Source organism: Panthera onca, chromosome F1, assembly GCF_046562875.1.
Source record: "Panthera onca isolate mPanOnc1 chromosome F1, mPanOnc1 haplotype 2, whole genome shotgun sequence".
Taxonomy (NCBI): domain Eukaryota; kingdom Metazoa; phylum Chordata; class Mammalia; order Carnivora; family Felidae; genus Panthera; species Panthera onca.
Window position 1 is genome coordinate 15967390 of NC_138355.1, and position 144179 is coordinate 16111568.

At 43.3% G+C, this 144179-nt stretch overlaps 1 protein-coding gene and 1 pseudogene across 4 annotated transcripts; one reads left to right on the forward strand and one right to left on the reverse strand.

Annotated features, from left to right (window-relative positions):
• Positions 1 to 24079: 24079 nt before the first annotated feature.
• On the reverse strand, positions 24080 to 24260 carry LOC132686993 (U2 spliceosomal RNA; annotated as a pseudogene).
• Positions 24261 to 40395: 16135 nt separating this feature from the next.
• Positions 40396 to 119210, forward strand: PRRX1 (paired related homeobox 1). 4 transcript variants are annotated; one of them, XM_078441052.2, is made up of 5 exons: positions 40409 to 41704; positions 97077 to 97252; positions 102245 to 102426; positions 106195 to 106266; positions 118998 to 119062. In XM_078441052.2, exons 1-4 carry the CDS (start codon positions 41464 to 41466, stop codon positions 106247 to 106249), a joined length of 654 nt encoding a protein of 217 aa, XP_078297178.1. In that variant the 5' UTR covers positions 40409 to 41463; the 3' UTR covers positions 106250 to 106266; positions 118998 to 119062. The 4 variants fall into 4 exon arrangements, with proteins under 4 accessions (XP_078297177.1, XP_078297178.1, XP_060499471.1 ...); XM_060643488.3 differs by lacking the exon at positions 118998 to 119062 and adding an exon at positions 111570 to 111764 and having other exon boundaries at positions 40410 to 41704; XM_078441051.2 differs by lacking the exon at positions 106195 to 106266 and having other exon boundaries at positions 40396 to 41704; positions 118998 to 119210.
• The last annotated feature ends 24969 nt before the right edge of the window (positions 119211 to 144179 follow it).

Genomic DNA, 144179 nt, shown 5'->3' on the forward strand with positions numbered 1-144179 from the left:
CCCTATTCTTTCTGTGGGCCTCAAATGATTTTTTGTTTGACATTTGAACTTAGATATTTGATGTTCTATGGCCCCTAAAAATGTTGTCCAGTGCTTAAACTTTATCATCTCGGCTTTTTTCCTCATTACGGATTTTTCTGGATTTTCTATAACTTGTGTCCCATGTTCTCATGATTGTGGTAAGCTAAATCCTTTGGTCTAGCCTTGAACTTCTTAGTAAATGCTCAGTGTTTATCAAGCTGGTTCGTTTTCTTCAGACACACCACTATCCTAAATCATCTTGTCCACATATTCTTTCATTCCTTATTATCTGTTTCATTCCTTTCCATCCTTCTACCACCATCTAAGCTTCATGAGATCAAGGACTTTGTCTTTTTACAACTGTATTCTCAATATTTGTGGAATGAATGAATGAATCCAGATGTTCTTTTAAAAATTTTTTTTTAATGTTTATTTTTGAGAGAGAGAGAAGAGACAGAGCATGAGTGGAAGAGGAGCAGAGAGAGAGGGAGACACAGAATCTGAAGCAGGCTCCAGGCTCTGAGCTGTCAGCACAGAGCCCGACGTGGGGCTCGAACCCATGGACCGTGAGATCATGACCTGAGCCGAAGACGGACGCTTAACCGACTGAGCTACCCAGGCACCCCTGAATCCAGAAGTTCTTTGCACTCCTTCTGAATCTTGGAAAGCTAATTCTAGCACAAGTCTTTCCAACTAAAGCTCCATACTACTCTTACACCATAAAATATACCTAGTTGATCTTAACTAATCATTTTTGTTATTATTTGATTCTCTCAACACCTTTAATAAGTATAGCAGTTTTTAAAAACATGGCTGTAGAGTCTTTGGTATTTTTCCCATAATGAGTCTATGTCCCCTCCCCTTGATTTGGGTGAAACTGTGACACACATGACTTCTCAGAATAGGTGATAAGAGGGCATTACATTCCCACCTTGCTGGGACACTTGCTCATGGAATCCTGAACCATCAAGAGGTCCTGCCACCTAGAGGCCTCCCTGCTGGGAGGAAATCCAGGCCATATGGTCATATGTAGGAGTTCCAGGTGACGTCCCCAACTGAGTCAGCCTTTGCATTATCCCCGATGAGGTGCCAGACATGTAAGAAGCCTCCGCATGATTCTGTCCCCCTGCCGTTCAAGTCACTCCCAGTCATTGGAGTGTCTCCAGCTGAGGCCACACATGCCATGGAACAGAGACAAGCCACATCCACTGTGCTCTGCCTGAATGTCAAAAGATACCTGGATGAGAGGGATGCCAAATTAATTCTTGAGGTCAATGTTCTGGTGTTTAAAGTGGATAGACCAGATAAATAACATCTTAAGATTTCTGACCAAGTTGATGATCATGTGGATTTACCCCAATAAAAACTCCACTGCAATAGATCCACCATCCGAAGAAGAAATACTGCTTTTATGCTTTTGGGCTATTTTCCTACTTCAGGAGGTATAAAAGAAAAATAAAAAATAGAAGAGCTCAGAAGATCTAGGTCTGTGTCTAAGATTTCTGATTTAAACAAATCATCCTGAAAGAACACCTCATCAAGTTGACTATGACTATGATTTGCCGACGTAACTACGCCTCCAATCCAAAAACACTCTAGAGCTTGTGTATTTTAGGTGCAAGACCTCATTATAATGATAGAAACTCATTGTTTATTGACACCGAAAATTCCCAGAAAAGTTCCGTAATATATACATGGATGAAAGGTCAGGAAAGTGAACCAATATTTGGGTTTTCCTGATACCTGTCTGGCTTTTTCTTCTAAGTCTTCTGTGGGACACCCCTTCCTAATGCCTACTCCAAGCACTATTCTCAATCTTCTGTTTTTCTCAATGCTATTCACATGAGTGGCTTAATCTACTTCCTCTATGCTGATGACCTTCACTTTTATACACTTCCAGCTCAGAGTTCTCTTTAAGCCAGATACATAGTCCACTTCTGGGCCTGTTCTCCTAGGGATAGAATCTCCTTTCCCCCAAGGGTGGCTTGCTGCATCGTTACTAGTCAGAGACCAGAGCCTGGCTCTGTGTGTGGACTTGCCTAGACCAGAGAGAAGGTGAATGGAGTCTGAGGCATATTTCAAGGCTTAATTCTGGACTTGGACTGGACATCTAGAAAGAGGTTAATTCTCCAATAAATTTTAGAGAATCGGCAGGAAAGAAAGCTATCTACAAAGCTGCTTCCTACACATGTCTATATTGATGATCCACAGGTGCCTCAACATTTCCAAAAAGTTGGATTTGTTTTTAGACTGTAAGGTGTATGAGAACTTTGTCTAATTCGCTCAGTATTATATATATATATCCAGCACTTAACAGAATGCCTGAGCCTTCTGTAGGTATATTGTCAGTATTGATGAACAGAAGAATGAACAGATCAAGAATGAAGTATTCTCAAAACAGTTTCCTTCCCAATTTTCCCTGTTTTCAGAATGGAGTCATCGGATCCTTCCATTTTCCCATGCCAAGGACCTCAGAGTATTCTCAGTCGTCCTCCTCTCCTTGTCCTCCCATACCCAAGTGGTCATCAGTTCTGCCAGTTCTGTTCGCTGAATATCTGCCCTTCCTTCCTATCTCCAAGACCACTGCTGCCCACCTCGTCTTCTGCATGGCTATCAGAGGGTAACTCTAAACAGAAGTGCCACTCCGTCACACTCCTACCCAGCTCTGCCACTGAGCTACATGACCTTGGGCAAGTAGTTTAACCATGCTGTGCCTTAGAGTGGGATGTGGTGGGACTTAAGTGAATTATTATGTGTAAACCATTTAGAACCGAGCCTGGGATATGGTTGAGAGTCAATAAATGTTACCTAGTATTTTTGTTCTTATAACTCGGTGTTCTTCAGTGAACCTGCACTGCCTGTAGAAAAACAAAAACAAAAGAACATAAAACAGCCCCTTTGCCAGGCATGCAAGACCTTTCCCATCTGACTCTGCCCACTGGCCCAGCCTCACTTCCCATCCTTCTCCTCAGTCGGAATTCTTTTTTTTTTTTTTTAATTTTTTTTTTAACGTTTATTTATTTTTGAGACAGAGAGAGACAGAGCATGAACGGGGGAGGGTCAGAGAGAGAGGGAGACACAGAATCTGAAACAGGCTCCAGGCTCTGAGCTGTCAGCACAGAGCCCAACACGGGGCTCGAACTCACGGACCGCGAGATCATGACCTGAGCCGAAGTCGGCCGCCCAACCGACTGAGCCACCCAGGCGCCCCCTCAGTCGGAATTCTAATCATACCAAATCGCTTTGCTTTCTCTATACATTTCATGCCATCTTTACAATGTGTCATCCCTTTGCAGGCTCCTCCTACCATTAAAGTCTCAGCTTTAACGCTGTGTCCTCTCATCAACCTTGCTAGACAACTCTAGATAAAGTCAAGCCCTTCCCAGAAAGCACCACTTCCCTTTGTGCTTACGCCACGTATAGCTATTTATTACCTTAGCGTACTATTAAATGGCAAGTAGTATTTCTCTACCTTCAGTAAATTGTATACTTCTTTTGGGTAGACATAGTTCTTTTGATCTATTTTTTCCTTTCCCCTAGTGTCAGGGTCTGGCATTTCGTAGATTTTCAATAATTATTCATTGAACAAAGAAATAAAGCTGCAGGAATGGCCTATAGTATTGATGGGGAGTAACATTTCGAACAAAGGAAAAACGTACCGTTGTTATTCATGACTCTCTGCTGAAAGAAACCCCAGTTCTGCACCCTTAGTGAGTTTGGTAGGTCCATAAGCACATCCTTTGAAGAAGAATCCCACAGTTGGTGATGTGTTTTACCTTCATACATTCCTTCTCTAACACTTTCTTTCTTTACGTAGATCCAGGTTTCTGAGCTCCATCAGTTCCCTTTTTCCTAAAGAATTTCTTTTAATAAGTCTTGCAAGGCAGCTCTCCTGGCAACAGATTCCCTCAACTTTTGTTTATCTCAGAAAAATCTTCGCTTCTCTTTCACTTTTGAGGGCTAATTTCACGGGGTAAATAATTCTAGATTCGTAGATCTTTTCTTTCAACACATTAAATATCTACTTTCTCTCTACTTTCTTCTTGGTTGTGTGACTTCCGAGGAGAAGTTTGATGCAATTTCTACCCCTACCCCTCAGTAGGTAAGGTGGATTCCCCCCACCCCCACCTTCCTCTGGTTTCTTTCAAAATTTTCTTTTTATCTATGATTTTCCACAGTTTGTATTATATGCCTTTGTGTAAATTTTTGGTTTTTATCTTCCTTGGTGTTCTCTGAACTTTCTGCATCTATGGTTGATGTCTAATTTTATAAAATGCTCGGTCATCATCGCTTCAAATGTGTCTCTGTTCCCTGTATGTATGTTATGTGTTTTTTATATATAGTAATATATATATATATAAAATTGGCAACTACCCCGTGGTTCTTGGATATTCTGTTGTCTTTTTCATTCTTTCTCTTTGCATTTAAGTTTTAGAAGCTTCTATAGACGTGTCTTCAATCTCACTGATTCTTTCCTTGGTTGTGTCTGGTGTATTGAAGAGCCCATCAAAGGCATTCTTCATTCCTTGTGCAATGTTTTCACTTCCTGGTATTTCCTTTTGATTCTTACTTGAAATTCCCACTTCCCTGCCTCCATCACCCATTTGCTCTTGCATCCCGTCCACCTTTTCCATCGCAGCTCTTTCCATAGTGACCGTGGCTGTTTTGAATTTCCAGTCAAACAATTTCAGCATCCTTGCCATGCCTGACCCTGTGGTGCTTGCTCTGTCTCTTCAAACTGTGGTTTTTGGCTTTCAGTATGTTTCAAACATTCTTTTTTTATCGAAAGTTAGACATGATATACGGGGTAAAAGGAACTAAGGTAAACAGGCTTTTTGTGCGAGGTTTTACATTTGCCTCACTAGAAGTTAGGTTGTGTTCAGTGTTTGTTGTATCTGTAAGCGTCAGAAGCTAAAATTTCCACAAGGTGTCCTTGTGTTTGTCTCCCCGGCTGACTTTGGGTTTTCCTTCTTAAATAACATCTGACGAAGGCTGTTCTTTCCATTGTATTCTCCACTTATTATACATGAACTTACTGGTATGGTGGCAAGGTGTGGGGAGTGGGGAGGGTCTTGTAGTCCTGTGATTAGGTCTCGGGCTTTGAGTGAGCCCGTGCCCCTGGGCTGTGACCTTCATAAGTGCTTCTCGGTCAGACCCTCCCCCCACTTAGGTAAGTCAGGAAGACAAGAATGGACTGGGTTGGGAATTTCCCTTCTCCCAGGCCATTCGCTCTCTGATAAAGACCCCACTTAGCTTGGGGGAAAATAGTTTATTTTGAGGGCAAGTCTTGTTGAGAAGTACAGAATACTCTGGGTGAATTTCAAAAGGGTCCATTTTCCTCTCCCTCCGCTGAAAACACAAGGAGAATTTTACTGGATCTTCACTGTGAGAACCCGGCAGGACTGCTGGAGGTAAAACTCTCAGAAGTGTGAGGGATCCCCTGAGATCAGGCCCCCTGGAGTTTCTAATGCTCAAACTTGCCACCGACTAAGCCTTCAACGATTGTCAATTACAGTGTAAACTCTCTTATGCTACTGCTTGTTCTCACAGAGGTCTTATGCTCCCAGGCTTCTGCTCTGGTAAACTGTGATTCTCTGTATTCACTTGTTACTTCAGTTTGGGGGACAGTGGTTTGCCCTGTGACGTTAATTTTCTGATGGATCTAAAAAGAGTTGCTTTCAGTTTGTTCAGCTTTCTCCCTGTCGTGAGGATGGGAGCCGTGGTTTCCAAGCTCCTTACATGTTGGACCAGAAACCGGAAGTCTAATTTATGATACATAAAATTACAAATACATGCTTGTTACAGTTGGCTAATTGTTTGTTCCTGAGATAACAGTGAGCCCTTATTTATCCATCTGTGCCCAGATGACATTATTTCTGAGAGGTGAAAAAATAATATTCCAGTGTTATCTGTAATTTCATCTTAATTTCAGTTCCACTACATCAGACGAATACTTTTAGCAACAGTGCTTATATCATATACACTATGATGTCAGAACAGAGATTCTAAAGTCAGCAACTCTTTAACAACTTAAAAATGTTTCGTTGGGGGGCGCCTGGGTGGCTCAGTCGGTTAAGCGTCCAACTTCGGCCCAGGTCATGATCTCACGGTTCGTGAGTTCGAGCCCCACATCAGGCTCTGTGCTGACAGCTTGGAGCCTGCTTCGGATTCTTTGCCTCCCTCTCTCTCTCTGCACCTCCCCAGCTCATGCTCGCTCTCTGTCTCTGTCAAAAATAAACTTAAAAAAAAATTTTTTAAAAAAATGGTTCGTGGGGCACCTGGGTGGGTCAGTCAGTTAAGCGTCGACTCTTGATCTCGGCTCAGGTCATGATCTCACAGTTCATGAGTTCCAGCCCTATATTGGACTCCACACTGACAGTGCAGAGCCTGTTTGGGATTTTCTTTCCCTCTCTCTGCCCCTCCCCTGCTCACTTTCTCTCTCCCTCTCTCTCTCTCTCTCTCAAAATAAATAAACCTAAAAAAATTTAAGAAGACGGTTCTCATTCTGGTGAGTCAAATGCTATGGAATGACTTTTTCTGGTAGACAATGAAGCAGCTAAGGAATGTGTGGCTTTTGGGGGGAAAAGTATGGAATAAATGACTGATCCTTATAAGGCCAGCATTCTTTGCATACACACACACACACACACACACACACACACACACACACATATCACACCTTTCACAGGGTGACTCCAGTGCAGACTGAGACATGCAAGTCTGAAAAGCAACTGTAATTTCCAAATTACTTCTGTTTTTACCGGAAAATCTGATGCTTCGATAGAATGGAGAGTATTCCGTTGGCCCATCCTTTGCTGATGCTATGACCAAGATGTCAGTGATATACACGTTACACATAGATTCTAGAAAGTGGGGTCTCAGTGAAGCACTGGGGAATTCCGGAGTCACCAGATTCTAAACTGAAGGGACTTAGCACCTGCTCAAAAGATGAAAATAACTATTGGTAGGTTTTCAATTAGGTCAGATTTCATTGGTCCTTACCCCAGCGAGACAATAAACAACTTATTGGCTAACTCTGGATATGATCTCTTTCCACGATGTTAACTTTCATATTAGTCTTGGTTGTCACTTACCGTGTATGACAGTAACTGGATTGAAAAGCCTGTGCCTTAATTGTGTACCTAGAATAGTATTTTGTGGTATTAACTATTTTTTTCTCTTTCCATTTTCCACCATTTCTTCTCCACATTCAAGGTTGCCCTGTTTTCATCACTTCAGGGGAGATGGCACAGAGTAGGGAAGGAACCAAAAATGGACCCAGAGGCATTTTGCCTATCGTTTTTCCAAAAGCCTACACTTTAGGAGAATTGATTGGTTATGGAGTTTTATGAGGAAGTGGAAAGAAGGAAATTCAAGGGCACAGAACAGCATGGTGCAATGGAAAATGATTTCCACCAAACTGAAAATAATCCTCTCCCCTCCCCCCACACTGCAAGCTAGGGGATGGAAAGAGAAGACAGAGACTTGTGAACCCACAGAAAAAGTATCTACATTCTGCTGCTCAGTAGCAGCACAGGGAATGTGCTGATATCTCCCGAGAGGGAATGGCTGGAAGGCGGAAGAACAGCCCATCTCACCAAGCAAGGGGTACACCCCCCGATATGTAGGGGAGCGGTAGGAATCTGTTGGTACTTTCTGAAAAGGTCATGCAGCCATTTCAGTGGCTATCAGTGAAGCGGAAAGACTGAAAACCAGATGCCCACCCCCCCACCCAATATCTTCACTCTATATAAAATTTAAGAACAAATATAACACAGGGTGGAGAAGTCCAGGTGCTTATGTTTTCTGCCTTATGGAATGGAATCCGCTTAAGACATGAATTAAATTGATTTATGATGAGGGAGAAGGAAGTAGCAACATTTCTTGCTGACCTGAATTTGTAGACACATTTACACTTTTATAAGATCCCTATGGTCTTGTTCTTTAAAATAAAGGTACACATCTAGCATGTAGTGAATAGTTTCAGAAAGTTGTTTATCTTTCTTTTATGCAAGATTTTTAAAATGTTTACTTTTTGAGAGACAGAGACAGAAAGACAGAGCGCAAGTGGGGGAGGGTCAGAGAGACACGGAGACAGAATCTGAAACAGGCTCCAGGCTCTAAGCTGTCAGCACAGAGCCCTTTGCGGGATTCAAACTCACGAACTGTGAGATGATGACCTGAGCCGAAGTCGGATGCTTAACCGGGACCGAGCCACCCAGGCGCCTCTCTCTAACTTTCTTTTAACAGGATTCACCATTGTCAGAAAAGTAATAAATATGGAACACAGAGGAGGGCTTCAGCAAAATAGACTTTATTTCTGCAAAATCCCCTTTGGATTAAACCCAACCTAAATTAAATCAGTGTAAAGCTATAGGAAGGAGCTCAAAAGAAACAAGAAAAAAACCGAACAACCAAATTATAACCAATAAGGAACTCAGAAGGGTCAAACATGCTAATACCAAACGGTACTGTCATCTCCTAATTATGAACAGTGCCACAACTTGGCCTTGTTTATGTCATTACTACCACGGTTCCTCCTCCTGTCCAACGTCTCTGCCCCTTCAAATGCTCTTAACCCAAACATTACAGGGGCTATGTGCATCACATAAAAAGTTATTGTAATCACTGCCATTTCAGCTCAGGACTTATTCCAAATTTCTGATCATTCTGAACTCTTTGAGCCCCCTCGCAAATTGGTTATCTTAAATCTCAAATCTCCCCTTGCCTTTGGATCTGGGATTTCTCATCTGTTGGTCACCTGACATCAAACCAACCCTCATTGTGTCTTTGTGTTGCCCCCTCCCAAAGATGTGTTGGAGTCGTGCCTCCCAGTAGCTCAGACTCTGACCTGATTTGGAGAGAGAGTCTTTAGAGAAGCGATCCAGTCAAAATGACTGGTGTTGACCATGACTTAGTGTCCCTACAAAACGGGGAAATTTGGACACAAAGACACAAGTGTACGGTGGGGAGATGGTAAGAGACACGGAGAGAAGAAGGCTAGCTACAAGCCAACGAGGAGCCTGGAACAGAGCCCTCCTTCCCAGCCCTCGGAAGGACTCAGCCCTGCCAACACCTTCATTTCAGACTTTAGCTTTCAGACCTGTGAGATGACAAATTTCTGTTGTGTAGGCCACACAATTGTGTGGCACTTTATTGAGGCAGCACTAGCAAACTAACGCACCCGTCTATCCGACGTCACCTTAGGATGCTGCTTCTGATAACTTCTTTTTTTTTTTTTTACTCCAGGCACAGAAATCAGATGCAGGATGCCTCCCACCCCACGAAACACAGCAGCACAACAACATTCCTTAGGCTCCCACTATCAGGAAAAGTAAACTGAATAGCCACACCTTGGGCTTCAAAAGCATTTTGCTTTATGCCTATTTACTACTGAGAGTGACAACTAGTCTTTTTCGAAACACATGACGGGCTATTGTACTTACTAGCAACTGTGGTCGAAGATGTTGTTCACCCGTCACCATTATCCACATGAAATCCTGCATGAGAAACTTGGGAAATTTCGTGCTTCACAATTTGGCAGTATCTATAAAAATGAAAAACGTGATGATAGTCTATGAGCAAGCAATTCCTCGTGACCCTCACGGTGAATACAAGTTTGGAGTGTGTGAAGATCAGGGAAAAGGCCAGTGTTCGTTTTTAGGCGTGTCACGATGTGAATCTTATGGAAACGGTCCGCTCTTCCCCTTAGTGAACGATCAAGAGCAGAATGGAGCGGAGTGAGAAATATCCCTAAAACGACAAATATGTTCTGCTCGACCCTTTTGGCTCCGCGGAATTTAGAAGGTTTAGAATGAAGCCTCAGCTGAACGTAGACCTCTCTCACACCAGGTAGCTGTGACCTTTCACTTTGCAGTTCCTCAAAGATGAGAGGAACGATGACGCTGTGATAGGACTGAAATGTTCAGTCCCAGACCCCCATCGGCTGTGTGTTTCGAAGGAGTTCTATCGTGTAGCTAAGACAGCACTCACCCCACACATATGACCGTAATGATAGGCTTCTTATAAATTAGTAATAGAAAAACTCAGAGGCCTTATTACACACCCAGAAGAAACAAATAGTGTGCACCTGCTTCTGTAATCCTTACGTAAGTGAGGGAAGAGCCGCGATTTAGACCGTTCTGTGGTTTCTTTGGCCTCTCTTTGCCCCCAAAGAAAACAAATACACACACAGCTGTTATAGCACTTGCTTTCTGCTCCAGAAAAGGGTAAGCATGGAATAGAAATTTTGAGTGTCTGCAGACATTGCCTAATAACTAAAAAGTGACAACACAGCAGGTCTCTCCTGGTTCCCAGTAAGGAGGCAGTAATTCATTGTAAAGGCATCTCTGCACCTGCAGTGATGGCTGTTTCATGTTCATTTGTGCAGCAGAAGCTGTCCTTGCATAACTGCGTGAGTCTGAAGCTGAGGAAATAACATCACTACTATAGACCCGGACATGGAAAGCACAAGGATGATCCCAAGACCAAAAGAGGAAGGCGTCCCAAGCGTCTCCGGTTCAGAGGTAGTGAGCCAAGATGAGGTCAGTGCAGCTTTTAAGAAATTAAATATAAGCCAAAGATTTGAGAATTCTAGACCGTGCCCAATTTCAGTCCTTTCAAAGGGCTGTACAACTGTGATACCGTATGGTACTTGGCTAAGATCGGTGATGTCAATGAATTTAACCTTTATTTTGACTCTTATTTCTTGTTGTTGCTTTTGGTGGTATTGGTCAAAGACTATGGATGCTATTTTAACAAATCCCATTGATTATGGAGAAATGAAATAGCCTTCGAAGATTCCTTTGGAAACCTCTTGTCTTTTTTTCCTACTATGAACTAAATAATCTTGTGGCGGTTTTTAATAAGAATCACTTGACATAAAGTGAAAGTTTAAGTCACAGTGCTATGAAGCATTTCAGAGAAAGGCATTTATGCATTCATCCAATCAGCTCCAACCGATCATTGAGGGCCAACTATATGTTGTGCTAATCGTGGGGGAAATAGAGATGAATGAGAGCCATCTCTAGGGGGAAAAAGACACGTGAACTAATAAAAAGCAATTGAATGATAGATTCTGAGAAGACGGTGAACTGTGATTCAGCAGGACACAAAGATATGCATAATCAACACTACCAGGTTTTCTAAAGAAGTAAAACTTGAACCCAGCCATGAAATATGACCATGTATTCATCAGACTTTCCAGAGAAGGACATGAATGGTCCAGATGGAGGAAACTGAACGTGTGAGGGTAGAGGCTGAAACAGCTCAGTACATTCAGAAAGCTGAAGCTAGTGCCATTTAGAATAAGGGCTGATTCATTTATTAAACAAACTCCTTAAAACAGTGAAGAAGATGTGTTCAGCCCATGCCTGCCCAGATTTTAAAAGTGCAATGTAAATAAATATGTAAACTTTTAAAGCACTAATTATAAGTGCTTATAAAGAAAAAAAGTGAAGGCTAAGGTGGAGAATAGAGAGGAGATGAGGAACAGAAAAACTCTTTGAAGTCCAGGAAGTACTCTTGTGAGAGGTGACTTTGGAACTGACGAAGAATGATCAGAAGCTAATCTTAAGCCAAGTAGGTGGGATGACCATTACAGATGAGTAAATGGCTTAGGTACTGACATGTTAAATGGAGGGTGGGAGGTAAGGTCAGTCTAGTTCATGAAAGGAAGTGGATGCAATCACTTTACTAAGGTGTTTATCCTCCCGTGGGTAATAAGGAACCACTGGATAATGCCAAAAGAGGCAAATATGATCATATTTGCAAGTTAGGAAATCCACTTTCTTGGCAGAGTAGAGGGGTATTGGCCACAAAATAACCAGTGAGGAAATTGCTGCAATGGTCCAGGCAGTGGAAAAAGGATGAAGACAAGTGATATTAAGGAAAGAAAGGAAAACTGACATTACTTAGTCTCCTATAGCTATAGAATGGTTTCTTTCTATTTCCTTTATTTGCCTTTTGTGTTTTGTTTACAATACAAGAAATATATGTAATTTAAGAAATAAACAATCAAGCAAAAAATAAGACAATTAAAATTACTGAAAGATTCCGGCACTTAAAGATGACTCTTCAGTATTTCGTGTGCTTTCTTCTGGTCTCATTTTTATGCAAACAGAGATTGGGTTTATAAATATTTTTGCCTAATTTTCACAAGACTCCTGCATTGTGGAGAGAGGCTTGGGGAAATGGTGGAGTAGGAGGACCCGAAGCTCACTTTCTCCCACGGTGCCAACTAGATACCACTCACATCTGAGTAAATAAACCAGACTGCGATCTAAACACTGGCAGAACAAGGGCCACAACTAAAGGTAGAGAAGAAGCCACATGGCAGAGGTTAGGAAGGGCAGACACAGTGCTCGGGAGCTGCCTACAGACAGGAGGGAGCCGCAGGTGCAGAAAGGGGAAAGCACCAGGGAGCCCACATATGGAAAGTGAATCCCCATAACATCTGGCCTTGAAAACCAGAGGGGCTGAGTTTTGTGAGCTTGTATATCCAGCGGGACTTGGAGCCTGGAGCTTTATTAAGTCAGCTGACATGGCACCAGGCAAGCCAAGAGGGTGAGTGATCACTGGCTCCCTCCCATAAAGAGACAACAGCCTGAGGAGAGGCAATGTGCAAGCCATCGTTTACACAATGGGCGGGAAAGCTGTTCATACAGATTTCAGAGCAGGTCGGGATAACCTCTCCAGGAGCAAAGTTGCTGGCAGGTGCCACTTTCCTCCCCCAGTCCCCTTCATCTGTGGGAGGTGGCACTGCACAGACACGAGCTAGTCTGCCAACACCAACACCGAGTGCTGTGCCCCTGGCAGCCACCAGGCTGTGGGGGATCTGACCTAGGCTCAAGGAAAAATTGTTCTACACCACCACCCTGCCTCCAAGCTCTTTTAATGTCGCACCTCCTCAGAGCTGGCCTGCCTGGGTATCACTAGCAACACAGCAAGCACAGCCATGACGGGCAGAGAGTCAGTGCATATGCCTGAACTGAAAGGAAAAGTGACTCAGGCACAGTGGCGGGACACAAGGAACACACATATGAGACTTTCCTGAAGTGCCAGGTTCTAGTGAGCAAGGGAAACTGCACCCCAGGGCATTACAGGACCTCTTCCTCATAAAGCCACTATTTTCAGGAGCAGAAGATGTAGCTGACTTTCCAAACACACAAAAACAGAGACCTAGACAAAATAAGGAGACAGAGAAATATGTCTCAAATGAAAAAAAGAGAACAAAGGGCGCCTGAGTGGCTCAGTCGGTTAAGCGTCCAACTTCGGCTCGGGTCGTGATCTCGCAGTTTGTGAGTTCCGAGCCCCGCGTAGGGCTCTGTGCTCACAGCTTGGAGCCCGGAGCCTGTTTCGGATTCTGTGTCTCCTTCTCTCTCTGCCCCTCCCCCACTCGTGCTCTGTCTCTCTCTGTCTCTCAAAAATGAATAAAGGTAAAAAAAAATTTAAAAAAAAGAAAAAACAGGACAAAATCATAGCAGAAGATCTAAGCAAAACAGATACAAGTAATCTGCCTGATACAGAATTTAAAGTAGTGAACATAAAGACATTTGCTGGACTTCAGGAAAAGGTGGAGGATATCAGTGAGACCTTCACAAAAAGATAAAAAATATCATTTCAGAGATGAAGCGTTCAATAAATAAAATTAAAAATACAATAGATGGCATAAAATGTAGGCTACAGGAAGCAGAGACATATTAGCAACATGAAGAATAGAGTAATGGAAAGCAACCAAGCTGAACAAGTGAGACACAAACAAATATTGCATAACGAGATAGACTTAGAGAACTCACTGGCTCCATGAAGGGTAATACATTTGTATTATAGGGATCCCAAAATAACAGAGCAAACGGGGCAGAAAATGTGTTTGAAGGAAAACTAAAAACTTTCCAAATCTGGGAAGAGAAGCAGAGATCCAGATTCAGGATGCACAGAAATCCCCAAACAAATACAATCCAATGAGGTCCACACCAAGACACATAGGAATTAAAATGGAAAAAAATAGTGATAAAGAAAGAATTTTTAAGATTGCAAGAGAAAAGGAGCCAATTACATACAAAGGAAACCTCATAAGGCTATCAGCTAATTTTTCAGTAGAAACTTTGCAGGCCAGAAGGGAGTGGCATGATGTACTCAAAGTTCTTAAAGGAAAAAATCTGCAGCCAAGGATAGTCTATCCAGCAAGACTATCATTCAGAATAGAAGGAGAGATAAAGAGTTTCCCAAACAATACTTAAAAGAATTCATGACACTAAATCAGCCTGATAATAAATCTTAAGGAGCACTCTGTGAGTGGAAAGCAAAAAGCAGAAGTAAGAGTAAGAAAAATATGGGGCACCTAGGTGTCTCAGTTGGTTAAGCATCCGACTTCAGCTCAGGTCGTGGTCTCGCGGTTTGTGGGTCTGAGCCCCACATTGGGCTCTGTGCTGACAGCTCAGAGCCTGGAGCCTTCTTCGGATTCTGTGTCTCTCCGTCTCTCTGCCCCTCCCATGCTCATGCTCTGTCTCTCTCTGTCTCTCAATAATAAATAAACATTGAAAAAAAAATTTTTAAGTTTAAAAAAAAGAGTAAGAAAAATAGGAAGCAGAAAATCAATAACAACAAAAACAAAAAAAAATTAAGTATATCTATAAAAGTCAGTCAAGAGAAGCACAAAATAAAAGGATGTAAACTATGATTCCAAATATCTGAAATGTGGAGGGGAGAGGAGTAAAAAATGAATTCAAAATTAAGTGACCATCAACTTAATATAGACTTCTATATGCAAAAGATGTTATATATAAACTGAATGGTAACCACAAATCAAAAAATTAGTAGATATGCATAAAATAAAAAGTAAGGAATCCAAATATATCACTAAACTAAATCAGCAAATCATGAAAGAGAGAAAGAGATAAAAGGATCAGAGAAAAACTATAAAAACAACCACAAAGGAAGTAACAAAATGGCAATAAATACATACCTATCAATAATTACTTTGAATGTAAATGGACTAAATCAAAAGACATAAGGTGAAAGAGTAGATAAAAAAACAAGATCCATCTATATGCTGCCTACAAGAGACTCATTTTAGACCTAAAGACACCTGCAGATTGAAAGTGAGGGGATGAAGAAACATTTATCCCACAATGGAATGTAAGAAGAAAGCTGGAATAGCAATACTTACATTGAACAAAATTAACTTTAAGACAAAGGCTTAAAAAAGAGACAAGGACAGTATATAATAATAAAGGGAACAATCCAACAAAAAGATATAAAAATTGTAAATATATATGCATACAACATGGAAGCACCCAAATACATAAAACAGTTAATAACCATATAATAACAATAACAACAACAATAATAGGAGGAGGTTAACACCCCACTTACATCAATGGACAGATCATCTAAGCAGAAAATCAACAAGGAAACAATGGCTTTGAATGACACACTGGGCCAGATTGATTTAAAAGATATATTCAGAACATTCCATCATAAAACAGCATAAAACACATTCTTTCCAGGTGCAGATGGAACATTCTCCAGAATATATCACATATTCAGCCACAAAACAAGCCTTCACAAATTTTTAAAAATTGAAGTCATACTGTGCATCTTTTCTGACCACAATGCTAGGAAATCAGAAATCACCCACACAAAAAAAATCTGGAAAGAGCAAAAATACATGGAAGTTAAATAATATGGTACTAAACAATGAATGGGTCAACCAAGAAATCAAAGAGGAAATCCAAAAGTACATGGAAACAAATGAAAATGAAAAAAGAATAGTCCAAAACCTTTGGGAGTTTATGGCAATACAGGCCTACCTCAAAAAGCAAGAAAAATCTCAAATAAACAGCCTATTCTTACACCTAAAGGAGCTAGAAAAAGAACAAAAAAGAAAACCTAAAACCAGTGAAAGGAAGGAAATAATAAAGATTAGAGCAGAAATAAATGATATAGAAACTAAAAACAAGAACAAAATAAACAAACTAAAACAATAGAACAGATTAATGAAACCAAGAGCTTGTTCTTTGAAAATATCAATAAAATTGATAAACCTTCAGCCAGACTCATCAGAAGAGAGAGAGAGGGGGAAAGTACTCAAATAAAGAAAATCACCAATAGAAAGGAGAAATAACAACCAACACCACAGAAATACAAAGGACTATAAGAGAATATTATGAAAAATTATATGCCAAAAAATTGAACAATCTAGAAGAAATGGATAAATTCCCAGAAATATATAACCTACCAAAACTGAAGAAGGAAGAAATAGAAAATTGGAACAGATTGATCGCCAGTAATGAAATTAAAGCAGTAATCCAAAAAACTACCAAGAAACAAAAGTCCAAGACCAGATGACTTCATAGTCAAATTCTACCAAGCATTTAAGGAAGAGTTAATACCTATTCTGCTCAAGCTATTCCAAAAAAATAGAAGAGAAAGAAAAACTTCCATATCATTTTATGAGACAAATATCACCTTGATATCAAAACTACATAAAGATACCACAAAAAAAGAGAGAGAGAGAGAACTATAGGCCAATATCTCTGATGAACATAGATGTGAAAATCCTCAACAAAATACTAGCAAACATATTCCAAAAATACATTAAAAAATCATTCACCAGGATCCAGTGGGGTTTATTCCCAGGATATAAGAATGGCTCAGTATTTGCAAATCAATCAACATGATACATCACGTCAATAAGACAAAGGATAAAAACCATATGATTGTCTCGATAGCTGCAGAAAAAGCATTTGACAAAGTACAACATCCATTCATGATAAAAGCCCTCAACAAAGTAGGTTTAGAGAAAATATACCTTAGCATAATAAAGGCCATATATGAAAAGCCAACAGTGAACATCATACTCCATGGGAAAAAACCGAGAACTTTTCCCCTAAGGTCAAAAACAAAACAAGGATGTCCACTTTCACCACTTTTATTCAACACAGTACTGGAAGTCCTAGCCCCAGTAATCAGACAACAAAAATAAATAAAAGGTATCCAAACTGGTAAGGAAGAAGTAAAACTTTCACTATTTGCAGATGACATGATACTATATATTGAAAACTCTAAAGACTCCACCAAAAAAGCTACTAGAACTGATAAATGAATTCAATAAAGTTGCAGGATACAAAATCAATGTGTAGAAATCTGTTGCATTTCTATACACTAATAAGCAACAGAAAGAGAAATTAAGAAAAACATCCCATTTATAATTGAACCAAAAATAATAAGATACCTAGGCATAAACTTGATCAAAGAGATGAAAGACTTATACTCTGAAAACTATAAAACATTGATGAAAGAAATTGAAGACAACACAAAGAAATGGAAAGACATTCCATGTTCATGGATTGGAAGAACAAGTGTTGGTAAAATGTTGATATTATCCAAAGCAATCTATGCATTTAATGCAATCCCTGTCAAAATACAACAGCATTTTTCACAGAACTAGGATAAAAAAAATCCTAAAATTTATATGGAACCACAAAAGACCTCAAATAGCCAAAGCAATTTTGAAAAAGAAAAGCAAAGCTGAGGGAGCCTGGGTGGCTCTGTCGGTTGAGTGTCCAACTCTTGATTTCAGCTCAGGTCATGATCTCACGGTTTGTAGGATCGAGACCTGTGTCAGCCTCATCGCTGACAGCATGGAGCCTGTTCGAGATTCTCTCTCTCCCTCTCTCTCTGCCCTTCTCCTACTTGCACACATGCGCTCTCTCTCTCTCTCAAAATAAACAAACATTTAAAAAAGAAAAGAAAAGAAAACCTGGAGGTATCACAATTTCAGACTTCAAGTTATATTACAAAGCTCTAGTAATCTAAATAGTATGGTACTGGCACAAAATAGACACATAGGTCAATGGAAAAGAATAGAAAACCCAGAAAGAAACCCACAATTATGTGATCAATTAATCTTTGACAAAGCAGGAAAGAATGTGCAATGGGAAAAAGTCTCTTCAACAAATGGTGTTGGGAAAACTGGTGAGCTACATGCAAAAGGATATTGGACCACTCTCAACACCATACACAAAAATAAATTCAAAATGGATTAAAGACCTAAATGTGATACCTGAAACCATAAAAATCCTAGAAGAGAGCACAGCCAGTAATTTCTCTGATATCGGCCATAGCAATTTTTTTCTAGATATGTTTCCTGAGGCAAGGGAAACAAAAGTAAACTATTGGGACTACATCAAAATAAAAAGCTTCTTCACAGCAAAAGAAACAATCAACAAAACTAAAGACAACCTACTTAATGGGAGAAGATATTTGCAAATGACATCTGATAAAAGGTTAGCATCCAAAATATATAAAGAACTTATACAACTTAACACCAAATAACAAACAATCTAATTAAAAATGGACAGAAAACATGAAAAGACATTTCTGCAAAGAAGACATTTGGATGACCAACCAACGCATCAGCATCAAAAGACGCTCAATGTCCCTCATCATCAGGGAAATGGAAATCAAAACCACAATGAGATATCACCTCGCACCTTGCAGAATGGCTAAAACCAACAACACAAGAAACAAGTGTTGGCGGGCGTGTGGGAATGCAATTGGTGTAGCCAGGGTGGAAAACAGTATGGAGGTGCCTCAAAAAGTTAAAAATAGAACTACCCTATGATTCAGTAATTGCACTACTATTTACCCCCAAAATACAGCAACACTAATTCAAAGGGATATATGCACCTCGATGTTTATAGCATCATTATTTACAATAGCCAAATTATGGAAGCTGCCCAAGTATCCATCGATAGATGAATGGATAAAGAATGTGATATTATATTCAATGAATGTACTATTCAGCCATAAAAACAGCCATAAAAATTTTTATTCAACCATAAAAAACAACGAAATCTTGCCATTTGCGATGACATGAATGAAGCAAGAGAGTATATTCTCAGTGAAATAACTCAAAGGAAAAACGTGAAATGATTTCGCTCATGTGTGGAATTGAAGAAACAAAACAAATGAGGAAAGCCAAAAAGAGAGAGAGAGAGAGAGAGAGAGAGAGGCAAACCAAGAAACAGAGTCTTAACTGTAGAGAACAAACTGATGGTTACCAGAGGGGAGGTGAGTGGGGGGATGGGTGAAATAGGTGACAGGCATTAAGGAGGACACTTGTGATGAGCACTGGGGTGATGTATGGAATTGTTGAATCACTATATTGTTCACCTGAAACTAATATAACACTGTATGTAAACTAAACTATCGTATAATATGTAAACTATATGTAAACTAATATTTATTAATTAAAAGTTAAACATAACAAAAAAACCCCTCCTACCTTGTGAACATCATCTCAAACTAGTGTACTCCAATGACTTCATTATTTTAATAGCTGCATAGTATTTAATAAATTTATAATGTATTTAATCATTATCCTATTACTTAGTTCTTTTCACATTTTTCCATTATAAAAAATACTTTTGTGAATATTCTTGTATATAGATTGCTGTGCTCCTGCCTGATTATGTTCTAGAAATTTATTCCTAAAAGCTGAATTTATTATATCAAAGCATACATTTTTTGATACAATTTGCCAGAACACACTTTAGAAAATTGGACTTGTATCTTTGTTCTAGCTTAACTCTAAAATAATTTTGGAAAATTGAAAAAAAAGTAACTATTGTTGCAACTACATTAAATTTACTGATTTATTCAGGACTCATCAACATTTTTAATTTATTTTTTTAATTTTTAAAAGATTTTTAATGTTTATTTTTGAGAGAGAGAGAGAGAGGGTGAGCACGAGTGCGGGAGGGGCAGAGAGAGAGAGACACAGAATCTGAAGCAGGCTCCAGGCTCTGAGCTGTCAGCACAGAGTCCCCCATGGGGCCCAAACTCAGGAACCACGAGATCATGACCTGAGCCAAAGTCAGATGCTTAACTGACTGAGCCACCCAGCGTCCCCCCCAGGACTAATCAACATTTTTAACATATTGAGTATTTTCATCTGGAGATGTGCTATGTTTCTCCTCTTCAAAGCAAGTCTCCTTTGATTTCCTTCAAGACTGGATTATAGTTGGCCTTTTGTAAGTCCTATACATGTCTTTTTCATTTTATCATTAGGCATTTGACATTTTATTACCATTATGATTAAGGTATTTTATTTAATATTGTATATTGTATCTGACTATACTTGAAATGTGGGAAAACTATGGAACTTTTAAATTTTAATTTGTAACTCACTACAGTATTGAACTCATTGGTTCTAAGGGTTTTTTTCTGTTGATTTTCTCAGGCTATTCAGGTGGACAATCATATCATTTTATAACACTTGATAAGTGTGCTTCCTCTTTCCAACATTACACAGTTCTCTTATTTAATTGTGTTAGCTGGCATTTCTTGGACAATCCTACACAACCTTTGTGATCATAGGCTCTTTTCATTATTCCTGACTTTCTGTAGAGTTACATCATCATAAGACATGATATTGTTCAATTATTTTAAGCTGTGTATCTTATCATGCTAAAAAGTTACTCTCTAATCTTATTTTTAAAGCTTTTATGAGAATAGATGTTGAATTTTATTAACTGCCTCTTCAGCATCTCTTCTGATGCTTTTCTTTTGATGAATGATAGTAATACATATCCTAATATCAAACCACTCATTTTTTCTTAGAACAAATCCTGCTTAGTCATTATAGCTTAGTCTTTTAAGAAATATTTTAGGTTGTTTGGGAAATTGGTGAGTCCTTTGGTTTTTGCACTTCTCTATAAAATTTTGGTATCAGAGTTTTGTTAGCTATCAAAAGAAAAAAAAGAAATTGGGAACATTCCCTCTTTCTCTATGTTCTAGAACAATTTAAAAAGCCCAGAATTATTTGTTCCCTGAATGTTTGGATAAATGCATCCATAAAATTACTTGGCTCCAGTGTCTTTTGAAGGGACAGTTATTTAACAAATGTCTTTATTTATTCCATGAATTTTGATCCAGTAAATATTTTTACCAGTTCCAGGGGCGATACATTTTATTTTCATTTTCCTGAAACACTTTGCTTATTTACTTTCAAGTTATAGGTTAAAAGTATAGGATGTATTCTCTTACAATGCTTTTACATTTTTTTAATCAATGATTATAAGTTCCTTCTATCGTTCTTTATTTCTTAAATAACTTATATAATTAATATTATATATATCTGGCACATAGAATATGTTCCTTGATAATAATGTTCCTATTATTACTACTTTGTTAAATAGTGTATTCATTATTTTAGTTTTTACTTTTTCTTAGGATTTGGCAAAAATAAAACATTATGAAGTTGAAGTTGTCTGTTTCTTGTTCCATGATAATTTTTCTCCTTCTTTTCACAGAGGCAATCATCATCATGAATTTGATATGACTGTCAATTCCACACCTTTAAATTTACAAGTCTACAAATTCATGAATAATATACATATACATAACATAATATACATAAAATAATACAGTATTATTTTATGCTTTAAAATTTTTTTTAACGTTTATTTATTTTTGAGGCAGAGAGAGACAGAGCATGAAGGGGGGGGGGGCGGCCAGAGAGAGGGAGACACAGAATCTGAAACAGGCTCCAGGCTCTGAGCTGTCAGCACAGAGCCCGACGCGGGGCTCGAACTCACGGACCCCGAGATCATGACCTGAGCAGAAGTCGGCCGCTTAACCGACTGAGCCACCCAGGCGCCCCTATTTTATGCTTTTAAAGCACTTATTAAAGTAGTTATAATACTACCATACCGATGTATACTTCTGCATCTTTTATATTCAATTTTCAAAAACTATACTAATGGACCTATAGATTGATTGATATATTGATACATCTGGGTATGGAGAGCTCATTTGTTTTTAGCTGCTGTATGGTATTTTGTCACGTGACTAAACCAGCGTTTATTTAATCCCTTCATTTATTAATATTTCCATCCTCTTATTTTTTAGTCTTTAGGTATAATCTACTCTTGTAAACTGAAGTATAATTGACTCATAACACTGTATATAGTTTTAAGCATAAAACATAATGGTTTGATATAGGTATGTATTGTGAAATGATTAAAATAAATTTAGTTAACATCCATCACCACACTTAGTTACATTTTTTTTCTTCTGATGAGAACTTTAAAAATCCACTCTCTCTTTCAAATGTAAAATTTAATATTGTTAACTATGGTCACCATGATACCTTACCCGCCCTGGACTTACTTATCTTGTTGGTGCAATTTACTTTAAGTGTGTCTTTTGTTGGTATCATAGTGCTGGATTTGTCCTTTAAATATTGTCTGACCAATTTGGACTTTTAATAATTAATTTAAATCTGTTTGTAATATTTTGAGTATTGATATACTTGATTTTGTGTTTTATATTTACCATGCTTCTCTCTATATCCACCCCCCTCTTTTTTTTTTGCTTTCTATTGATTTTATTGAATTTTTTAAATTCTTTATTTTCCTCTAGTGGTTTTGGAATTATACATTCCATTTATGTTCTTTTAGTGGTTAACCTCAAATCTGTAACATTAATTTAATTTAATTTAATAGTTTAAAATTTAATCATTATCTATATCTTCCTATTAAACAGTCTAAAAACCTTAGAATGATTTAACTCCACACTCTTATTTTCCATGTAATTTTTGCCTAGATTTTTGCTCAAGCTTGATTTTTAATTATAACAATTTAGTGATTATTTTTATATTTACTCATAATAAAATCACAAACATCAAAAATGAGCAAACCAACTTGAGGGAAGGCACTGGATGCATAAGTGGGAATTTTTTTTACCTTAACGAAAGATAATAATCTAAAAGAGATTAAATAAATATGTTCAGAGTATTTCAAAAAATAAAAGATGTGTTAGAAGTCATTGGGCAAGAATAGGACAGAATGGAAAAGAATCAATTAATGTAGGCAGTCATTGAAATAAAATAACTCAGATAGGTTGAACAACAAACCAGACCCTGCTCAAGAAAGAGGTCAAGAACTGGAAAATAGGGGGTGCCTGGGTGGCTCAGCCGGTTAAGCATCTGACTTTGGCTCAGGTCATGATCTCACGGTTCGTGAGTTCAAGCCCTGCATCAGGCTCTGTGCTGACGGCTTGGAGCCTGGAGTCTGCTTCAGATTCTGTGTCTCCCTCTCTCTCTGCCCCTCCCCTGCTCATGCTCTGTCTCTCTCTGTCTCAAAAATAAATAAAACATTTTAATAAAAAAATAAAAAATTAAAACTAAAAAAAAAAGAATTGGAAAATAGGTCTCAGGAAGTCAAGTTTCTCAAAACACCATACCGAGAGACAGAGACAATATAGGATAGAGAAGTTAGGAACATGAAGGATGTAATCACCAATTCTGATATATGTTGTTTAAAAAAAATTCCAGACAGAGGGCACAGAGAGAATGGGAGAGAGCCAATTATGGTAGAGATAAGAACTAAAAAATTTTCCAGAATTGAAAAAAGACATGAAAAGGAATATATCAAATCCTTAGCAGGAGCTTAAAAGAAGCTCACCCATATTCAAACAGTTGTGAAATTTTTAACAATTACAGCAAAGAGAGAGGATCAAGGCACCAGAGGAAAACTCAGTGCAAGTTATTTTTCATGAGGCTCCTTCAGGGTCTCCTTTCTGACTCAGTCATTCCTTTCATTGGTTTGGCGTTTGCCTACTCAACTTGCCATGTTTACCAGGAGTCTATATAACTTTCTAAATATTTTATAATTCTAGTTTTCATTATGCTTAGGTTCATGTATTTTTACAAATTTAAAATGTTAATTTTCTGCGGCGCCTGGATAGCTCAGTCGGTTGAGCATCCAGCCCTTGATTTTGGCTCAGGTCATGATCTCATGTTCCTGCGATTGAGCCCCATGTAGGGTTCCACACTGAAAGCACAGATCCTGCTTGGAATTCTCTCTCTGCCCCTCCCATGCTCTTGTGATGCATGCTTGTACACACTCTTTCAAATAAGCAAATAAATAAATAAGATTTTAATAAAGATTAATTTTAATTGTCATAATTTATGTTATACTTTTTTAAATGTAATTTTTAACTCTATTGTCTTATTGTCAAAAAGGATCTGTTCTAGTTCTGCTTTTCTATGAGTTTCTGTTTGGCATAAACTATAGTAATAAATGGCACCTGATTGTGATAATTACAGCCAGTCCAACTCTTGTTTGTTCACTCAATCACAGAAGCCAATGGAATATTCTTTGACTGTTTTATTAAACTGATAAGAACAGATACTACACTTGATCTTAGCCATAAGGCTGAGAAGCAATCTTTGACTGTTTTATATAATAGCATATAACATATTATAAAACTACAAGTATGTAATCTATTTTAAATTTCAGAAGATGTATAAATATACATAATATATAATAAATATGAAAATGTGAAGCTTTCTTTTTATATTTCCATGAAAGTAGCTTTCTAGTTATTTAGCGATATCCATCTACTGGAGATACCAAACAGGAACAGCAAAGAAAGAGGTGATATTCAATCAGTGGCTACCCAAAATGGGATTTTTGAGTAATCTTTACGACAATATTCTTAGAAGCCAAGCATTGTAGAGGGAGCAAAATAAACCTCTAACTTTTTCTACTCTTTAAAAATCATCAAGGGCCAGGAAAGGTTGACCTGAGCATCAAATTCCCACGGGTAGAGAGAATTCAGAAGACACATGTCCTTTCCATATAGGAAAGTGAAAAATCCCACCTTCTGGAGTAAGAGATCGTGGGAAAAAAAAAAAAGAAAAGAAAAGAAAAAAGAGATGGGAGGAAGTAAATGGTCAGAATCCGTTTCTCAGGCATTCTCCCATAGAGATTCCCCCCTCCCCCCCATCGCTCCAACTCCAAGGGCTTTTCTATTTCCTATTTGGAACTTCAGGAAGAGATGACCTCACAGAGTTTTATCCTGTATCAAGAAAAAACAAACAAACAAAAGATGGAAAGGCTTGGTTTGCTTATGAGGCCTGAGTTAGCCCTCTGAAGGAAGACTCCCTCAATTCCTTAAGTGTGTAGAAGAGACCCAGAGGTTCACGTGCCCCATGGTGTGGACGATGGGGGGTAAATGAGTTGAACCATTGCACCTGTATGGTATTGTTGTGGCAAGTGATGAGGAGACTTGTAAAAAGGATCCCAGTGCTGGAGAGCTGAACCCACGGGCTGAAAACTGAGACGGGTGTGCTGGATTGCACCAAAGTGTGGCTTAGGAAGCCATGGTGAACATTGGCCTAACCATCTAAGACCAAGAAATCATACTTTCATCAATAATACCTGCAAAAGGGAAGCCAGGAATTGGTCCCAACCAGAAGCCTTGTCACAGAGGACCTAGAAATCAAAACAGGACTTATTTATGGATTGTGGATCTTATTTGTGGGTCTTAGGATCTCTCTCCTCTTTGAGATTTGAAGCCCCTCCCTGATGTGCTCAGATGCTATCCTAGAAGAAAGCCAGGGGGATGGAAAGCAAGAGGAAAGATTGAGCATCAACATCCCCAAAGAGACTGAGTTATCTTTAAGAGACTATTTGCTCCCCAGGAGTCTGAGATACCATTAAATGTTGAATTTAAGTTTTTCTTTTGGCCCTGCTGGATGAAGGGCGGGGGCAGAGGGGTGGAGTAGGGAAATAGATAGATTTTATAAATTAAATAAATTACTTTTTTATTTGAAAACTATAGTTTTCAGAGGTGCCTGGGTGGCTCAGTCAGTTAAGAGTCTGACTCTTGATTTTGGCTCAGATCATCCTCTCATGGTCATGGGAGGGAGCCCTGCATTGGACTCTGTGCTGGGCATGGAATCTAGTTAAGATTCTCTCTCCTGCCCTTGACCTCTGCCCCTCCCCACTCATTCTCTTTCTCTCTCTCTGAAAGAAAGAAAGAAAGAAAGAAAGAAAGAAAGAAAGAAAGAAAGAAAGAAAGAAGGAAGAAAATAAAGAGAAAAATATAGTGTTCAATCATCAACTTTGCCACACAAATAAGTTTTCAATTATGTGTTTATATCTTCTCTTTGATAGTGAGCACACTGTAGGCAGACCAGTTTTTTTGTTTATCTGTTTATTTTAATCCTCAGTGTTACTAGGCACTCAACACATGTTGAGTGAGTGAGTGAATGAATGCATATTCAATGCAGAAAGGCCTGAGAAACTGTTTTAAAAGTACCTATTTTGTTGGCGAGGATTGAGATAGGCATGAAAGGTACAATGAAGACAGACATCTTGTTGAGAAGTGAAGGTCAGTTCTGGGTGAAGAGGTGAATAGACTCTGCAGATACAGCAAAATCAAGCCTTGCAAAGGTCACTGTGTTGAATTCTATCAAACCTTTAGTCTCAAATGCCATGAAAAGCAATATGAGTGAAGAAGAATGCTGGAATCTTCACTTAATGTGCTGCCTGACTCTCTATACTTTTTATTTGATTTTCAATAAAGGTCTCTTTGTTCTCATACATGAGTAATGGGTTCAAGGTTTTTATTAGTACTCTTGCTACAGCAGGGTGCAGGAGCTGAAATTGTTCTTCAACCTATGGAAGTGCAGATTCATTTTTCAATGAGACTGTTATCTTCAGAGAGAACATATTTCACCAACACAGTCCAAGGTTGTGATAACACGTCCTTCCTATGATCTAAGGACAGGAGTCTGAGTCCCGGCAACTGAGGAACATGCGTATGACAATACTCTTCCCAATGTGACACGACAAAGGAATCTTTCATTAGACACAAGAGATTGGAACCTTTCAAACAAGAGCTGAGTATAACGGTAAAAAGAAAAAATAATCTAAGTACAAATATCCTTTGATTTATAGACTATCTAAAGCATACGTTTTGTCATTCTGAATGCTACTGTACCACTTTTCTCTTTACTCCATTCCCAGGAGAAGAAAGCAAAGACAGGGTCCAAAATGCTTGATGATAATCCTGTTTGGGGATATGGACCCTTTGGTGAGATAAGCAAATGGATTGAGGACTTCTTCCTCATGATATATCTAGGTTTTTTTTTTCTTATTACTGCTATAGTATCTCATGAGGGTCAAGTGAGAGTAGAGGCCAAGGGATGGGAAATAGGTACTCTTAGGGCTAAATTTGTACTAGAACTTACATTTACAGTTTCAGACCATTGAATTGACACTCCTTTAAATCACTGATACACACGCCAACATGATACAACATTTATCAAGGGAGTTACCAGCAGGCGCCTGATCATGGTCAGAGTCATCCAGATTCTAATCGTGGCTGAGTGACCTCTCCTGCACTGGAAAATGATTTAACCTTGGCAAAAAGGATAGTAAAACCTACTTTCTGGGATTATTGTGAGGCTTAGCTGAGGTAATGGATATAAAACACCCAGCACAGTATTTGGCACATAGTAAGTATTCATCTAATGATAGCAATTATTACTATTACTGCAGGTCCAAAGTTACGACATCAAGATCAATGTGAACGATCGTATAGCTGGAGAAAATCTCATGGCCTGTATGTTCCAGATATCTGATTTCAATGCTATATACTTAGTATATCACTTAATTAAACACACAAAAATATAGTTAAGATCCTGCTAAATGTCAGAAGGCAATTTGAAAAATATTTGATGCTTGTTAGACCAAGTAATATTCAGTTTTAAGTATTGTTTTTTACATGTTTCTACTCATCCTTACAGAAATTCTCAGGCAAAGACAAATGATAGATAAATGACATCCATTGGGCCTCCAATTTCTTCCTTGAATTATAGTTTCTGTGGAAATGTAACAAGGGATGTCTTCAGCTTGGGAGGCAGAATATGAAGGGAAGCAACTTTTTAAAAAAATAAACAAACAAAATCTGTTCTTTGTGCCTGGCGTTTTTTTATCAACATGATCTCAGTAAGACTCATTCATACTGATGCATGTAACAGCAGGTAATATTCAATTATATAAACCTAACACTATTTATTGATAACACCATTGAATATTTGGGTTATTTGCAGTTTGAATCTGTTGCAAAGAGTATTGCTTGTTTTTTAATTCGTCAATTTTCCAGTTTTCTTCTGTTGTTGAATTTTAATTTCATCCCATTGTGGCTGGAGAAAAGGATTCGTATACCTGTCTTTTCAGATCCATTGAGACCTAATTTGTGGCTTACACATGGTCCAACCTGGAAAATGCACTATGCACATTTGAAAAGAAAGCAAGTGCTTTTGTGGTTGAGTAGAGTGTTCTGTAATGCCTGTTAGATTTAGCTGCTCTCTGATGTTGTTGAAGACCTCCATCTACTGAGAGTCAAGTATTAAAATCTTTTATTATTATAGAGCTATTTCTCCCTTTAATTCTGTCAGTTTCTTCCTGTATTTTGCTGGTCTGTCATCAGGTCCACAGTGTTCATAATTGTTATATATTCTTGCTGTATTGAAACTTTTATTAATATATAGTGTTTTTTATCCTTTTAACCTGTGTTGATATAAAGTCCATTTTGGCTAATATTCCTCTAGCCACTTTTGCTCTCTTTTGGTTACTATTTGCTAAAGTAACCAATTTCCATTCTCTCACTTTCAGTCTGTTTGTGTCTTTGGATTTAAAGTAAGTCTCTTGTGGGGCGCCTGGGTGGCTCAGTTGGTTGAGCATCTGACTCGATTTCTGCTCACATCATGATCCCAGGGTCATGGGATTGAGCCCCCAATCGGGCTTCATGCTGGTCATGGAGCCTGCTCAAGATTCTCTCTCCCTGTGCCCCCTCTCTGCTGCTCACGTGCTCTCTCAAATTAAAAAAAAAAAGAATTCTCCTGTAGACAGCATATGGTTAGATCACGCACTTTAGCTTTTTCACCAATCTCTGTCTTTTGTTTGATTGGAGAGCTTAATCCATTTACTGATAAGGAAGGACTTCTGTCATTTTGTTATTTATTTTCTTTAGACCCTACAGCATTTTGTCCCTCATTTCTTGCATTACTATCTTTTTTTTGTGTTTAGTTGATTTTTTTTGGTAGTAAAACATTTAAATTTATTTCTCATATCCTTTGTATATATTCTATAGCTATTTTCTTTGTGGTGACGATGGGGATCACATTGAACATCCTAAAGTTATAGCACTCTAATTTGAATTTATAGCAGATTAACTTCAGTTACACACACACCCTCCGCTCCTTTACAGCTCTGTCCCTACCTCTCTGGTTGTGGATGTCACAAAATTATATCGTTTACATTGTGAGTCCCCAAACCTAAACAAATAATTCTTTTGAATGCATTAGTCTCTTAAACTATATATAAAACATGTAGAGTTACAAACCAAAGTTACAGTGATACTGGCTTTTCGACAGTAATCTTTTAAGTTGATTTATTTAAGGGAAAGAGAAAGAGAGAGAAAGAAAGAGACAGAGAATCCCAAGCAGTCTCTGCAGTGTTAGCATGGAGCTTGATGTGGGGCTCAAACCCATGAACTGTGAAATCACGAGCTGGAATCAGGAGTCAGATGCTTAGCCAACTGAGCCACCCAGGCATCCCTAGACAATAATTTTTTTTTTTTTTTTGAGACTAAGAGACATTAGTCTCTTAAACAATGTAGAACAGAAAAAGTGAAATTGCAAATAATACTAGCTTCCATTTAACTTTATATATATAATTTTTTTTTCCTTTAAATGGCTTCAGTTTGCTGTCTAGTTTCCTTTCGTTTCACCTTTCAGGATTCCTCTGAACATTTCTGGTAAAGCAGCTCTAGTTGTAATGAGCTCCCTCAGCTTTTGCTTGTCTGGAAATGTCTTAATTTCTCCCTCACTTTTGAAGGACAGTTTTACCAGATATAGGATCCGTGGTTGGCAGGCTTTTTGTTTTTCATTTTTCCTTCAGGTGCTTTGGATATATTGACCCTCTGCCTTCTGGCCTCTAAAGCTGCTGAGGAACAAATCTGCTGATCATTGTAGTGAGGCTCCCTTGCACGTGATTAGTTGCTTCTCTTGGGCTGCTTCCAGATGATCTCTTCATCGTCGGCTTTTGCAAGTTTGATTATAACGTGTCCTGGAGTGTGTCTCTTTGAGTTCATCTTATTTGCACAGTGTTGAGCTTCTTACGTGTTTCTATTCGTGTCTTTCCTCAGATATGGGAAGTTTTCGGCCATTATTTCTCCAGAAAATGTTCCCTGTGCCCCCTTCTCTTCTCCTAGAACTCGTATAACATGTAAAGGGCCTGCTCGATAGCACCCCACAGGGCACTTAGGCTGTATTCACTTTGCTTCTGTACTTTTTCTTTTTGTTCACATGTGATAATTTTCACCTTCCTACCTTTAGATTTGTGGGGTTTTTTCCTCTGCTGGCTCAAATCTGCTTTTGAATTCCTCTAGTGAAGTTTTCATTTTAGGTATTGTGCTTTTCGGCTCCAGAATTTCTTTCTGGCTCCTTTTTATGTTTTCTATCTCTTTATTAGTGTTTCCAATGTGCTCATATATCTTTTTTTTTTTTTTTCTTTTAACTTTCTCCACATCTTCCTGTAAGTCTTTGAACATCCTTAAGGCAATGATGGTTTTAATGGTTTTTCTAGCAGATCTTCTATCAAATCTTTTTCAGGAACATTTTGTGTTCATCTATTTTTTTACTTTGAACAGGCCTTACTTTCTTGTTTCTTTGTATGCCTTGTGACTTTTTGTTGAAAGCCGGACATTCGAATCTAATTAATTGGTAATCCTGGAAATCAGATTCTTCCCCTTTCCCAAGGTTTCAGTTATTGCTTTTGTGTATTGTTTTTTTTATTGTTGCAGGCTCTCTGTTCACGGATCAGCCTGAGGTGCAAACTTAAGATCTTCTCAGGTCTTTCTTGAGCTTGCACCTTTCCTTGCGCATACATGGTCACTTTCTAATTTTCCCCACATAGGCACTTGCTTTTGAATGTCCTTGTCTTTAAAAACTGTCTATCTCCCAAATGGGGAAAAAGAAAAATGAAGGGGGAGAAAGGGCACTGGCCACTTAAAATCCCTAGAAATCACTTTAGTTTGAGGGGAGGGGGCTTGCAACAATGCGGGGAGTGGAAAAATAATTGCCACCCGCCCTCTTTGTCTGCACCTCTGTGATCAGAAGCCACAACCAGCAATTAGAGCACAAATCCCTGATATTGGAGGATAGGGTCCAATAAACTGTGTGTAGCTGCTCTGGGAACATGTGCACAGCTTCCTGCCATGGGACTGAGAAACTGACTGAAATTAACCTCAATTTACCATCCAAGCCTTACCCCTGGAAGTTTCAAGCCTTTAATAGACTCTGGAGTTTTAAATTAATTATATTAGACAGATTCTGCCAGTGCAATTGTTGCCTAGGTGGAGAGACAGTTTCTGGTGTTTCTGACTCCTCCAGTCTCCCAGAATCCTCTCTGCTTCCCAGTATTTATTGCCCTCTGTGCCTCAGTCTAGATATTTTCTTCTGGTCTATTTTTCAGCTCATTAATTCTCTTTGGAACTGTGTCAAATATCCAGTTAAACTTATTTACTTGGCTTTCAAGTTCAGTCATCTTTTTCAGTGCTAGAAATTCTATTTAGTTTTTACAATTCTAATGGTGAAATTCTCATCTTATATGTTACTTTGGTTATATGAATTATTAATGTTTTTAATTTAAAGATTTATTTTTTTAATGTTTTTATTTATTTATTTTGAGAGAGAGAGAGAGAGTGCTAGCAGGGGTGAGGGGCAGAGAAAGAGGGAGAGAGAATCTTAAGCAGACCCCGTGCTCAGCACAGAGCCCAATGTGGGGCTCGATCCCACGACTGTGAGATCATGACCTGAGCTGAAATCAAGAGTCGGGCACTTAACTGACTCAACTACGCAGGGGCCCCTTAATTATTAATCTTTTAAGTCCATGCCTGCTTTCCCTAATACCTGGGCCACCTACTTCTGTTGTACGTGTCGTTTCTCTTGGTCTTGTCTCTTAATATGTCTGGTTTTGCTTCTCTGTTTTAGGATCAAATGCTGGACATTTTGTATGAAAATTACGGTGACTCTGGATGTGATATTTCTTCATAGAGGATTCAACCTATCTTAAAGGACAGCAGAGAGGCAAATCAGCTCAATTCATTTTGTGACTGAACTCAATGTTGGTAAGAGTCAGCCTACGTCTGATTTGTTTTCTTTCTTAGGATATAGTTATCTAGATCTCCTAACAGAGAGCCTGAAGTGTTTCTCATGGATTCTCCTTGGTATGCCATGAACTTCAATTGTGGTCTTCTTGGCCCTTGTCAGGTTGCCAGAATCTCTGATCTGCTTTTTATTCACATTGCCTCTTAACCTTTGGCCCTGTGCAGCTTACCTGGCAACTACCTCGGGGCGGGGGGCGAGAACGATTGTGACTATTGGTCTCATTTGTCTCAGCCTCCCTCCTTTATGAAATCTCAGCAATCCCGGATTCACATGTATCTTCCTTTAAGGTCATACAATTGATAAAGCTCTGCCGGGACTCAAGTCCTTCCCTCTTGTTGTTCTATGCCAAAAGGTGGCAGAGAACCCAAGGATGAAGAGAGAATGGATCAAGTTTGGTTTACCTCAGAAAGCATTCTTTCTGGAACATGATTACTTCCATGAGCCAACCACTGAGTCCTGGTTGCCTTAGAAGCCCTCTGATATTCAGGGTGAAGACGACATAAGTAGTTCAGATTTTTCCAGTTGCTCTCCGAGGGAACAATGTTGGTCTGCTACACACGACCATGTCATAGCCCAAAGTGGAAATGCTGAACTATTGTTGAGTATTTACTATTTGCCAGGCACTCTGATGGATCCTTACCTGCGTTGGCTCACATTTTTTCAGCAGTGAGCCAACTTGCTGAAGCTTGGACAGACTAAGTAACTTGCTCAAAATTTTTGAGAGGCAGAACCAAGGAACGTACCTCCACAGCCTCTAAAGCTCTACTCTCTCTGTCACGCTAGGCTCCAAATAGCCTGTCTGGTAGTGGCTAAAGATTAATGGTCATTTGGTCCAAAAACAACATAAAATCGGATATCCGAGATTCAGTCTACTAATTTTTAATGGAGAAACCAAGATACCTGACAAATTAGAGCGCTCAATAAACCACACCCTTCAAACTTTGAAGGAAATGATTCAGACTTCTGGCTTAAAGAGCAGAAGATACTCACAAGAAAAATTTCAGAAAGAGGAAAGGATCAAAAGGTGAGTGTTTTTGTTTTGTCTGTTTTTTATCATGTATGTTGGGAGGGACGGTTCTGGTGTTTTAAATATGAAGCTGGACACCAGGTTCCTGAAAAGCAAAGGTATGTATTGTGTAAGAGAGGTGAATAGTGACTTTAAGCGAATGGGTCCTGAGCTGCAAAGTGTTGAAATAATACATTATTTCAGACTTTAAAATTCAAAAATTCATAAATCCCGCTCTACCAATTCTTCCTTCTGTAGTGATGAAAATGAGACAAGAGTGTCAGGAAAATGTGACAGCTAGAGGTATTGGTAGCTACAGCTGGCCTTATCTACAGTCATACCTTTTGTATTAAGTTCTTCGCACACCTGCTATCTCACGGTACCCTTTCGAGGTGAGCCAGAAAAAAAAAAAAAATGTCGCCGAAATGTGTTGGTACTGTTTACCGTAAACTTAAAATAAGGCATGATAAAAAAAATAGATATGATAAAAAAATAGAAAAAAAGGAAGATAATATATATTACACCTAACCTAACAAGCGTAACTGGCCAAGAGAAGACACAGCCAGTTTGTTTACGTATGGGCCACTGTTAGAGGCAGAGGGGACAATGGGAGAGGAGAAGAGAGAGCCCTGTCCGGGAGTAGAGGTTTGTGCAAGGGCTCCAAAGAAGAAAGCAGGTGGAGACTGGGCCGTGCTTGGCTCCAGATTTATGAAAGCAGCAAGCCAAAGAAGGTTATCCAAAGCGGCACACCCACTGGGTATGCTATAAATAAGCACTCAAGTCAGCTGAAGGGCCTTACGGGTTTCAAATCAGCCAAGCTTAGCCGGGCCCAAAGCGTTTTGTACCCATCCTGTAAGAGCCCACCTCACTTTTGCTTGGCCTAGAAACAGAGCTCCAGGGCCCAGAAGTTGGGGAGCCCGCAGAGGCAGCAAGCCAGCCTGGGACCTCAGCTCAGATGTCTCGTGCGGGGCCAAGAATCCAGCGAGCACGCAGGTTCTCTGGTTCTCAGGGTGTGATACAAAAAACCAGCAGGCTTTAGCTGTTCTGGCGCAGGAATGAAGGGTCAGCAATGGTTTCCCTGGCAGCGCTGTGTGCTGCTGCCTGCCTAGAACCCTTCCCGGTTTTCAGCTTCTTAGTCACATGCGTATGCCTGTCCTTAAAGGATTTTTCTAAAACTGGAAGATAGCAGGAATTTAGCCTCCTGTTTCTCAGTGGTGCCCGGAGCTACCTGACGCCCCGGCCATCTGAGCCTAAGGGAAAGAGCAGAGGAAGGAAATTCACGTTTGTCGAATAACGACTATGGTAAGGCACTTTGCTTTTGTTTTCTTAATGTTCCCAACAGCCATGTGTGGTCCCTCTGAATTCGCCTGGTGAGAAGGGCTTGAGTTCCTCAGGAGAGACAAGGTAGAGTACCTGCACATTCGTATTTCCTCCGAGGGCATTTGGCGAGGCATCCCGACGAGTTGTTATGTTTTATGTCACGTGAACACTCTATAATAACCATAGCTATGCATTCGCACGTAATGTCGCCTGTTCGTTCGCTCCAGTATGACTTAGTCTTCAGTACCAATGCAACAATCACTTGGTGACTGTTTGGTGACAGATTTGATGCCAGCTAGATAAAACAGGCCGACCTTAGCGACTGCCTGGATAAGCCAGAGTTGGTGTCAAAGAGGCAGGAATTTGGGGTCATTCCTTGGTTTCCTACTGGGGAAAGAGGAGAAGCATGGAGCGATTAGGTCAGTTTAGTTTTGGACATGTTGAGTTTAAGGTTCCGGAATGAATGAATGAATGAATGAATGAATGTCAGCAAGAAGACAGCAATTTTTTCTTTCAGGGCTGATTATATGCTGAGCACTGTGTTAAATGGCTTGCATACATTCTCATTTAATGCTTGCAAATATATGCCGGTAGGGGCCATGATTAGCCCTATTGGAAAGATGAGTAAACTGGGGCGTAGAGAATTAAGTAACTTGCTCAATTTGCCCCAGGTGACCGTCAGTAGACGAGAAAGCTTAAGATTTAGATATTAGACTCACTGTCAAACAAGAGGCAGCTAGCACATGAAAATCTATGAGATCTTATAGTAACAACCTGTTTAATGGAAAGGACAGTGAAGACAGAAGGCAGGACTCCGGAGAATATTAATATTTAAGGAGTAAGCTAAAGCAAAGGAGTACTCTATGAAGACCAAGAAGTGCTCAGAGAAGCAGAGGGCCAGGAGAAGAAATTTCAAAACGAGAGTGTTCGATACTGTCAATTACAGCTGAGGCACTTAACAAACTGAGGTCTGAGAATATTCATTGCACTTGCCAATGTGATTACAGATTACAGATATCTTTTTAAAATTTTTTAATGTGTATTTATTTTGGAGAGAGAGAGAGAGAGAGAGAGAGTGAGCGGGGGAGGGGCAGAGAGAGAGAGAGCGCCTGCGCGCTCTAGTGCGGGAGACAGAGACCCCAAAGCAGCCTCCAGGCTCTGAGCTGTCAGCACAGAGCACGACTCAGGGCTCGAACTCCTGAACTGAGATCATGACCTGAGCCGAAGTCGGACGCTCAACCAACTGAGCCACCCAGGTGCCCCCAGATTACAGATATCTTTAGCTGAAGCTGGCCCAATGGTGCATGCAAAGTTAGTATCCAGTGGTGAAATGGCCCCCGGGGCATATATTGGGCCTCCCAGCCTGGAGTAGGATGGACACATTATCCATCTTATGGGTGTGTGTTTTTAGTCCTATTTTGGAAATGTGTTTTTAGTCCAGTTTTCTTTCATTCTTGCAAAATTTCAAAATAATAAAATAGGGCTATTGGATGGAGGTGGGTGTGGGTAGAGAGCATTCACCCAATGCGTGGGATGTTCCTAAAATGCCACCTATGGTTATAAGAACCAGAATTGGGAGGGCAAAGGAGAGTTTCTTTCAAATCTGGCAGAGAGGCTCCTTCTCAGAAACATTAAAATATGACACCCCTGTGGAATCGATCTTGCATCTCATTTTCTTCCCCTGTTTCATCGCCTATGAATATATATTAGATTGTCAACCAGGAGCAGGAGAACATTTCTACCCCCAAAGCGTATTATTTGCATGAGGGTGGCATTGTCTTGTTTATGTGTCGTGGGACCTGTGACCTGTCACATGTGATTATCACGTCAGCTTATTAACACATCAGGGAGTGCAACTCCTGGTTTCCACCTCAGGGGGAGAAATGCTTAGGGTGGGGGACATTCTGCTAGCCAGATGAGGCAGTGTTCTGCCAGTTCCCCGTGCCAGGGAAACCCTGGACAGTGATCAGTACCAAACCTGCCTATGAATAGGACCACCCAAGGGCACGTGGCTAGAAACCAAACCTCCCTCCTACCATGGTCTGATCTCTCGTCATGTTTCCTTGCTAGTCCCAGCTTTGCTCCCACTTGCTTATGGAGGAATCCAGAGACAGGAGTTCGTTTTCAAACAGGGCGGGGCAGAGGGAAGGGTTGCAAAGGCGCGCTCAGATGCTGGAAGGATCATGTGGAAGAGGGTTCTGTTTAGCTGCATCACCCAGCGCTTCAGAATTTTAATAAAGATTGATGGATGGATGGAAGTCAAAGTGAAAGCCAAGGAAAGATCTACACATGTTCAGAGATTGTGAGTTCGAAATGCTCTCCTTCCAAGTCTTCCCAAAAGGAAATCACAGGGGGAAAGCAAAGTAGTGATTAAGGAACTAAACAGGCCACAGCGTTCTCTGGGGCCTTCTAAATTCCCAGGCCAGGCCTGCTGCCTGCTTGCTGAGATGGGCATGTGCTCCCGGCCACAGCTTCCCTTCTTCTGACATCTTTCTGCCAGATGGTCCTTCTTGAATTCTAGAGGTGCTTGGCCCTTCTGATTCCTGCAACCTGAGCCCAGAGAACTTTGATCCACCAATTTTCCCCTCCCTCCACCCCTCCAGTGAACAAGGCCTGGCGCCTGGACAGCAAGGGGAGGCCAGGCTGCGACCTTGGGTGCTCTGGAAAGGCATTCTCCTGCCCACCTCTGTGTGCCTAAAAGAGAGCACCTGGCGGCGCTGGCTCTGAGGGTCCCAGAGAGCCTTCTCCGGCCTGGCCGGCTGGCGGCACGAACCCGTGCTTTTCACCATTTTACTTGGGCGAAACTGCGCTCTCCAGTCAGTCTTGAGTCTCCCTGTAGGGTTATCCCGATGGCTTTTAATTACGATCCAGCAAATCCAGAATCTCAGCAAATTACAAATGTATGTAAACATAATCAGGATGTGGATCCAATCCACTAGCAATTGTTAATAGAAAAAAAGGGGGGGGGGGAGGAAAAAAACTAAAAAGGTCTAAACAAGTAAAAAAAAAAATCAATTCTGTAGGGTCTATGCCTCGGGGATTTGCTTTCTTGGGGATCCTGCCCGCTCCTTCTTCTAGCCCACCCTGCAGCCCCGACTCCCTGCGGTGATTTGGGGCGGAGGCTGGGGGATTCTGGGGCTTGACCCCTGCAACGGCGGCCTACGGGATGCCCTGGGAAGGAGCTGCCTTCGGGAGGGCTGAAGAGCTCCGCGAGCCTTCTCTCCCGCGGCCTCCTCCGCAGGATTCCAGAAAAAGCGCTCTGGGTCTGCGAGACGGGGACCCTGCCTCCTGCCTGGAATCCCTGTCCCAACACTGGCATCTCTCTTTCCCAAGTTCCAGTTTCTGGACCCTGCCCCCACTCCCTCACCAAGGTCCTCAAAGGCCACCCCAATCGCTGGAGCAGGGCTCCCAGACTCGGGCCTCCGGAGCCCCTGCAGGGGCCGCTTCGCCAGCGCTGAGCGAGCCCCACGCAGGCGGCAGTGTTCGAGCTCTCACTCCCGGAGACATTTTAGGGAAATGTTGTGCATCGAAACTTCTATATAATATAACATATATACACACATACACATATTTAGTCGGCAAATGTTAAGCAAATGTGTCTGATGTTTTTGTGGAAGCCGTTAGCATCCTCGTTGGTAGTGGTAGGACTGGTTGACATTATTACACGAATGACAAGTGGATGATGTTAAGGGAGTGCCTGATCCCTCCCGAGAACACGGGGGAGTAGAAGTGGAGACTTCCGACTCTGTTTCCAACGGCCCATCCCTGATCTCCCCCGTCGCTACCTCTCGGTCAGTAACCAGACCGCCCGACCGCATACCAGGGACAAGGCAACTTTCTCCGAAGGGCGATCTTCCTCGACTGACAGATCGCTGGGTCGGTCTCCAGGGGCAGCAGCACGTTCCGGGGGGCCGTCAGAAGCCCCACGGCCTCTTACCCAGCCCTTTGTCCCAAAGGGCAGTTCGGTCAGTGTCAGGACGGAAAGAAACGTGAAATTCAACTGTAAATGAGGGCGGAGAAGGCGGGAGAGGCCCGGGCCCGTTCCGGGTCTGAGCAGGCTAGGGGAGAGCGGGGGAGGCTGCCCCAGGCTGCGGGAACAAACCCAGCGGTGCCTCGCGCTCGGCGTGCGGGGAAGGGGGAGACGGCCCCTCGGCCTTTCCCCCTAAGCTCATCCAGCAGGACGTCTGGGGAAAACCTCTGCGCGATCGAGTCGCGTCCGTTCGAGCGAGCGGGTGGCAGTGCCACGTGAGGCGCTCGGCCTGGGCTCCCAGAGGCTGCGGTGCTGGAAATCCCCGCGGAGGGCGTCCGGCGCGGCGCCCGCACTCGGTGCGGGCCCACCCGGGTGCGCGTCCGCCTCCCACCGGCGTCCCGAGAGCCCCGCCGCGCCGCTCGCACGGGCCCAGACGCGGACAGATGTTTACTGCTTGGAGCCCCGACCGCTGAGGAGACGCAGCGACCCGCGCGGCGCACCGCGCGGCGCTGGCGGGGCTTTGGGCTCCCGGTCGGGGGTGCGCGCGGGCCGGGTTGGGGCGGGGGAGGGCGAGGGGATGGAAATAGGAGGGGGCAGTGGGTGGACTAATGATGAAAAAGTCTCCTCCATCCCGGCTCCTTAATTAAATGCATGGAAAGAACCGAGGCGAGCACATCTGGTTTCAATCTGCAGCCCTTTGATGGCATCAAATGTTCTTTTCCCAGATCAGGGCTGGGAGTTCTGGGCTAACTATGGCCGTTTGGAGCCCAGAAAGCATTTACACACACTCGGACCCCTCTTTCTCTCCAGTAGAGCCTCTGGGCTATAGGAGGAGGAAAAAAAAGGGGGGGGGGGGGAGTCTAGTAATCAAGGCAGTGGGAAAGTGTGTGTGTGTGTGTGTGTGTGTGTGTGTGTATTTGAAGAACATAAAATGCCACAAATAAGCACTTAATATTTTACTTACTCGTCATATAGTAACTCATTTCTAATGAGACTATTAAAGCTGTTACCAAATTCCAACAGGTCATGAAAAAAATCCCTCAGCACCTCTCTGTTCCTTGTCAAGTCAGGGCTCAGCAGACAGACGGCAGAGCATTATCCGTAGACTTGGGGGTTCCTCTATCCCTCCGCGTCCTTCCTCTTACCCCACCCCCTCGCCCCCCGCCGCCCGCCCAGGCACCCGGGCCGGACCCTGAACTAAGCAGGAGCCTCGCCCGGCCGGCCGCTCGCTCCAGGAGTGCCCCTGCCTTCCGAGCATCTGGGCAACGCGACCCTCCCGGCTTAGCGTCGTCGCCTGGGGAAGCGACCTTGGCCGCACCAAAGAGGTTACGAAATTGGCCAGGGTGGGGGGAGGCGAGAGCAATTATGCTACACTCGCAGAGTCCTTTCCTCCGGCTAAATAAATATGTAAATTTCCCACTGCCCTGGCCCCGGGATTCCTAGCGGCGAGAGACTCGAACCGATTCGGCGCCTTCTAGATCTCCCCTAACCTGCCTTTGGTTCGCGGAAGAAGCGTGGGAGAGCCTCCCACTATTATCGCGCCTGTTATTTTATTACATTATTTAAGAGGCTGTCTCTACGGAGCCAAACGTAGCTTTAATTTGCTTGCTCTCTCCTTCATTCTCTCTCAGACACTCCCCCACCCCCACTCCCAAAAACTGTTAGAACTGCAGGAAACGCTAAAAAAAAAAAAAAAAAAAAAAAAAAAAGGCAGAGAGAGAGAGAGAGAAGAAAATTTGATTGAGATAGTTGTGGATTTTTTTCCAACAAGTTTCCCCGCAGCTGTTATCAAAACATGCAAATGAGATTTTCCAACAAGATCTTAAACAAATCTGGAGGAGTTAATGCCCAAGCAAAATAATCAGTCCGTTTGAAGTGACTGTGGGTTTCAGTTTGTCTTTCCTCCCCGTGATACTATTGCAGGGGAATGATAATTAGACCTTTACTTAAAAAATCCAAAGGGGCTCTCTCGCTTTCTCTTCCCTCCCTTTTCGCTCCCTCCTCCCTCTCTGGCTCCCTCCCTCTCTCTTTCTCTCTTGCTCAGATGTTGGCAAAGGGGGTTTTCTTAATCAGACTGTTTTTTGGTCCGAGGGAAAGGAGGAAGAAGGAGATTGTGATGGAGAAAGGGGGTCTGTAAAACGTCAGGCACCGCACAAAGGCTTTGCCACGTAATTACAGGCTCCTATTAAGTCGAGATCTGCCCTCCCAGGGGTCTCCAATTTTCTTGTATTCCCTACAAAGCCTCCTCTGCATGCCAGTTTGTGCCTTTTGAAGTGCCAGAGAGCTTCTTGATCCAACTGAGAAGGAAAAAGGAGCTCAGCAAGAAGAGGGGGAGAGAGAGAAGGGAAAGGGGGGAAACCCACCACCACCCTCCTTCGGACTCTTGAAGCCCTTTTTTTTCTTCTTACGAAAAGTAAAGTGAGAATCCTGCTCTCCAATACATCTGCAAGACATCACCCTCTCCTCCTGAAACTTTAGTCACTCCTGAGAATCCACAGGAGTGCAGAGAGGGGGAACACGTTTTCTTGAAGATGTTTTAAAGCTGGAACAAGCCTTCTTCTGTTGGTGCTTGAACTCTTGCCTGGGAATAACTTTTTTAACCTTGAAAAAAAAACCCACTTTGATTCTTCTCTCCCACCCCTTCTTCTCTCTTCTTCTGTTTGCCTAACTCCCCCGCCCTGCTGGCCTCCCCTTTCCTTTCTCCCCCTTATTATTATTTTTAGTGTGTGCGTGTGGACGCTTTTGGAGAGCTGGAAGGAATTTTTTTCTCCTGACTTGAACATAGGGTGACTTTTTAATTTTATTTTTTGGTGTGGATTATCTCCTTGGACCGCGCCGGACTTGGCCTCAGGAAAGCAACCGAGGCTGTCGAAGGCTGTTGGTGCAGAACTCTGCTCCGCAGAAGGGGGTCCCCCGCCCTCTTTCCAATTTTTTTTTTTTTTTTGTCCTTCCCCTCCTTCTCTCTCTCTCTCTCTCTCTCTCTCTCTCACTCTCTCTCCACTCCCCCCTCTCTCTTCCCCACTCTGCTCCTCTCCCCCCTCGCGCCCACAGCGTTTGGTGTTGATTCGAGCGGGAAGAGGGGGGTGGGTGGGATCGGAGGGGGAGACCATGACCTCCAGCTACGGGCACGTTCTGGAGCGGCAACCGGCGCTGGGCGGCCGCTTGGACAGCCCGGGCAACCTCGACACCCTGCAGGCGAAAAAGAACTTCTCCGTCAGTCACCTGCTAGACCTGGAGGAAGCCGGGGACATGGTGGCGGCGCAGGCGGACGAGAGCGTGGGCGAGGCCGGCCGGAGCCTACTGGAGTCGCCGGGACTCACCAGCGGCAGCGACACCCCGCAGCAGGACAGTGAGTGAGGGGCGCATGCCCGCGGGAGTGTGTGTCCGGGACGGGGTGGGGGTGGGGGGCTGGGGACGCTGGGGGTCCCGGCCGGGCGCCTGCAGCCCGCCAAGGCCAGGGGAGAGAGAGGGGGCGAGGAGAGGTGGTGGCAGTGGCCGGAGGAAGGGCCGGTCACAGACGGGGAGGAAAGGAGGGCTCTGACGAGGGCGTAGCCCAGGGGCCGCTGCCGGGAGAGGCCCCGAGGTCGGGGTCGGGGACTCTGTCCGCCGCCGACTGTCTCTGAAACCCACTGGGCCGCCCCTCAGTCCGGGGCGCGCGCGGCGACGCGGGGCAACCGGGCTGGCTGGGCAAGGGTCCCCGAGGGGTGTAAAGGCGGGGAGCCTGCCCTGTTCGGGAGGGCGGAAGGTTAAAGGCGCCGAGCCGGGTCGGGGGGGGGCTCCTCCCGGGTCGCGAGCGCGGGTTCGGAGGCAGGCGGGGCAGAGGAGGAGGAGGGCACGGCGCACAGCGGCGACACCCGCGCGGCCCCGGCGCGCGGGGCTCCCGAGGCCGGGGCGTGCGGGAGGGGCCGCTTGGAGCGCCCAGCCCCAGCGGCCCAGCCGCTCTCTGTGCCCGGCGGTGGCCGCCCTCCACCTGCGGTTGGGTTCGAGACCGCCGGCGGAATCAAAGGCCTGTGCCTGGGGAAGACTCGGCGAAGCAGAGGGAGTGTCCTTTGGGGTGAAACCCGAGCTCCCGGCCCGCACGGTCCCGCACCCGAGAGATGCGCAGGGGAAGCTCGGGCCCGAAAGCCGAGCCTAGTGTCACATTCGAGGAGCTCTCCCTATTGGCCCTAAGACCTCGAGAAAAGTCCCCGTACAGTCTCCCTTCCCCATCCTTCCCTACTGATATACCGCGTCTCCGTGGAAATCTCGCTGGCCTCATTAACCATGCCTTAAAAGGTGACCCCCAAATGTATCCCTACGTTCTGGGGTCTGTAACAGACCTGTCACCTGGCTCATCCCAGGTGACATGGGGCTTGATATTTCCTTTTTGAGATTTCAAGGGTCTCAACTTGGCTGGAAGTTTTTAAATGAAGCTAATTCCTTTCCGTGTCATTATTTATTTGGTCTTCAAATTGGGAACCTGTAGACACAGGAGACCCGCCGGCATTCCACGGTTTAAAAAAAAAAAAAAAAAAAAAAAGCCAATATCAGACTCTCGGGAAATAGACAAAGCAAACAGGACCCAGAGACAGCTGGAAGCAAGGCCCGGGCAAAGGGCTGCAAAGAAGCAGGCGGCAGGGGAAGCCCCTTGCTCGGGCAGGCCGCCTGCCCCTCGCCCAGCTTCCTGGGTCCAGGCCTAGGATCCCCTCCGCGTTTTTCAGCCCAAATCGAACTGGGGTCGATCCACCCTACGTATTCCCAGAGGCAGAGGGCGACGGGGAGTTCAGGCTGATGGAAATGTGGCCTGCTCTGTTACTACAGAAAGAAGGCCAGCTCTGAGGAATGAAGACCCGGTGTCCCCAAGTCCCGGGCAATGGCTGGGCACAGCGGCGGAGGCTCTCTTGAAGATATTGGAGCCTGGAAGGGGTGGAAGGGAGGGGGGTTGCTCGCGCTGCACGCGTCCGCAGCAGGAGTTAATTGCTGGCGTACACACTTGGAGCTCCAAGAGAATGCGCGGCGGAATGTGATTGTTTTTTAAACGTTTCGCTAGGGAAAATTTAAATATGCAAAGCACAGGGAGACTAGGCTACCGAATCGCCCAGCTTCTCTGATTCCGCACCTTCCGCGGTTCTCCTTTCGCCCTGGTTAATTATTAATCGCCACATTTATCGCTGTTCGGAGAACTGGAGGCTGGACCCACAACCGAAAACACGGTCGTGAAGAAACGGCTGCGTGAAAAGACCAGGATGGGGCGGGCGAGACCAACCAGTGTGGCTTTACCCCTAAAACAAGCAGAGGGATGTGAAAAGCAGGCCCAAGGCCGGTGGTCACAGCGAGTCCGGGGCCCGCGTCGGCCTCGATGGGCGCCGGATACAAGAGGGCTGGAGGGCTGCCGAGGGAACGCCACGAGAAGGGAGCTCGGGTTCCTGGTGGCCTCCTGGTGCGAATGGAACGACTCTGGACTGTGGAGGCCGCCTGGGAAACGCCTGAGGTGTAGGTGGCGCGCGGTGGTGGCTCCTGTGAGACCCAGACCTGGCGTGGCCAGAGGTCGCGCTGCGCACGTGGCGTCCGCCGTGGTGCGGAAGGACACAAAAAGCGCAGCGGCCGAAGTTGGGGACCGTGTGTCCGGAGGGAAGGGGATGCGAACTTCGGGAACCCGCCCCCTTGATTCTTGAACGCATCTCTGAGTTTCAAGGAGTAACGACAGGCCTGGTGGGGAGTGGGCCCCCGAGAGGAAACTGAGGCTCGGGTGCCAGCCAAAGAGAGGCTGTTTAAGGAAGGATGGTGGACAGACGGTGCTGGAAGAAGGTAGCAGAAATGCAGACCGCGCTGATGGGGACAAAGTGACCGACACGTGGGGCTAAGAAAGGAGCAGAGAAACACAACAAGGCCTGGCTTTCTGGAGATGACTGGGGCCTATTCTTCCAACAAATAGTTGTTGCTCTTAGAAGCCCTGTTTCCTCAACCTCCTCACTCATCTCTGAGATGAGAATAGGAAGGTCTGGTGAGTGGGGTGATAGTGTTCAGGAGGACCCTTGTCCTCAGTCCTCGGGTCGGCCATCAGTGAGCTGCTCGAGTCGGGCCCCCCACTGGGCCCTGCTGGGTTTCCAGTGGGCAGTGGACAGTGAGGCTCCCAGGGCGAGTCAGAGAAGAGAGGAGTCTTCAGGCAGACGACTAAAGCTGGGCTCTGGAGCCTGAAAGGGACGGAGAATGACCCCAAGAATCAGGTGCCCCTTGCAGCCTGCTGGCAGTCTACCCCAAAGTGGCAAGCCATAATCTTCAGAGGGATGGGGCACGTGTAGAAGACCCGGGTTTACTCTCTCAGTGACATAGAAACCTGCTCTTCCTAAATATTCTTTTCAGCTCCCGTTAGTAAAACAGGTTTCATTTACAACGATATTGCAAATTCTCCAGTTATAACCTGGGCCGACCTTAGTAAGACCTCACTGATCTCTGTCACTCCTCAGCACAATTCTGTTTCCTCCTCGGTTGATATTCATTGCACTTTCTTCTCTGTAGAATGATTTCTTTTCCCTCTTACTGATTTCCCCAGCCCAGTAAATTTCTCAGACTTCTGGGTTCAAATGCCTTAAGTGTTAAAGAAATGGTTCTTTAACAGTTAGGAATCCAGTGGCTAATGGGGCAGTGTGGAGTGTGAAGGGGGTGGAACAGGGGAAGCCAGCGAGAGGAAAGAGGAACAGGTCATAAAAATAGGCAGACCTACTCCTAGGACCACGGTGCATCCCGCTGTCATTTCTTAATCTGAACTTCTGCAAACTCTTAAAAAAAAAAAAAAAAAAGCGCCTGCCTTCCACGTTCCCAACCTCTAAATTAGTGAAACCAGATTGTCCTAATAAGACCTTTTGTTGGAAACACATGTAGTCATAAAAAGGTAGACGGAAAGTCAATTAGACACGCGTGCACACACGCACACAGTCCCAAGCCGGTGCTAAGTGTGCACCGGGCGCAGCTGGGCCCCGGGCCGCGGCGGGATGCAAATGCAGAACAGCGGCGCGGGAAATCGATTTGTCACAAAGGGAGAGGTGTAAACGCGGCGCGAAGGAGTCGCCCCGCCACACTCCCTGGGCCCAGCGCCGCCGGCTCCTCCCCGCACGAGGTACGCCCAGGGGAGCGGGAATGTTCTCTAGGGTGCTTCCTAGTTGGAATTCACATCAGAATATCAATTTCCTTGGAGTTTCAGCATTTGTAACGCCCACGGCGCCAGAAATGTTTGCGGCACCACCCTGGGGCCCTGGAGCTGTTGCTGGCACTCTGAATTTGGGCCTCAGTGATCTTGATTCAAAGAGGAGCCAAGGAAATATATCATTTGAAAGGTAGCCTGGAGATTTTTTTTCTCTTTATAGGAGGCAGTGAAATCCAGAATCAAGACAGGTCACGGAGCCCCTATGGTCGCAGGTCAAGTCCAGAGGAGAGGTGGCAAATCCTGTTTATCTGACAGGCAGGAGCAGGGCGCTGGATGGCCTCCTTCTCTTAATATTTTGGAGAATTTGACAGTCTGGTGACTTTCACCCGCCCTGGGGAGAAGGGCAGCCCGGAGTGCGAAGGTCAGGGATCCGGGCCTGTACAGTCCGAGGCCGCAGACTGCCAATACTCGCCGGGTCTCCAGGCCCCCCGACTGTAGAAGACAGTGAGCGAGTGTCTCCACCATTCATTTGTGACGAAGCCCTTTCCAAGACTCCCAAGCGCCTCTGCCGCATCTTAGGCGTCAGGCACCCGTGCATTTTGGCATGGTGAACTTTAGGGTCCCCCGCATACTAGATTAGACCGGGGGTCGCAAGGGGCCCAGCAGCTCCTTCGTCTTCCCAGCGGCGTCATTTTAGATTTTACAACACGAGTGAATAAACCATCTCCAAACGAACAAGGTGTCACATACGTTCCCCTGCCCTGCGGGGGGTGGGGAACCCCATCAACTTCAGAACCACAGATACCTTCCTACTCCACTGGCTCCGATAAACTGAGATCCGGGTCTGGGACTGCGTGCCCGGCCAGCAGCCACCTCGGAGACCTTTTTTCACTTTTAAATGGCATCTGTAGATTTCAACTAGAGGTCAGTTTGATTTTTATTTTTTTAAAATGCGTTTCTTTTACAATCCCTCCCCTCTACCCTGCTTACCTGCTCCCTCCTTCAGCGGGACCGCCACCCCAGCTGACCGGTAGCCGAGGGAGAACTCGGCTTCTTCGCAGGCACATCGGGGACTAGGGTAACGGGATGTCGCAGATCTCTGCGAGCTTGTGCGCGCAAGGCGATCCCCGCGTGCCTCCTGTCCGTGGCGGTTCTAAGATCATATATTTATTTTTTAGTCTTTGAGAGATGGAGCTAGAGGAAGGGCTAGGAGGTACTTTTTTTTTTTTTTTAATAGGGCGAGTAGTGTTTATAGAAAAGTAGATAAGTCTTGAGTTTTGCTTCTTTTTTTTCTCCCCCCAAGGGGTAGAAGAGTTTCTTGGGGAAGAACTCCACCCGGAAAAAAAAGTAAAACTTAGGGGTTCAGCATCCTCTATTCAAGCCAATTCGTAAGGTCAACCAACAGGATTCTTGGAGTATTCCTCTGAGCTAGAGATTAGACATTTACAGGAGCTACTTGGATAAGGTCTAACTTCCTGTGTCCACTTGGTGTCCAAACATTTACAGAACTACCTGTGAGTGCACACCACTGTAATCTGATTGGGTGCTCTGCGGTGGAATTCGGTTTTAATTTAACTCAGACCGAGTACCACCCCAAACGGTTTCCCTTTAACTCCCTTTTCAACAATACAGAGAGGATGTCTATGTCAACAGCATTAATGTTTATCCACAAGAATTTGGATTCTTGTAATTTCCACCAGCTCCAGGAGCAGGCTAACAACACTCAATTAAAAACTATCTCAAACAGTAATAACAATATCAACAAACTGCCACGACCTTCTTTTCTCTAAATGCTGTTTCTTATTAAATCAGGAAATGCAGAAATGCATTGCCAAGACATCTGAGGAAGGGACAGTCATCGGTGTTCGGGGTCTGCGGGTTTGCTTTCCACCTGTAGAAGTTGTTGAGTAAGATGTCTCCACCGTAGTCTGAATATTAGTAGATTCTTGGCGTGGTCATTTTGTCTAATAAAGTGAGGCAGCCTGGAGGAAGTAGTTGTACAGAAAATTAGGAACTACCGATTTTAGCTTTAGACTTAACAAAAAATCACTACATTTCACTTGCCCTGGAACCACTTTTCTTGAAAAAATATCTAGGAAGCTGATTACAGGGACGATAGTCACTTTAAGGGTGGGGTGGGGAACAAAGACACAACCAGTGGTTGGTGAAGGAAATTTTATGAAAGAAAATAAACTTGTCAGAACAAATCAATCACACACATACATGAGTGACTTCTCAGAAGAGCCCAGGGACAATCGGAATCTTAAGGGTTCTGCGCCCCGCAGTTCTCAGATACAGGAAGAGAGTCATGACCAGAAATCAGTCCTCGGGTACTGGATGTCCCAGCCTCTTTGGTGCACCACGTAATGAGGGAGCTCTAATTCCCAAGATCTCTGAGGCTTATTTTTGCCGTTATCGATACCCCCAGACTCAGCTTCAAATGAGGAACGAATCTGAAAAATGCGTCTTAATTTGAATCCTCATGATTCGCGTTATTAGAAAGGACAAGGACAGGTCCTCCAGTTGCTGTTTCGTCTGCTTGGAGCTGTTTGCAAGCGACTGGGAATTTTCTTAACGGGCGGGCGAGGAGACACCATTCGGGAAACTTCTCTGCAGGAATGGAGATCGCACCCGGCCTGAACAGCAGGCTCTCCATTTGGGGGTGGGGGGGGCGGTGGAGGAGGGAGTTGATAGAGCAGAGAAATTACATTTTAACTTTCGAAACAGAGCTTGACAGTGGCTTAGATTTTCTTGCTCTTCATCTGGGCCGGAACAAAGATGCAAACACCCCACCCCACCGCCGCCCTCGCCTTCCCAGTTCCCAGGGCGGCGAGGCGGCTGCCCCGGGCGCCGCAGGATGTACCCGCGAGCCTGCTTGCCTTCTCCGGCCGAAAGGAGGCGCATTCCCCCCGGGGCCGGGGCGGGACGGGCCTTGCCTTCCAAAATCCTTGGACTTTGGCAGCAGAGCGACCAGCTGGAAGACCCGTCTACGCAAGTAGCAACAGATAGGAAATATCTGTGTCACGAAGACACTCCAGGGACTGCATAAATGTATGCCATACACGCGTGTTCACAGAAACACGGAGTTAGCTGGTAGGAGTTCTGCCTTTCTTGCCTTTGACACGAGGGTGGTCAAGATTCCAGGAAGGGGGAGGAAGGGGCGGGGGCACTAGATGCCCCTGGTCAGCGGGTGCTAGGGATGGAGCCCGGGAAGGAGAGGCTTTGTCTCCGTGGAGGCGGGTGAGATGCTTCTGCACATCAACTCCAGGTGCTTAAAGAAACCGGGGCAGATGGGAGAGCGAGAGCGGGAGGGCTGGCGTGTTAGGGAGGGGCCGCTGAGCTGTGACACACACCCTCACTGTACCCCAGTCTTCACGCAGGACAGACACTGGCCACCCTAGAGTCAGGCCCTGGGGTTAGCGGAACCCTCTTTCCCTCAAGGGAAGAACAACAGCTACCCCAAGTCTTGTGTGTGTGTGTGTGTGTGTGTGTGTGTGTGTGTCCCCAGATCTGACCCCTGGCTTCCCCTCATCCTCCCTTTTTAGGCAAATGGCTTACAGGACATTTGAGGAAGATTCTTAACCCCCTTCTGTAAATCTTGGGTTTTTCTACTGGGCTCCCTACCACACCCTGAACTTGGAGGTCAACAAGGCAAGGCAGCAGTGGGAGCAAGGAACGAACGGGCAGAAAGAATACTTTGTCTTCTTAGCAGAGGTGGTGGTTCACACATACCTTCCAAGATAATCGGAGCTTGGGTGTTCACTAGAAGCAGAAGTGCCAGGCCGGGGCCGCAAGGGAAATTGCTTTCCCACAAACGTTTGTCTGAGAGTAAGAACATTCACCCTATTCACTTAATTACTCATCATCAGTCATGTCATTATATTTTAAAGGACCTCACGGTGCTGGAAGGTGCTGTGGTTATAAATAAGCATAAAAACAGATGGGCGCTCTCCCAGCACTCGAAATGTATATGGGGAGGCCAAATCTTTTCAAAGAGGATTCAGATATACAACTTAAAGGCCAAGGGGCCCAACTCAATCAAAGTTTGAGCCAGGACGTGCTAAGTTTAATCAGCTTGACTCTGGGGCAAACTGAAAGGCCTCTCCAGCACTTGGGATTTTTACAGACAAGCCCATTTTCTCCAATCTCTATTGTATTTATCCACACAGATTCATGCTAGGCTGCAAAGGGCTTGGTGGAGTTGGCCTGGGCCTCATGAGGGGTAGGGGAATCAGTGTCCAGCCTCCTGCCCTCGTCAGCCATCCTTTTCTTTTCATGCCCTGTGCCCCGACTGGCTGCCCAAGGTATGTGTACTGCCCAGAAGACTCCTGCCTACAGACCCTGGAAGCCCCCTAAATGCTGCTTTCTAGAATCCTCAGAAAAGGAGAGGGTCTGTTGAGGTCAATGGTTTATAACACAACCAAGCATTTTCATGTATTTTTTCTCTCTGATATTTCATTTTATACTAGCGTACTTAGAGACTTCTCGGAAATAGAGGTTTGGGGAACTGGTTACTGTTTTGTTTCTTTTTCAGGTGATTCATAAATATATGAAGTTGAATCTTCCAGTGGAAATAGGTATTGAATCTCAACTTTTATGCCTGGGCATTGACATATTGTCATCAATCCAGACTGGGAAGTGACACTAAATAATTGTGTACATCGTGACTTTTCTTTCCATTTTCCACCAGGGCTACTGTCCCAAATACCTGTCTGGGTCACAGTAGTCCCATACCACTGGGACAGCTGCTAAACTGTTGCCTGGGCTCAGGGAATGCTTAAGTGAATGGGTGACCTCCCCATCTTTAGTGGGTCCCCCGTTCTAATCCAGCTCAAGCACTGGGTCCCCTCTACTTCCCTTCCCACTTTATACTGTTTGCCTGGGAGATCGCCCCCAGGCTCACCATTTCAGCATAGGTCTGCATACTAATGACTCCCAGGTTACAGCTTCAGGGCCCCCCTTGGAACTGCACATCCATATACGTAGTGCCCTGTTCAACTGATTTCCACGTGAACATCACAGAACAACAACAAAACATGACAGTATGGCACTCCCTTTTCCCAGTCGATCCCCTTTTAGCTTTTCCTGTGTTTCTGTATCACAACCCAGGATGCAAACCTCAGAAATTACAGGCTCACCCTGACTCCTTCCTTTCCACCTCTGGCCAATCCATGTCGGGATCTCAGCAAGTTTACCTTCTAAAATCACCAGTGCCTTCTGGATTTCCATCCAGGTCCCAGCAGCCTGCCCATTCACTGTAGATCAGAACTGTTCCCCTACTTTTCCCTAGCGTGCTAGTTAGGCTGGGACATTTCCCATGTCCTCTAGTCTCCTTCCTGCTTCTCTCCTGATGAGATGTCCTTTCTCTGCACCTCTCTTTGCAAACCCACCTGTGCTCCCTTGCAAGGTTCTGCTCCCATCTCCCCTCCTTGAGACTCTTTCCTTGATCTGCTTCCTTTTGGCCTGAGTGAACCCCTTTCCTCCACGATTCCGGTAGAAGTGATCGGCACTTTTACAAGTATTGCTTAATTATTTTCTAAATGAGCTATGATTGTTAATTTACCCTGAGGATTTTCTTAAGATTAGAGAGTTTGGTAAGGAGGTGGGGAGGCATATTCCATAGTGTATATAGCAAAGGTGTGTAAGTAAATAGATTTCTTTCCTTTCCTTTCCTTTCCTTTCCTTTCCTTTTCTTTTCTTTTCTTTTCTTTTTTCTTTCTTTCTTTCTTTCTTTCTTTCTTTCTTTCTTTCTTTCTTTTTTTGTATAGTGTGGTTCTGCTGGTTTTACACTCTCTAGCTGAGAGTAATATTTTAGAAATAAAGCATGGGGGCACCTGGGTGGCTCAGTCTGGTTAAGCACCCAGCTTCAGCTCAGGTCATGATCTTATGGTTTGTTAGTTCAAGCCTTGCATGGGGCTCTGCACAGACAGTGTGGAGTCTGCTGGGATACTCTCTCTCTCCCCCTCTCTCTCTTCCCCTCCCCCACTCACTCTCTCTCACTCGTTCTCAAAAAAACCCTAAAATACACATATATATATGCATATATATATATATATATATATATATACACACACATACATATATATGCATATATATATATACACGCATATATATAGGCATAACACCAACGTGCAATTCATGCTCATTTTAGAAACTGTTCTATTGTACACTAAAAAGTTTAAATGGGAAAATAAAGTCACCCATGTTTCACCACCCTGAGGTAGACACAGTTCATAGTTTGGTGTTGAAATATTTCCTTTCTATTTTTTACACAATTTTGTATTAATGTCGTCCATTACTGATTTTTCTTAAACCAACGGGGCAGTTTTGTTTTCCGTTGAGAGAGAGAGTAGGGGAGGGGCAGAGGGAGAGGGGGAGAGAGAGAGAGAGAGAGAGAGAGACAGAGAGACAGAGAATCCCTAGCAGGCTCCAAGCCCTGCATGAAGCCAGATGGAGGGCTCCATCCCATGGCCCTGAAATCATGACCTGAACCAAAATCAAGAGCCGGAGGCTTAACCAACTGAGCCACCCAGGCACCCCAACAGAAGAATTTTTAATCTCATTTTCAAAGATTGTGTTTCCCCCACATTCAGAACATACACAAACATATAACCCACTTGCTCTCATCAGAAAAATTCAACCAGCACACGCACAACAAACAGCAACTCCTCAAGGATTGTGGGAACCCTGATGTCACAGCCATTTCCCAGATTCCTCAGGTGCCAGTGGATCCATTTCCATCCAGCAGTGAGGACCTTCAGAGTAAACAGTTGCTGTTTCTTTTCTGCTTGTTCTAGCGGGGAACCGTCCCTAGACATGAGAACATGTCTCCTTTTAAAATTGGAAAAGTGGCATAGTAGTTAAAGGACATTCTGGGACCACAGTTGGAGGGCTACTGCTCAAAAAATTAGTTTTTACATAGTTTGGTAAGGAAGAGCTCCACACAACTGGTGGGGAGAAAGTGTCTTAAAGGACTGCACATTTTCTATTATTGTAGATCTCTGGATCTTGATGTTTTTAAAAAAAAATTTTTTTGTGTGTTTATGTATTTTTGAGACAGCATGAGCAGGGGAGGGGCAGAGAGAGAGGGAGAGCCAGAATATGAAGCTGGCTCCAGGCTCTGAGCTGTCAGCACGGAGCCCAATACGGGGCTCGAACTCATGAGCAGTGAGATCATGACCTGAGCTGAAGTCAGAGGCTCAACCGAATGAGCCACCCAGGCGCCCCTTGGTGTTTCTTTTCTTTTTTTTTTAATTTTTTAATGTTATTTATTTTTGAGAGAGAGAAAGAGCATGAGCAAAGAAGGGGCAGAGAGAGAAGGAGACCCAGAATCCAAAGCAGGCTCCAGGCTTTGAGCTGTCAGCACAGAGCCCGTCGCAGGGCTCGAATTCACAAACCCCCTTGACGTTTCTTTGAAATGTTTTAAAACTCATACATGCTTTTGTAACATAGGAGGAGGTAGGCAACATTTATTTCTCTATATACCTTGTAGAATGATGGTCAGGTAGTTAGTGACACATTTCATCACACAGCAGTGTGTTTGGATAGGAGAAGCACTTATAAAAATAAAAAAATAACGCATTTATCCGTATATGAAAGTCTACAGTACCACAGCCCTTACTTAAAGTGATAATTACAGAGAAAATATAAATTGTTATTATGAAGTATACTTAAACATCGTTCCCAGGCAAATTGATGTTAAAATATTTGCCTGATGCATGCAAATATTTTCTTTAAGACAAGTATTAAAAAGTGATGTAAAATCATGTGGAACAGAATTTTTAAAATATGAATTAGATATATCTTAATAATGAATCGCCTTCTCCTGGGAAAGGGGGGACAGAGAGAATAATCATTACATTTGAGGATTAAAAAACCACACTTGTCCAATAAAAGTTTCTGCAGTTCCCTGCGTTGCCTCTTTCTGAGGGAAGAAAGGAGAACCACCCAGAGAGCTCTTTGCCTGTAACCAGATGTGCTGTTCAGCAGCCCTACTCAAGTTTGAGGGAAGACCACAGGATGAATCCTCAACACATTTAAGAAATAAAACGTAATTTAGTTCATTAATCATGAAACTGAAATCTGCAGTTTTGCTCCACGTATTTCAAAGGCTGAATCCCTTCTGTCAAGAGCAACAGAAAATCCTACCATGTACACTTGACTGTTAGAAGTCTGTTCTTAGCTTCCCTCAGGGAAGAAGAGATTTTTCTGGGTGTGATCAGTTTTACTCAGAATATATGAAGCTCTATTTAAATGTATGGTCCCCCCCCCCCCCCGCCTTTGCCCTGACATTATCCTTTCTCAGGGTGGTAAGAATATCTGTTTTCTGCCCTGTTTTGCACTTTTTGGCTTGGAGAATCAGGGCTACCTTGAGCAGCCAAGAAATTCCAGATGTGCCTGGGTAGGCCTTAAAGCACGATCATTTTAACTGAATTACTGTATATACTCTGACTGTGGGAGGATTTAATTCTTTTCCCTGATTACTTGTGTAAGTTAATGTCTTAGTTTGTCTTAAAGAATTAATAACATTAATATGAATAAGAAAGCTTGTGGGGCACCTGGGTGGCTCAGTCGGTTGAGCATCCGACTTCGGCTCAGGTCATGATCTCGCGGTTCATGGGTTCAAGCCCCCCCGTCGGGCTCTGTGCTGACAGCTCAGAGCCCAGAGCCTGCTTCGAATTGTGTGTCTCCCTCTCTCTCTGCCCCTCCCCTGCGCGTGCTCTGTCTCTCTCTGCCTCTCAAAAATAAATAAAAAAATTAAAAAAAAAAGAAAAGAAAGCCTGCTTCACAAACTCCAAGAACATATATATCCATGCTATTATGTTTTATAAAACCCGTCCTAAGAAGCAGGTAGGGGTAGCATAATTATTTTCCTTTTACAGGTAAGAAAACTGGCTCGGAGAATTTTAGGAAGCTACTGTTAAGTGACTTGAGGATTTCTCTCTTGATCCCATTTTATTTATTTTTTCATTCTATCTCATCATCTTTGATGTCAACCAAATTCTTGTTAATGCATTATAGTTCAGTGAAACAATGCTGAGTCACGAATAGGGAGACTAGCATGCCAACTTCGTAACACACGACCATGTGGCACAAATTCTCGTTTATTTCCCCTGGCTCGCATTCTGTGTTATAAAGGGAACATGTTAACCACTGTACCTGTCTTCCTCGTGGGAATGCAGCAGGCCTCAAAAGATACCGCCTTTGTGAAAATACTTGAGGAATAAAGGGCCAAATTTATCATCATACATAAGGAATTGAGTAGAGACTTTTCTAAATGATGTCATCAAGCAAAAATTTAAAGCTAAGAAGGTGTCTCAGTAGATTGATGCCCAGCCCTCCAAAAGCAAGAATCTTTCATTCAGATTTAGGGGCATTGGGGGTTTCAAAGCCTTTTACCTTGTATTTAGAGACTTCTGTGCTAAATTACGATTCTACGATTTACTTGCTGCTTGACTTTAGATGCATCTCTGGGTCACGATTTCCTCACCTAAAAACCTGGCGCGTTAATATCTATTGCACAAGTCTGTTGCTTGGAATAATGAGGTAGTGTAAACAAAGACCCCAATACCCTATTTCCCATCCCATTGAAGGCACTCAGATAAATGCTTGCTCTTTTCCTGCTCCCACTTCTGTGACGTCTCTGACAAGTGTCACTCATTCCAGGCTCGGATATGTATTCAATGTGGTTTCCCAATCGATGTCGGAGGCCACTTAATGTCGTTAAAACTAGGAATATTCCCATACTCCAAAAGTCACATTCTTACAACATGTCTCTTACCAAGCGAGCAAATAGACAAATGTTTTTGATCTACGGTCAGGAACTGATGCCTTATGATTTTTAATGATGGGCAGAAGCCACACCATGAGTGCCCGGCAGAGCCAGGAGTCTGGCTCAGAAGTCCTGGACTGTGGTCCACTCCTTCAGGCCACCCCTTCTCCTCATCAGCATGAACCAGTAATCTAAATCTTCTTAAACTTTGAGTTGGCCCCAACCGTTTTTATTTCCACTTGCTTCATCCATCACCACGGACTGAACGGTGACTAAAGAAGACAAATGCCTCGCCCCAGTTGAGACACTGAATTTAATGGAGAAGATACGACATATGCTTAGGACATCGGACATCAAGACTTCTCATCCCAGACCTGACACAGCCACGAGGTTTCCCGGACGCCAGCCCTGTTAAATTTTCTCGGTAGTGTAATATCTCTGACATAGCACTGTCTTACCACCCCTCTGAGATTTCTTGGGTTTATTTAATTTTTTATACATGAATAATACTCGCCACACTAACAGTGATCATATGTGAAGTTGCCATTCTTGTGCCAACTTGGATTTCCCAACCAGGCGAGTAGGATAAACATCTGTCCCCCAGTTTGATATGTGACCTGCTTTCAGATATGTTGCTTCGAAATATGGGAAACCAGGAAGGTATTCAGACTGCATTTCTCTATCATAAAGCATCCAGGGCTCTTTGTTTTTTTGCCAAACAATTAACGATGCTTGGTAATAGATGAGCTTCTTTGGTAATAGATGCACATCTCCTTGGTCCATGGGGAGAAAACGGGTCACTGGGGGTGAGGGACTTGGATGAGTTTGTCGCATGACTTGTGTGCTGGTCTAGAGAAGCAGTTTACCGTACATTTTATGCAAAAGAGAGACAAGTCAGCTTGTAAGCATGCTCAGTGGGTATTAGTCGAGATTAGGAGCACGGATCTGTCAGGAATATCCATTCTGACATATGGAAAAGTGTTTGTGTGTTTGCTAAAAATGCTGTGTGTGCTTTACAGTATTATGTAGTCTCTGTTTGGGGTGTGGATAGCTGGATTACTGTTCTCCTTTAGAGAACACGGAATCCTTCCTCATGTAGGAAAACTTTCCTTTGGTCCTTGTTTCCTGCATTTCCACCTTCTATGTGTCTCCCATATGCTATTCATTTCTAATGATTTAGAGGAAAGAGGTAAAGAGAAATAACAGATAATCGGATTCTTTCTCTAATGTGCTTACAATTGAATCCTGCATATCTTAAAGGGTGATGATGCCTGGTTCCTCTTCATCAGAATGAACTGAAATGTCTTCCAATGCAGATTCCAGGATCCCAGTCTATAGCCAGTGAATCAGCATCTCCCAAACATGTGCCTTTTGACTGCAGATGATTTTCATATGCCATAAGGTTTGACAACACGGACGCAGACCGTGTTCTCTACCAATAGCGATTGGTCGAATGACGTCTTTTTGTGTGTGCCGTCCATTGTGTCCCGTGTGGTCCGTTGTTACTAAATTCTCCCTAAGCATTAGTCTTATCTCTTCAACCAGGTATGTAAGGTTTTCAAGACAAGGGCAGACAGGAAGATGTTTTATACGTCAGAGAACAGATGGTGCTTTTCCTATCGTAAATGACTTTAATAAGCAGTTACTGAGTAAATGAATGCATGAAGCACTCACTAGATGCCTGATGCTGTTTTAAATGCTTCACATATTAAAAAAAAAAAAAAAGAAAGAAAGACACACCATTTAAGGTGAAACTAAGGTGATTCTTGAAGGTTGTAAAAATCCTAACTGTGGCTAATTTTAGGTGATTGCTATCTCAACTCTTTTTTTTTAATTTTTTTTAAACGTTTATTTATTTTTGAGACAGAGAGACAGAGCATGAACGGGGGAGGGTCAGAGAGAGGGAGACACAGAATCTGAAACAGGCTCCAGGCTCTGAGCCATCAGCACAGAGACTGATGCGGGGCTTGAACTCACGAACCGCAAGATCGCGACCTGAGCCGAAGTCGGACGCTCAACCGACTGAGCCACCCAGGCGCCCCTCTCAACTCTTATTCTAGAAGAAAAACCTTGTGCCAAAGACAGGGCACGCTATCACACAGACACTAATATTTACAATTTGACTTTAGTTTTAAGTACGTTTTCAGATGAAAGTATGCCACATTTAGGAAGCTGTATTTCAGTATTGTGTGTCTCTTTTCTTTACAAAGTCCTTCCTTGCTGTCTGATGGTTGATAAAGCCCAGTTTTCTCCCAATGTTTACGCAATTTTGCTTACTCGTTCTCTACACGGTCTGAAAAAAGCCAAGTGGGTTTTTTTTTGTCGGTATATAGAATTTTATTAAAAACCATTCAGTGAGTAGGATGGATCGCAACGTTTTCTAAACAAAACCCCGAAGCCTGAGTTGATAAGGTGCTGCATAACTTCATAAACTCCTACTACAGAGGAAAACCACTGTGGGGTGTCGCATGGTAACTGACTAGGCTATCCATCAGCATGCTGGAGGCACCCCTGAGGACCCGCCAGAAACTCGGGGGGGGGGGGGTGGGATTTTCAGACGGACACGGTCCTGCATTACCGAGTAGAAGCCAAGTCCAGACTCAGCCTTGGGTGCCGTTAGTTGCAGACCAGTAGTTCTCCAACATTAGCACTCACCAGAATCGCCTGGAGGGTGTTACAACACGGAGTGCTGGACTCTACTCCCAGAATTTTAATTCAGGAGCTTTTGGGTGGAGGCAGCAAGTCTTTAAATTTACCCTCTTTTTCAGACACTCGCGGTGAGAAGGTTGTATTTGAAATTTCAATGTAACTTTTCCAACCTTGCCCTGTTTAAAGACAAGTATATTCCATCCGTGGGGTATTAGACTTGGCATATACTAAAGCTGCATCTGAAATGTCTCCTTTTAAGGTACGCTGCAAGGCTTTTGAATTAAGCGGATTTTCTATTATATATTAAGCTTTTTTTTCCTAATGAAGTATGTGTAAATTCACAGATTGCTTTCCAAAACGTGTGTATATGGGGGGGAGGGGAGAATAGAAATAGCCTCTTTAAAAAAATATATTTTTTTATGTTATTTGTTTGTTTAGTTTTGAAGGAGAGACAGCATAAGTGGGGAAGGGGCAGAGAGAGAGGGAGACACAGAGTCAAAGCAGGCTCCAGGCTCTGAGCTGTCAGCACAGAGCCTGACGCGGGGCTCGAACTCACCGCCCACGAGATCATGACCTGAGCCGAAGTCCAACGCTTGACCGGCTGAGCCACCCAGGCGCCCCGATAGAAATAGCCTCTTAAATGACAGACCATTTAACTCATTTGGAAAAGCAAGGTTTGTGTGACTTTAGAAAGCTCAGAGGACGAGAAAAAGAATGGAGGGCGCTTGCAGAGACGAGAAGGGCCAAAAAGCAAAGAGAAAGGCTTTTTTGGAGCCCTCTCCGCAGCAGAGACAACTGCTGTGTAACAGGCCTCCGAGCCCATCTGGGATCCTTTGGTGACATGAACTTTGCTCTGGTGGTTTCTGACATCACTGGAGCCCCCTTGGCGGAATTACAACTTCATAACTCACAGTTAGCTGTTGTTTATTTTATATTTAATCATTTGTGGAGCACACTGGCAGCATACCCAGGGGAACTGTGTGGTTATGGTCCTGCAAATCTTGTCGTTGCATAATTAAGTACGTCAGAAGTAATTCACCAAGTGTCATAACATCCCATATTTCAGACCTTTGCAGATGCTGGCCTCGGCTGTGATTGTCCCGAAAGTTGTCCCGGCTGACTCACCTTCCCAATGAGTTTTCCTTTTGCAGGAACAGTTACCCAAGACAGCTGGGCCTCCGAGTGTGAATGCAGTTTTCTGAGTTTCTATAGAAAGACAGTCCCGAATGTGATACTGACTTTGAGAATGGAACTATAAAATGTGGTTTTATTCCCAGTGTCCCGTAAGGATACAAAATGAATCAATCAGATAACAAAGAAGGTTTCTGGGTTAGCAAAGGGAAGGTGGATTAGTCTCCGTATTTCATCGTGTTGAGCCCTGTTGCTCAGAAATGACCCCACCTATCTAGTGCCTGGGGCGGGGGGGGGGGGGTCTTTCAATGGGAGAAGGGGAAAAAAAAGGGAAGGAAATTAAGATTCCCTAAGTCTTTTCTAAAGGAAAGAAATTAAGATTTATTGAGCACCCAACATGACCACGTAATGTGCTGGGTGATTTGTACTACTTATGTTGTTTAAATTTTCAGAATAAGGTTGAGTGGTAGATATTGTCGCCCTGATTTACAAATAGGCTTTGAGGCTCCGAGGAGGCTTAGCAACTTGCCTGAAGCCTCAAACGTAGTCTTGACAAAACCAGAACTTGTCTTGACCCCTCTGGAACACTGTGTTCCATTGTCCTCGCCTTTACCCTCCGGTGGCTAGAAAATTGGAAGGAGCTGGTTGAGCTCAATGGCTTCTCTGCGACATTTATTGAGTGGAACACAGAACTCCGGTGACTGTAGTCCTGGACTGTGTATTGGGATTATAAGTGAAAACATGCAAATAATCCATCAGGAAATTGTATCTTTGTAAAGAAAACCCCTGTGGCACTGGATATTTCAGTGACAGTTGAGCAGCTAAACTGAGGTTAATTACGGGGCTCGGGGAACTTGAATGAAAGAGTGAGTAGGAAGATCGTACGAGAGAAGAAACCGGGTGAACCAGAGGGCTTTCCTGAAGGTGAAGAATTGATTCGGATCACGCCTCTGACCTTGGACATGCCACCACGCCCTTCTGAACTATAATCGTATGAAGTGGAAGAATAGCAATGTATTTTTGACAAGTCTGTTGAAGATTAAATCAGGTGTATGTGGCTCTGTCTTACCTTACCTCGCAGGTGGCACAAAGCTTTGGATTTGTGTCAGTTCTAATGCTGGATTGGAATATGGAGGGGAAAAAAAAAGGCAGATCCAAAATTTCTGGTTCAATTCTCTTCCTCTATGGGAATGAGTGGTGCTCCTTTGTTTGTATTTGTGTTTTTAAAGTTGAGAATAGGATTTAAAATGTTTTTTAATTTATTTTTGAGACAGAGAGAGAGCATGAGCAGGGGAGGGGCAGAGAGAGGGAGACACAGAATCTGAAACAGGCTCCAGGCTCTGAGCTGTCAGCACAGAGCCTGACACGGGGCTCGAACTCACGAACCGCGAGATCGTGACCTGAGCCGAGCCGAAGTCGGACACTCAACCGACTGAGCCACCCAGGTGCCCCGAGAATAGGATTTTATTTGAAAGATTCAGACAGTCTGATCTGGTTGTTTGGAGCCCGAAATTCATTTTCCAGATGCAATGTTGGAAGCAGTGATTAGGTTCCCTGGAAGCCCCCAAAAGGCTGGTAAATGTATGATGCAGATGAACTGTAGTGATGGTGGAGGCAGCCAGGGTGTTGCTTCTGGAAGAAAGCATCTCAGCGGTGAGGGGCAAGGGGATGTCTTGCCCTCTTTATTGGTGTAGGACCAGTGCCGGGTAAACTTTAGACCTAAATGAATTTAATCTCCGGGCAGCCTGCTGCAACACCCACCCTGACCATCAGTGTCTGTATTCGGTGCTCCTCCTGTGTGCTCTCCCGTCACCCTCTATGGCATGGGCACATTGCATGGCCTCTTTAAGAATGCCACTAACGTCTCGGTGCCTCCGTCATCCTGCTCACCCGTCTTCTCCAGAGTCCTCAGTGAGGAAGAGAAACAACAGAGCAAGAGATGAGTGGGGATAAAATGCTGAATGGCCATCATCTGGACAAGCGCTCAATCAACCCTGGCCCCGTCTTCGGGGATGTGCTGATACGACAAAGTTGGAGGCCTAGGCTTAAGTCTGTTACGATTGCAGAACAGATTCCCTCTCTACTCTTTCTGTCACTCACTTTGTCTTATGTTCAGCGAATGTGTATTGAGTGCCTGCTGTGTGCCAGTCACTGTTCCAGGGCCTGGGGGTTCAGGTGAAAAACACAACTTGCTTCTTCTCATCAGCCTCACGCTCTCCTAGGAAAAGAAGGCAATACACAAGCGAATAAACAACTAGATAAATAAGCCAATCATAAATAATAATAAGTCCTATAAAGGAGACGAACCAAGGTTATTTGAGCAGAGAGATATGAATGAAAAGAAGATATTAACTATGTGGAGATGATATTAAAGAGTCTGTCAGGCAGAGCAGAAGTGAATAGCCAGTTTAAAGGCCGCCAGGCATGAATAAACTTGGTAAGTCCGAGCAACAGAATGAAGGACAGTATAGCCGGAAGATAGCAAGTGATGGGAGGTGATAGATGAGGTCGGAGAACTGGAGTAGGGGTCAGGTGACAGGGACCTTGTAGATCACAGTGAGGAGTTGGGTTTATAGGCTAAGAATGATGGCAGTGGGAAGCCATTGGAGAGATTTAAACTGGGGAGTTTTGTAATCTGATTTACGTAGTTAAAAGAACAATTTTTTAAGTTTATTTATTTATGTACTTAGAGAGAGAGTGTGTGTGGGCATGTGAGCAGGGGAAGGGCAGAGACAGAGGGAGAGAGAGAGAGAATCCCAAGCAGGCTCTGTGCTGTCAGTGCAGAGCCCGACGCAGGGCTCGAACCCAGGCACCGGGAGATCATGACCTGTGCTTAAATCAAGAGTTGGACGCTTAACCAACTGAGCCACTCAGGCACCCCCAAAGAACAATCTGATTGCTCTATTGAGAATGTATATTGGGGGAGAAAGGAGACGTGATGAAGAGGCCTTTGCAATGGGGGCAGCTAAGGGTTATGGTGTTTTGAATGGCCTTCTGGGTGAGGCGCTGAGCAGACTGGGTTCCCAGTGGGCACCCAGAGTGGCCTCGCTGTAGGGGCTCAGAAGGCTGATGAGCCAACTGGCCTTGTAGCTGCAAGAGGCCTTGCCTGGAGGACTCACTCAGGGTACTTGCTTTTCTTAGCCTCGTCTTTTCTGTATTTCTGTACCCGGGTTTTCTCTCAAACTCAAAAGCCTCTCCCTGGTGGGCTCCCTGGAAGCAGCTGACAAAGGAGAGGGAGTGGTTGGATGCATCGGGGTGTGATATGGGAGCAATGTTTTCTTGAGTTTGTTATTTGAAAAGTTAGAGCCTGTAATTCAGGTACTGCCTATAATTTTCCCAGAAAGGAAGGGTTCTGTTTTAAGTTCTGCAAAAGCAGCCTCTTTGTAATTTAGCAAAAACATCAGAAGGCAGCATCGCTAACAGCTACGATCTGGAGACCTGAAGGCTTGTGTCGCCCGTAGGAAGGGATTTGTATTTCCTAGGTTAGAGTTCCTCTGCTTTCGCGTGTATGCATTAATGCCGCCCGAGGTCAGAAATCCATCAGGTCTTTTCTCCAAACAATGGAATAGCAATCCTGGTTCCCTCGAGCTGCCATCAGAGTGTTTTACCTACCGGTCATTCAGCTAACAAATATTTATTGTGTTCAGCCCAGTGCGGAGCACTCCCCAGGATCCGAAAGAAGCAAATGGCCATGGGCAGTGGCCAAAAGAGCCAATTGTCTAATTGGTGAGATAAATCTAATACTGGCTCTCATGTGGCTCCCCTCTGTGCAATTTTAACACGTCCAATCCTGAAATCCTCAATCCTGCAAACTGTTCTTCCTCTTTTCCCTGTTATTCAACAGTATCTCAAGCTGGGGGTGGGGATGGGGGAGGAACCAGCTCAAAAATCTCAACAGCAACCCCACCCCCTTCCTGTCTTTCATTCTACAGGCCTGTTTCTCAGGGCAGACATTTTGTGTCACAGGGGGGCTGGGTGGGATCTTTCCTCGCAGTTCCTTGCAGATGGAACTTTATGACCTAGAGGAAGAATTTCAAACCTGTAAGAAACCACCAGTTGGCAAACTATCAGGAGAAATTTTGAATAGCTCCATCCTGCTTTTAAAGACGATTTTGAGGGGCGTCTGGCTGATTCAGGCCGTTGAGCACCCGACTTCAGCTCAGATCATGATCTCGAGGTCCGTGAGTTCGAGCCCCGCGTTTGGCTCTGTGCTGACAGCTCAGAGTCTGGAGCCTGCTTCAGGTCCTGGTTCTCCCTCTCTCTCTGCCCCTCCCTCGCTCGTGCTCTGTCTGTCTGTCTCTCTCTCTGAAAAATAAACATTAAAAAAGTTTTTGTAAATAAAGAAGATTTTCAACCCCAAGTAGTTTAGGCATTCTGCAACTTGTAGCCCCGGCGAGTTGAGAAGCTCCTCGTAGCTCATCTTCCAGAATATTCTAAGTCTGCCAACACCCCTCATGCTATTTTGAGTAATTTGGCAAATGGAAAGTTATAGTCAGCATACACTTATGATTATGTATGCAATCGATTAAACAAACTGTGCAAACAAGTTCAGTGTTTGGATAGAAAGACTAGGCTTCATATACACCAAACCTCGGAACAAGAGGACAGGCTTCCACGCTAGAACTCAGAGGCAATCTGAGTTCTTAATTTCTGTCTTAATTTCTTAGCACAGGGAACCGAATCCATATTTTTCCTGAGGCTGAAACGTTGGCTTCGCAAGAGGGTTTATTTGAGGTTTTATTGGGCTTCTCTCTTCTGAGCGTCCCCGAATGTCTTCATTAATGGTCTGAAAAAAAGAGCAGAGAAAATAGAGTCAGGAGAGAGCAGCTTGCCCCATATGTGACTGACGCCACCAGCCCCGACGCCTCCTGATGTCAGGGGACATGCAGGACAGTGCCAGGTGGGGAAGGCCCGTCAGAGTGGCAGGCGTGGGATGTCCTGTCAAAGGCTGATTCAAGTCTGGACTCACAGCTGACTAGGAAACGCCTCAGCAGCTCTCAAAAGGCTCACTCCCAGCCAGGGGGGTTCGGGAGACACGTTTAGAGGGAAGATGATTGGGGACTTACAGTAATTTCGCTCAGACTAGGAAGTTTAAAAAATATTTGTTTCCAGAGATGAAGGATAAAGAATGCGGAATCAGAAAAATCTAGATTTCGGTTCTGCCTTTATTTCTGCCTTGCGCGTGCCCCTCTTGGCCTCTGTCACCTGTCTATAAAATGGAACGATAATGTCTGCTGATTTTTTTATCATTGTGGCGTCTCGGGGGTGCAGTGTGGAAGAAAGGATACATGTGGTTCCAGCTCTGATCAATACTTCTGGAAGACTCTAGTACAACAAGTGGGTAACACACTGCTAGGGATTCAGAGGGTGGACTTGTCACACCTGACAGGGACACACGAGGAAAGATTTCATGGAAGATGCGTCACCTGAACGGGACTTAAGCGTGCCAGAAATTCTGTTTTACAAGTCAGACGACTGCGAGCTAAGAACAACATAAACACCAAGCAAGCAAATCTCACATGGGCGCGTACCTGTTCGATCCCATAAGAACCCTTCCAAGCAGAAGGGCGAGGCCTGTGAGTTTCCTTGGCAGGAGCGGACATTGCTTCACCCTGTTAGAGTTAAAAATACAGACTCTCCGCCTCCAGGCTGTCAATCTGGCACCTTTCACCAACATTAAACTCCTTTAAAAATGATTTGAAACAACATTACATTAAAAAAATAGAATAAAAAAAGCCCGGTTAGAGTTTTGGTCAAGGGTACAAAAAAACAAGTCGCTGTTTGTGTTTCAGATATTTTTAAAAAATATGGTCTGCTGCGTGGAGAATGGCAGCTTGGAAAAAATGCCGGCTTAGAGGACCAAAACCCTAAGAGGGCACCCTGCATTTTATAACCCGGCTTTTCTTTAGAAGGAGCTAGAGCGGCCCTGGAGAGGGAGGGGGAGAAGCAGAAGGCGAAGGAAGAGAGGTGGAGAAGAGAATTTCTCATTCAAATAATCCCATGGTTTTCAGCAAGGTCAAAAGTCTGAGAGTTCTCTGGTGCCTTGGGGAGTGGGACTAAGGAAAATGTGATTTGCCAAGGTCAGCAATTTCTGACACTCATTCAAATTCTAGCCTTAGGGGGGTAGCTGGTTGATGAGAGCAGAGGAAGAGAAGCCTTGAACAGATGACTTTTAACATGGGTAGGAGACAGGCGGCTGCAGCAGCTTGCATACTCAATTCCATGGGAGGCATTTCCAGAACAAACAGAATCACCTCTTAATTGCCTGCATATGGGTTCCCCGCTTGGTGGATTCTTCTTAAAATCTGCAGTTGACATTTCTAACGCGCACACGCCCGAGTTCCTTCATTTCGCTGTCAGGGAGGATGCGCTTTGAGAATGCACCGTCATCTGGAAAGTCAACCTAGGTGAAACTTTAGAAGTGTGTACCTTCCGGGTAAATGAAAGCGAGGACCCCATATAATTTCCCGGGCATAAATACGGGCTTTTGTTTGGGGGAATGGAACTAACATTCCCGGAGTACCTCGTCAATGGTTCCCCCCGGCTTCCTTCCACCGGTTAGAATCATCAAGAATCGACTGGCCCCTTCCCTACCTCCACCCCAAATCCAAGTCTTTTAAATTTTCGGACTAATGACAGCCTGTTTTGAGGGTAGCACAGAATTAAACAGAAAGCGTGATTTCAACGATATTGAGAGCTTCTTTTTTTTTAAGGTCACCTTGACCATTTGGGATTGTGTCTTTGTTTTTGTCTTTACAACTCAGAATACTGAGTGAAGAACAACACCGACGCTAGACAGGCAGCGTTCAGACCCCATATGTGAAAGCTGGTTTTGAAATGATGAGAACATCTTGGCATCGAACGTTCATAGTCTGTTGAAGTCATATTTGGTGCGTGACTCGGTTGGAGGTGCTCACTGACACTGAACAAGGATTCTTGGTCTGCGAACCCCCCTCTGCAGTGTCTTATAGGAAATGTCTCTGGTGGCTCAGCAGTACCCCATGACTTTCCTGAATTCTTTCTGTTCTTCTCTGTTCTAAGCTACCAGAGTTTGGCTCCGAGGGAGAGGGAGGACCCCGAGGCCAAGACCACGGGCTCTGGGGAGCACTCATCTCTGTCACTCGTTGTTCTGTGCAGTTTCTCTGGAACCTCACCTTTCTCTGGAATGAGGATCACATGGCCTCCCCCAGAAGGCTGTTGTCAGCATGCACTGGGATAAAGTAAGGGACACGCTTAGCGCTGCGCCAGGCATGCGACAGATCCTTACTGGATGGAAGTTGTCTTATAATAAGTACTTGGTTCCCATTGTACAACTGAGCAGACACTGTGGAGTCCTTTATCACTCAGCCATAAAAGCTGTGTGGCTATTTCCTTGAAATAGTCGCAAACATCTGGAAACAATTTAGTCCGAGGACACTTTAGGTAACTAAAGGGACTCATTCTTAAAATGAATATATAGTCTCAGGAGACTCTGGGGTCAAAGAGCAAGTGACCAACTACTTAAAAGTAAGATCCAGAAAGTTTTGTGATGAGAGAAAGGGGGGAAGAAAGAGGGTGAAGAAGAAGAGGCGGGAGAGAAATAGCTTTTGCTTAAGTCTAAGCATCAAGAATATTTTGATTGAGAAGCAACATGGTGTTTCTTATGTCATGTAGGAGTCAGAGCATCAGGCTATCCCTTCACGTGTTTGTGGAGTGACTTCTAAGTCTGCTGTCATCCCTCTCTAGAAATTGGAATTGTTACTATCATTTTTCCTATTAACCAAGAGATCTTGGGAGAGAAAATAAAACCTAGAACCCCCTACAACTTTGGACTGTGAAAGCAATAAAAAATAGCTTGAGAAAACACTAAACTGAAGGTACAGGGTGGGTCAGGAAGATGTAATGTTACATAGTGTTAGTAGATATCTCTGCAATTGGGCCATTCTTGTGGCAAAATTAAGACGTCTAATTTTTTTCTATTTTTCTTAAAAAGATTGCTTTTATTTAACCAATCCATTTGAAAAAGCAATTTGGTTTTTAAATTTGATCTTAACGATAACGGAAAGCGAGGTATGTTGCAAGGATTCTGAATGTTAGCCCTTCAAAATTAATTTTAGGTTTATGCTCAGGGTTATCTAGTCTTTAGAAATTTATTTACCCAGTAAAGTTTTTTTTTTAAAAATCTGAGTATCCTTATTTATTTAGCTAAGTAAGGATATTACATAAACTTCCTACCGTTTTCTGTGTATATTGTTTTAGAAAAGAAAGGACATTATAGCACCAAAATAACAAAATGACTGTAATCTCAAAACGAATGGATTTAACTCAAGAAGAAACTCACTATACTGTTCTTATCCCCCGCTCCGCATTTTATTCTGGAGTCTTGAAAACTTTGTCTCTGTTCTGAGGATTGTTGACTGGGAATCTCCGATTGAAGCATTTTTTGCTTCCTACACTTCACTATATGGTTGCTGATTTATTAATGACACTCATTTGATGATTTTGTGGTGACCCAAGTTCAAGCACAGTTGCTATTATTCTTTAGCTATACGTCTTTTGGTTCCTAGTTCCATGCTAATAAAATTATCATCAATATGCATGAATAACCAAATGCACAGTTAAAACCAGATGAAAGAGAATCTGAGCTAAAAGTAGACATTTGGGACATGAATTATTGATCTGAACTTGTACTAAATCCACCAGGATGTATATTTTTCCTCATCCACTGGTACCCAATCTCATATTCCCCAATGTCTTAGGGGGCAGGGAAGGGAACTTTTACTAATTTTCAGTATTTCAAGATACCTCATAATAATATATGTTTATCCTCTACAAACAGAAAAAAAAACTTTAAGATTTTTTGCCTTTATCAATGTGAGTTTAGTGTGATTCTGTGGAGCCCTGGACACGGTAGGGGCTGACCAAAGAACTGAATGAATGCAGTAATGAATGATGACATTCTTGCCTGTCACAAGCTAAATTGTACTGTAGAGAGCCAATTTTGAATTTAATTAATGCAAGTGACAGAATATAGTTTACTTGGTAGAAAGGGTTGCAAAACACGGAATCTATGGAGAGAAGGCAATCCATGGAGCTGAAAAGATTGAGAGCATTTCTATGTTGTGAAGATATGTGTGGAAACAAGGCTGTGCTTTGAGGGGGGTTTATACACTTAATCTCTTATGTTTGCGCCCAGAAGTCTATGCTCAGAAGGACGTGGATTTTTTGTTTTTGCTTTTTGTTTGTTTGTTTGTTTAACTTTCAGTATATAGTTCCAGGGTCCTGATATTTATCAGCTTAAAAAAAAAAATCATTTTCATTTCTTGGGTATTTTTCTTGCTTTAGGACACCAGGGGGCGATATGGGGTGAGGTGTGGGGAGCTTGTGGGGGAGGCGGGGGGCGGGGCACTGAGACTGGATCATGTCATGTGAGAGGGGGGAAGCATGTGGATGGAGATCCGGAGAGCAGATTGATCAGTGTGCATTTTAGAGACAGACAGATGAGTAGATCACAAAAGGGAAAACTTTTTAAAGATTTGGTTACCTTTTGGCTGAGAAAGACGAGGTTGCCATTCATCATCTGTATGAAACACTTCTCTCATGGGATTTCAGACAATATTTCACTTGGAAAATTCAGGAGCTACCAGAAGGTCTCTAGCTCCTGCTAGCCACTTTTTTTTTTTTTTTTTTTTTTAGTGTTTCATTATGTTTAAGATTCTCTCAACTCTCTTCCCTTCCATCCATTCTCTGCAGAACACCTACAATATTCTATGCACAACACTAGAAATATCGGGACATACAAGGTCTGGTGCCTGCCCCCTAGGAGCTCAGAGGTTAAAAAAAGAAGACGTGTGAATCCTAAATCGGCAGTATGTTATGGGTTCTAGAATGGAGTCAGGATTAGGGCAGGATAAAGAAGGGATGCAAAGGATAGCGTTGTTATCCAGTGGCCAAGCAAAAACTTCATGGAAGATATGAACTTTGAGCTGGATAGTGAAAGATGAATAGATATCCATCGCTTAGAATAGATCGAGAGAGGGAGATTATTATAATAGTTAATTTTGCCACCATGAACAATTCAAGTGTGTGTGGCACATATGAGAAAAAAAAAGTTGGTCGGGTCTTAGCATTTATTCATAATCATGCTCGAAAGCACAATCAGTAGTTACCATTAGTAGACTAGTTTTTGAACTTGAAAATGGGAGCGAATACACATTTGGCAAAACTTCACTTCTCCACCACCTGTCATATGTGAGAATTTGTGTGATAAGAGTAATTATAATATAAATTGGGCTTAAATATGCAAGATTTGGTGGGGGGGAGGTCAGGATGGATAGACACGGGGTACCTGGATTATGTGCCGGAGAGGTCCTAAAAGTATGATTTCGGGAAGAGCATGAGTAAAATAAAATTTAGAAACTATTCAAGCAGATGGAAATTTCAGAAAATGCAAGAGCCCAGAGGGAGAATAGTAAGGTGGCCTGACGCAGGCCGGTGATGTCATTGGTATGGGAACAAAGGACTGCTTGAATTGATCAGAGGCGGTTCATTAGAAGAGGCTTGACTGCAGGGAGAAGGTTCTGTCTCGGCAGGCCAGATGAGTCTAGTGAGGATAATGCTATAAAAAGGTGCTTGCCTGATCCAATTTGAGGATGCATCATACCGGTAATGTGGGTTTGGTGTGGCTGTGGAGAAAGTAAGGCAAGCCTTTCAAGTGAGAGATGCGTCTTGCTCACCACTGTTTTTTCGGTGCCAATCAACACCTGGAAAATTGTTGCTCAAAAGGTGTTTATCAAATGAGTAGTGAAATAAAGCGGATGGGTTGGGTGCCAGCCAGCAAGCAGAGATTGGGTTAATATGTTTATCAGCCAACCTGAGAGTGAAATATAAAGTAGTGTTTTTTAGAGACTGCTGCTGGGTATAATCAGGTAAAACAGAGAAGTGGTGAGATCCAACTTGTTTTGAGCTGCCGCTCAAATGGATTCCAACACCACTGAGAAGAAATTTCCTTCCTTCCTTCCCTCCTTCCTTCCTTTTTTCCTTCCTTCCTTCCTTCCTTTCTTCCTTCCTTCCTTCCTTCCTTCCTTTTTTCCTTCCTTCCTTTTTTCCTTCCTCCCTCCCTTCTTCTCGTCCCTCCCCCTATCCTCCCTCTCTCCTTCTTTTTTCCTTTTTCATGTTTTTTTTTTTTTCAGGTACATAGAATTATGTGTTCCTCAGCTTCCTTCTTTCCTCCTTCTCTCCCTTTCTTTTTCTCTCTCCTTTCTTCTATTTCTCCCCCTTCTGCCTGTCTGTATCCCCTCCCTCACCCTCCTTTTCTCCCTTCCTCCTTCCTCTTCCCCTTCCTCCCCTCTTTTTTCCCTCCCCTGTTCTTGTGTGAGGGACAAGTGTAGTACTGAAAATAAATTAAATAAAGGAGTGTAGTCCCGAGGGCTTAATGAGAAGTGGGAAAACATTAACCCTTGTGCTCCGGGTGGCTCACAGAGTTCCGGCAGCAGGTCTCAGGGAACTATGGGACCTTCTGTCGGGGTGGGGGACACGGTGCCTTATCACAACACTTAAGCCTGCTTTATTGCAACATTTATTCAAGAAATATTTAATGTACAACTGTATGTACTTGGTACTATGTTAAGCACTCCGGGTGATATGAACTTCCTTTTTCTTCAGGAAACTTAAGAGTTGGTTGATGGGTCTAGAATCTAGACTCTAGATTAGATATGGAAACAAATAAATATAATGACAAGTGGAAAGGGATACTATGAAAGAGGAACGGATTATATGATATGGGAGTTATCTTTATCTTGGCAGTTCAAAATTGGAATAAGAAGGATCTGTTCTGGAAATACATTTCCAGGAAAAACATTTCTATACGTTTCCGGGAAAGAATAGGTGTTTATGTTTACAATTGTCCATGATCAGGAAGTCCTTCCAATAACTACCAATAATCCTTATGAGTTAAGAACTAATTTCTTATTTTTCCATGGTTCTAACACTTTTCATTAAGTTAATTGATTTGAAAGTTTTATTTAACTCAAAAGAAAGGCCTTAAAAACCTCGATAAATGGGAGTTAGTAAATGTGTCAGAATACCCTTTCTTGATTCACTGTTGAATTGTGTATTTTTATGTAGCTGACTCTTTATAATTAAAGGATAACCTTGCATTATTATTGAGTATAACCTTACATTATAATAAGCATTATAATCTTACATTATTATTAAGTTGCTGTATTACATGTATTTGATGGAAAACTAACACTTTTTATTTCAGATCACTAGCATTCTCTTATTATTTATTAGTCAGATTTGTCCTGGATGTAGAATCATTTTTTCAAGATAAGAAATGAGAATCTACGATAAGTAATGAGGTTTGGAATGGGTCCAATAGAGAACCTTTGTGGAAATAAGTGAAAGAAACCCTTAAATCAATCTCTCTCTCTCTCTCTCTCTCTGTCACACACACACACACACCCCTACCTCTCTTACATTTTTCTGCATCTGGGGCTTTTGAAATTTTTATATCATCAAGAAGGCTTACCTTCTGCAGAAAGCCCTTGACCCTGAGGTACCTTGGGAAATTTTAGGAGCTGGCCTAATCCTATATATATTCCAGGCAAATTTTGACAGCCTTATTGCTTCTCATCATTAAGCGATCCTGGAACTTTTCCTAAATAGTCGGGCATATTAACACCGGCATCTTGATTCAGTTCCAACCCAGTCTTCAATTTATTCCACTTGGGCTAGTCACACAGCATTCTCCCCCACCCCTCCTGTGACCTGAGCCATTCCGGGAGACCCATGTGCGTGCTGTTAATATATGTAGAGTTCTCAGGAGACAGAAGCTACAGAAAAGCCAAATACCATGGTTTTGTTATTATTTCTAATCACAGGGCTCTGCCTCAGCGGAACGAAGGTGAGAAAAGATGAATTAGCATTGATAAATGACTTGCAAGCCTAGAATATGCTGTAGAAAGGTTCTAAATATTACTCTAAGGAGTGGAGACAGCATGCAAATGTGATTAAGGAGGTGGGGTCAGAGGGCAAATGCTGGAATAGGGGTGCACTTAGGGTCAGTGTGACCGAATTCTGCAATGATGTAATTTCCTGCACATACCGATCTCAGAGGCAGGCTCTCAGGAAACAGGATATTTGATATGGCAGTCCTGCCTCCCCTATGAAGGGGACCAGGAAAGAATAACAGTTGACTTTCTTGCTGGGCTGCGATCCCCCACCTCCCCATCCCCCACACCCACTGAAGTCCACAGTCACCATCGTAAATAATTTGCAAGTTTGTGTTGCCGGGTAAAACTTGCTCAGCCAGACGCTTCAAAGGAAAACTCTTAGGAATAGGAAGTTGGGTTGTATGGATAGCATGATGGAGGACGGACAATAGGGGGAGCGGGTCCATTTATTCCTTGCGATTTCTCAGAGACTGAGCTAGAAAGCCGAGAAACTCAGATCTGGAATTGGACTACATTTCCGGCTGAGACAAGGGATCCAGGAACACGTATTCTCGCCGACATCTGATCTTAACTGAAGGCGAGATGTAGCAGCGAAGCGACGCTTCCACATTCTGTAGAACTCAGGTGAGTTTCTGCCCACCAAGTAAAACGGTTGGGAGCCATAATCGTCTTACTTACAAATATTTACTTCCTAAAGTTCATGTTTTCTGCTTGTGAGAAGTGGGAATGGTATCGTGTACCACCCAGAGATCCCATGAGGCAAATCCAGTTTTTGTGTCCCAAAGCACTTTGCAGTTTTCGTTGAGGAAGGGGATGACCACGAAGGACTTATTCCACGGACCTCGATTCCTGTGTCCAGATGTCAGTACTGAGAAGTTGCCGTTTCTCACATGGGTTCGTTATAGTACAGGCCAACACCTGAAACACAGGTGGAAGGTCGGATCGATTTTTTTAATGGATTTAGGAAAAAAATAGTGACTTCAGGGAATCCGTGAATTCAAAATTGAGTTCGTAAGTGGTCGAATCAGATCTGCTCTAGAATCTAGAACTCCTTCTCTGGTATTCCTGGCAGACGGAAGCCAGGCTTGCTTAATTTAAGATGTTCACAGACAGGGAGGACACCATCTCACAGAACAGCTGTTTTCTTTGTATGGTGCAAATTATTTTTATAAAGTTTATATGAAAATTGTGTGTGTGTATATGCCTGTGTGCATGTACAATGCATATGCCCTGTAAGGGGCATATTTTTTTTTTTATAACGTGTATTTATTCTTGAGAGACAGAGACAGAACATGAGTGGGGGAAGGGCAGAGAGAGAGAGAGAGACATAGAACCCGAAGCAGGCTCCAGGCTCAGAGCCGTCAGCACAGAGCCCAACGTGGGGCTCGAACCCCCAAACCGCGGGATCGTGACCTGAGCCGAAGCCGGACGCTTAACCGACTGGGCCACCCAGGTGCCCCAAGAGGCATATATATATTTTTTTATGTAACTGCATTTTCTCTTTGAATAGCTGGTCACGTGGGCTAAGAAGTGTGAACATACTTATGGGGAAAATAAGAGAATGAGGATAGCACTTAAAATCTGGGAAACATGCCCACAGTATTTACCAGTGTTTTAAGAAAGCATATTTATGCTTGTAGAAACAAGCGCATCTTTTTATTGATTCAGGGACTTCTACTATTTCACAACGAAAGCAGACGGTAAATAAAACTTAACTGATTTCCTTTTTTCCTTTTCCTGGAGTCGCCAAATACTTCAGCCACTAGAGGATAATGACTAACAGCTGTGCTCCAAGTAGTTCCTATAGATAAAAATTAAAGCACGGGAACGTCGAAGGATGTTTTTGTTGTTGGAGTAACAGTGCCTATAGAAATGAAGAGGTGGCTAAAGGCATCAGCTCTTCTGATGCGTCCTTCCGGCTCTTCCTGCAACAAATTCGAAAACTGGCAGAGAGCGAGAATCCAGTGCCCTGGGAGAGATGGCATGCTGTTGGGTCGGGTTCCCCCACTGGGATGTCTTTGGGGTCCTGATTTATAAGCTATCTGATGTTAGAATGGCTGAAGGCATTCACCGCACCCGATGGACTGTGAGAGCTGAGAAGGGGCTGCCGAGGGTGGTCTATCCAAGGCTCTTATTTGCAGAGCGGGGCAACTGAGGCCATTTGCACAAGACCAGCTAGCTAGTTGCAGAAGTGGGGCTGGAACTCGAGCTCCCGTTCAATGCCCACTACGTTCCACCGATGGCCTCCCATAGCTGCGTTTTGGTTGTGACCACTCAGACAGAATCAGAGGCTCTGTCAGTATTATGCACCCATGCATTCGATCACTTGCCCCCATCCGTCCCCTTCTTTTAGCAAAATCTTCATGGAAAGTATTCACATATGCTTGGTGGAGGAAGGGAGTGTCCTTGGGTGGAAAGTTCACTCTTTCATGCTGAGAATGTATACACGCGGGAGAGTCGCAGCCACACTTAGGTAGAGGAGAGTGTTTTCTTTTCCCGAGTCAAGACCAGAAGCCTTTTCTCTTGCCAGTTGTGCCTGAGTTCTTTTCACTTGGACATACAAGCTCCCAGCCAATGATAGTTTCTGTTAGTTCATATCACCTCAAATTCGACAAGAAATCTGGCAGAGGTAGGAACTTGAATCTTTTCCCCACGGCTATCCTGACCCCCTCTTCTCTTGTCACTTCTTTATCTGGGTATATTCTTTTTTTTTTTTTTTTTTTGCTCTATTCTTGGGGACCTTTGCCGGAACCTCGGTTGAACCCAGCACAGGCTTAGACTAACTTAAGATGATTTTTCTGGGACCTTCCAGATGTTCAGTGTGGAGAAATAAAATGGAGACCTGCTGTCCTCTAGATTTCAACATGAAAGGCTTTGGCCTTTCAGGTTGCTCTGTCGGTGGTGGTGCGCATATCCAAAATCCTGTACGAGAGAGAGACAGAGAAGATCAACACCTCACACCTGGCCAGTCACTCATTCAGGGTACGAGGTAGGCAGGAGCAAAGGAGAGAGTGACCCATGAAAAGTCCCAGGGCCAGGTGGCAGTAAGACAAGCTGGGCACGCTTTTCTGTGGCTATTTAGAAACTCAGTGGGTGTTAGTCCCACAATGCAGGAATGATGGTAAATGCGTCACTAGCCGCGACCAGCAGAGACACGCCTGTATCATAGAAAAAGAGGCAACCTTGAATCTCAATATCGTATTTTAGGTCTGTGGTTGGCTGTCGCCCAGTGTGTGGTTCTCAGATGGGAATGTACCACAGTATTCCAACAGTTATGAAAAGATAACGCAAGGTGCAGCCGGCAGTGCAGAAGGATGTGGTTAAGATTTGTCAAGCCATTGGAAGTTCTTTATACGTAAAAATACTCCCCCCAATGACTCTTATGAATCCAGTTTTCCAGTGTAAAAAGGGCGAAGGACACGTTTTGCCATTTGTGCTAGAGATTAGTATCTTTATTTACATGCAAATTACTTTAAAAGCTAGGGAAACCTATAAAATTTTAAATGTCCCACACCAGGGGGCTTAAACTAAGAGTCTTTGTCAAATAAAAGGAATTCTCCGAGATCTGCTTGGAGCTACTTTCTTTGCGTCTAAGCACAGCCTCTCTTAGAGGAAGGAAACAGTAAAGTTCTCACAGAGAGAGAAAACGTTTACCACTCAGTAAAAATCCCTGGGCTTCGCCGTATGAAAGCTTTAATTTAGCTCAGCTCACTCCTCCATGAGTTAATTTAGAGCACTAATAAAGGGAGATTATTTTTGGACTGAGAATCTGCCTGGCACATTCTTTGAACCTAATAGAGCTAAATAAAGCTATCCAAACTCCTGTGATTTTTTAAAGGAGGTCACCCACAAGTGATAGCCCTGTGAGAGTTTTTATCCACATAGCAGACTGAATGTGCAGGGCATGCTCTAAACTGGAGAGCTTAGGAGCTTCATCCACGAATAGACCCACTCCTTAAACACGCATTAACCGGAAAAGATGTGGAATGTGAACGTGCCTGCAATCGTGCGTGAGTGCGCACTTGCGCCCATGCTTATATACATGCACACGTGTGCGTGTGCACGCACGCACTCATTACTCCAGGAAGCAGCAAAGAGGAAGGGTTTTGGTTGCAGCACTGGGCAAAGCCACTGGACTCTCAGTTGCTTTATTGTAAAATGGGAACAATTGTCTCCCATGAAGAGTTATCCTCTTGGATATAAACAAGTGTGTACATTCACGATCACTTGGCAAGTATAATGTTTTAGCTTTTATCCTTGCCTTGCCTGTAACTTTTCTATTTTTGTATCTATTTTTTCCTATTTATTTTTTTTCTCATAATCAACGTAAGGCAAGCTCATCAGAGAAAATGAGAATAGAATACGGAAAAGGCAATAAGGGGAAAATATCCCTTAGTGCATCTCTCAGAGGTGAACACTCTTATTTCCTTCCAGTCTTTTGATTTTTTGCTGAATATTGTTTTGTATAGTTAAGAATACACCATATGTGTAAGTTGTATTCATATAAATGGATACGAATATACACGCATGTATACTCACAGGTGCTCTCATAGTAAAACACCTTTATAAATATAACTATTCATATCGCGTATCCCCCCTCCTCATCGTTAGAAACATCGCCAACATCATTTAGCGAACACTCTGTAGCAAACCATATATAATTTACGTATGTTATTTTATTTCATTTTCATGAAATATTGATGTTTGTATACTGAGACAAACATAGCCAATAAATATAAAATATCGAAGAAAATGATGATATTGACCCGTACGCCTCTGAGAGAAGCTTCAGGACTATATAAACTGATTTAACTGGCAACAAGGTGGTGGTGACACTCATAACGACCTCAGACAGTTAAAGCCAAGTAAGGATGTATACGTATGTTTCTTAATAAAGATCTCTTGCCACTTATATAAGCACTTGAGAATACATTTTATTTTTTTAAATTTTAAAGTGTGGAGAACAAAGCATCTCTTTGTTTTTCTGTTCCTAGGGGATGAAATCATTTAAAGATGGGTCGATGCCTCAGTGAAATGCAAAAAGGCTTCTTCCAAGAACACATAGGCACCATTCAGTGTTTGGGAGGATGTCTTAGCATCACAGTAGAGGCCTTTTGCTTATTAAAATCCACTGTTTTTCTGACCATTGACCCACTAAATGGAGCAGCTGAGAGGAATAACGCCATATTATTTCTTTAGCTTTGGGAAATCAATCTTGCAATTTCCATATTTATCAACAGAACACATTCAGAGAGCAGAACTGGGGCAGAGTTGCTGCTGACTTGACTTGGCCAGCGATCCTTAGGCACTGACTTCCACAACCATCGTCCGGGTCTTTCTGGGGAAGGCTTGCTGGTCTACCAGCCTCTGCTGGCGAGGCGAAGGGAGGGAGCGTGCTGGAGGTGGGAGAGTCAGCCCGCACAGGGGAGGAGGGTGGGTGAGGAAGGGTGTTGCGGTGGGGGGGGAGGTCCCTGGAGAAGGGGCTCCTGGCCCTTGAGTTTCTAATCCTCCCTTCAGAGAGGCCCGCTGGCCCCCAAGGCTGTTGTTCTCCCGCGTGCGGTGTTGCTGGTCTGTAATCTTTTGTCAGAGTAATTGACGGTGAAGTCTGCACTTTTGCAGCTAATGATAAATAGGGCTTTTAAAGGTTGTAATTTCTTGTTTAACCGATGCCAGTTGCAAATACTTTGTGCCGAGGAATAATTCCTCTCTGCCAAATAAAATACAGGGGAAGTCTGTGGCGTGTTTTTCAGTGCATTGTTAGTCACAGCTTGCCTGACAGAGCACTTTCTGTGCAGGAGATAAATGTGCAGGCCGTCTGGCTGCCAATTTCAGTACAGAAAGGACTTTTCTCGTGGAGAAAGCGTTTCTGTTTCCCCGGCAGACATTAAGAAGGTTTTGTGTTCCTTTTTTTCCACTTTGCACTTTGATTCTTTCGCAAAACTCTTTCAGAGAGGTAAATGTTTGGTGCTCTGAAAGGAGGAGGATTCTTCGAGTTTTTTCAGGGTGTCTCGTTTCTTCCTCTGCTCCATTCTGGAGCTCTGGTTCGCCTCAGGCTCCTCCGGATGAATGGCAAGGAGGAGCCTCCCCTCAGCCTGGAGAAAAGCGTATTATGAGCGGTGGAATCCGGGAAGAGAGTCTCAGGGGGTCTGCCCGTCGTCACAAGGCCCGAGCGGAGAAATGACAGTGAAAGGGGCTGGAAAGTGGCAAAGAAGAGAGAAATAAGGGTTCCTGCGGCCTCAAATGGAGACAGGCTTGCTGAGATTCGAATTGGGATTACTGCCTTTAAAAATGAAACGAAGTGACACGAAAACACAATGAGAAATACTAGTTTCCCTCAGAGTACAAATGGATGTGTTTCTGGGCTTTTCCTATATATGAAACTGTATTTTATTTTATTTTTTAATTATTTTTTTAAAAGCATGTCTAAGTATTTCTCTTTTTTTAATGTTTATTTATTATTGGGGGGGGGAGGGGCAGAGAGAGAGGGAGACAGAGGATCTGTGCTGACAGCAGAGAGCCCGATGCTGGGCTTGAACTCAAGTGAACCGCGAGATCGTGACCTGAGCCGAAGTTGGACATGTAACCAACTAAGCCACCCAGGCGCCCCAATTATAGTTTAAATGTACTAGTGGAGTTAGCAATTTAAAATACACTAATGTTGGGGCGCCTGGGTGGCCCAGTCAATTGTGCACCTCAGTCTTGATTTCAGCTCGGGTGATGTTCCCAGAGTCGTGGGATCAAGCCCTACGTCCGGCTGTGCACCGAGCGTGGAGCCTGCTTAACATTTTCTCTCTCTCTCCCTCCGCCCCCCTCCCCACTCTAAAATAAGAACAGTATATATCCTGAGATCAATTTTTGTCACATCCGATATTGTGTTTTTGGAGATTTTCCTTTTTTTATGAATCCAGTGGCTTAAAGCGAGGCTGCTCAGAGTCCGGGCAGGTTCCTCCGGTCTCACTCCGGGGGAAGGTTGGAGGGCAGACACACTTCCGGTGGGTGTAGAGCCTTCGGTGCGCTGTGTTACTGCAGGTTTCCCACCTAGGGGTGCGTGGGCTTTTAGATATGTATCTGGACGATTTGGAACGTCCATACATTAAGAGTCATACTTCTTTGTGTCTTGAACGTGTACTTTGCGTCTTTAGTAACTTTGATACATACGTACTTCATAGCTCGGAAGAAAGATGAGCAGGAGAGTTAAAAACAGGCCCAGGTCGGGGAGATCGTGGGAGATGGTGGACAGTGAGATATTATGGTGGCAGTTTAGGAATCAGAGAAGCCTCAAGCATCCTGACCACTGAAAGTAGCCGGATGGGCTGCATTATCTGTGCTAACTTTCTGAATCTATAAAGCACGGATTTTTGTCTCATGCCCAGCCCAAGGCAAGCTCCGTGCCGTTCCCAGGATGCTGTCTGAAAGGCACACGTGTTCCTGTTGCCCACTACCCAGCCAAAAACTCCGTTCCTGACCCCCCTGCACTGAAGAATGAAGTTGCAAGGCTCCTTGTAAGAGGCTCTCCGGCAGCTGGCTCTGCTTTCCCTCCAGCTCTCCCTTTCTCCTCTCCTCAGAGCCCCCCCATGCTCAGCTGTGGCAACGCGAGAGGGTCAAGATCCTCTCACCTCCCAGCCCTGCATTCTTGAGATGTCTCCTTCTCTGAACCTCTAAAATGGGGACAATGACATGTCCCGACACGGCACCCTAGTGAAGAATGAATGAGGTGAAAATCCACTATTAGGAATGAGTAATACTGCTCTTTATCACTCTGCTCCATCCGTTCCAGACTTTTCCTCCCCGTCACAATGTGTATTTTTCCCTCGGAACTCAGTGCGATTACTCCCTCCTTTTCTGTGACTCTTTTCTCAAGTATTAAGATACAGTTAATCCCTCCTTGGTGCCTCAGCTTTACCGCAGTAAAGCTTTGCCGCAGTGGTGTCTGCCTCCACTATTTTAGTTAGCTCGTTTAAAACACTTACTTGTGTATATATCTGTTTTTCCCACTACACTGTGAGCTCCTTGTGGGGCGGCAGGGAGGCCACTCACCTTTCAGACCCAGCAGCCAGTAGGTGTTCAGTAAACATATGTTACAATGAATAGAAAGAAAATACAAGGTAGGAAAACGTAATTTCAATTGCATGGTTTAAGGGCTCAAATAAGCCTTGGGCATGAACTCATTTTAATTTGTGGCCATCTGATCATTCCATCTCTACTAAGGCCAAATGCTTCGCTTGCTTGGTTCAAGAATTACCCGTTTGTCAGGCTCCCCTCCCCCCGCCAACCCACGAAGTTGGCGCGTGTGTGAGGTGTGTGTGAGGGAAAACCAGACCCACATTTCTGCGAACTAATGTAATGTTCATCACCAAAGGATGGAAAAGAGAACTACCCAACGTCATTGCTTAATTTCTTAGCCAGTTTCTTCGTGCCTGCGCATGCTGACGTTGGAAGACACAAATTTTGACGGGTTTTCTCGTGTTTTCCACTGTTGTGTCACGTGAACATCCTCTGAAGGGTAAACACTCAACTTTTAAATTTTATTTTGACGGCACTTAAGGCAAAGACAGTATAATATGGTTCTTCCATAAACGGCAGTCGTAGAGTATTTCAAACAACTTGGGGATTCCAGAAAGCTGAGGTTGTGGCAGCTCGGTGATTTATGGCGCCGCGAGTAATGGATGGGTACTGGATCCACGCAATTATCTCGTTCCCATTGGCCTCGTGCATAATCGGATTTATGCTCCCACGATTCGGGGAGGGTTCTGCAGCTAGATGATCAGGAGGAGAATAGAACTAGCTTGCAGGTCGTAACTTCAATTCTCAATTTCTTGCCAAATCAGATGTTTAGGAGAGTTTCTCAGAACTAAACACCTCTCACAAAAATCGTATGATTGCAAACCAATCACATCAAGAAGTTGGCCTCTTTATTTCAATTTCTGGATTGACATGATACCCAACACGCTGTCTCCAATTCTTGTCTCCTTCTTAAAAGTTCTTCCACTTTTTAATAGTTTGGGAAGCACATTTCCTAACTTCCGCATTCATTCCGGACCGCGGGTTGTAGGAGAGGCAGGCAGAGGAGAGCTTCGGAAGTTGGGCTTCGTGGCCAAACTACCAGGCGTCGAGGAGCCTCAGCCGTGTGCCCTTGGGCAGGCTGCTCATCCTCTCTCAGCCTCTGCCTCTTCATCTGCAGCACGGGGATTAATAATAACATGACCTCTTCGGGGAGCGAAATATGAGAATATTCCATGTAACATGCTTAACAGTGGTTCCTGGCAAATGGTAAGTGTTCCAGTGATTGTTACCAAGAAACGTTTATTAAGTCCTTACTTGGGAAATCGTATTCATCCAACATCAGATCCTAGAAAGTATGTAAAAGAGGCACAAAATATTGTCTCTGCCTTCACGGAGTTTACAGCGATACTGCGTTACTTATCTGCCTCGTGCTTTCAGAAAAGTCATCTCACTTGAACTTCACTTGCAGTCCTTGAAGACATTTCAGACTTTAATGTCACCTTTCCGTAAAAACACTGGAGCGTGGGAAGGATGAGGGAGCTTGCCGACAGATAAGGAGCGACAGAGGCAAGACTGGCACGCTGGAGTTCGGCCTTCTAGTGCCATTTTCAATACACCCCAGTATCTCTGCTGAGTAGCTCTTGAGACTCAAACCCATAGAAAACAAAGAAGACAATATGACGGTGTGTAACAATGTACTAAATTGTCAGACTCAAGCACTTAGTGCAGTTAGAGTTAAGAAAAGAGAGTAATTAATGTGATCTGGAGAAGCTGAGAAAAGTAAAATAAAATGAAGATTTTCACTAAAGGTTAAAAATAATGTACCCACCTACTGACCATTTTTTTCTCCGCGTGTTAGTAGATGTTGGTTTCCCCTCTATATTAAATTTAATAAATGCTACTTTGCTTAGTTTTGCTAAACTCTATAAATTATTCGTACATTTGTTTTGTTGAAACTGCATTGTGCTCTTATACCATAAAGACGTTTGAAATATGAACGAAATAGCATATGTGAGATGTTTTATGATCCTTGGAAGAAAGGCACCATATAAATGCAACCTCTCAACTGCACAGCTATGAACACAATTACATTGTCTCTCTCTAATGGAATTCTGTCCTCCCCAACTGCACGGAAAATAAAGTGGGGAACAGAGATTTTCCTGAGGTTCAACAACCTCTAGGCTGCGGTTAATTTTTGGCTCGAGACCACAAAAACACACTCCGAATATTCATCATACCCAAAGGTTAAGTAGGGTGCATGTGATGTAATTGATTCATTGGCCTTTGGTCACTGAGGTCATTGTACAGGACTGTATGCATGCAAACTTGTCTTCTCGGCTGTACTAGTTCTTAAAGAAACTTGAGAAGCAAGATAGACTTTGGAAAGCCAGCGATACATACATCCTCCTGCCGTTTGTTTCAAGTTCCTACATGGGATTATCTTGGAGAAACTCACCTTTGTGATAGTCTTTGTTGAAACAAAAGGGTAAAACAGATTTGCACCAACAGATGTGCACCCTGCGTATAATAGACTATCTACCAAACTTTTCTCAGTCCTCAATGTTGGACCTCCTCTCCTAGTCCGGGGAATATGGTGTTTTTCTGGATGCTCTGCTTTTGGAAGAGGCATCAACTTGGAATCTAACTAACAGGCCTAGACTCTGTTGTTACTGGATCCTTTGTAACATCATTTTTCCAGCCCTGTCAAAAAACTGCTTTCTAGAGGGGCCAATAAAACTTGCCTAGTAGCTTTGTCTGGACTTTGAAACACATACTGCAAATGGTTCCAAAGGCTCACATATTCCGTGGGTCCTGGTGGGATGGTGTCACTTTGTAAACTCTCAGAGTTTCACGGAAGAGTATCCTTAGGGATTCATCTTTAATGCACGCACACTCTTTTTTTTTTTTTCTTGCCACTTTCCCTCCGCCATGTCTGCGTTATGCAGAGATTTATGGCTCCGTTGATATAGCACTTGGTCGTACCAACCAGCACAGCTTGGCAATTGACTTCGCTTGGAACATCACACACTCCGCCTTGCTTTATTTAAATTTGAAACATCTGAAATATCTATTTTAAAATACTGTGTGTGTGTGTGTGTGTGTGTGTGTGTGTGTTGTTTGCAGCTGACTCCAGCTGGCACGGATATCACATGAGCCATTGTCTTGGAGCGTCTACCTAGAAACTGATATGTCAAAGTGCGTTACCAGATATAGTTGGCATGAGACTAGGTAATGATGATAGGTCTCAGCAGTTTTAGTGGGCTCTACAGAAAGCCCAAACAAGTAAGATCTTTCACGGTGCCACAGGTTTGTCCTTTTCCCTGTGGGCAATTGGATCTGCTTCTGGTTCTCGTGTTTATAGCGCTGTTATAGTTCAACCCAGGATTCTCTGAGTTGAGTCACACATACGCTCGTACAGACACCCACACGTGCCACGTATGCGTGCACAGGTACGCAGACATTTTATGAGAAATGTGTCCCCCCATCCTTCAGTGTAAAATTATTTTAAAATTCAAGAACTTTGCGAAAGCAGTTTTTCATCTTTGCTGTCTTCTCAATTGTTTGAATACCTGCCAGATCTGATCATTTTCTTTAAAACTTACTTGACAGAAAACAAGCATCCATACAATGTTGAAATAACCCTGACATCTGCAAAACTCGACAGCAATGTTATTTAGGACATCAAGAACATTACACATTTGACTATAGAAATCTGTAGCTGTGGAATTATATAAACTCTAGTTAATCCATTGTTAAATTAGTAGATTACAAACATGGACTAAACATATTATTATTAGATTTCTCCATTGGTCAAGTATTTGAAAAAGGAATTTGTAAGTTAAAATCAGGAAGAGATATTTGAAACAATCTAGGGCAATACCCTTTTTGACAAGGGTCAAATGGAAACCCACTTGGCAAAGTTACATTCTTCAGATTACATGGCTGGAAAAAAAAATCACATGACTTTTTAGGGACAGAGTGAAACCCCACATTGTCTGACTTCTAATCGACTGGAGCCCCACCCCCAACCATTATGTAAAGCCTTAATGATAAAATTCTATGAAAAAACTTTTTAGAATATTGAATTGTGGAAAATGTGAGAAGGGGTATAAAACTATTGAATAAATCTGGTCTGGGGCTGTGACTAGAGATAAGCTTTGGTATTAAAAAATGGGGGGCGCCTGGGTGGCGCAGTCGGTTAAGCGTCCGACTTCATCCAGGTCACGATCTCGCGGTCTGTGAGTTCGAGCCCCGCGTCAGGCTCTGAGCTGATGGCTCGGAGCCTGTTTCCGATTCTGTGTCTCCCTCTCTCTCTGCCCCTCCCCCGTTCATGCTCTGTCTCTCTCTGTCCCAAAAATAAATAAAAAACGTTGAAAAAAAAAAAAATTAAAAAAAAAAAAAAATGGGCTCTCTCCGGTCAAGAAGTTAACGATCTCATATTATTTGGTGACCACCTAACCACAGCGGCCGGCAAAGCTAGTGTCCCTGTAGCCTTGGGAAGAGCTGGGACTCAATCTAAAACTGAAGTCCTCAGGAAAGAAAATCACAAGGATCCTTCTAACCAAGGAGCTTTATCCCCAAACTAACAGATCTGTAGTAAAGGAAGAAGTTTACTGATGCTACCAAAGGAGGTGTGATCACTATCCCTAAAAAAATCCTTGATAGAAATAACCAAATGAATAAGATGAAGGAGCCCAGCACGGGTCTGCAAAACATGTCTGAAGAGCCAAAGAGGAGAAGACGTCCTTGTAAATAACTCCCTCGTTGGCTACATAAAAAATTGTACACGCTAAGATGTCCCCACTTTTGCCTAAACCCACTGTCATACACATACTTTCCTTTAACCAATTTATGGCAAACAGTTTGCTTATAAAATCTGATTTTCCAAAATCTCTTCTTCCACCTACCTACCGAATCAGTGTATGTCCTTTACTGGGGTCCCTTGAGTTCATAAAATCTTCCAGTTTATCCTCGAGACACTTTATTTTGAATGTGCTGACTTCCCAATAAGTTAATCACATCATTAACTCTGTGCCATTTTAATTGGAATTGCAGAGGAATGGAAGTGTAATGAGAAGGAAGCTGGCAAACGAAAGTCCTATCGATGGCTGGGGAATGGCTGTAGTGGGATTACACACTGGCCTGCCCCCGTTTGTCCTTCCTCTTGCTTCAACATATTGCTATCAAAGTCCTTTCTTGAAAGTAATTTACAAGTCTGAAAGCCCTCTAAAACGAGGGGAAATCTGGAAAGAGACTCAAGGTTGTGGAAGGAAGAGCACCTGTGTTAGCGCCAGAGGCACATTGGAAACAGATGCCAGGGAAGAGAATGTGTTCGGTGGCGACGAAGAAGCCATTGTTCTTACCTTGGGTTAGCCTCCTTTTCTGGTATCTTTTGTTTTTTTAATCAATAAAATTGGTTATTAGGTCTTTCCTCCATCCTGGCTTCTTCCTGTTATGAGTTGAGCAGTCTGAATTCTTCTTGCCAACTTTCAGATGATGGGGAGTTGGAAGTGGTGGCCATGACATGACTCACAGTGACACATAGATTACTCATAGGTTTCCACTCCAGGCGGACAGAATCACCTATTAACAAGGAGTTCTTTAGGGCTGTTCAACAACAGGGGACATGATTCAGTGGACTAAGATTATTCCGCATGGAGTTTTGAGTGTTTTGCCCAAAACTTTTTTTTTTTAACTTCATGTGACCTTAGCGCATCAGCTTTCTTACTAGTTAAAACAGTCACACATCCTTGGAGAGGAAATCACCGTATAATTAAGGTTTAGGTGTGGTTGGCAGGGAGTCATGTCGCTGTATGGTAGAGAATAAAGTAGCCAGGCTTTGGCCCAAGCTCCTCTGCCAGTGAAAAGGAACAGAAAACACAGTGACTAGAAATGACTAACTAGAAGAAAATACAACCCAAAGCTAAACATATTTTTTGGCACATAGACATGACCGTACCAGGGCATGTCCAAAATGGTCAATAATTCCATACGGGTCATCATTATCAAAGCCAAGCATTTACTGGGGGCTGCCAAGATGTAGGGGGCTCCATTCTATAGGCTTGGCTCACCCGCCTTCCAGGCTTGCCTTCTAATTTGGGGAGCTAATTACTGATGCAAAGTCTCGCACGGAGAAAGTTCGTGCAAGACCTGGATAACACACGCTCTTGGAATTTACGTGTCTTATAAAGAGTGAAGTAAACCTTCATCTCAGGAAAATTTGTGTGCCGAGACTTCACTGAGACTCATCCCCGAAGGGGCTGTCAGGTTTGGTGGCTGAATGTGAACCGATCAGGCTGTGCCAAATAGGCATTTTCACCAAGCGCGGTTAACATATTCATTCAGTCGTCCCAAGAAAAGTGCCTAAAATGTACCAGACACTAACGCCAGTTGCCGGGACGCTACAGGTAACGAGTCAGAAATCGTTCCTCGCGGAGCTTGTATTCGAGCGAGGCAGTCAGCAGCAGTAATTACAGATGGTCAGAAGGGTTGTCGTAAAGCAGATGGTTCAGATGCCGGACAGAGAATAATGATAAGAAGGCTGCTTCTGGTTGGTGATCAGAGAAGGTCCTTGTGAATTGCTGACAGGTAAACTGAGGCTTGGAGAAGGACAAGGAGCCATCGATGTAGTCAGTGGATACAGGTAAGCTTGTGGAGTTGGGCAGAATCAAGGTGAAAGAAGAATGTAAATGAAAGACGAGGAAAATGTCACCACTGTCTGCAGCACAAGTAGAGTAGGGTGATGGAGTGACATGTCACAATGTGGCTGAGAGAGGGATGCTGGACTTTCATAGGACAGAGAAAACCTCTACAGACTGTCTTTGGACCTACCACTCACGCTGCTGTCTCTGCCCTCCTCCCTTGCCTATCATCGGCTCTGCTGGCTGCCACCCCTCCTGGAATATCTCTTGGTTACTGTCACTTTACTTTTCAAGTACTTGTGACTTCTTTCCCCAAACCAGGGATGAAGTTCTTGAAAGGGTTTGTCGACATTTCTCAGAGCACCTATTTGCCTGGCACGTAGCACATGCTCGGTAAATATTTGTTCAAATGAATGAACTGGGTGCTAGTGAAAACCTGTGAAGGTCAAGATTGAGTGTGACCATTGTTAGTGATGTCACTTTTGGGATTAGCCTAAGGTGGTTGATATAGACAGTGTTCTCAGCAAGGCCACGGTTAGCTAAGCCGTGGTTAGGAGGTCAAGGCTGGTAGAAGAAAGAAGAGAAATAACGGTTATTCTCATTTCTGTTTGGCAAATTTAAAGATTAGAACAGCTGTCTCTTTAGGAACCTCTCAGATTTCCTCTTTCTCTAGACTGTGCTTAAAGGTGACCGGATTTTATCTATTTATTTATTTATTTATTTATTTATTTATTAGAGAGACAGAGTGTGCAAGTGGGACAGGTGTGGAGGGAGAAGGAGAGAGAGAATCTTAAGCAGGCTCTATGCCCAGCACAGAGCCTGACGTGGAGCTCAACTCGGGGCTCAATTCCACGACCCTGGGATCATGACCTGAGGCGAAATCAAGAGTCAGATGGTTAACTGACTGAAGGAGTCAGACCGTTAACTGAGCCACCAGGCACTTTCTGACCCTCTGCTTTTTAAAATTTCTTTTAAAATAGTCGCATTGAGGGGCGCCTGGGTGGCTCAGTCGGTTGAGCGTCCGACTTCGGCTCAGGTCACGATCTCGCAGTTCGTGAGTTCGAGCCCCGCGTCGGGCTCTGGGGCTGACGGCTCGGAGCCTGGAGCCTGCTTCCGATTCTGCGTCTCCCTCTCTCTCTCTGCCCCTCCCCCATTCATGCTCTGTCTCTCTGTGTCTCAAAAATAAATAAACATTAAAAAAAAATTAAAAAAAAAAAACAACCAGTCACATTGATTCCAGCTTGGAGACTGACCTCTGCAGTATGCTCTGGGTATAGAGGAACAGGTCAATCACCTGGGCTTTCTCCAGGCACGGGTAATTACAGTATAGTCTTCTTCCAATATAACACCTAGCCAAGGATGTTCCAGAACAGAGACAAAACGAAACAAGGCAAAACAAAAATATGACAACAATAACAACAAAGGACAAGATTCAGACATTGCCTTAAATAAGCAATTATTCGTACTTTTCTATTGGGCAAGATATGGAAAATATAAAACGATTGTAGAAACCCGCAACGTTGGAATTGAAAGAGATCTTAGTCACCTACTCCAACCTGTAACTTTGCCCGTAAGTCCGCCGAGGCTTTACATCACGGATTTGGCCAGGAATGCTGCTGGGGTAGAATGTGAGCCTCCTGATTGCCACTCCAAAGCCCTTTCCACAATTGCTCCATAGTAGCATTTAAAACAAAATAGAAGGGGCACCTGGGTGGCTCAGTTGGTTGGGCATCCGACTCTTTGATTTTGGCTCTGGTCATGACCTCACGGTTCATGAGTTCGAGCCCCAGGATGGGCTCTGTGCTGAGCACTGAGCGTGGAGCTTGCTTACAACTCTCTCTCTCTCTCTCTCTCTCTCTCTCTCTCTCTTTCTCTCTCCCTCTGCCCCTCCCTGGCTCAGGCGTGCACTCTCACTCTCTCTCTCTCTGTCTCTCTCTCTCTCAAAATAAATAAACATTTGAAAAAAAAAAGAATTCTCATCTTTAAAAAATAAAAAAAAAAAAAATAGAAGGAAATGTACATGCCTAATCATTACAGTTTTAAAAACATGTATTGTTTATATCTCAACACAACCCATTTGACAGATGAGAAATTTGAAATGCAGCGATGTTACGGTGTGGCATATTCCTCCAAAAAACATTCAGCTTTATATCACTGTGTGGTTTTTCTTATTCTTGAAGGACAATTTTTGATTTCCTTTCATTTAAACATTATTTAAAAATACCAAGCCTCTTATGTTGACCATTTTAGTATGTTTCGGTCTTCATCTTAGTCTGATGTCGAAGACTGGGGCAACACCTGAGACGGGCTTTTATTTTCTCTCCGGCCTCCCTCTTCTACTCTATGTGGTGTTGTTACAGAATTACCTTGGCCCCGTCTTTTATTGCCATGAAACGTGAATTCTCTGTTCCCCGTGGCTTTCTCTCTTGTGGGCTTGTTGTCCTACAGTTAAAACTTGAGGTGAAAAAAAGAGAGAGAGAGAGAGAGAGAGAAAAAAAACCCTTGAGATGACAAAGTTAAAGAAGTACAAGTCGCACCCCTACTCTCAAGTATTTAAATGCCTCATAATTGCCTCATAATTGTCTTTTTCTCCAACTAAAAGAGTTGTTCCATGGCTACTGTCCTTCCAAGAGCTGAGTTTCCTCATTAATGGGGTACATCTCCTTCATTCCTTCTGCTTTTAGTTGTGCTTTTTTAAAGCTGTTTTTTTAAACCAGCTTTTTCTTTAGAACCATTAAAATTTATTGCCAAAAAAAAAAATGAATCATCAAAAAAAAAAAAAAAACCAACACACGGTGGTTACCTCCCATGAAGACACCAATTTCTACTGCTCATGTCAAGATTGATGTTGTGTCATTTACAAGATGACAACAGTCTCACTACAAAGGAAAAAATGGCACCAGAAGAAGGCAGGAGCCTATGGCTCATCTAGAGCTGTGTTTGTAATCCTGCTCGAAACATCAGCACTTCCAAGGGGACCACACACCTGGAATACTGCAAGTTTAGAAAGCTTTTAAAATCTCAGTCAGAGCTCGCTCTTTTCCCAGAACTTTGTCTTTCTTGGTTTTCTTTTCATCCCTTTGGCATTTACCAAAGTGCTCAGACATTTAGAAAAAAAAAAAAAAAAGTCACTGAATAAATATTGAGTAATATGACCCAAGTTTTGTGTTTTTAGACATGTGGCAACCAAATTAGTCAACCCAAGGCAAACAGGCTGGGAAATCATTGAATTTTCATAGCCTGGCTTTAGCCCTTGGCCTTCTTCCTTTTTCCTGTCTGTCTGTCTCTTTTTTAAAATTCATTTCTGGGATTACTTGTTCAAGGTACCGATGGCTTCCCTGTCTTTGAGTGGAGAGTCGGCCTGCTTTCTGAATGTTTCCTCAACATCTGAAGTGAAAAAGGAAAAATGTCTTGTTAGAAAGCCAGGATTGACTAACGACAGAACATGTCCCAAATGCGGCTTTTTGGACAAATGTCTGTGCATGACTTCTATGGTACAATTTTTGGTCAACCACCATGTCTCAGATCTTGATTTTTTAAGGCTTTTGCTCATTTTTCAAGCTCCCTAGGTCTCAGTCCTGCCCTCCTTCAAACGAACGAAGCCCTCTCACACATGTGAATGGTTTTCTCGCTTTCTCCACTGTTACGCTACGATAGAAAGCTTGCCGATTAAATACCAACAAACAGTGAACAGAAGGAAAAAAAAAACGACAGCAGGGGTTTGGAGCAGCCTGTCTCTGAGGGGTAACGAAGTAGCTATATAATCCACCACTTACCAAATGCCTACTATGTGCCAGACTATATGCCTACTGTGTGGTCATTACATTTTCAAATGACCCTGGGAGGTAGGTGGTCTTCCCTTTTATTGTTTTGGAAACTGAGGCTCAGAGAAGGGAGGGGTCTTACCCAAGGTCACACAGCCAGGAAGTAGCAGGGCCTGTGGGAGAGCACGGGTCATCTTGATTCCGAAGCCAGTTCAACTTCTGCTCCCTGTCACTGTGGCCACCTGCCAGTGGCAGTTTAGTTGGGTCTGATGGAAACATTCTTATTTTTCAGTGGTTTTTTTTTTTTGACATCTAAAAATGAATTGAAAATAAGCATATACGTGATTCATCCACAGAGACATTGGGAGTAGGTTACATATCTGAAGCCAGAATTTTATTTTTCATCAAAGAGAAGGTAACTTGTGCAGCAGCTGAACTCCTGCAATAATAATTCCAGTATAGGATATTTTACACCTGATTACTAATTTGTATCTATTGAGCATTGATAAGAGCTTCACTTGAGTACAAACATAAACTTCATACTCTGAGGTTACGGTCTAAATCGGACTCAGGAGTCGTTATGTAAGAGACGAATCACCAGGTTCTACTCCCGAAACCAAGATGACCCAGTATGTTAACGAACTCGAATTTGAACAAAAAAGAAATACGTGAATAAATAAAATAGACTCAGAGCCACGTGGAAAATGCCAGCAGGGGGAAATTATGCACCTCGTCCCAAAAGAAAGCTAGGGTTCCAGTATGGGACTGCACGAGGAGGCTGGCTTTATATCGGGTCTCATTGGGGTTCCGATCAGGAATCTTTTCAGAAAAGTGTCTTAAGAGAGGTAAAGTAGATAAGATGATTGAGAATTATGTCCCTTGGAAAAAGGATTGTATTCTCCAAAGGACAGATGGCCCCAAAATTACATTTAACGTGTTTTCATGCTCGTTTCTAGGGTTTAGGACTGATACTTGACTGAAAAGAAAGAGTGGCACTTGCCAATTGACAGGAAAGAAAAAAACTCTACACATCAAGGACCGTCACGCGACGTTCAGGGTCTGGCAGCTGCACCCTGAGGTGGAAATAGCTTGCACGTTGGACACTTGCGTTGGCAGAGACCCGGGCACTCTTGACAGTTGCTGGGGTTCAGGGATGGGAGATACCAGGTCTACTCTTGAGAAGGTGTAGATGTGCTGCTAACTTTGGCTTTGGTCGTTGTGACGCACTGAGCTCGGTCTACACTGCAACAGCCATCCCCGTTAAGTGACCCATGTGCCACCTATCGGGGCGCGTATTAAAAGGATGCTGTCTCAATTGCAATTGCAGCTTAGTGTAACCAAAGAAACTCAAACGAATACCACGGCTGCATCTTGCTGCTTTTCATAGGCCTTGCAATAAAAGCTAAACAGTTTTTAGTGGCTTTTGCAATTATACTTCCCTTCAATTCTCCAAAGGTTGCCGGGCCCGAACCACACAAATCCCATTAAAGTAAGTAGTTGTTGTGCAATGGAAGTTCCTTTGAAAACATTCTTCCAGGCCCATAAAATGATCAGCGGGCTGCTCTTTAGATCCGCTTGCCTGCCATGTTTTCAACCCAAAGGAAGAAGACACGCTTTGATGTGGTGGTTGGTTTCTGCTACTGAAGCTGGCGTTTTATCTTCTTGCATCAGATTTCTTTCCAAATTGATGTGACTCAGGCGTACGAAACACATTTTTCTTCGGATTTTATTCCTAAAATATGTTTTTGCTCTACCTTTAAATTACATTTGGCTGACCTATTTGGAATCTCCGAGGCATCTCCCACCAGATGCGGGGCAGAGAGAGGGCCGAGGTCTTTGGGAGTTAATGAAGCCTGCGTGGTGAGTGCGGCGCCCTAGTGAGTAGGGGTCACGGCGTGCCGCCTGGCCCTTCTGCTTGAGGATGGCCCTCCTCACGCCTCACGCTGTCTTCTCCACCCTCTCTCCAGGGAGGCTCCGGCAGCCATATGTGGAGTCCACGGTGAATTTCAGCCCAGAACCTAGGACGGAGCTGGTGTTCCCTTTAACTACTGGTTGAATGTACAAGGGACGTCCCGCCTAGGACTTAGGGGCTCTCTTCTCTGGAGTGTTCTAACATCCTGATCCATTGCAAACACCTTAAGCACCTCTTTCTCGCCTGTGCTTCCGCTCGTGGAAACCATTCATTTATCTCGGAGCTGCTTTTCTAGTAAGGAATGAAAATGAAGGACTAACTCCTGCACTTACAAAGGAATCGGAACCACACAGATCTTTCCCAGGTCTAGATCTGATGATGACTGACCGATCTGAAAAAGAAACGGTAAACGTTTTCTTTCCTCCACCGGTAAGGTGATCCAGAAACAAAAGAGACTGTTAACCTAACCTAACCTAACCTAACCTAAATGGTTACTATTTGCTAGCCTAACTATTTGCTATGGGCTGTTAAAAAAAATAATTGGAATTCAGAAATCATTCAGCCGTTTAAAACCAGATGAATCGCCAAAGCTCTGATTTTCTGAGACTGCTTCTATGCTACAATTACTACCCGACTCTTATGTTTTTATTGTCATGCCATTTATCAAGGGACCCTATACCTTTTCTACAGGAATATATGAGTGCCTCGAAGTGACAAAACATTTACACAGAAAGGATGAAACCATAATTTTTTTAAAAAATATTTGGTTAGGGGAGCCTGGATGGCTCAGTTGGTTGAGTGTCTGATTCTTGATTTTGCCTCAGCACATGATCCCAGGGTCGTGGGATTGAGCCCTGAGTCGGGCTCCCCCCCTGAGCATGGAGCCTGCTTAAGATTCTCTCTCTCTCTCTCTCTCTCTCTCTCTCTCTCTCTGCCCCTCTCCCCCCTCTAAAACAAAGTATTTGGTAGTATACTAAAATATATGTGGGGATTAAGAGAATGGAGAGATCAATATGGATAGAAGTTATCAGCAAAGTCTTAGAGGAGGTAACATTTGCGATGTGCCACAGGAAGCAGAGATGTTGAACTGTGTCCCAGAACGAAAGGAAGAGAAGGGCTAATATGGATGTGGAGAGAAGATGGAAGACGGGGTTTCCTACTGTGCAAAAATCCCCCTGCACATGTTTAATTGATGAAGCAGGGACTTATAGAAGCCATTGAAAAAGAAAATTCAAGAACATCTGGATCAAAGTAGCTATTCTAGATGAGACTGTTTACATTTTTAAATGTTCTGATAGGAATGACAACATGTGATACACATGCACCCCCTATCTTAGACCCTCTTTATGTAGCTCATATGGAAAAACCTGTGTTCCCCAGAAAATTTTCCCAGAATAGGGGTTTTTATTTATATCTCTGATGCTTCATACAACATGACTATTGTCATTTGTACTTGAGACTGGAGTGGAATTAGGAGTCCTGGCTTCTAGCTCTGGCTCCGTCACAGCTGGTAGTGTAATTTGGGGTAAGTCACTTCATCCTTCAAGCCTTCGTTTACCTCATCTATACAATGAGGGGGTTGAATTAGGCAATTTCTCTGGCTTCACTTGGTGCCAATGTTTTATGACTCGTGAGTCCAAGCTCTTTATTAGAAATCGTGGCAGTAACTGTATACTTGCAATTTACTAGTCATCCATAGCATACATAAAAATACAGAATCCTTCATAAAATCCATAAACACCTTGGAATAGAAATATTGATTTTGAGACGAATCCGTCCGTGTCCTCTGTGGTTATTCTGCAGCTTGGTGACTCCTACCCACTTCAGAATTTCAAAACAGGAAATGCTTCCCGAAGTCCAATCGGACATCAGTATCCTTGGGCAGCAAGGGTATCAAAATCCACTTTCGAAGCAACTGGTTTTACGAGAAAGATGATTTACCTGCAGTGATAAAAATACACCGCATTCTCTCCCCTCTACTTAACCGGAGTCCGGAATCTGGTAAAAGAGCTTATCACAGGCCCTTCAGATGCCCCACATTTGTGAACCTCTGCAATGTTTACGTTTCCTCTCGTGCTGCCCGGGAGACCGTGTTGGGTCCTGTCTTCGGTGTTCTTGGAGGAATACAGGGAGCGCGCAGCTTGTGGATAGTGAGCAAAGACAGACGAGCCAAGGACTGCCGCTCAAGCTGTCTCTGTTGCCCACTCAGTGTCTCTTTCCATTATCCTTGCACTTTGAAGGACGTTTGCCAGATCCGGAGTCCGTGGACCCCTGTTATTTGTGTGTCTTTTCTCACCTTGCACGTGATCTGGACTGCTGTTTTCATTTGTTAAAAACAACAAGAACATTCACTGGGAAACTTTTGCTGGAATTGTTTCAGGCCATCATAGCTATTTACTCTGTGTCACAAACTATAATTCTCCACTTCCCTTACTCCCACGTCGGGGGAGCTGGTGGTTTATGGTGGACAGTCGGTGGAATTTGAGTGAACAGTGGACGATTTCAAAGAACTACCAAGAGATTATGTAGCAGGTTGTAGTACTAAGAACAAAACACAAAATACCCTTGTTCTTGATCAGAGTGTGGCAGCACAAAAAGAAAAGGCTTACAAACCAGAAGAAAGGATTTAGAATTTGTGGTTATACCTGAGGAAGACTTCTTTGAGGGAAGAAATAGATCATGGGATCGGCTTAAGAAGGGATTTCCTTGATAGGAATAAGAATAATAGCCGAGGGTCTAATTGGTCTCAGTCCTGGGCAGGTATGGAAACTAAGGATTTTTTTCCCCCAGACTTTGGCTTCGTAGGAGCATGAAATCCAGATGGTGGCACTGTGAAAAAGGCCTAGACGACCCAGAGAGACCTGAAGTGCAAGACAGATCAAACTGTAGACAAAGAGATTTGGGAAAGAGAATGAGACCAACAGGAAAGCCTCCCAATATTTAACAGGAAGGAGAACACAGATGTGAGGCAGCCGCTGAGAGCGGTTTGACCCCAGGTGTGTGAATTCTAGTGTAGATGTAATTGCAAATGGATTTCGCTGGTAGCCGAACAGGATGCTGGGTGGGATGTTCCCGGCTTCGATAGATCCCAGAGATCACGATAATTAGATTGGCTTCATTCTCAGGATGCCACTGGTCTGACATTCTTATTGAAAATGTCACAGCAGCGTCTTCAAAGCAGGGCTCCTGGTTGGGGTACCACGAATGGAAGAAACCAGGGAGGCGGTCAACTGTGAATCACAACCCTGAAGCTGACAGAATGGGTGTCGGCACCTTCTTAGCTGGAAGAATGGGATTGGGATCATGTGGTTTCTTTCAACAGTAACAGTTTTCTAAAGACAAGAAAAGTTTCACATTTTCCTTGAAAACAAATGCAACAGGTACTTACGCTATCCGGGTGCTTTAAATATCCGGGGGAAATGCACAGTCTCTACCCCAAGTATCTATTCTGGGAAGGCGGCACTCATGAAAACTCTGATCAAAACCACTTAGAGGCCTCAGTTGTCAGGCGCTCAGAGATCTGGGCCAGGAACTCTTGGATTCAAGCTATGCTTTGAATGCACACCCAAATCTAGATAATGCTATAGCTCAGGTAGGCATCATTTTTCTTTGGGACATCATGATTCATGCTGGTCCCTTTCTTGAGTGGGTTGTATGTTTATGGTCAGAGAGGATCAGGATTTCCAACCTCACATGTTGGAAATAAAACTGGCCGAGAGCTAATAGTCCAGTCCCTCAGGCAGAGCGTGTGTCTTAGGCCTCAGCACCTCTGAGAACTACATGGCCTTTGCCGTGGTTTGGACCTCACCTGGATGGTGGTCATGGTAGCACAACGGGTGTTCCGCTTGGATTCACACATCCGTCATTCCTGCTTGGACTGTGTCAGGTGGCAGGATGGGAGCATGCTACCCTCTTGCTTCCAAGAGCGTCCTGGGCGATCAGTTTGCCAAGGTGCCTTTGGGAGAACTCAGTGGAAAACAAGGCAGGGGGGATCTCGACAGGTGAAGAATTGGGGTCCCGATTCTCCAAAGGTTCCTAAGATCTCAGGGCCCTAGAACTCCAGTTTGGGGTGAAACCGTTTCAGAGATCTTTCAGTACTCTTCCCCGTGCTTGCGTTCTCCTAGGGCACGTCCCAAGCCGATGCTGGCTTTGGTTGATGGTGTTGGAGCACCATCCTTGAACTAGGCTGAGGCCTCCCTAGCCAGCCTTAGCGAGAGCAGATGCAGTCAGAAATGACTTGAGGTTTCTGGGAGAATGCGTGGTAAAACAGGAATCATTCTAATCAGTTTGAACACATTTTTTCCCTCCGTAACTCTCCATTTGTGTTTGTGTGGGTATGTTGAGGAGAAGGAACCAGGGAATAGTTGGTTTCCTTGGTTGTGAAATTGTATGAATGAACATAATATACGGCAAATAAGGTCCAATGCAATCCACCCTTCTTCCCTCATCTCTAGAGAAGTCTAGGGATCATGGGTAGGAGTAAGATTTTCCTTTAGCCATCTTTGACGGAACAGGGTTCGAGGAACATGCAAGAAATGTCTCCCTGTCGGTTCGGGTCTGGTCCCAGATTTAGAAGCAACAGCCAAACATCAGAACTCCCTGGGGGTCGTCGGCTTGTGACCTCAAGAGCGCCGATGCCCGAATCTGCCCCCTGAAAGTGGCATTTGGTTCCAACACTTTGATAAGAATGTGAGCGAATGCGATGATCCCTTACCATAGATATTCAGCCAGAGTGTACCTGGGGACTCCGACATGACTTTAGCTCCTTAGCATCAATTTTTCTGCCCCAGATGACCAGCTGAACTCCGAGGAAAAGAAGAAGAGAAAGCAACGGAGGAACCGGACGACCTTCAACAGCAGCCAGCTGCAGGCTCTGGAGCGCGTCTTTGAGCGGACACACTACCCAGACGCCTTTGTGCGAGAGGACCTCGCCCGCCGGGTGAACCTCACCGAGGCCAGAGTGCAGGTAACCAAAGTACCACCTCAGGGGCACACCTCTGCAGACTGCTCGAAAACACGGGTCGTTGGTTTCAAACAGGGGCTGCTGCTGAGAAAGATGATAAAGGGGTAGGGGCGCCTGGGTGGCTCAGTCGGTTAAGGGTGGCTCAGTCGGTTAAGCGTCCGACTTCGGCTCAGGTCATGATCTCGCGGTCCATGGGTTCGAGCCCCGCGTCGGGCTCTGTGCTGACAGCTCAGAGACTGGAGCCTGTTTCAGATTCTGTGTCTCCCTCTCTCTCTGACCCTCCCCCGTTCATGCTCTGTCTCTCCCTGTCTCGTAAATAAACATTAAAAAAATTAAAAAAAAAAAAAGGGGGGGCAGCACGAGGGAGAATCGGATCCGAGCTGCGTTTCTTTGGGCAGCTTAGTATTTTTAAAAATCAGATGTAAGCCCTTAGGTGGGCAGAATATGCCTCGCTACAGCTCTGACTTCTCACTCCTTGTTGCCCGCCCTTTCAGATTCATGGTATGAATGTTGTACTTCGGAGCATTTGACTCGGCCCTCCCCCCCCACCCCCCCACCCCCCAGCTTTCAATTTGAGCTCTAGGGTGGCCACGGAGATGAATTCTCCATTCCCCACGTCAGTTTTCCTTCCCAGACTTTGGGAACATACAAACCTTCAAGAGACGTATTACAAATATACACGCTTATGGACCCTGGTGGCAGTAGAAATGAGCCCATCAGAGACCTTGCGTTTAGGAACTGCGTTAAGAGCACGTTCCGGTAGATGATTCTGTGCTTCTGTGAAGCGATGAAGAGCAAAGGCACGTAAGACCGTGTAGAGAGAGAACAGCAATTCTTTGTGACATTAATGCCATGACACATCAACTGCTATCCAGGCATCTAGAAATAACACAACCCGGGATTAGTACTAATGAAGGTAATAATGTAATAATTAACACTGCTTGAACCCTTATAGGCCGAGTAGTGTTCTAAGTCCTTTATATAAACTGTTTAACCATCCTGCTAGTTCAATGAGGTGGATAGTATTCTTCACCTTGCAGACGTGGAAACTGAGACACAGAGAGGTTACAGTATTTTGCCGGGCCTCACGCAGCTAGGGCGTAGCTAAGCTCGGATTGGAGTGCAGATATGCAGAGTTCATGCTTTTAAGCATGGAGTCGACTTTGAATAAGTAAGAGTCTGCTGGCTAAGTGCTTTTCCAGGGGCCCTTTGCTACCTCTGCTGGAAGTAAAGATCTCATTGTCCTCTGCCTAGCCGGGGGGTGAGCCGCCATCTTGGTAAGAGTGGAAGGGGACCAGGCCAATCTGTCTTGTCTTCTTGAGGAAGGTATTGTTTGTATATTTGTGTTCAGTTTGGGCTTGAGGGATTCCCTTCTGCAGATGACAGATCTCTCGACTGACAGGCGCTTGAGCTAGACCCTCAGGGCGTTGAGGCCGTGTCTGTGCCTTGACAGGAGGTGTACCGTGAGGGACACTGGTTGGGTTGACGGAGAGGGTCCTGGAGGTCCCTTCAGCCTGGCGAGAAACTTTGCAAGAGTTCTCCCCATAGGGACGCATCCGCCTCACCTAGAAGTGCTCCCCAGGAGAACAAAAAGAGGTCGGCCACCAAAGGGGAAGTGGCCCAGACCCCATGGCGCCACGTGGGTCAGGAGAAAGCGTGAGGCACTGGGCACTGCGTGGCAATCCCTCCCGGCTCAGGTGAGAGAGACCGGCAGGATGTGCAGGGACGGGACTCGGTTTTGCTGCCTGGATCCCACCATCCAAAGCAAAATCCTGAGGTCTGCCTTCCCACATCCTCGTCCCCTGTGCAGCTAACCACAGCTCTCCAAACAGGCTCCGTATTTCTACTTTTCAATCCCTTCCTCTCCCTTCAAAACCCCCATAGCTTCTGTGCCCCAAGCTTGGCCTACAGCGGTGTAATGAGTCATTTTAGACCAATAACCGCCCCCCCCCCCCCACCGTACCTTGAAGTACCACTTCTGCCGTGGTGATCTGAATCGTAAATAAAGAAACCTGGATGGGGCAAAGCTGGAAAAAAATAATTTTTTTAATGTGAAAGAGCAGTTTGTGAGTTGGTCTTCCTCCCAGTCCAACAATGAACGAATGCTTTCTTATATGTTGAAACTATTTTCTCCTCCTCCTTTCCAACCCTACTATGTTCTCATGCCTCTCAGAGCTGCGGGCGTTTCATACACGAGCAGGACAGAATTCTCCCTGTGCAACTTTATTCCTCCTCCGTGAAGTCTTACCCTTCCCCAGCCTGAACCAGTCCCTCGTGACTCTGGCCTTCTTTTATGGCATTTATCACAACGTGACACGTATTATATTGACTTGTATGTGGGCCAGCTTCCCCAACTAGACTGCGAATCCTCTTGGATGGAGGTCCTAGCTTATCATTTTTGCAAAAGTCATTTTTCTTCCTCTTTCTTTTTCCTCTCCTTTCCCCACCCGCACCCCCAAACATTTATCAGGCACCTGTTATACTCTTGGAACTGTTTTTGGGTTGCTGGGGATGAGTAAGACATTGGCCCTCTCCTTTAGGGTGTTGTAGACTCGAGGCAGAGAAGACAGATGTGCATAGCACACTGTTATGATATAGTAAGATGAGTCCTACACTGAAGGAATGTACAAGAAATAGCGATAGACCAGAGGAAGGAATGAGCAAACCTGCCCGGTGAAGAAGGGTGAAAATACATGTATGTTAGGCACCCGTTCTGTGCCAACTCTCAGAAGAGCCCTGTGAGTATTATTTCCTCCATTTGGGTAGGAAACAGAGGATCAGAGACATTAGAGAACTATTCAACGACAAATTTTTAAAGGAATAGGGCCAGTATTTTTATCCAACGCTGATAGACTTTAAAGTCACATTCTTTCTGCTACCCCACTTTACAAAGGAGGGGTGATGTATTAAATCTTGAAAAACCGGGGCACCTGGCTGGTTCAGTCAGTTGAGCACCCGACTTCGGCTCAGGTCATGATCTCACGGTTTGTAAGCCTGAGCCCCGCATCAAGCTCTCTGCTGTCAGCACAGAGCCCGCTTTGGATCCTCTGCTCCCCCGCCATCCCTCCCCTGCTCCCACTTTCTCTCTCTCTTAAAAATAAATAGACATTAAAAAATTTTTAATCTTGAAAAACAAGTCTTTTGATACCTGGACAAAGAGGGGGAGACCATCGCAGGCAGAGGGAGATTTGCTGTGAATACACAGAGGTGGCAAATAACTGAAGACGTCTGGTAGTCTTGAGTCCAGGATAGGAACTGGAAATGATGGAGGGCCAGTGTGTGAGGCCCAAGTGATGCACGATGTGGCCGGGTTGGTGGACCAAGAGCTAATTCCTGAACAGCCTTTGCTCTATGGTAAGAAGTTTTGATTTTATTCTGTGAGTAATGGAGAGCGAGTCAGTGGATGCTATGAAGCAGGGCGCTAACACGATTCCATCTGCATTTAAGATGAGAAATCTAATCGCCATGCAAAGGACACATGAGAAACGAAAGAGCCGGGCATGCGCGAAGCCAGAAAGAGATGTCCAGATTCTCCTTTACCGATTTCCCCCCGGGCCCTTCCAGTGACGCGACTCTGCGGGGCACCAGCCCCATGGTATTTTATAGGAATGTTGCTCCCAAAGGCTGTGCACCTGTCCCACTCCACACCAGAGAATTTCTTTCTCCCATACCTTGTCATGCATTTCTATAATTGTACCTAAAAGACTTGTTTGGCGGTTTTTGACATTTGCATGCCTGCCTTCTTTTAATAGACTATGAGCTGCTTATGAGCAGAGAGTAAATCTCATGTCTATTCCCGGCAATTAGCACAGATCCTGGAACACAGCAGGAACTCCATAAAGATTTCTTGAATGAGTAACCGAGTGAATAGAATTCCGTGGCGCTCTGGAGGAGTTGTATGATCATGAGTCAGATGTCCGTGAGCACAGACACGCAGCCACTTATTATGTGTGAAGTTCAACAGACGAATCTCATTGAACCTGTTTCCTCAGCTCCGAAGTAGAAAACAGTGCAACCTAAAGTGTGGAATGGCCACGATAACTGGAAGTAATGTACGCCATGTGCTCGCGTAATTCCGAGTCCTCGCGGCACTTGATCAATGCTGCTGTGTCATCGGGTGCAGCCCTTGGTGGCCGAGCTGCCCACACCCCTCAGACCCTGCCGGGAAACGTGCTCCAGTCCACTTCCAACCTTGGGTATCTGCATTTCTGTTTTACGTGTTTCTTTCTAGAACATCAGGAGACTGCCCTGCCTGTGTTCCGCATGCTAGAAGTGCTGGAACATTCATCACCCACGACCGATGGGAGCCAGCGTACAAATCGTGGGCTCTCTCACCCCGGCTGGGCCCTGTGTCCTGCACTGGTCTTCAGGGCCCCGTGGCTGGGCCATCACGGGGGCGCTGCCTGGAAACTCACTTCTAGAAGCTGCTCTTCTTCCCTGTTACTTCCTTTTACTTCCTTTCACCTCGCTCTTATACCGACGCCCCCCACACCTTCCAAGCGAGCCACTTGCCTCGTAAATTGTTGCCACACGCCCCTTTGGTGAGATGGAGAGACTTTTCTTGAAATGTCCAAGAAGTACTTTGAAAGCAGATGGTATTGTCACATTTTGAAGAATTTTGAAACAACTTAAAAAAGCAATGTCGTTGTATCCGTGGCCGAACTCTAATGAGGTTTGTCTCTTTTCCTTGATTACAAAGCAACAGGGGTCACAACCCATATGTTAGCCGTGGATCTCACCTCTGGAGGCTCGATTAGGGAAGTACCTCAGGGTCCGGTTGTAAGAGTCTTGGCCCTCAGTGGCCCTCTAGCTTGGCCCACCGGGGAAGGACTGCGGCATATTTGTATTGCTCTGGGAAGAATCCGGTCCCTGTCCTGTGTCTTCCTCGGGGACGCATTTATAGGGTCAGTCAGCCAGGACGTTATTCGTGTAACCTCTTCTTCTTTGTTTCCCTCTCCCTCCTCACGCCCTCCTCTCCTCCCCATGCTGTTCCAGGTGTGGTTTCAGAACCGAAGAGCCAAATTCCGCAGGAATGAGAGAGCCATGCTGGCCAATAAAAACGCTTCCCTCCTCAAATCCTACTCAGGGGACGTGACTGCCGTGGAACAACCCATTGTACCTCGTCCTGCTCCAAGACCCACCGACTATCTGTCCTGGGGGACGGCCTCTCCGTACAGGTGAATGATTGGCCCGCCCTCCCTTGCTCCGCTTCCATGCGTTTCTCAGCGCTCGGTCACGTGCAAGGCTGCTTGTGCAGCTGGCTGACATTTCTTACTGGGTTAACCTCTTCAGAGACTTTCAACTTGCTGACACCCCCAGATTTTCACGGGAGCTTGCTAGTTGCCCCAGGAGCAGGGTTTGGGGCAGAAGAGAGAGGGGCAGGCCATCAGCAACCTTCTCTTGGACTCAGGAACTCTTGCGAAGGTTTCAAAGATGGGGAAGAATCTAAAAGAAAAGATTGATAAGCTATGCCCAGAGTCCCTCTTGCAACCACGCAGGAACAAAACTTGACTCCATTTCCAAATTTAAGAGAGATTGGTTTCGCCATGCTCGAGTAGAAATTTAACTTGGAAGGCTCTAAGTGTAGGCTCAAAGGCAAATTTCACAGTAAAACTGATTTTGAATCCAAACCAGGAAAGGAAGGAAAGAGAAAGGAAGGGAGGAAGGAAGGAGAGAGGTGAGGAAGGAGAATCCACAATCATCCCGATCACCCTCACGGCCACTGTCCTTGTCAGTAGGTGTGGACGTCTCATGATCTAAAATACCTTCCTGTTCTATTGCTAATTCTTACCTACTTACCTGAAGTTCTTTGGGGGTCGGTTTGTGGGTGCGGAGTCTTTAAAATTAAAAAAAAAAAACAATGTATGATTTACGCTAAACTTTTATATTAAAAAGGTGAAAAGTTTTAAAGAAGCAACTAATAGAGTACTATTTCAATCTCTTGGAGAGGTTTTCAACCTCCTTTTATTACGCTGTTCAGGTTATTATGATACAGGTGAATGCTAGAGGGAAGTTGAGACGTGAGTGCCTGAGACATTGTCATTGATCCCAAGTGCCTTTCTTTGAACCTAAATCTGAGTACTCTTAGAAAACGGGTCAAGGCCGTGTGCGGTCTCTGGCCATTTGCAGTGGAGGAAGTATTCACAAATTCATTTATTGTCCATTTATTGGCCTTTTTATTGCTAAGGTTAATTAGCGGTTTAAGGAGAGGTCTTAAACTAATCATAGGAGATTATCTCCCAGCTAAAGCTGAACTCCTGATGTGAAATGCCACGTTTGCGAAATGTACAAATAATTTTCAAAAGTTGATGGTTTTAATCGAAGCATGAGGCCTCCCCTAAATGTTCTTTCTGTTCCAAATCAGTTCCTTGAAAGAAATGCCATAAATGTATTTGGTATTTTTTTTTTAAAATCCCCCATTGTGAAATCAGCCTGAATTACGTTGGTCTTAGAACTCAGACACCCCTATACATGGGAAATTGGAAATTTCTATCGCTCTCCGATATAGTAAGCCTTGCTGATTGCCAGAGGTTAGTCACATCTGTATGTCTTACTTAAAATGTAGACTCTTTTCCCATAGGATTTACTAAAAACACAGTTTGGAGACCATTGTAAAGGCACGTGTTCTTTAATATTTTAAATAAGGGGAGGACTGCTTTGTCTCTCTGATAAATATTCGTAGCTCATAGACTCGCTACATGGCTTGGGAAATGGATGTGATTCAAAGCTCGATGTTTCAAGGGCTCTGGTTTGGATTTGGTCACAACCAGGAAATAGTGCTCCTTTTTCTGCCTGGGTCCCCGTTAGGAACTTTTCACCTCAGCTCTGAACAGTGCAGTTGGCTGCTGTGTTATCCTTGCCAGTGAGAGTCTAAGGGGACACTGCGCGGGTGGGGATGAAATCCTTCCTGCATTACTATTGGATTAGATCACCTGCACCTCAGCGGAAGCTCAAGTTCCTTTGCCTCCATCGTATGTATTTTGTATATGGGCATCTAACTGAAATTATTAACGTGCAGTTTGTGTGTGCCTTTTTGGGAAATGGTCTATTTTTATTTTGAAAGTTTATGGAGAAATAGTAGGTACATTTCAAAAAAACAAAACAAAACCATAATTCTACCATTTTTACATGACGAATTTGTTTATTTTTGCCATTAGAGCACAGTATTTTATATAGTGTAGCCTTAGCCTACATATTTTTGTATTCTGCTGTTTTCATTTAAAATCGTATAAACTAGTGCTTTTTACTCATTTCATGGTATACTTTTATATAATTTTTCTCTTAGATACAGAATTTGTAAACAAAAAATAATTAAAAATTGCATAGACTCTGTTCATATTCTGTGTGAAGAATAAATTAATCTCCAGACAGAAGTAGAATGATGGTCTAAAGCAGTAATTTAATCAACCTCAATGTTTTTGACCCCATGTGGACTGAAGTGTTTCTATTTCGATTAATTTCTAACAGTGGCAAAGCTATTCTGTTACTCGGAGGTTTTTCTGCTATGTTCAGAACCAAGATACATTATGGTTTCACGTATTGAAGCTTGGTAGGAAATATGTCTTGTTTAGGAAACATAAAAGAGAAACACGTGACGAAAAGCGAAGGCAATGATAGACCTTTTGTGTTATAAAAAAAATTAATGGGCTATTTCTGTTGGCACTATTATGTCAAGTTAGTTATCTCACGTGTGACATTCATTAAAAGGCATTTCTTTCGGTCAATCCTTGGAACGCGCCTGTGCGCGGCTCTGTCCTTGCTTTGGTTCCAAAGAAGAAACTGAACAGTGGCCCAAGTTTAAGGCTTCAGCAAGCAGAACGAGACCCACTGCTCGTGATCCCTGTTTCAGTCCAACATATTAGGCCACATAACCATATTTTCATTCAAATTAAACCTTACGTTACGTTGGACGTAATAAAAACTAGAAGACCGGGAGACTGTGTGATCATGCCGTTTTGATTCAGGCTCGGTCTCAGATCGGTGCAGCATGCCCACAGCTGAAAGCCACCTTCTGGGGTCTGTGAGCCTCCCCTTGGATGTGGCCTGGCCTTGCAACCCAGGGACAGTGAGCAGTTTGGCCAGGGGGGACGGTTCGCTGACTTCCGCGGCTCTCCCCTGGAAGAAGAGAGGAGGAAAATAAGACTCAAAGCAATTGTTTGCATCTGGGCAGAATTATGGGATGGGAAGCAGCCAACCCTTTTTCTTTCTGGGTGTCTTTTATATCCAGAGTGGCGGCTGTACAATTTATCATCCAAGCTGGGACACTTTTGAGAGTGAAAGGGGACCGCTGTGAATAGTTACACCAGGACAACAGGAGGAACCGGGACATATGGTTCATCCTATTTATAGCACGACATGGCCTTGTCCGTTCCCTTGAGCATGTTACAGGTGATGACGTCAGGCAGGCAACTGAGTCACCAGGAGGAGGCAAGCGTTCCCTGACGACACAGACACTACTGTCCCGGCAGGTGTCTTCTTTATCTACTCACAGCCGGTTGAGGGAAGCTTGTTTTTGGCACATGGGCCCGCTGCTTAGCTCAGATCTGTTTTCCGTAGGCGAAGGAGAGCTTGCACCACACCAGAGGTATTAAGACTCACTAGTCTAGCGGTGCTCTGCCTCCTGGGGAGCAGCGATCGACCAAATCCTAGGCTTTTAACTGTTATTTTCCGTGAAGTGGTCAAGAAGCCCCTCCCGGAGACATCCTCTCCTCTGGGAGGTAGAGAATGGCCTGGATCTGCGGCGCTGGGTCTGTGGTACCCATTCCAGAGGGGGGGCTGGGCTTCACAGAAAAGTCGCGACAAGCGAAAGAGAGGCCAGCTATCCTTGTCCACGGCTCCCCTCCCCCGCCCTTCTCCTCCTCCCCCATTTGATCGTGGTCACGGTGCTGCCTGACATCCGCTGAACGCATTTGGCTCATTTCTCCCTTTCACGCTTTCAAAAATAGATCCTCGTCCCTCCCAAGATGTTGTTTACACGAGGGGCTTCATAACGGATTCTAACGGAAGACACTGAAAAGGTAACTTGTCAGTGGGGGAAGAGGGTGGCTGCTGCGGGGGCAGGGTTTCAGTGGGAATGAAGCGTGTTCGAGAAAGCGGGGCTTGCAGCTGTAGCAATGGCAGCAGTGAGGTCCTCAAGTCGGGGATACCCCCGGGAAACCAGAGCCGTGAGCATACGCGTCCCTCAAGCTAAGGGTAGTCTGATGGCCTGGAGCGGGGCTCCTCGAAGATCGCTGAGCATGTGAATCACCCGGGAGCGTGTTACAGGGCAGACTCCTTCTGTGAGTCTGGAGCGGGAGTCGGGGTCTGCATCTCTAACGTGCTTCCACGTGGTGCTGATGCTGTCGACACCGGGTGTTCGATGACTGCTAGGATACGGGGCAGGGGTCCGAAGAACTGCGTTCTCATCCTGGCTCCTGCTCTTCCCCAGGCCAGTTGGATCATCGGTCCCTCATGCAGCCTTGCATCTAAGGTTGAGCTAGCAACGTTTCCCTACTGCGTATCTGCCAGGGGCATTTGATTTCAGGTAGTCACTGTGCATTTCAAGCAGGAGATAAGAAAGTCCTTGAGACGAGAGAAAGACGCAAGGCTCCAGGTACAAAGACGTGTCTAGAAAGAACATTTAAAAATGGCAGAAGGCTCACAGAACCTTCAGTGCAAACTCCAGGCTCGCTTGCCAATGAACTGTGGTCCAAGTGTACCTACTTTAAGAGCTAAATGCGCCCTTAAAAAAAATCAGCTCCTGAATTTTAAAAACGGAAATTAGAAATGCCTATTTAAGTCACAAAAGACGGTTTCCAAAAGGATTTATGGGGTCTCTCTTTTTAAGTAAATGTCCACAGGAAAGCTGGTATTGAGTTGTCTTAGACGGAGCAGGTCTACCTCTGTTCTTGCACGGACGAGAGGACAAGCCAGAAAGATGGTCTCCAACCTCCACACCTCGCAGACAGGGTCACACATGCCTCAAGCTCTACAGCCTTTGGAAAAAACCCTAAGCTGGGGAAACCTTAGGATCTCAGGATGACACATGGGCTTCTTGGGCTGACAGATTTGTCTTTGGGGGGAAATTTTCAACAGCTTGTCATCATTTGTCCAAAAGGGCCAAATAGAAAACAAAGTTAGAGTTGAAAATTGAGGCAGGTATTATTCTTCCCCCAGCGCTCCTCAATTGCTTTGTGATCTGTGGGACATAACACCACGGGTGATTCGAAAGCAGAGGGGCAGATGTCCATAAGTTTCCTGGCTTTAAAATCATACCGTATATAGAATTTTCCATGCTTCCTTGGTGTTTGGCAGTCACTCGAACACGTTCCTCCTCCCGACAACCTTTCGGGGTAGGTTGAAATGATCAGAAATGATTTGTCCCCAGTGCAAACAGAACTAGAACCCCGCTGGTGGTTAGCATTCTGCTGTCTGTGGCCGAGCTCCATCTGTTAGGAATCTCCAAATAAGGAGATGGAAAAATTTCAAGCTTGCTTCAATGTGTCAGGTCTGTGCAAGTCCCGGTGCAGATCTGCTGAGTCGACAGATGGGATACAAGCATTTCCTTTTCATCTCTAATTCCTCCATGCATTGTATTTGGCAATGCAGTTTCTTGGTCACAGACACAAAGAACATACATTCTTCAAACCTCAATAGAAATGATGCTTCAGCCAAATCCCATAAGCCCAGTCCCTGTACTCAGCTCATGTCTGCATCCTGTTAGAGGAGCAGGTGATTCTTAGAAGGCAGGACCAATGCGCAGGATCTCTCAGGGTTGCTAAGGAGGCTCTTGGAGTTATCATGTGCTTTATCTATGCCAATCACTTAGTTTCTGTCTCACTTTCTAATCTCGGGAAGCTTGATCCTGTATAGGAACGAGCAGGTATTTTACCTTTGGAATGTGCCTATAAAATCTGTCGAAAATAGCTAACTATCCTCACTTGTTTCCGTCCTGTGAGAAAACGTTTCAAGGTTCCCTTTTCCTAAGACAGAGCTTTATACGTTTTGATGACATGGAAAACAGGTGGTCACAAACAATCTTTCACTTTGGCGGCCATTCAAGCCTCGCTTGCATCTGTTGTCACTTTAGGAAGCGGGTCCCTCCCCAGCTTACTTTTCATGCTGTTTTTAAAGTATGACTAAGCTGCTCTAGAGTACCCACTCACTAATTCTGTCTTCTCTGACCTGTCACAAGTCTTGCTTGCCACCGGGGTGTCAAAGGACTGTTCTCTGCTTGCCTCTATGGCTCTCTCGGTGCAAGTTGAGAAACGAGACCCATGTCAAACTACCAGAGGGAACACGGACTTGTAATTCTTTAGTATGTGCACAAAATCTCCCTATGGTCTCTACTTGCAGGATTATATATTCTAAACATTGGTTTAGAGGCCATGAAGTAAGACTGCCTCTGTTCTTTTGTCCTATTTCTTAGGGTTATGGAAGGTGCTGGAGTACGTTGAATCCATTTTTGAGAGTTAATAATTTTCCTAGACATTTATCAAGTGCAAATGTTATCATTTATTAAGCTCCTAGGGAATGGCAAAACTCGTTAATATCAGCTGCTTTTTTGTCTTCAAGCCCCACTAACTTGAGGGCTACCTACAAGGCATCGTCAGAGTATCGCTAATACAGTGCTGTCCTTAGAATGGCACCACAGTACAGTCGGACAGGGGTACTTACTCAACTCTAGCAGCTCGGGCTGCCATTTAAGGGAAAATGTCCCAGTGCAAATCCAATTTCCAGTGTGACCAGTGCGACATACAAGTCTAATTTGCATTGATTTGGTTTTGAGATGGAAAGTGGACCAACATTCATCTCATTTGGGATGTTAATATCTGGCCCGCATTAGAGAATCTCGGTATTTCTAAGAGATGTGTTACCATATGAAGTCTTCAAACCAGACTGTCAGATGAAGTTAGTAAACTATGATGCAAGAATGGCAACAATGACTCTACAGTAGATGAAACTGAAGTCACAACTCTAGTAGACATTTCTAGAAAACAGTAGTAGCATCTTCAGTTAATGAAAATAATCCCCCAAGGTTCCAGTTCCCTTTGTCTGCTAAGGAAAATGGACCACACCTTTGACCATCAAAAAAGGAGGGAATCTCTATTAAATAGGACTTTGCTTGTCTAGAATCTCAAAGGCTGGAAAACAGACTCCTTGGAAAATTAGGTCAAGTGCTTAAAAATGCAATACTCTATGACATTCTACAATTTACCATCAGGGAAGGTTTTTCTTTATGTCGTCTCATAAAGTTTTAGCCTTCTGTTTTCAGAAGTCTTTCATTTTGACTCTCAGTGTTTAACAAATAATACAGATAACTCACCATTTCAGCTTCTCTCCTGCACATGTTAAATGGTACTTAGAACTGTCTTTAGGACTTCTCTCACAGAAACCCGGTTGATTTGGTTCACTTTATAATCTATAACTTAGGAACATTTCCCAAATTCAATTCTCTTTTCTTCACTATTTACATCTTTGATTTCACTGAAATCTTAGATTTCAGTATATCCTAGCAATTTCTTGAGTGTAAGATTTACAGGTTTGCTTAGATTTCTGGTAGTGTTTTGAATAGAAGCACGTAATTCATATAGGAATTGAATGATATGTGTATGGGTTTCGAAAACAAATGAGAACTTTGGGGATATTACTAAAAAAACCTTGCCCCATTTTAACAGGTTATTCTGATCATTTATCTCACTCCTAAGTGAAAACTACCTTAACTGGGGTCCCTTCTGCCTCATTCGGTAGACAGTGGTAGAGTGATGGTCTGTCGAGTAGGTCTAACCTGCACTGATATTTGTTCATTTTTTAACTATGAAAAGATATTTTTAATGGATCAAGAATATGCAATCATCAGCCCCTGCTTGATCAATGACACTGAGCAGGAATCAGTTTAATTATAGTAGCTATTTCTCAGTTATAAGACACACACACACACACGCACACACACACACACACACACCAGTGCTGTAAGGATTTTAAGTTAAGGATGTGCATTTCTGGAAAAACCTAGTGATCTGGGACTAATTACATTTCATTAACCTAATTTTCCTGGGTTAATTGCTAGTAACTGAAATAGGCTATTGTGAGTCTTGACTATAAGTCTTGACTATACGGTCTCCCAGATGAGTATTCATGATACGGTCTTTCTATTTGTAGAGTAGCTTTACTTTTTCTCTCTTTCTGGTCTGTCACTTGATCCCCAGAGCCACAAACTCCTGTGTGGCCGATAAAATTGCGCTGGAATGCAGGCAACAGCAAAGCACATGTCATTCCATTTATAAGTCTATCTCATTTCAGGCCTCAGTTGAAAAGGATTTTGCTAATCTTAGAAACAACCAGAAACATTTTCGTTTAATTAACATGAGCTCCCTTTTAACTGTTTAGTACACAGTAATGAATAATTTACATTCAAAGCTAAGAAAGCACTGCTTTTTCCTTTAAAAGAAATTCATGGATGCAATTAGCAAAAAAACAAAAACAAAAAAACAAAAAAAAACCCAAGTGCACATTTCTGTCTAGTTGTATTTCTAGGTTTTTAATTACAGTCTCTGACAATGTGAAACAACTTCAGGTTTTTCTCCAGAATAAGGACAGAGGGAAATCGTTACCCCTGAGGTCAGGGATCCTGAAACCGGCTGGAGCCTCTGCTGGTGTATCTAGGGGATTTCAACATTTCCCAAATAACTGACCCAGAAGACATCGTGAGCTTCTCACGTACTTTTGAGAAGAAGCTATAAAATCAAGCCCAGTCGGGATAAGAAGCTCTTGATTTGGCTATACTTAGCGCCACTCACCAATCAAGAATGGGCTGCTGAACTGGTTCTCAAGTACACTATTTAATACGGTATTCATTGATTACCTAAAATGTGTTAGAATTAAAGGCCGCTACTCAGAGCGAAGAGGACAAAATGCCCTTTAGTTCCTTTTCAAGTGCCTGCTTCTCTGGCTCGCCGCTCCCCCAGGCTGGCGATGTAAGCAGGAAGAGAGATTCAATACTGTTTCCATTGGTCGGCTGACGAAACACCTGCTATTCAACATAAGCAGCTTTCTTCTCTCACCCCAGAAATAAATGATTACTCACCGTGTCCAACACAGCAGATACCTCTCCCTGCCCTGTTTCACTCTCCCCACTCTCCCCTGCCCTTCCAAACACTTTCCCAAGTGCCTTAGACAAATGAGATCTGGGGCTGTAAGTAAGGGACCTCAGAGGTCATTCATCCAACCCACCTGCCCCCACCTGCCCCGCGCTGAGAATTGCATCCATCTGGGGCACAGACTTGCAGCTTCGTGAAACTAATGCCTGTTATTCTCCCTGCTCTCTCCTTTGTCCCTACAGCGCCATGGCCACTTACTCTGCCACATGTGCCAACAATAGCCCTGCACAGGGCATCAACATGGCCAACAGCATTGCCAACCTGAGACTGAAGGCCAAGGAATATAGTTTACAGAGGAACCAGGTGCCAACAGTCAACTGAGGAAAAAAAAAAAATAATTAAGCAGGCCTAAGAAGAAATCAAAAACCATAAGACACCTATCCTGCTCTGTCATTTCTTCATCTGCTGGAAAAAAAAAATCAATAAAAACAAACAAACCAAAAACCTGAACTAAAATATTGGGACCATGGCAGAGAAAAGCAGGAGAGGAGCAAAATGAAAATTAGTTAACCAATGTTTCTCCTCCCTCTGGGATACCACCACCACTTGTTTCTGTGTGTGTTGATTTTGTTTTTCCTTCTATTCATGCGCTTTGCTTTAATATATTCCAAGCTTCTTCAGTTAGGTTCAGCCCACCCACCCCCATGATTGTATGGGTTAAAAAAAAAAAAACCTACAGCAGCCAAAGAAATCGTATATATATTCAGAATCATTGTCTATAGTCTCCTCAGTGACCTGTTTGAACTTCAGTGCCTTACCCTTTCCTTCTTCCCAGTTCTCTGTATAGAAGCTCTGGAAACTTCTGGAAAGCCAAAGTCTTTCTGCAGAATCTGTGCCAGATACGATTTCCTTTCTCGTTGTCTCCATCTCTGTTGGTCACGGTACGGCTTTTCCATCAGCTACTGTTAACCACATCTGGCCACTGGCTTGTCAGATCCACTGCGATTGGCTGTGTCTGGCTAGTTCTAAGCTCTAAGCTGTAGATCTAAGCTCTACTTACTATAAGCTATAGATTTAAGCTCTAAGCTGTAGACGATAATATCACCATCACCACCGTCCCTCACCCCCATCCGAGCAGTCAGCCACATTAAGTTAAAGATATTTGTTGTTTCTGAATGATTTGCTGCCACGGGCTATTTGTTAAAAGAAATATATTTCACTTGAGAGAGGGAGAGAAATTTCTCTAGGAAAACAGAGACCGAGTTGTGAAAGGCATGGCCTACATCTCTTTAGTGCCTTAAGGGTAGTCAGATGCACACTTATATATATATACTGTATATATTTATATATTTTATATATATATATATATATAATATTCTTGCAAGCTTGAGTTTGCAAACTCAAACACCACAAAAAGCAAGTTTCACGCCATCACCACTGTCCTTATCTCTACAGTGATGAGATGTTTTTAGGGATCTTGTTTCCTTTCTTTCTCTACACACAATTCTCATCAAGGCCACAGAGCAACTGATAGGGCATCTGTTTGAGAACAGGTCTCATTTTCACATTTGGGCTTCAAATAAATCAGAACCTATTTGAGGCTCTGACAGTGTTCTTGAGTTTGGAGTCTGAGCTCCGGTGGAATGGGGATAGATCCTGGTACACCTCATGGGAATTACGCTCAGAGGATGGAAAGCCATGTACTTTTCCGCCTCTCCACTCGACAGGAATCTGAAAGGCCATGTTTAAATGGGATACTTAAAGGCTTGTCTAAGTGCCAAAAATGGAAAAGGCCACTGTGGGCCATTCTTTTTCTAATACAGTATTTTGAAATAAAGTTTAGTGCCTAGGGCTGCGAGCCAGGACTGACCTGTCTTTGTTTCTTTCTTTTTGTCTCCAGCTGTGCTTTGGTAACTTGTCAGGTGGACTAGACCAAACTACACCACCGTGCTGTGCCTCAGTTTACCTTTTTTGTAAAAATGGGTTTAACAATACTTACCTACCTCACAGGGGTGTTGTGAGGCTCCTTTCGTTTGCTCCTTCATTCTTTCCTGTATTTTCTCTTTGTGCAGCACTTTGTAGCCAAAAGTACACAACGTTAATGGAAAGATATGGTACCTGGAAGCCTCGTTTCCTAGCAAGGAAATGCTACCTTGCCGTAAATACTTAACAGCCTCGTATTTGGAAATGAGAAGTAGGTTTATGCTTCCAGACCTCTCAAAAATCACATCACTTGACCAAAGACTAATGTAAGATGCACAGAACAGACATATTCTCGACCTATTTTTATTCCTGACCAGGTCGGTTCCAGTAATCTTAGTTGTCAGTAATTAAAAAGCTTTAGATTGGCTTTGGCCAAATACGCCAACTCTGAATGACAGGCAAGGACTAAGATGCACTTTCCTCACACGTTTGCCACCCCTTCCACCTGTCACCTTGAGTGAATGGTGGTAGTTTTTTCAGCCAAACAGCCACCGATCTGAAAACATATTTTGAATGTTGCTTCTGTACTTCTTTTCACAATGAGAAGGAAGCCCATCTTATGCATTTTGCTTTCACCAACTGATCCCCTCTTCTTTTAATATAACTATTAAACAGATGTTTTATGTAGGCTGGCTGAACACCACATATTACTTGCTTCCTAAAGAGTCCCTCGGTGAAGTCTTCTGTCCCGCTAGCTGCTGTGGATTCTCAAGATTCAAAGGAATGGTGTGGTCCAACAGATTAAAACATTCTTTGTGAAATCCGAGTACAATCCGAGACATTGGCGAACTCTTGGAGTTTGGACTTTGGGGAGAAGAGCCACAAGTGTGTTTGGGTGAGAGTGCAGGGAACAGAAATCACACACGACAAGATGTTGCTGGATGGGGGAGTCTTCGAAGAGGGTGTAAAGGGATAGAAGGTCCTGTGAAACAAAGTCATTTGAAGCTTTCATCCTGACACCCGTTTTCAGCGGTGCACAGAAAACCCCAAACCCCAAACCCAAATGCTCTGTGAAACTGGGAAGTTTTACTACTAGAGCCTGGGAAGCGATGTCTGAGAATGTCCGAGAATATCCGAGATCAGCCATAGGAGCTTTCATTGATAACGAAAGCATCTGTTATTTAAGCACCTGATCAAGAAGTATACACATGGGACAAGCACTCAGTATTGTTCATTTATTATTGATTTTTTTTAAGGTAGAAGTTGGATATCTGATTTAGAGGAGTAGCCTTTTGGCTCCCAAGCCAGGTCTCAAGAGAGGGTCTCGGGACCACAAAGTCCCAAGGCATACATACCCCTGTTCCTCGCCATCATTATACCCAGGTGCAGATAATGCGTACCAACTATCTGTGTCCCCAATCCCTCCCCAAACGAGATGCTGATTTGTAGGATACCTGGCAGGTTAAAATTAACCAGAGAAGGTGATTGAAAAAAAAAAAGGGAATGACACTTAGGGTATAAAGATCTCATAAGAAATGTAATATGTAAATTATATCTTGCTTTATGATGTAAAATATACATTGTTTGCGCTAGAATAGAAATGATTCCTTTTCAATAAAAAGAAGAAGGCTACTACTGTGTCGTCTTTTGTTACGTACATTTGAGTCTGCTGATTGTTTTCTCTTCGAATTTCAAAAATAGATCTGCTGGGACCTAAGATTACATGCAGGAAAGAGTGAAGGTAAGAGGGATTTGTAGGAGAGAACTTTGATTGGAGTGTGATAGTGTTTCCTCAAAAAGGAAAAGAATCTATTCCTCTAAAGCAAGGACAATGGTAGGAGGGACAGGGGGCCTTTATTGGTATAATGGGTACGTGTAAAGTGGAACTTTTATGGGAGTTCACTTATTTTTTACCCCCCACTTTAGCGCTCACAATACCAGCTGACGGATGACAAAACAGACAAAATACAAAGCACAGACTTTCATTTTAGAGTACAGAAGCAACAGGGCAAAACTTCTTAGGCAGCTGCTCACTGTGTTTCGCGCTGGGTGAATGGGCCTGGGAGGGAACTAGAAAACCAAATTGGGAGACATGGGTTCTGTGTTCATACAAATTAACCATGAACCAAGGTATGCAACAGTCCAAGACGGTAAGCGCCTGTGTCAAACAAACAAATAGTGTAGACGGGAGTCCAGGAGAGGGAGAAAAAACAAAACAAAACAGCGAGCTCCAGTGGCTGAGGGTTTCTCGGAGGACCTGGCTTGTTTCATCAGCGAGCGCTGAGAGGAGAGGAGATGTTGTTGGCCTTTCAAGCCCGGGAGTAGAGATGGGATGAAGACGGGGACACAGAAAGGAGGAATCTGTGTTCAGGGACCATGGCAAGATGGGCCCAGATGGAACGGAGGGTTTGTTGTGAAGCTGAATGGAAGAAAACGCTGGAGATTGAAACCGAGTCTTCATCTTGCAAAGTATTGTGTGTCAGGGCAGAGGCATTTGGAATTTTGCTCAGGCCACAGAAACCCATTGGAAGTTATCAATCAGGAAAAAAAAAAAAAAAAAAAAAGGAGGTCATGCAAAACAATACAACTTTAGCAGGATCCTTGTGGCCAAAGAATGAAGCTATTCCAGAGCAGAACAGGAACGAGAAGCAGAAAAACAGCTGGGGGGCGCCTGGGTGGCTCAGTCGGTTAAGCGTCCGACTTCAGCTCAGGTCATGATCTCATGGTTCATGAGTTCGAGCCCCGCATCGGGCTCTGTGCTGACAGCTCGGAGCCTGGAGCCTGCTTCGGATTCTGTGTCTCCCTCTCTCTCTGTCCCGTCCCCCACTCACATTCTCTCTCTCTCTCTCTCTCTCTCTCAAAAATAAATATTAAAAAAAAAAATTAAAAAAAAAAAGAAAAAAAGAAAAACAGCTGGGGCGGGGCGGGGGGTGGAGCCAAAAAGCAAAGGTTGAATAGGACACGTCTTGCAAAGAAAGAATCAATAGGATCTTGTGGCAGGAAAGAGAGGTTAGATGATACTGGTTTGACACCTGGGAACCAGGACAATGAATCCCTCGGTGGACAAAACTGACAACCCAAGAGAAACAGGAGAGACCCAGTGACAGAGGACAATAACTGCAGTTTTAAGCGTGTGACTGAACTTGAGAACCAACATGTCAGTGTCCAGTAAGTGAAGATATGCAAGTAGGGCTTGAAGGCAAGGTCACGAATGGAGATGGAACCTTGGGATTCATCTCTAAGGAGGTGAGTTCTTCGAGAAGAGAGAGCATCGTCACCGTGCTCAAATCATGCTTCTGATAAATGGTCTTTGGAAGTCTAGTGGACGCTTGTACAATGCGTGTTTGAATTGCATGGGACCGCTGATACGTGGATTTTTTGATAGTCCAGTGTTGTAAATGTGTTTATTCTTCCTTATGACTTTCTTAAACTTTTGACTTTTCCTTTCTCTAGCTGGCTTTATTGTAAAGATACAGCATATAATACATATCCAAAATTTGTGTCAATAGGCTTTTTGTGTTACTGGTCGGGCTTCTGGTCAAGAGTAGGCTATTAGTAGTTAAGTTCTGGGGGAGTCAAAAGTTATACATGGATTTTTTATTGTACCGGGGGTTGGTGCCCCTCACCCTTAGGTTATTCAAAGGCCAACTGTAGTTTCAACCCAGGGAGGAAGCTTATACTTTGCAGAACATCTACAGTTGGAGAGAAGGCTATGGAAGACAATTTATAAGGAGCTGTTTGAGAAATAGGGGAAGATTAGCTTGTTTGTTATCCCAGAGTTGAAAAAAGAGGAATTGTCAAAGAGAAGGGAATGTTCAATATGCTCAAATGCTGTAGAGCAGACCAGCTTAACCGGGGATGTAGGAAAGGCCATTGGCTGCATGATTTTCTAGAGTACAGTTTACTACGGTGCCGGAGGAAGAAGGTGCCTTTTGACAAGTCAGGGTAAGAATAAACGTTTCAGAAAAACCAGAAACAGCGGCTTATAGGCCCCTTGCTTGAGACATGCTGGCACTGAAAATTTTTTAATAAGGATTCTTTCAGCTGCAGGTGGCAGAGACCTACCACCCGGTTCAAATTACAAGGGATTTTATTTAAAGCCCCCTAGGGCTGCTCACCGAACCCAAAGTACTGCTGGAGCCCAAGCAGCTCCTGAGATCCCAGATCCTGGAAGAAGGCCCAAGTCCCTAGATCAGGCAAGAGCCGCACAGTTTGTCCTGGCATCCATGAGCACTCTTCTGACTGTGCCCCTCTCCTGGGCAACGAGTCTGCAGGGCCAACTGGACATGCCCACCTGGAACCTGCACTCCTTATTGCAGACCATCCTTCAGGCACTTGGGATTTAGAATTCCCTGCTCAATCGTCTGAGCCCATTTTCAGGCCCCTGTGAACCAATGTTTGTGTGGGTCAGGATGCGCAGACGAATCTGGGATATGCATAATGCAGTTGCCCCCTTTGTATGTGCAGGTCTGCTTTTGGTGCTGGGTGGGTGGATGGGAAAAGAGAAGTGGACAGGCCGCAGGCTGGCTTTCGAGAGTCAGAGCGTCCCCACACTGCCGTGTTCTGGAAAGGAACTCCAAATAGTTTGAGAATTCTACATATAGCTTGAATTTCCGGGTCACTGCGAAAGTATGTTCATTAAAATAGGAGGGTAGAACAGAATTCGCGGACTTTCATTTGTCCCCGGGGCCCAGACGCTGCTCTAGTGTCCCCAGTGGATGGGTGCCATACACCTTTTTTAAAGCTCTGTCTTTTGGGTCACTTTCTGGAGATTCCATGAAACAGAAACCCATGCCAGAAATCTTGTTGAGATGTAATTCTTGAATGTGAATCCCTTCTGGCCTCACTTTGTTTTTCCCTCTTAGAAACAGGACAGAGCTCTGCTCACCCAAGACCTCAGTTTGAAAGTCTCTTTAGTCCTCGACCCTTGAGACAGGGTGGCAGCAGAGTTTTGGACAGTTCCTGAGCCCTTTATCCTTAGCAGCATCTCCATATATGATGCTTTGTGGTGAATAGGGGTGGGGGGGGAGCTTGACACATTGTTTCAGGCTAATGGGGAGAAGGGACCGAGAAAGAACACTTGCAGTCATTTCTCTGCCCTATGCTTCTAAGCCCTTATATCTTCCACCGTGTCTCAAACCTCCCGACTCTGCTTGAAAAACGAGTTTACTATTGTCTGACCCTTGGGAGTCTGGGAGATTTGGGATTGGGTAGAGATCCTCCCTGTTCCATGAAGTGCCTCTGGTCATCTGCTTCTAGATTTCAAGGCCTGTAACAGATAATGCTCCACTTACTTATCAGTTTCTATATTGTCAAGTACCTTTCATTTGCAGGTGGCAGAAACTCAACTCTAATTAGGCTGAGATGGTTTCATTAGGGGACTTGTTAGATGGGTAGGGGTGGTCAAAGAACAAAAGGAGGGGCTATAGGAACTAGGGTAGCTCTGAGAACCTCGGGCGCTAGAACTGAGACTTGACATGGTCAGAACTCTCTGTCTGCCTCCCATCTCCGCAGGCAAGTTTTCTCCACGTAGCAGGCTACCATCGTCCATTTCACTTTGGAGAAAAGATCAGAGAAACAAGGTCCTGTTACAAAAATCCTGAGGGTGGATTCTAGGGTCCTGAATTGTTCTGTGCACAGCCATGATCCAGTCACTGTGTCCTGCAGGTGGAGGCGTACTGTGCATCCGGACCAGGGTGTCTGCCTGTATCGGGCACCAACACATCTCCTCTTGTCCCCATCTCTAGTTCTAGGCACTACCGCAGCATTTGGCCCCCAGGGGACTTCAACCTCGGAAGCCATGTTTTAAAGATGGTAAAGCAGCAGAACCTGGGATCCTGAAAAGTGACTGCAGGAAGCAGAGCTGCAACCTTGCTGACCAGGAACCATCTTGGCGTGTTATTTGACAGAAAAATAAAGTTCTATCATGTTTAATCATTATACAACCAGGTCTATTTGTTACCGCAACCTAGCCCAACCTAACTAATACACCTCCTTCCTCTCTCTTCTCTCTTAGTCTCCTTTGTTCCCTTCCTTCCTCTCCCCCTCCCTCCCTCCCTCCCTTCCTTCAGCCCATCCCTCCTTCCTTCCTTCCTTCCTTCCTTCCTTCCTTCCGTGCTTCCTTCCCTTCTTCCCTCCTTCCTTTCATCCTTCTTTCCTTCCTTTCTCCCATACTACCTGCATTTCAAGATGCTTGTTGTAACTCATAGACATGGCTCTCAATGACCACACACTCTAATTCTCCCACCCTGGACATTTAAATATTATATAATATAATATAATATATTATATTATATTATATTATATTATTATATATAATAATATATAATATATATATAATATATAATATTACATATATAAATATTATATAGTTATATAGCATCTTGTGCCTTTTGGATTACCCCTAATAAAGTAATTGGATGCAATAGTAAATGAATACATGAAATAACACTGTTAACACTGTCAATAAATTAATGCCTGACGCTCTGGACTTCCTAGAAAATGTTATTCTAGTTATAAAAAAGGAGCATTCCTGAAAGGAAGATAGCCAGGTCATCTACAAATTGAAGGCATCTGAAAACTACTTCTTAGAGTCATATTATTTATTTGCTTAGTGTCACTCAGTTAAGAAGAGGTAAATCAATGGGGCGCCTGGGTGGCGCAGTCGGTTAAGCGTCCGACTTCAGCCAGGTCACGATCTCGCGGTCTGTGAGTTCGAGCCCCGCGTCAGGCTCCGGGCTGATGGCTCGGAGCCTGGAGCCTGTTTCCGATTCTGTGTCTCCTTCTCTCTCTGCCCCTCCCCCGTTCATGCTCTGTCTCTCTCTGTCCCAAAAATAAATAAAAAACGTTGAAAAAAAAAAAAAAAAAAAGAAGAGGTAAATCAAGGCTGGCAAAACCAGACAGCTAGAGAAAGTCACCCATGTGTACAGGAAGACGTGAACAAAAATGTTCATTGCAGAATGGCTTGTCATAACAAAATTTTGGAAACAAATGAAATGTCCATCAACGGGAGAATAAATAAACTGTGATATGTTCATATAATGAAATACTATTCAGAAATAAAAAATGAATGAACCATGTCTACACATATCCACTTGGATCCTTCTCAGAAACATAACGTTGAGGGGGAAAAATAAGTTGCAGAAAGCTGTAAGACCGTATTTCCATGAAGCTTAAAAATGCACACTAAAATCATGCATTGTTTGTAAACACAAATGTATGTGGCAAAAATGTAAAAAGACGCGTAAGAGTGAAAAACAATTTCAGAATAATAATTTCAGAAAAGCAATTTCTGAGTAAGGAGGTAGAGAGATACACTGGGTCCTTCAAACACATCTGAAATATCTTACAAAAAATTTGAGAAGCCAATATGACAAGTCTTAAAGTTCAACAAAAGCTGTGTGGTAAGTACAACATGTTCATGATGTTGATCTCTTGTACTTTTCTGTGCATATCATGTTTCAAAATTTGTTAAATGTGGAGAGAAAAGAATGGGCATGTATATCTTACCGCCTTGGCAAGGGAAGATGGGAAGATGGGAGGTGGGTGTGTTTGTGTAATTCTAGACTTTGCTGTAGCCAAGTGGGGAGGAAGAATGTTATATTTTTTAGAAGACAAAAAAAAAAAAAAAAACCAAACCCTGCATATATCTTAACTCACCCAAACTTCTAGGCATTGAAGAGTCAATGGCTCCGAAAGATTTCTGCCAAAAACATCTCCCTCAGTTTACTATTGTACCTAAATTTGTGCTTTCAGAATATGAGTTTCCAGGATCCATTATCTGGTCTCTATCAGGTGACCCATACCTTGAAGTTATTATTAGCCATCATCATTCCTGCATGATCTTGAAAGAATAGGACATAGTTTTGATACGTGGAATGGGGGCAAAAGAGACGTATGTGTGTAGGGTCTGAGAATCCTGTTGCAGAATTGCAAACATTGAGGAGAACTCTACAGAGGGGAATTTGAGGGGATAACGGGATGTAATGAGGCAAACACAGACCTTGTTTCCGGTCCCTGCCTGGTTACTTATTTGCAGTGTGATCTTGGGAAGTTGCTTATCCCCAAGACAAGAAAAAGTTGTCTTTTTTCTTCTTTTGTACAATGATACCTACCTCATAAACTAAGACAACATACATAAAGCATTAACATCTTACTGGAATCCCCTTGTGGATTTCCTTTCCCTTCTATGTTATCGAGGAGCAACTCAGAAACAGCGAAAAGAGTCCTGAAAAGGTCAGGAGGCCCAGGCTCTCTGTGTGGCATGAAAGCAGAAGGAATTTAAAGATGAGGGAAGTGTGGCAGCAAGAGGAGGAGGAAAAATGTAGAAAGGAAAAGAGGGAACATATTGCATAGAATGTGGGCGACCTCACTGTTCTTCCCACAAGTATACACAAGATGGTTTTCCTGTTGCCTAGCTACTCTTAAAATTGAGGTGTTTTTACAGGCAGTAACTTCTTTGACATTGACTTCTTTCTAGACATGTCTCCTGAGGCAAAAGAAACAAAATCAAAATTAAACTATTGAGACTATATCAAAATAAAAAGCTTCTGCAGAGCAAAGGAAACAATCAGCCTTCAGAATGGGAGGAGATATTTGCAAATGACATATCTGATGAAGGGTTAGTATCCAAAATCTATAAAGAATTTACACAACCCAACACCCCAAAAATGAACAATCCAATTAAAAATGGACAGAGGACATGAGCAGACATTTCTCCAAAGAAGACATCCAGACAGACACATGAAATGCGCTCAACATCACTGATCATTAGGGAAATGCAAATCAAAACTATAATGAGATATCACTTCATACCTGTCAGGATGGCTGAAATCAACAACACAAGGAATAACAGGTGTTGGCGAGGATGTGGAGAAAGGAGAACCCTCTTGCACTGTTGATGGTAATGCAAAGTGGTGCAGCCATTGTGGAAAATAGTATGGAGGTTCCTCAAAAAGTTAGAAATAAAACTACCCTATGATCCAGCAATCGCACTCAAAGAATACAAAAATACTAACTCAAAGGGATACAGGTACCCTATGTACCCTGATGTTTATAGCAATGTTGTCTACAATAGTCAAATTATGGAAACAGCCCAAGTGGTGTCCTTCAGGTGATGAATTGATGGAGAAGATGTGGTATATGTATGTGTGTGTGTAAATTTATATGGGTGTATATATACACATATACATATATATACTTGCTTATTATATATATATAATATATATAATATGTAATATATAATATATATTATAATATTATATATTCATATACACATATACATATGTACTTGCTTATTATATATAATATATGTAATATATAATATTATATATATTATATTATAATATATTATATATATTCATATACATATATACATATATATACTTGCTTATTATTTATATATATGTGTGTGTATATATATGTGTGTGTATATATATATACATATATGTATATATATATATATAACAGAGTACTACTCAGCCATGAGAAAGAATGAAATCTTGCCATTTGCAGGGACATTGATAGAGCTAGAGAGTATTATGCTAAGTGAGGTAAGTCAGTCAGAGAAAGACAAATACCATACGATTTCACTCATATGTGGAATTTAAGAAACAAAACAAATGAGCAAAGAAAGAAGGAGGCAAACCAAGAAACAGGCTCCTAACCATAGAGAACAAACTGATGGTTACCAGAGGAGGGGGGGGTGGGGGGATGGGTTAAATGGGCGATGGGGATTAAGGAGGGCACTTGCTATGCTGAGCACCGGATGTTGTATGCAAGAGTTGAATCAGTCTATTGCACACCTGAAACTATTATATTGTACACCTGAAATGTTACACTGTATGTTAACTAACTGCAATTTAAATAAAAACTTTTAAAAAATTGAGTGTGTGTGTGTGTGTGTGTGTGTGTGTGTGTGTTTTGCCTGGGATACCAAAATGGCGCCCAGAAGTTGAGAAGCCCTCTCCCTACCCCAATGGCAATTCTACAGAACAGTGACTACAGAGTTTCAATGAATTCCTTTTTTCTCTTTAGTGACACAGAAGAGCTCAGACACAAAGCCCTAGAGCACAGAGATCATTTCTGAGGGAAGACAAGGCCCTGTAAGTGTTTTAGTTCAGTTCCGTCTCCCTAGTGTTCTTGTCTGTGCGATGTCCCTTCTCCTCAGGGATGGAGTGTCAGATGCCAGCCTGCTAGAGAACTGCCCTCAGCCTGGATGGCCCTCCCTCTTTCTCCTCACTCCCAACCTCTGCCTTCCTGGCTCCAAGCGAGTTTTCAGAGAGTCTTCTTGGAGTCAACTGTTTTTGGGTCAGTGAGGGAAAAAGCAGTCACCATGGGGGCCTGGGAATGATTGTGACATGTCCTTCTTTCAGCCTCAAAAAACTGAAGTCTGGGGCTGGCTCCCACACACCCTGCAGTCTCTCTCACTGGGTACCTAACTCAGTCCCCATCCTCCCAAGGAAAGAATACACCTCTCTCCCCCATCTCACGCCAATATGAAATAAATTGCTGGTGGTCAGATGGCATTAAATAGCCTGCGAGTATATGCTATTGACAGGAGATGCATAAAACACAAGGATGGGATTTTGAAGAGAATATAAATCAGATGAGTATTAGACCAAAGAAACCTAGTCTTTCCACATGAATGAGAGATAACATAGACGTCAAGGCAAAGCACCATTAGGGATAGGGAGCATCATTACATAATGACAAAAAGAACAATTCAACACGAAGCCGTAACAATTTGAAAGAACACTAAACATTTAATGACATAACCTTAAAATTTATAGAACATAAAATGACAGCATTACAAAAAAATTTAAAAATCCACAATCACAGTTGGAAATTCTAACGTACTTTTCTCAGCCAATGATAAAGCAGATTAAAAATTAGGAAGCATACAGAAGAGCTGAACAAGACAACTAATGAGCTTGATTTTTATGAATATTGACAATATAAAATAATTTTTAAATATCAAAGAACTCAGTATACAGACCACCTTTTCATTATAAATTGGTTAAACATCCTATCATTAACTAAAGAAATATGATGGGAAAACATGATAGGCCATATCTGAAAGTCATAGACAGCAGAAGGTATTCCAGAAGCATATGTCCAGGAAGATATCACAAAGTTTTAAGGAAGGGAGATAACAGATATTCTCCCTGTGTGTGTGTAGGGAAGAAGCCCTACAGGCAGTCTATGATGATGCTGGTCTGGCTGTTGGAGACATCACAGTAATTGACCCTTGTCTTTATCCCACTCTATTGAGTTTTGGAACATACCTGGACTGAACTCATGGTGACCTATGGAGGCTGAGGGAGATTTCTGAATGTACTATGCGGAACTGTACCTAATAATAATATAGGACATTGTATAATAATCAGTTTGATAATCTCAGGCATATGTTCAGTCTAGTCTATGCTCAGGCCTGCTTTGGCCTATATAGGACCAAGGAAGCAAAGCAGCTAGGTTTCCTGAAGGCTGGTGTGACCCTCACTTACTGAGATGTTATCATCCGTAACTGTACGGGGTACTATGGTGTGGAAATGTGCCCTTCCATTTTTCTTGGAAAATGTGCTGTGTATTCTAACAGTACTAACTTCCTTAAGGATCCTTTTAAAAAGCGAATCCAGCTTGATTTATTGAAGTAATGTTTGCATTTGGTCTTTAGGTCAATCCAAGCCCCCTGCTAAAATTTATTGTCTTGTTTTATTTGTTTCCCAGAAAACTAGTGAATGGATGCTTTTCTAGAAAAAGATAAAAGTGAATATGACCACAAGAGGATAGGATGTGTTGATTATGCTCTTTTAAATGGGCAGGATTAGTAAACTGGTAGGTTAGGATATTCTAAAGTACTTGTCACTTTCCTTTTTGAAGACCTTTTAAAAATTAAGAAAACTTTTTTTAAAAATGTTTAAAGTTTATTTATTTTGAGAGACAGAGAGAGAGAGAGAGAGAGAGAATCTCAAGCAGGCTCTGTGCTGTCAGCACAGAGCCCAATGCAGGGCTTGAACCCACAAACCATGGGATCAGGACCAGAACTGAATCAAGAGCTGTATGTTTAACCGACTTAGCCACCCAGGTGCCCCCAAATTAAGAAACTTAGTATGGTAGGGATTCCGTACTCTTTTACTTGATGGCTTTATCCTCAGACTGGTAGCTACAAAGTTGAAGATGCCCAAGAGGATTTTTTTAGTAAGTTTCTCATTTGTCAACAACAACAACAACAACAACCAACAGAGAAAAATGAGATAGATAATGACAGAGTGCAATTGCATATGATTTTTGACTGGCTGAGAAACCATATCCAAAGGTTATCTGTCTTTATTAGCTTATCTCAGAACTTGGGACTACGTCCATTTTTGCTTAATCGTTTAATCGGTTACTTGTACGAAGGTAAAAAAAAAATGTAAGCTTGTCAAAATCTCAAATGACCCAAAACTTGAAAGAATAGCTCATGGACTTGAAGCACAGAATTCATTTCAAAATGGTCCTCATTGTTTATATATTTTAGATAACCGGTTAGTGGACTTCTAGTTCCAAAGGAACAAAATCTATGTAAAGCAATGTCTTTCACTGGTGTGGTTTCCACTACCTACCCCCTAGAAAGGCTACAATGAAAGAGATTGTCAATACCAACTGTTGGTGGGGTTGTAGGGCAACTGGAAATCTTATACATTGCTGGTGGACATGAAAAATGATATAATCATTTTGTAGAACATTGTGTTAGTTTCTTATCAAGCTGAAAATACAGTACCATGTGACCAAGAAATTCCACTCCTAGGTTTTCATCCAAGAGAAATGAAAACATTTAGCTATGTAAAAACTTATACCCAACTGTTTATAGCCATTTGATTCATTATAGCCCCAATGGAAACCACCTACATGCCCACAACAGGTGAATGAATAAACATACGTGTGGTATATATATACAATCAAATACTACTTGGCAGGGAGAAGGCCAGACTACTGATTCATGCTACAACACGAATGGATCTCAAAAACATGTTGACTGCAAGAAGATACAGATAAAAGAGTGTCTATGTTTGCTTCCATTATGTGAGACTCTAGAAAAGACAAATCCAATCTGGAGGAGTATAAATTCAGTAGGTTGCCTGGGGATGGAATTGGGAGGATTGACTGCAAACATTACAAGGGATCTTTTTTGAGGTGATTGCACTGTTCTCTCTATCTTGACTGGGATGATAGTTACATGACTACACACGTTTGTTGAAGCTCTTCAAACCACATGCATAAACTAAGTATATTTTCTTGTATGTAAACTATGGCCTCAATAAAGTTGATTTAAAAATAGCCTGACTGTAGAACTCTAAGAAAAAGTTAGAGACACCAATAAAGTATGTAGTAGCAGAAACAGAAGCTCCTGGAACGACCCTGTGGTGAAGAGTTTGACTTGTAGGAAGTGAGATCTAGGAACCGTTGTTGATCAATGGCTTGAGCTGCAAAGTAATGGTTAAACTCATGGTGTGTGTTGACCAACTGATGGAACATCCAGACCCAAAACAAAGTTCCCACTATCACTTCTGAGAATATTATATGTTCAGAATTGTCCTCAATGCCTCAAGAACTAGGATCTGCAAATAAGCAATGATAACCATTATTATAATCCTTATTACTTATTCTTGTATTTATACTTCTCTTGATGATTAATATATCTGTATGCGTACCTTGAAATTTCCTGAAATTTAGGCACCATCTACTATTGGAAGGCAACCATGCTGGTACCAAATACAAACTGAATCTGATTTTCAGCATGAGATAATATGCTTACATTTCACACGAATGCGAATCATCTTGCCACGTAAACTCTCATTTTGCATTACAGAATGATGATTGTAAGGAAAACCTACGGTCTCACTTTAAAAAATTAAAACTCAAGGGGCGCCTGGGTGGCTCAATTGGTTGAGCATCCAACTTCGGCTCAGGTCATGATCTACAGTTCATGGGTTCAAGCCCCACGTTGGGCTCTGTGCTGACAGCTTGGAGCCTGGACCCTGCTTCAGATTCTGTGTCTCCCTCTCTCTCTTCCCCTCCCCTGCTCATGCTCTGTCTCTCTCTGTCTCAAAAATAAACAAAACATTTAAAAAAAAAATAAAAAAATTAAAACTCAAAAAGAAAGACATCATACCACAGAATAGGAAAGCCAGAAGGTAATCTAGGGCAAACCACAGACTGACCCCTGATGATTCTGCTCAAATTGTCTCTGCTAAGAGACAATCAGGTTGGTTCTGGGAGCCTAGGTTTGTTCTTGCCTAAAATAAGAAGAGTTCCCTCATGCTATCTCCAGATGGAGGCTTACCAGCTTGAGTGAGGTTTCTTGTTGTGAGTGACTTCTACAATTCATTTTCAGTTTGATTTGGGTATCTATATGAGGATAATTTATTTTTTTATTTAAAAAAAATTTTTAGTGTTTATTTATTTTTGACACAGAGACAGAGCGTGAACAGAAGGGCAGAGAGAGCAGGAGAGACAGAATCTGAAACAAGCTCCAGGCTCTGAGCTGTCAGCACAGAGCCCGACACGGGGCTCGAACCCACGAACTGTGAGATGATGACCTGAGCCAAAGTCAGGTGCCCCAGGATAATTTTAAATTGACTTTTTATACCACTCTGACATACTTTCCCTGCTTGAGTGGCCTAGCACTGAAACAAGCAAGGTGCCAGCTTCTGGTTAGCTAGCGGGTCCTTGGGGACCCTGTGGGGCACGCCATCTCTCCAGTTTCTTTGCGTTTCCAAGCCTTTTATGGCAAAATGAAACCCGGAAAAGAAAAATACCCACATATTGTGCTGGCCGGGCAGTCCTATCGCATAGATTTCAGAATAAAGCCGTTAGTGTTGATGAATTTTCCTAATTATGCTTCAGACCCTGACACGCCGTTTTGAGAGTGGCTCCACGTTGTGCTGGCCAGTTTGAACTCTTAAAAATTGTCCAATTGCTAAACCAAACACACTCAGGGTTTTCCAAGGAAAATAATCTATTTTCCTATTTCCTGTGCTCCATCAGGGTAAAATAAGCCAAAATTCCTCCACAGTGGGCTTGCAGTCTTAGGAGACCATTATTTTCTACACAGAAAGTCAAATATTTTTTCCAGCACCAATTTTCTTGCTGACCACATTGAGTATTGAGAAATCAGGGAGAGCCTTCTTGGGAAAAACTGAACCAAAGGAGGAATTTGGCTTTAGAAAACAGGAAGTGGGTTTCTATTGCTGTGTATGGCCAACAGAGAATGGGACTTCTGGACCACATTGTCAAAGGTGTGTGAATAATCTCCAAAGACAGTGGCCACTCCTTCTGATGCTTACCGAAACCAAAGCAAGTTGCATCCATTACTCTTCCTTTGAGGACAAAGCTCTAGGAGAGCGCCGAAGGACTTTCTTGCATTTTCTCTCTTTTCAAAGAAAAGGAGATCGAGTTGGGAAAGATCAGTTCAACACTTCTAAGAAGTCTTTAGTACAAACATATTTCATCCATTAGGGTAATGTTTTCCTCAGGCTTGTCCAGGAATAAATCCCAACCTTCTCCCCTTCAGATCCCAAAGACACAGCTGATTTGTTTTCAGTTGGGGCAATGAAATGTTGAAATGGGAAACACATGTCCATTTGGTCTGGAGAGGACAGGCTAGGAAGCTTCTTGTTTACGAGGCCCCCACTCAGCAATAATCTGACGGCCACAGAAAGACTGAACAAGCAACAGCAATTAACTCCTAAATAATAGTTCTTCCTGGGAAGGCTGGATTTTAAGTCCATGTAGAACGCTTATTACCTAATATGAGGCTTAAAGCATTCTTTACTTAAAAACAGGAAGTGCTTTTAAAAACCTTACTTAATTGTTGCCCTTCTCTTTCTCAGAACACAAATAATTTGACCTAAGGGCTCCGCCCAGACGCTTGCGATCCTGGATCCCTGCCCGGCACAGGTAGTGTTTCATTTGGAAATTTCTTCCAGCGTATCTTTTACCTTTATCGTCTTTTCTAAATGAATCCCAAGGAAAATAGGCTGAGAAATCAAGAAAATGGCGAGAAATGTATTATCTCCTGAGAGATTTAAACTTGATCAGCAACGCAGAGACGTTGCTGAGTCCAAGGAATCTCGGGAAGCGGGACGTGTGGAGGGCAAGTGCAAAGGCAGCATCTTCACTGGGAGGGCGGCAACACGCAGGAGAGATCACAGTCTGATCAGCCTTGCTTGTGGTCGGACCACGGTCCCTGTGCTGCGAACAGAGTCGTTCCTGTAAATAAAACAAATATCAGTAAGTCTAGTCACGTGGAATGTTTGATACAAATTCTTGGAATAGCGTTTCTAGAAATAACAAGTTGGGGAGGTGAAATGAGTCCTTCAGCTGATAATACTGACATGCGATTCTATGTACTGCCGTTATCCTGTTTTGAAAAGCCAAATGTTACTTCATTTAAAGAGTACCCAATAATGTTCTCTACTGTTTGAATATCTGCTGTGGATCATAGTTCTTGCTGGTACAACCAAACTTAATATCTCTTACTTGTTAACAATCAACATTGATAAATTCATCAGCAATAGTAAATATATTTATTAAACAAGCATTTTTTAGACGTCCATGATGAGTACAGAGGATAAAGAACGTGGGAAGTATTTTAAGAATACCTTATGACTTCGGGAATCCCTAGGAATTTGGATTTCTTGTTCCCAAGTCCCTAAGATTAATAGCTGTTGGGAATGTAGAACACTGGCCTTGGATAAATTTAGGAAGAAATCTCATTCTAGAACGGAATCCTGGAGCTCTGGTGTTAAGTGCCCCAGCAAAGGATGGTGGAAATATTACACATTTGGAAACTGGAAGAGATATGTACAAGCTTTCCTACAGAGACTCGCCCTCTGGGCAATCCGGGGCAAGCCACTTGGCAATACAGATATACTAACACTTTCCTGGAAGGTTGATAAGATCAAATAAGATTAGGAATTTCATTTTGTACTTTTAGAAGTATTTTAATTTGGGGCGCCCGGGTGGCTCAGTCGGTTGAGCGTCCGACTTCGGCTCAGGTCATGATCTCACGGTTTGTGGTTCGAGCCCTGCGTCGGGCTCTGTGCTGACAGCTCAGAGCCTGGAGCTGCTTCGGATTCTGTGTCTCCCTTTGTCTCTCTCCACCCCATCCCCACTCATGCTCTGTCTCTCAAGAATGAATAAACGTTCAAAAAAAATTGAAAAAACAAAAGTATTTTAATTAAATAAAGGGTATAAATTCGGGCAGTTGTCTCGAATGATCTTTGCTAAAATTTTGCATGCACAGGTCTAAAACTGGGAAGAGCAAAAGCTTGGGCAGAAAGTCAACTCGAAATTGGTAGAAAGAGCTTTGTGGTTCCATTTTCTGCCCTAGAAAAGAGTCTTCTCCATCTGCAAAATAGGGTAAGGAAAGGGTAGGGTGAAGGGCTCCATCAAGGACTGTGGGATCCTGGGATTTCTGGGGACTACCAGACTCCAGATTCAGTGGACTTTCTTTTTCAAAACTGGAAAACCTTGTACCAGACAAGTAGGAAAACACAAAAAAGGGATCTGCCAGGACAAAAAATCAAAGGTCAGGTGTGGCCCAAGAATGCTACCCAAATAGATAAGGGCGTTAGGACACCTTAACCATTCAGTTTTGCACGGCTTCCAAACTTCCATCATGTAAATATCATCTTATGCTTTCTACAACATCTGCATACCATCCGTACTCTTATTTACTTAATATTTTTCTTTAATTCAATCCATTTTTTTAACTTAGCCTTGTCCCAAACAATAATAAACATGAAGTTATTGATTGATGTGCAAATTGTATTTCCCTAAAGCCTATTTGCATAACTATTACATATATCATAACACATTGGTACATAACCATTACACTAAACAAATGTCCATCTGTGCACCATCTAAAATCAGATTGTCTACCACTGAACCACACTTTGGGAAAGAGTTATAAAGACCATTTCCACTGAGTTGACTAACAAAGCCTGTTGGAAAGGCATCTTGTCTTAAGTGAGGAAAAGGAAGCATACCTGTGCCATCATGCAGGACCCCATGCTCGGAAGGACCCCAGGCTTGGCCCTATCTCCTTCCTGGGATTCTTCATTTTTGAACAAGAGGCCCCACACTCTCATTTTCCACTGGGTGCTGCAAGTTGTATAGCCAGTCCCAAAAGGATAGAGGAATGTGAAAAGGTTGGCATCAGAACATGGCTCAGTTGTGACCCTGAAATTTGCTTTTCGTCAACAACTTTGTGCAATGAATCCTTAAGTAGTTGCTAGAAAAACCACCACCCTAAAATTATGCAAGACATCCATGGAAGATAAAAAAGAAATGTTAGACATTTATTATCTTACATTAGAGCTAATAGTCAGGTAGGGGAGTTAAGATGATATTCATTAATCAATTCGATAGTCTAATTAAGAGCTAACCTCTATGTTGTGGCCAATCATCATAATAGTAGCTTGGAAAAGAAAGGCATCTCTGAGAGCAGGAGCAGTTGGAGAAGATATGAAAGAGGGAAGTTTGAGCCACTTGACATCTCACAAATCTGTTTTTAGAAAAGTCTATGCCAAGCCTTTCATGTAAAACCCTTCACAGCCTGGATCCAGCCTTTCTCTCCAGCTCCTTCTCTAACCAGTTTCCCCAAAATACAGACTTGTCTCTAAAATTTATAAAATGCAGGTCAAGGCTATCAGTGGAAGCTCATAGAACAGGCATTTAGATATTTAAAAGTTATAAAACAAGGTAACAGACTGTTAAATAACACATGCTGTACTATCCCACATTGAGTACCCTGCCCTTACAACACTCTGGCAGGCTACCTTCTAAATTAGATTTCCTGGACTCTTGTGAGTTCCACTCTTAAGCTTGTGGGGTGGTTGCTCCCAGCCCCTGGTTACAGCCGACATTCAGCTTCAGCCACAGAGTGAGGGACCTCATACACACCACGTGGACTCTAGCTCATGCATCCAAGCTTGACCACACGCTCACCCTCTTTGGCTTCATCTCAGCCCGTGGGTGCTCTCATCAATCGCGCGGTCTGCATTTGGAAGGATGGACTGGGGGGAAAGGCCTTTGCAAGCTCTCCAGTGTGTTTGGGGGCCATTTGGACAGGGGCATTTTGACCCTGGGAAAGCAGACTGTGGTCTGCAGAGGATAAGGGTAGGGTGGTGGGGAGGGCATGGGTATGAGCTCTGAGTGAGTATGTTCTCTTTCCCAAGGACTTCTTGGTTCATGGAAGGTGTGTAGGTGGAGGCCGACTGAAGCCTGGTGCTCTAACGCACAGGACCTCGAGAAGGTATAGCCAATATACCTCAAGTTCTCCTCCCCTCCTAATTTCTCATTTTTTCTAAAAAGTGCTTTTAAGAATGTCTTTGTCTTCCTATATGCTACTCCCTGACTTTCTTTTTCACCTGGAACACCCACGCCTACTCTGCTGACGTGTCATAAAGCCCGGTTCAAATGCTACCTCATCTTTGGAGCTTTTCAGGCTCTGTTAGGCAGAGATAGCTCATTTCCGCTTTGCATTCTCTTGGCATTTTGTTTACGTCTCTATGATAGACTTTATTACCGTGTGTTATAATCACTGTCTTCCTGAATTAGATCATGAGGACTTTGTATATGTTTGGTCCCTTGTACCAAAACAGTGATTGGTGACACACAGTTCTTCCTCTTACAAATGTGTTTACTGAGCGAAGGAATGAATGGAATATACTCTTGTGGCCCCAAATGTGCCATGCTATGTAAAAGTTTATTTATCTTGGAGCATTACTGGCCTCTATGAGTCAGTGTAAGCATCTACATGGCACCAAGCTGGTGAAAACTGGAAACACTCAGGGATCCAGATGTTTGGTGTCATGTGGATAGATCCCTAGATGATTGACTGAATTTTTCAGTTCTCATCGGGATGATTGGCATTGCGTGTATATGACCTCGTGTTACCAGTCCTTGTGCCCCCACCACAGTGGGTTCTAAAAGTGACTATCACAGACTCAAATGCTCAGCAAGCTGGTAATGGGATGCAGGGTGCCTCATCACATGCAGCTCATGTGAAAGCTGACAAGTTCAGTGCCAAAGGTGATCTCAGTTCATCAGTCCTCATTGTCATTATCAAGTAGCATTTATTAGGCACTCACATGTGCAAAGCACATTTTCAAATGAAAGACATCATGACAAACATTAGCTGATGAGATTTTCTTAAGTTGTGGAATCAGCTTCCCTGCAGCCTACCCAGCCATTTTATGAGATTTCTACCAAAAGGGAGTTCCAAGCATGTGCTATATTTTGATCAGTGAAATCTCACTGTCCTTTGTTTCCCCAATACTCTGTCCCTTGCCATGCCTTTTCCTTGCCTTGTGTCCCAAACTCCATTTATTGAGCATACAATTTGTTTGTTATATTCTGCCTCTTAGCCTGGGTAGCTGAGGCATGCTGGAAACACAACGTACTGAGCATCAGAAGCCCGAGTTCCACCTTGCCTTTGTCACTTGGTGACTTGAGGAAAATCACTGAACGTCATACCTGCCTTCCAGAGTTGCTGTGAGATCGAATGAGATAATGCACGAGAAGATACTTTGAAAACTCCTCAGCAATACAAAAGTATTAGAGGTTGTACGGTTGTTTGCCTTAAGCACACCCTTTCCATTTGATTTGAGGTGTTGTTTCACTTCCAACACAATCTCAGATTCTGAGCAATTGTCCTTTAGCGTATCCAGACGGGACAGCAAAATAATGTAAAGCCAATAAGAATTTAATAAACAGTAACGATGGTGATCCTGATGGGTAGAAAACAAGGATAATCTTTCAAGGACAGATGGGAAATTTGAGACCCAACCCTTTCCAGAGGTTTCCAAGGAGATTCCAGGACTTCCGGTGCAAATTCCAAAGCTCAGTGTTCTTCCACAAATCCCAGCCAGTATGAACTGCCCTCCCCCAGCGATAGCTTTCCCTTAGGGGGTGACAATGTGAGACCTAATTTTTCATGTGCTTTTATGTGGCTTTCATGATGGAAGAGCTGCGGAGCATCAAAGAACCAGCTCAAGCCAGTGCATCCGAGTGGTGCTATCCTATGCCCTGGCCATGGGGTCGCTCCAACAGAGTGTGGGCTGACAACTGCTATCCCCTGTGATGCTGTGATAAAAGGCGGCCAGCCCACAGATAGACAAGTGTCCTTTTTCTTTGAAACAGTGACAGGGGAACAGATGCCCTAGTGGCTTTTTGTCTGAACAAATGTTATTTGGCCAGCCATTTCCCTCAGCTTCTAGAGAAAGTGAAGAACGTAGACATTTATAAAGCCCTACGTCAGGGAAAGGATATAAGCACCTATTACAGAATTGACAGGTAATATTCAGAGAAGATACTCAGATTGGAACTGGGCAAGGGAAGGCCAGGTTGCCGGAAGACGCAGCTATTTTAATTACACAACAATACCACATGGTGGCTCCAGAAAGAACTGCACTAGAGGACAAAGTAGCTAACACCAGTTTCTTTCCTGCAACGCCTTTCTCAAAGGCATTGTGAGAATTTCAGAAAAACAAGGCAGTTAAAAATAGAACATTTGCTGAATATTTGAAATAGCTTCTTAAATATCTCAAAGAGATATTTTAAACTGTTTTATTTTACGAAGCCTCCTCTGATGGTCTCCAGGTGGATAGGAGCCTCACAGCCCCCCGTGTGGGTATGTCCAGGGTATCCAGTAATTGCCCACTTTGCCTGTCTTACTGGCCTAGTAGGTGGTAAATCCTCTGCAAGGGGGGTTAATGTGCTGGAAAGAGCTCCTGTGAGACACTGGCCTGTCCCTGGGTTAGCTGGGAGACCTTAGGAAAATCACAGACTTGATAGACTCAGTTTCCCCATCAGAAAAGTGGGGATCGAAACAACTACTTCAGAGAGTCATTGCCAAGAAGTTAAATCCAAGGGTGAACAGTGCCTACCATAGAGCAGAGACTTAATCAACATCTGTTGAATGAATAGAAGATACGTCTATAGAACATCTTCACGTATTTTTAATTTGAAATCTGCGGCTGTGGTATTTTTTCAAAAATGCAATTTAAAGAGAGACGTTAAGGTAAAATTCTCTCTTTTTAGACACTTTTTGTCTTTATTTTGCTCTTCTCTCAAAACAACTCTTCAGGAAGATACTCTTTATACCATGCTTATATAGTTTTTCTAGCCTTTTTGCTCTCTTATTACATGTCAATATGCTCATATTTTATGACCTAAAAACAGGCTCTTGACCTGCAGCTCCATCAACCTGATCTTTTACCTGTCTCCATTTTACTATCAAAATCCTCAAGTTAATTTTCTTTTTCCATTTTCTTACTGTGAGACATACTACAGACTTTTAAAACTGCTTTTATTACCACTATGCTACAGAAACTATACTCATGAATATCTCCAATGACTTTGTAATCACTAAGTTTAATGGATTTTAAACATCTTCTTCTTATTATTATTATACTATTTTTTAACATTGGTAGCAATAAGAGTTCTATATTCTAGATCCAGTCACAGCTTATTAGTTTTATGATACCAAGTGAGTCTTGTAAATGTCTTTAGACCTAAACTTCTAATACGTATACTTTACCAACATGTGAAAATAAAGTGAGATAGGGTGTTTGAACATCCTTTGAAAATTGTGATGCATTATGCTCATATTAAGAATCATCCACAAGAAAAAATCTTGGAAAGAACAAAAATACATGGAGGTTAAATAACATGCTACAAAACAATTAATGAACAAGCCAAGAAAACAAAGAGGAGATCAAAACATCGATGGAGGTAAATGAAAATGAAAACACAATGATCCAAAATCTTTGAGATGCAGCAAAAGCTGTTCTAAGAGGAAAGTTTAGAGCAATACGGGCATACCTCAGGAAGCAAGAAGAATCTCAAAGAAACAACCTAACCTTACATCTACAGTATCGAGAGAAAGAGAAGAATCCAATAAACAAAATCAGAAATGGAAGAGGAGAAATAACAACTGACACCACGGAGAGGTGCCTGGGTGGCTCAGTCGGTTGAGCGTCCGACTTTGGCTCGGGTCATGATCTCACGGTCCATGGGTTCGAGTCCTGCATTGGGCTCTGTGCTGACAGCTTGGAGCCTGGAGCCTGTTTTGGATTCTGTGTCTCCCTGTCTCTCTGTCCCTCCCTGTTCACGCTCTGTCTCTCTCTGTCTCAAGAATAAATAAACATTAAAAACAAAATTAAGAAAAAAAACAATTGACACCACGGAAATACAAAGGATTGCAAGAATATTATGAAACGGTAGATGTCAACAAATTGGACAACCTACAAGAAATGGGTAAATTCCTAGAAATATATAACCTCCAAAACGGAATCAGGAAGAAATAGAAAATTTGAACACACTGATTACCAGCAATGAAAATGAGTCTGTAATTTAAAAAAGGAAAAACTCCCAACAAACAAAAGTCCAGGACCAGACAGCTTCACAGGTGAATTCTATCAAATATTGGAAGAAGAGTTGATACCTATTCTCCTCAAACTATTCCAAAAGTATAGAAAAGGAAGGAAAGCTTCCAAATTCAATTTTTGAAGCCAGCATCACCCTGATACAAAACCAGATAAAGACATTACCGAGAGGGAGAGAGAGAGAGAGAGAGAACTATAGGCCAATATCTCTGATGAATAGAGATGCAAAAATCCTCAACAAAATATTAGCAAACCGAATCCAACAATACATTTAAAAAGTCACTCATCATAATCAAGTGGGATTGATTCCAGGGATACAAGGGTGGTTTGATATTTACAAAACAATCAACATGATACATTACGTTAATAAGAGAAGGATAAAACCCATATGATCATCTCAATAGATGTAGAAAAGGCATTTGGCAAAGTACAACAACCGTTCCTGATAAAAGCCTTCAACAAAGTAGGTTTAGGCGGAACATACTTCAACACCATAAAGGTTATTTATGAAAAACCTACGGCAAACATCATACTCTAGAGGGAAAAACTGAGAGCTCTTCCCCTTGGGTCAGGAACAAGACCAGGATGTCCACTCTCACTATTTGTATTCAACATAGTACTGGAAGTCCTAGCCACAGCGGTCAGACAACAAAAAGAAATAAAAGGCATTCAGGTTGATACAGAAGAAGTAAAACTCTTCGCAGATGGCATGGTACTGCATATAGAAAACCCTAGTGACTCCACCCAAAAACTACTAGAACTGATAGATGAATTCATCATGGTTGCGGGCTACAAAATCTATATACAGAAATTCATTGCATTTCTAGACACTAACAATGAAGCAGCAGAAAAAGGAATTAAGAAAATCATCCCATTTATAGTTGCACCAAAAATAATAAAATACCTAGGAATAAACTTAACCAAGGTAGTTAAAAACACGTACTCTGAAAACTATAAAACATTAATGAAAGAAATTGAAGACAACACAAACAAATGGGAAGGTATACCATGCTTGTGGATTGGGACAATCAATGTTGTTAAAATGTCCATACTACCCAAAGCAATCTACAGGTTTAACACAATGCCTATCAAAATACCAACAACATTCTTCACAGAAGTAGAACAAATAATCTTAACATGTGTATGGAATCACAAAAGACCCCAAGAAGCCAAAGCAATCTTTTTTTTCTAATTTTTAAAAAAAATTTTTTTCCATTTATTGATTTTTGAGAGACAGACAGAGACAGAGCGCAAGTCGGGGAGGGGCAGAGAGAGAGGGAGACACAGAATCCGAAGCAGGCTCCAGGCTCCGAGCCGTCAGCAAAGGGCCCAACGCAGGGCTCAGACTCACGAACCGCGAGATCGTGACCTGAGCTGAAGTCGGATGCTCAACCGACTGAGCCACCCAGGTGCCCCGAAGCCAAAGCAATCTTGAAAAAGAACAAAGCTGGAGGTGTCACAGTCCCAGATATCAAGACATACTACAAAGCTGTAGTAATCAAAATAGTATGGTACTGGTATAAAATAGACACAAAGATCAATAGAACAGAATAGAGAGCCCAGATATAAACCCATGATTATACAGTCAATTAACCTTTGGTAAAGGAGGTGAGAATATGGCAATGAGAAAAAGACAGCCTCTTCAACAAATGGTGTTGTGAAAACTGGACAGCCACGTGCAAAAGAATGAAAGCAGACCAGTTTCTCACACCATACACAAAAATAAACTCAAAATGGGTTAAAGATCTAAACGTGAGACCTGAAAACATAAAAATCCTAGAAGAGAACACAGGCAAAAATTTCTCTGACAAAAGCCATAGCAACAGTTTCCTAGATATGGCTCCTGAGGCAAGGAAAATAAAAGGAAAAATAAACTATTGGGACTGTGTCAATATACAAAGCTTCTGTACAGCCAAAGAAATAACCAACAATGTTAAAAAGCAACCTATTGAATGGAAGAGGTGTCCCTCAATAGATGAGTGCATAAAAAAAATATGTGGCGCACACACGCACGCACACGCGCACACACACACACACACACTGGAATATTACTCAGCCATAAAAAGAATAAAATCTTGCCATTTGCGACAACATGGATAGATATGGAGGGTATAATACTAAGTGAAATGAGTCCATCGGAGAAAAACAAATATCATATGATCTCACTTATGTGTGGAATTTAAGAAGCAAAACAAATGAACAAGGAAAAAAGAGACAAACCAAAAGACAGACTCTTAACTGTAGAGAATAAAGTAAAGGTTACCAGAGGGGAGGGAGGTGGGGAGTGGGTGAAATAGGTGAAGGGGATTAAGATTATCCTTTTACCACAACGAGCCCCTGGTGTTGTGTGGAAATGTTTATATTGTACACCTGAAACGAATATAACACTGTATGTTAAGTGTACTGGAATTAAAATAAAAATTTTTAGAGAAGAATTACTACTCCTATTACCATTATCAGGCACACAAGATTAACTAGAAAGAGATCCTGCTCTGGAAGATCCTATTGTCTGAAGAAGGATCTATGCAAGATAATTTAGAAGCAGGCAGGTGAGTGCCCAAAGAGCCACTATAAAAGGTTTTTGGAAAACATAGGATATAGCATAAGTATGACTTTTTATGGCACACTAACCTATTTAGGAAGAAGGAAGCATTTTCTGATGTACTGAATAGAAAACTAATTGAAGAGAAATTAACAGTTTTTAGTAATGTATTATAATTTAACCCAAGAGACTGGACCCCAGGGTAAGGTCCTCTGGAATCTCGTTCTTACCCTCTTCTTCTTCTGTTTTGTAGCTCTCCTGGCTGTTTGGCAGCCAGCTGGAATGGAATCCTGAATGCCAGAGATACGCTGGCCACTGAGAAGGGAGAAGGAAGGATCTGGTGCTCTGGAAAGTTGCTTCATGCTGAGGCTTGGGGGACCCGCCTATCCTCCATGCAGCTCTGGTGGCTATAAATATACATGGGTGGGGCAGGGGTAGAATCTGGGAAATGAGTGCATAGTCCTGGCATGCTGAGAGACAAGGCATAAATAAGTACTTATACATACGTAACACACGTACACACATAAATAAATGCCTATCTGCTAGATTTGAGAGGTGGGCCATGGCTTGTGGAAAGGTTTTGGAATTTCAGAGAGAAAACAGTTCTGGATTACGATAGAAAGCATAATTATGTGTTAAAAGTATGTATTCGTGTATTGAAATTTTTCTGATGTTTACTTTTGAGAGAGAAAGAGACACAGAGCGCAAGTGGTGGGGGGAGGCGGCAGAGAGAGAGAGAGAGGGAGACACAGAATCCGAAGCAGGCTCAGAATCTGAGGGGCTTGAACCCGTGAACTGTGAGATCATGACCTGGGCCAAAGTCAGACCCTTAACAACTGAGTCGCCCGGGCGCCCCTGTATTTATGTATTTATAGCCTGTGTTTATATGTTAGCAATGCACATTAACAATAGTGTGCTAATTAGTATAGACCACTGCAGCCTTAATATTTAACAGCACTCCTAAACGTAGTTTTTGTTATCATCTGAATTTGAAAACAATCTCTTAAAAATAGTTTCTCATCCTGAGTAGTCCACTCCCTTCACCCTTGAGTTAAATCGAATTGTTCAAATTTTTGTTGTGTCTTCTCACAGTGGCCAATTTTATTTTGAAGAGCAGCTCTACTTTACGGAGGAGATACGATCAAAAGGGCACTGGATAGAGCAGGATGTCCAAGTTTCCATCCTGACTCTTGCCATGTCAGAGCTATTTTTAACGGGATTAAATTGTCCTGCCCCCAGACGTTAGCATTCTCATCTGTTGAATGAGGACTGCACAGTCTCTATGTTCCTGCCCGTTCTGTGATTCTCTGAGAATAGTGTCCTTTTCCCTTTTTTCTTCTACTCTTATTGCCTCGATTCTTTCAGAAAGGGTTTTGCCAACTTTGTTTATTAACCCGTTTTTTTTTCTGCACCTTTATTATGCTTTTTGAGTGGTGAAACTCACGTAAGATTCCCCCACTCTGCCCATGTTAATCTCATGCTGATTATTGACGTGCAGGTTAACACTGCTTAAAGAACAGCGAGTTGGGGTCAAGTAGGACCAGGGTTTGGAGCCTGCTCCCTATATACTAGCTGCACGAATTAGGGCAAGTCAGACTTCTTGTTTACCTGAAGAATAGGATTGAGAATGTCTTCCTTTCAGATTTGTTCTGCAAATGACTTGATCTATCTACTTCTGCGAACATAACCCAACTTTGGGTTGGGCTTCTTGCCTTCAAGCAACCTTCAACCATTCAAAACATATGGTTTCCTATATGCAAGCATGCTTCTAAAAAATCTTTTTTAATGTTTATTTATTTTGAGAGAGAGAGAGAGACAGAGTGGGAGTGGGGGAGGGGCAGAGAGAGAGAGAGAGAGAGAGAGACAGAAGCTGAAGCAGGCTCCAGGCTCTGAGCCGACATGGGGCTCGAACCCACAAGCCATGAGATCATGACCTGAATTGAAGTCTGATGCTCAACTGACTGAACCACCCAAGCGCCTCGTCTGCAAGCATGCTTCTAGATTGTTGGGCACATTGATAGAGCTTATGTTCTAGAGACAGACAGTAAACAACATACATAACAAAGTAAATTTTATAGCATGTTAGAAAGTAATAATTGCTATGGGAAATAGAAAACAGAAAACGGAGTAAGGAGAGTCAGAAATGGCAGGGGAGGAAGCAGGTTGTGATGCCAACCAGTAAGAGTAGGTGGGATTTGGATTAAATGTGGGGGTATGAGTGTATCCTGCCCAGAGTGAATGATTGCAGCCTCAAGGGGCAGCATAACCAGCATGTTTAAAGCACAACATAGAGGCAGTTCCTCTGGAGCAGAATAAGCCTGATGGAGCATGCTAGAACATCAGGCACCAGATCCTATAGAGCCTTATAAGTTATTGTAGGAATGGTGGTTTTACTTTCATGATACGGAGACATTTTGAAGAGTTTTTAACAGAGGGGTGCCCAGATTTAATTTTGTTTTTTTTTGTTTTGTTTTGTTTTGTTTTTAATATGAAATTTATTGTCAAATTGGTTTCCATACAACACCCAGTGCTCATCCCAACTGGTGCCCTCCTTGATGCCCATCACCCACTTTCTTTTTTTTTTAATATGAAATTTTAATTTTGTTTCTTAAAAAAGGATCAGATGCCTGGGTGGCTCAGTCGTGAAGCATTTGACTTCAGCTCGGGTCATGATCTCACGGTTCATGAGTTCGAGTCCCATTTCTGGTGAGCACAAGTCCTGCTTTGGGTAAAACATGAGCCCCGCTTCTGGTGAGCCTTGCTTCTCTCTCTCTCTCTCTCAATCTTTCTCTGCCCTTCGCTCGCTTGTGCCCTCTCTCTTTCTCTCAAAAAGAAGGAAAGAGAGAGAAAGAAAGAAAGAAAGAAAGAAAGGAAGAAAAAGGATCACTCCACTCTAGGGGTGCCTGGGTGTCTCAGTCAGTTGAACAGTTGAGGGTCTGACTCTTGATTTCGTCTCTGTCATTATCCCAGAGTCATGGGATCGAGCACAGTATCCAGCTCTGTGCTGAGTGTGGAGCCTGCTTAAGATTCTCTTGCCCCCTGCCCCTCTCCCCTGCTTGTTCTCTCCCTCTCTCTCTCTCTTTCTCTCACTCTGTCTCAAAAGCAAGGATCACTCTAACAGCTGTGATGAGGATAAACAAGGGTTTCTCAGCCTCAGCACTGACATTCCTAGTCAGATGATTCTTTGCTGGGGGAGGGGGGGTGCTGTCCTGTGCATTTATGGTGTTTAACGAATCCCTTATCTCTGGGCTTAGCAATGGGGAAGCCATTAGTGACCCTACTTTTAATAGGAGGTAATAGCTTGATTAAAGTGAGTTTAAGAAATGAGAGAAATCAGAAGCACCAAGTGTAGACAGAACTGTGCTGCAGAGGGGAGCAAGGGCATAGACTAGTATTGATAGATGAAGCACTATTTTTGGTTTTGGTCTTCAGATGGAGGCAATAACAAGATATGTGTATGCTGGTTAGAACTGACCTCTACAGAGGGGGAAATTGGTGTGGGTGTGAGAAGGGAGAACCCCGAGATTCGGGTCCTCAAGCAGTTGAGAGGGGATGGAATCTGCCCAATGCAGGTGGATAGCTTGGCTTACGGAGGAGCAGGGAGAGAGTGCATGTTTTGTAACAGGCAGGAGGGCAGAGCCTGTGGCCGCATATGCCAATAGGTAAGTGGATATCATGATGTGAGTCTAAAATTTGTCTTCTGTTTGCTTCAGTTGTCCCAGGAAAGCAGGAGACAAGGTCATCAGTTGAGAGTGGGGGGGGGGGGGGAGGGCACTGGGGTGGAGGAAGGGGGTGTTGGACATCTGGGGAGAGAAAAGCTGGTGTGTTAAATTGTTAAATAGCACAATGAACGGACTAGGTGCGGATACCTCGGTTTTCTGACAGCATTAAGGCCCATGTGAGGTTTGTGGTTATGAAGTTAAGGTCAGGGCAGACAGAGTGGCTTGTGTGTTTTTTTTTTCCAGCCATGTTCAGCGGCATTGAGTGCAGGAGCAGAATAGATGGAATGATTGGGCTTCTGGGCTGTGGCTTTGACACAACGAGAAAGGCGAGCTTCTTAAGGATATAGGTAATAGAGAGATGCGAATGATTAGCTATAAATTTATGCTGTGTAAGACAAGAGACATCAAAGGAATGAGAACCAGTGAGAAGGGGGTAGGGTTATTCATAGCGGTGAGGTTAAAGCATTCCTGAGGTTGGACTGATAGGATTGACAAGGGGAGCGGGTGGGAACATTGGGTAAGAATGAAGAAAGTTGGAGGTGCTGTGGTTATTGGTAGTGACAAAGTCCAGGCAATGCCCGTGGGAGGGTGTCACCGAGGTCAGGGAGGGCAACGTCATCGGAGAAGAGAAGTCAAGGACCTGGGAGGTCACTGCCATTTACTAGACGTGTGAGTTTAGAGAAGTGGAGGACTAGAAGAACATGCTTAATAGGCTCTCAATAAGTCAATATTAGTCTTTCTGAGCCTTTATTTTATCATCTGTAAAATGAACTTAGCAACCTCTTCCTACTGTAGGGGATAATTGTGAGGATCAAACGGGGCAGTGCATAAGAAAGTGTCTTGTAAATAATCTGCCAATGTTCGAGCACAAAGATTTTATGACATCTGTTTTTTGTCCACGATGTAGGATAGGAATCTGGTGAAGGGCGAAAGATTTTAGATTTGAAAGGATGACCAGTAGGAGCTATTTTAGGATCTTGAAGGAGAAGGTGACCTAATCAAACACAATCAGTGGGATTATCTGATTTACACTGGGTGGAGATACCTTGGTAACTATTTACTAATTATCTCTCTTCTCTTGCTTTTCCGGTACAACGTTTACGCCATCCCCAAACATACAGATTGGATCATCTCAGTTCCCTCACTGTAATAGCCCCATTGTTTCCATGATGATACGTGCGTTCCTCTGCCTATTGTCCCATTGCCACCAAGACCTGATGTGATTGTGTC

Coding starts and splice junctions, on each gene's coding strand:
- PRRX1 (XM_060643487.3), top strand. CDS start 41,464: ATGACCTCCAGCTACGGGCACGTTCTGGAGCGGCAACCGGCGCTGGGC. Junction 41,705..97,076: donor CGACACCCCGCAGCAGGACA/GTGAGTGAGGGG, acceptor TTTCTGCCCCAG/ATGACCAGCTGAACTCCGAG. Junction 97,253..102,244: donor TCACCGAGGCCAGAGTGCAG/GTAACCAAAGTA, acceptor ATGCTGTTCCAG/GTGTGGTTTCAGAACCGAAG.